The sequence below is a fragment of the Alosa pseudoharengus genome, unplaced genomic scaffold (genome assembly GCF_046254945.1).
Source record: "Alosa pseudoharengus isolate Yale_2024_CS ecotype anadromous, Long Island Sound unplaced genomic scaffold, YU_APseudo_1.1 YU_APseudo_1.1_scf_8, whole genome shotgun sequence".
Taxonomy (NCBI): Eukaryota; Metazoa; Chordata; class Actinopteri; order Clupeiformes; family Clupeidae; genus Alosa; species Alosa pseudoharengus.
The window spans coordinates 38,662,642-38,775,557 of record NW_027468870.1 but is presented as its reverse complement, the minus strand read 5'-3'; the positions used below and the strand labels follow the sequence as shown (position 1 = coordinate 38,775,557).

The 112,916-nt window shown below is 43.8% G+C and overlaps 8 protein-coding genes across 11 annotated transcripts in view; 3 read left to right on the top strand and 5 right to left on the bottom strand.

Annotated features, from left to right (window-relative positions):
- Window positions 1–38,841, bottom strand: part of arhgef12b (Rho guanine nucleotide exchange factor (GEF) 12b) — a 51,438-nt gene extending 12,597 nt beyond the window's left edge. The window contains exons 1-22 of one of the 2 annotated variants that reach the window (XM_076274709.1): window positions 37,340–38,841; window positions 15,230–15,250; window positions 14,687–14,781; window positions 13,096–13,182; window positions 11,420–11,518; window positions 11,243–11,292; window positions 9,878–9,935; window positions 9,453–9,643; window positions 9,146–9,229; window positions 8,598–8,717; window positions 7,459–7,590; window positions 7,080–7,214; window positions 6,496–6,591; window positions 5,952–6,062; window positions 5,052–5,150; window positions 4,668–4,710; window positions 4,363–4,468; window positions 3,596–3,733; window positions 2,219–2,251; window positions 968–1,085; window positions 619–727; window positions 1–15 (exon numbers count right to left, since the gene is read on the bottom strand). The exon at window positions 1–15 is cut by the window's left edge and continues 237 nt beyond it. In XM_076274709.1, the coding sequence (XP_076130824.1) occupies window positions 1–15; window positions 619–727; window positions 968–1,085; window positions 2,219–2,251; window positions 3,596–3,733; window positions 4,363–4,468; window positions 4,668–4,710; window positions 5,052–5,150; window positions 5,952–6,062; window positions 6,496–6,591; window positions 7,080–7,214; window positions 7,459–7,590; window positions 8,598–8,717; window positions 9,146–9,229; window positions 9,453–9,643; window positions 9,878–9,935; window positions 11,243–11,292; window positions 11,420–11,518; window positions 13,096–13,182; window positions 14,687–14,781; window positions 15,230–15,250; window positions 37,340–37,371 (1,972 nt within the window). In that variant the 5' untranslated portion in view covers window positions 37,372–38,841. The remainder of the gene's footprint in view (window positions 16–618; window positions 728–967; window positions 1,086–2,218; window positions 2,252–3,595; window positions 3,734–4,362; window positions 4,469–4,667; window positions 4,711–5,051; window positions 5,151–5,951; window positions 6,063–6,495; window positions 6,592–7,079; window positions 7,215–7,458; window positions 7,591–8,597; window positions 8,718–9,145; window positions 9,230–9,452; window positions 9,644–9,877; window positions 9,936–11,242; window positions 11,293–11,419; window positions 11,519–13,095; window positions 13,183–14,686; window positions 14,782–15,229; window positions 15,251–37,339) is intronic. The other variant, XM_076274710.1, reaches the window with a different exon arrangement.
- A 2,958-nt stretch (window positions 38,842–41,799) lies between these two features.
- On the bottom strand, window positions 41,800–43,802 carry tlcd5b (TLC domain containing 5b). The gene is made up of 2 exons (XM_076274999.1): window positions 43,607–43,802; window positions 41,800–42,329 (listed from the first exon to the last, which is right to left on the bottom strand). Exons 1-2 carry the CDS (start codon window positions 43,800–43,802, stop codon window positions 41,800–41,802), a joined length of 726 nt encoding a protein of 241 aa, XP_076131114.1.
- A 4,319-nt stretch (window positions 43,803–48,121) lies between these two features.
- Window positions 48,122–57,725, bottom strand: hnrnpul1l (heterogeneous nuclear ribonucleoprotein U-like 1 like). The gene is made up of 16 exons (XM_076275095.1): window positions 57,620–57,725; window positions 56,884–57,148; window positions 56,080–56,568; window positions 55,735–55,960; window positions 55,566–55,639; window positions 55,147–55,286; window positions 54,936–55,035; window positions 54,606–54,718; window positions 54,208–54,474; window positions 53,549–53,671; window positions 52,966–53,094; window positions 51,434–51,602; window positions 50,312–50,590; window positions 49,860–50,071; window positions 49,352–49,528; window positions 48,122–49,192 (listed from the first exon to the last, which is right to left on the bottom strand). Exons 2-16 carry the CDS (start codon window positions 57,101–57,103, stop codon window positions 49,052–49,054), a joined length of 2,859 nt encoding a protein of 952 aa, XP_076131210.1. The 5' UTR covers window positions 57,104–57,148; window positions 57,620–57,725; the 3' UTR covers window positions 48,122–49,051.
- Window positions 57,726–58,501: 776 nt separating this feature from the next.
- LOC143112295 (protein FAM98A) lies at window positions 58,502–61,700 on the top strand. Its single transcript, XM_076274562.1, has 8 exons — window positions 58,502–58,653; window positions 59,078–59,184; window positions 59,303–59,425; window positions 59,523–59,788; window positions 60,556–60,636; window positions 60,752–60,868; window positions 61,042–61,185; window positions 61,293–61,700. The coding sequence occupies exons 1-8, from the start codon at window positions 58,610–58,612 to the stop codon at window positions 61,428–61,430; spliced, it is 1,020 nt and encodes a 339-aa protein (XP_076130677.1). The 5' UTR covers window positions 58,502–58,609; the 3' UTR covers window positions 61,431–61,700.
- A 1,821-nt stretch (window positions 61,701–63,521) lies between these two features.
- Window positions 63,522–71,139, top strand: gas2l2 (growth arrest specific 2 like 2). The gene is made up of 6 exons (XM_076274333.1): window positions 63,522–64,352; window positions 64,658–64,896; window positions 65,348–65,455; window positions 65,840–65,936; window positions 66,824–67,085; window positions 68,999–71,139. Exons 1-6 carry the CDS (start codon window positions 63,998–64,000, stop codon window positions 70,749–70,751), a joined length of 2,814 nt encoding a protein of 937 aa, XP_076130448.1. The 5' UTR covers window positions 63,522–63,997; the 3' UTR covers window positions 70,752–71,139.
- A 738-nt stretch (window positions 71,140–71,877) lies between these two features.
- Window positions 71,878–78,211, bottom strand: rasl10b (RAS like family 10 member B). Its single transcript, XM_076274334.1, has 3 exons — window positions 77,924–78,211; window positions 76,627–76,751; window positions 71,878–74,105 (listed from the first exon to the last, which is right to left on the bottom strand). Exons 1-3 carry the CDS (start codon window positions 78,209–78,211, stop codon window positions 73,835–73,837), a joined length of 684 nt encoding a protein of 227 aa, XP_076130449.1. The 3' UTR covers window positions 71,878–73,834.
- Window positions 78,212–81,021: 2,810 nt separating this feature from the next.
- On the bottom strand, window positions 81,022–109,745 carry ap2b1 (adaptor related protein complex 2 subunit beta 1). 2 transcript variants are annotated; one of them, XM_076274329.1, is made up of 22 exons: window positions 109,628–109,744; window positions 108,434–108,488; window positions 108,236–108,341; window positions 107,565–107,700; window positions 106,917–107,162; window positions 106,444–106,634; window positions 105,765–105,986; window positions 105,274–105,394; window positions 104,664–104,759; window positions 104,285–104,400; window positions 103,950–104,115; window positions 103,656–103,754; window positions 103,055–103,314; window positions 102,236–102,428; window positions 94,989–95,030; window positions 94,002–94,148; window positions 92,518–92,663; window positions 92,181–92,310; window positions 88,883–88,967; window positions 88,662–88,748; window positions 86,191–86,345; window positions 81,022–83,203 (listed from the first exon to the last, which is right to left on the bottom strand). In XM_076274329.1, the coding sequence occupies exons 2-22, from the start codon at window positions 108,468–108,470 to the stop codon at window positions 83,129–83,131; spliced, it is 2,856 nt and encodes a 951-aa protein (XP_076130444.1). In that variant the 5' UTR covers window positions 108,471–108,488; window positions 109,628–109,744; the 3' UTR covers window positions 81,022–83,128. The 2 variants fall into 2 exon arrangements, with proteins under 2 accessions (XP_076130444.1, XP_076130445.1); XM_076274330.1 differs by lacking the exon at window positions 94,989–95,030 and having other exon boundaries at window positions 109,628–109,745.
- On the top strand, window positions 109,746–112,126 carry pex12 (peroxisomal biogenesis factor 12). 2 transcript variants are annotated; one of them, XM_076274331.1, is made up of 4 exons: window positions 109,746–109,809; window positions 110,051–110,196; window positions 110,428–110,963; window positions 111,201–112,126. In XM_076274331.1, the coding sequence occupies exons 1-4, from the start codon at window positions 109,746–109,748 to the stop codon at window positions 111,589–111,591; spliced, it is 1,137 nt and encodes a 378-aa protein (XP_076130446.1). In that variant the 3' UTR covers window positions 111,592–112,126. The 2 variants fall into 2 exon arrangements, with proteins under 2 accessions (XP_076130446.1, XP_076130447.1); XM_076274332.1 differs by lacking the exon at window positions 109,746–109,809 and having other exon boundaries at window positions 109,838–110,196.
- The last annotated feature ends 790 nt before the right edge of the window (window positions 112,127–112,916 follow it).

The window sequence follows — 112,916 nt, the reverse complement described above, 5'->3', positions numbered from 1 at the left end:
CCATGGCTTTGCCGACTGAACGCCCCGGCACACACACGCACGCACACACATGCACACGCACACACATGCACACACACACACACACACACACGGACGTGCACACACACACAGAACAGACACAAACACACAGATGAGAAATGATGGTGAGCGAAGGGGGAAAAAAAGGCAAAAGAGAGGCAAAGCAGGTCTGTGGTCAGTCACTCAGGGAGGAAGCTCAGAGCAATGACCCTGTACAGCAATCTGGACATCAGAGGAAGCCAGGGGAGGAGCTGAGGGCTGGCCCCTGCCGGACACGCTAAACATATTAGCACACACTTGACTGGACAGCCATGCATATGCAGACAGAAAAAACCCGATACATGGCAAACAGTTGGAAATGACCGCACACAGGAAGAGAAACATTTCGCTGGCAGTTAGATGATAGGAGCTGCATTTGTGTGACGTGCCTCTTAGAGACTAATGCTAAAAGAAGAGGAAGTGACTCTACAGTATTCCAGACGGCTACTTCCTTTACACGCCTGAAAATCCCCCCTCAAATTCAGAAGTAGTCACCTTCTACTTAAAGGGTTTTAAGTTTGCATGGCAGTTAATCTGTGAAAGTTGTGCCAGAGTGCTTACTTGAGGGCGGGTCGATGCGACTGGGCCGTCTGGGAGGACCCAGGAAAGGGGGGAATCTGGCCTTCTTCACCTTCTCCTCACCTTCCTTCTCTGGCTTGATGCCCTTCACCTTTCAAAGGAGCACAACAAGCACTTTTACCACACAGTGACCAGACAAGTCTGTTCCCAAGGTACCAAGGTGCTGTGTTCTTACAAGCTTCTCATATCACTAAAAACAAGAGATTAATATAATGAGGTAATAACACACACACACACACACACAGACACACACACACACACACACATAAACACACAGAGAGAGAGAGACACACACACACACTCCATATTGAGGGCAGTGGGGGTGGCCTACTTTGATCTTGGGCAGGTTGAAGTTGATGCGTTTGGGTTTGGGCTCTAGGCCTCGCGGCTCCTTCACCTTCACCCCCAGGTGCTTCATGTAGGTGAGGATCACATACTGCATCGTGCTGCTGTAGGCCAACCCAAAACCGTCATCATCACATCATTACATCATCATCACATCATCATTACAGTCGTCAGCTTACATTTACATTTTACATGTCTTCATTTAACAGACACTTTTATCCAAAGTGACTTATAGAAAGAGAATAACATTCAAGCTATACATTCAGGTATAACAAGTGGACAACTAAAACAACAGCATTAAACATAGGCCTGTCTGATATAAACTACACATGTGTCATTACTGCACTAATGATTGAGTAAGAGATAAAGATTAAAATTATTTAGGCTGTATTTATGCATTTACTTTACTCCCACAGCAAGATTCATCACAGATATTTCAGTACTATGAGAGCCAACCAGCAGAAGGAGCTAGTAGCATTCATATAGCCTAGTCAATCCAATACAAAAAGCAAAAAGCTACACAGAAGACAGATATGAATAAAAATGGCCAACATGAACACTAAAGCTATTCTTGTTAATTATGTGCATGATGATGACTGTAAGGCCTTCTGATCTACCATCTGTGCAGACCATGCAACTCTAGCCAATACTCTTCTGTGGGCGAGGCAGGGCATATGTCACACTTATAGTTCAATGGCTAGATTATGAACACTGAAACTAAAAACAAGTCTGCTTCTAAAGATAGTGTAGTGTTAGTATAGCTGACTGATTCACTGTCCATTTCATTGCTTCAGGGAGACAAAACAATTAGCTGCACACCTACAATGACCCATTTCACCAAAGATGAATCAGTTCAATAAATATACATCAACATAACAATAACATAACAAAAATAACAAGACATCAGTTCATAAATCAATACTATACCGTAAATTCCCAACTATTAGCCGCGGCTTATACATTGATTTTGCAAAATTTCTTCAGCTATGAGGTTAATACACGGGGGCAGTTAATGTGGTATTAATATGGTTTTGTTTCTTTTAACTTGCATAAAACACTGTCCTGCGGCTTATACACTATGCGGCTAATAGACAGGAAATTACTGTAATTATTTGTAAACATTTAGATTCATTAAAGTAAAGATGAAATGAAAATGGGTTTAATACAAGTGAAACTGAAATGGTTTCGTATGGCAATGTGTGTACAAGAGAATTTATTAAAAAAAAAAACTGCTTACCACTTCTCCTCCTCTGTGGGCTGCGACGTCAATCTGAAACACAACACAAGCACACAAACAAGTCAGAGGCATTTCACTTCCATGGCATTAAAGTAAGGATGTGTCCCTACGTTCAAGAGATGGACATTCTTCAAATCTACCTTCACATCAAAGCAGAAAATGTCAAATGCCATGTGAGAGCAATACCGACATGCTCTGACTCACATGTTGAACACAAAACAACTGAAATACCCACAACTGAATGCTGAGCTGGTAATGCTATCTGGACGGTGTGGGAACGAGTGTCAAAAGTCTATCAAACCATCTTAATCTCCAGTTAATCTGTTCAGTTTGTCATGTTTAGGCCTGGAAACATTCAGCACACAAGCCACCAGTGACCTGAAAATGCCCCCACTAAAATCCTGAGAGTGCATGTGTGCGTGTGTGTGTCTGAGAGTGAGTGAGTGTGAGAGAAAGACAGTGTGATTAAGTGAGTGAGACGGAGAGAGAGAAAGAAGGAAGGAAAGAAAGACAGAAAGAAAGAAAGAAAGAAAGAAAGAAAGAAAGAAAGAAAGAAGGAAAGAAAGAGAGAGATGAAGAGATGTTTTGCATGATAAGACCCCATTTCAAAAGAGCCTAGTTAACATCTTCACTAATATACTATATCTTTTACCATCTCAACCCCGGGCCTATGTTTTAACACCCAAATATTAAGAACCAATCACTATCTGGCCTGCAAACATAATGGGCTCTGCTTTGTAAACGCAACATGCAATATGAACACGCTTCCTTGCTGCAGAAACCTCGCAGTGAGAACAAGCAGTGATCCCAATATTTACTCCTTTTTGACACATCGCAGGGCACAATCAAGCATCAATCGGTGGAGTACTTTATTTAGTAGTGCCTCTTAACACTTTAGAGGAACATGACAGATGCTGTCTTTAAATAACAGTGTGATGTTAATGGGGTTTTTGTCAAAGCGTCATGGAAATGGTATGACATTAAAAGAATTCAATTAGTGGCCACTGCCCCGGCCATGCCTGCGTGCAACATCATGCCAACAGCATTAGATTAGCAACATAGTGTCTAGTCATTTCATTAGCCTTAGTTTGTGCCTGGTGCTACTAACACATTGTTTGTCTCAATGCAAATCGTACAAATAAGAGCAAGAAATTAATTAATAACAAGAAACCTGTGCTGGTTGGCCACAGTCCTGCTAGACAGAAACAAACTATGGGAAACAACTGGGAGCATCTGCCTCTGCTGTGGGATCCACCACCATGTCAAACTAACACAAAAAATAAACAAAATAACCAGAAAAACAAGAGAGTGTAGGCAGCCATACAGTAGTGGGGGCTTATTCGTGTGTGTGTGTGTGTGTGTTGGGAGGCTACTCACAGCACTTCCTCGATCTTGGAGATGATGTGTTCAGCACAGGAGCGCTCCCTCTCCAGCGCCACGCGGTTCCTCCCGGTCTCTGCGTCCAGACGCGTCAGCTCAGCCTCGCCCAGCGTCAGGCCCATACTGCGCTTCTGTCTGTCCGTCCAAAACACACACACACACACACACACACACACACACACACACACACACACACACACAGAGAAACACACACACACACACACACACACACACACACACACACAGAAACACACACACACACACACACAGAGAGAAACAAACACACACACACACACACACACAGACACAGAAACACACACACACACACACACACACAGAGAAACAAACACACACACACACACACATACAGACACACTCTTTACAAAGCTGAATGTCAGCTCAAGTCAGTCAAGTCAAGTTGAAAGCAACCAGGCATCACACTGTGTTCATGTTCTCTGTAGACCTACAATATGTCTAGGGGTTCTGTCAGTGTGTGTGTGTTTAGGGGTTCTGTCAGTGTGTGTGTGTTTAGGGGTTCTGTCAGTGTGTGTGTGTGTTTAGGGGTTCTGTCAGTGTGTGTGTGTGTGTGTTTAGGGGTTCTGTCAGTGTGTGTGTGTGTGTTTAGGGGTTCTGTCAGTGTGTGTGTGTGTTTAGGGGTTCTGTCAGTGTGTGTGTGTTTAGGGGTTGTGTGAGTGTGTGTGTGTGTGTGTGTGTTTAGGGGTTGTGTGAGTGTGTGTGTTAAGGGGTTCTGTGAGTGTGTTTACCTGAAGTCTTCCAGGTTCTTCTGAATGTCTGTCAGGAGGGTGTCCTGAAGCAGCTGCACATACTGCCTGTGAGTCTCCTCTGGGAGCAGTTCTGCTCTCCTTTTTTCTGAACACACACACACACACACACACACACACACACTTACTAACTATAAAAATGAATGAAATTCACACAGACTCATCCCTTAATATTATGCACGTTGAATTCATCAAATGATTTGCATGCATTTATTGACTGCAGCAATCAACGGCAATGCTACTGTTCCATTGTGAGTGCATCAAGGGGCAAAGTTGCGAACACTTACCAAGTTCAGCTGAGATGGACTCAGGCACAGCTACCTTTAGGTTCTGTGTATCCAAACACAAAAAAAGAAATCTCACCAAAACACATGACTGGTGTTGCGATCATGTCTGCTAGGTACATCGTAGAGACGCTATAAAACACAATCCCTTCAATGGGTTTCATCAGGTCCCTTTCCACAAGTGTATACAATCAAGCATACACTTGTGAATGCAAACTGCATGGTGCTTGATTAAAACACCTGTGGAAAGGGACCTGATGAAACCCATGAATAGGTCTGTTGGCCATTACACTTTTACACAAACGCAAATTGAATTGCTTTGGAATGTATTTGCTGGCTGATAATTTTGGTAATGCACCATCAACATTACTTCTGAGATAAACTCACCGCTGTTCGGTCCATGAAATAAGTGTGCAGGTCCGTGAAAATCCGTCGTGTCTCTTTGGGGTTGGTCTGCTTGTACAGGTCAGCATAGAGGTAGCACAGCTAAACAGGACAGAAGAGAGGACAGGAGGGAGGTCAGCATAGAGGTAGCACAGCTAAACAGGAGGACAGGAGAGAGGTCAGAATAGAGGTAGCACAGCTAAACAGGAGGACAGGAGAGAGGTCAGAATAGAGGTAGCACAGCTAAACAGGAAGACAGGAGAGAGGTCAGAATAGAGGTAGCACAGCTAAACAGGACGGGAGGGAGGTCAGAATAGAGGTAGCACAGCACAGCTAAACAGGACGGGAGGGAGGTCAGCATAGAGGTAGCACAGCTAAACAGGACAGGAGAGAGGTCAGAATAGAGGTAGCACAGCTAAACAGGACAGGAGAGAGGTCAGAATAGAGGTAGCACAGCTAAACAGGACAGGAGAGAGGTCAGAATAGAGGTAGCACAGCTAAACAGGACAGGAGAGAGGTCAGAATAGAGGTAGCACAGCTAAACAGGAGGACAGGAGAGAGGTCAGCATGGCACCAGAAGTGAATTTGCAGCAGTAATGGTGTATTTCAAATAAGAGAAAGAAATGTGTATTTCCGAGTAACAGAGGGTTCTGGTTACAGGTGGAACTATCAAGGGCTCACATCACCTTTCCAGAAACTAGAGATTATTAAAATGAGTTCACTCAAAAGATTTTTTTTCAAATTAGTGAATACATTTTTTGTCAATGTGGTGGTATACAAATTGTATGTGTCAAATGTTGTGAGTTATAACTGAACTGATGGTCTCTTTCAGCCGCACTTTCTAACACTTTGGGTGCCTTTACAAGGGCTATATAAATGTGTTGTTGTTGCTGCTGTACTGACCAGTGGCGCAGGGTCGAACTGGGAGACCACATGATGGAGAAAGGCAGCCAGGTGCGCAGGTCGAGACTTCAGGAGCTCCATGCTCTGAAAACAGCTGCACTGCCCATTAATCTGCCCAACACAACAGAAAGAGAGGGCAGTGTAAGGCAACGGCTGCTGGACTACACATTTGACCACTGTATACAATACACAGACAGGGCTTAAAGATTAGGACTTAGATTTCTCATCCTGAAGTCAACAATAAACTTTAGAAATAAAGGATAGCAGTCAGTTATTTTTAAACTTTTTATAATCACCCCACGGACATTTCAGGCAAGACACCCTTCTTCAGCGTGATATGGCGATTTCACCTTTGACACCCGATAGGGGTATTAAAGTAGTATCTATTCGCCCTTTGACCCCACACGCTCATCCTGAAGTCATCATCAATTCTCAAAAGTGTTATAAATAATGTTCTATTTTTAAATCTTAAAAAGCCCGGCCCATGCCTGACCTTTAGGGTGGACGTTGGGTAGACTGACCAAAAGCTGGACTCCGAACTCACCTGGTCCTGTTCAGTATCGCCGAAGTAGTCGTCCTCGGCACCGATGATCTGAGGGGGTTGGCGTGACATGGGGCTGCCGAGACTAGACTGTGAGTCCTGCGAGAGAGAGAGATAGAGAGAAAGAAAGAAAGAGAGAGAGAGAGAAAGAAAGAAAGAAAGAAAGAAAGAAAGAAAGAAAGAAAGAAAGAGAGAGGGAGGAAGAGAAAGAGAAACACACAACCTGTGTCACACACAGCAAAACCACACCCCCATTTACTCAGAGACACAGGCATGTGATTTACTGTAATGTCAGCGATAATCAACTGCACACAAACTGTCAAAAACAGACATTAATAGTACTGTACATATGCTACAAATAGCTACAGTAGACAAAAAGCAATTTCCTCAAACCCCATATTAAAAGAATGGTTGCTTTTCATTGGCAGATGGGTATTTTTCTCTGATTTGCTATGGTTATGGTATTTTGCAGACACTTTTGTCCAAAGTGACAAAGTGCCTCTAACCATCACATTAGTTGATTTTAAAAGGCAACTTGAAGTCATGGTGTTTGTGGACAGGCCGGTGGAGAAGCTGGCCGAACTCACCAGCTCTGGCAGGTCCTCCGTGTCTGGCGAGGGGCAGGAGTTCAGGCTGCCCCGGGGAGTGGTCTTTGGACTGTGGCAGGGGGTCTCTCTTTGGCACGGACTATCTGGGAGGGCAGCGTTTGGGTACGGAGAGGCCTGCAGAATAAAACACACACACACACACACACACACACACACACACACACACATTAAGTAAACACAAATGCAAACACACAGACGTTATTGATAGAATTCTCTCTGGGTCTTTAGCAACTAGCGATTAGCGACTGCTACATGAATAAATGAAATAGAAATGTAAATGTCATTCTTGTAAGCGCTGGTGTGTTGGGTGTGGCAGAGTAGGGTAGAGTAGAGTAGAGTAGAGCGGAGAAGCCCTTACAGGAGGCGCAGTGCTGTTGGGCCAGGAGCTGTCGGGGGCTGAGTCAGTGGCCCAGGACAGAGGCTGCTCACTCTCGCCACCGCCCACCTCGTCCACGTCAGCCTCCAACAGCTGAGATGATACGCCACCATCCTGACAGAATAGGCACAAGGCTTCAATGAATGAACACACGCACACACACACGCACACACGCACATGCACACACACACGCGCACACACACACACACACACACACACACACACACACACACACACACTGTGTTTCACAAGCACAGATCCTAGCTCATCTCAACGTTTATGCACTACAAGCATAAAAGAATTACAAGACTCATCACTTTCTACCACAACTTTAGCAAATGTTCTCCTCCAGTAACACCACTTTGTTCACAAGGATCTAAAAATACCAAAGGGAACCATCACAAAATGCCTACTTTTACCACCACGTGTGTGTGTTTGTGTGTGTGTGTGTAGTATGTGCATGTAAGGAAAAGAAAGAGGCATGTGTATGTATGTGTGTATGCATGTATGTGTGTGTGTATGCATGTGTGTGTGAGGTAAGTGCTTTCTGTGTGTCTCTATGTCTCTCTCTGCGTCTCTCTCTGTGTCAATTCAATTCAATTCAATTCAATTCAAAAATGCTTTATTGGCATGACAAGCTCACTTATATTGCCAAAGCAGTTATACAATAAATCTGAACACATACATGTCAGTAGATTTTCATAAGAATAAAATAAATAGGTAAAATAAAATAAAATGCAGTGTATGATGCAGAGTGTGTGTGTGTGTGTGTGTGTGTGTGTGTGTGTGTGTGTGTGTGTGTGTGTGTGTGTGTGTGTGTGTGTGTGTGTGTGTGTGTGTGTCTGCGTGTTTGTGTGTGTGTCGTGTGTGTATTTATTTGTCGATATAGGTCTCTCATTGTCCCTCAGATTGTGGCATGTTGATACATACTGGGCAGCAAGATATGCTTTATCTCCTTCTCCTAATAGTATCTTTAATTTTGATATGTCATTAAGTTCATTAAAATTAGGAATTTCCGAGTTAAATTTGTTGAGGAAAAGGTTTCTTGTTTGTGTCTCTCTGTGTGTGTCTCTCTCTGTGTCTCTCTCTGTGCGTCTCTGTGTGTGTGTGTGTGTACGCACCTGTGCAGCTGCTGTAGCCTTGCTCAGCTGTCCCTGGAGCAGTGTAATGTGCTTCTTGGCTTCCTGGATCTCCTTCAGTAGTTTGGGAGAGGGGTTCCTGCTGCACTCCTCCTTCATGGCCTGCAGTGGACGAGAGGTCAGGATACACACCACCGACTGAGCCGCATATGCGCTACTGTTACAACACCCAAGGATACTCCAGACTGTGTGTGTGTGCTGAATCCCCCGGAAGAGAGAAGTGAGATTAAGGTGGTTACACAAGGAAAGCACCAGAAGTGAAGAGAGAGAGAGAGAGAGTGTGTGTGTGTGTGTGTGTGTGTGTGTGTGTGAGTGTGAGAGAGAGAGTGAGTGAGTGAGTGAGTGAGTGAGTGAGTGAGTGTGTGTGTGTGTGAACACACACACACACACACAAAGACTTTCGATGAGTAGCCATGGAGATCAACAAGCACAAACAACAACAAAACAACACAAGTCCCCCCTGGGAGTCTCCCTGTCCACCCCCAGTCAGTGTGCAGATGGCGCACCATTAGCACAGGAAGCACACTTGCCTGGTGATTGTGCTGCTGTTTTGTCAGCATCTTCTGCAGGTGCACGATATCCACCTTCTGGTTGTACGCTGTGCTGTTCTCCTCCTAGGAGAAAACATGGAGTCACTGAGTAAGAAGGCTCGGAACACAAAACATTACATGGCCATCCTATTGTCAAGATGTCAGATATCATGAAGTGACCCTAAAATCATTCATATTCAATATAGCACTTTGTCTATGGAGACATATTTGGTACACACACTGAAAGTTCAGAGTGGAAAGGATGATTCAGCGGCTAATATGGTGCATGAGGCACGTGTTCTCTCACCCAGGCAGGAAGGGGGGAGGTGACGCGGTCGGAGGGGCTGGAGGAGGTGGAAGAGCGCTCCCCTGTGGTGGGGCCGGGGGAGTGCGGGGAGGAGAGGGAGAGGGACCCCGAGTCGCCCTCGCCCTCGGACAGTGGGATCTGAGGCAGCCCTGGAGGCCGGCCGAGCACCGTGAGGGCCACATAGGAGCCCGCTGCAGACGGAGAGAGAGAGAGAAGGAGGGAGGGAGGGAGAGAAGGAGGGAGGGAGAGAGGGAGGGAGGGAGAGAGAGAGAGAGAGAGGGAGAGAGAGGAAGGGGGGATGAGAGAGAGAGAGGGGGGGAGGGAGGGAGGAAGAGAGAATGAGAGAGAGAAAAAAGGGGGGGGTCAATGGTGCATCACTGAAGAGATTATCTGACCCATGTGATGAAAAGTGATATTTTACTCACATTTTATCAACTTAACAACTTCCACATGGTTTGAATGTGTTACTAATGTTCCATTGACCTAGAAAAGAGGGGAAAATATATTAGTCATAAGTGTTAAGATTTAAACAATCAATGAAAACAATGTATCAGAATACAGGAGGCCCAATGCAATTGAAAATTGGAAACTGCAGTTCTGCCTCTTGCCAGTAGATGACATAATGCCATCTAAACAGATGACCAGTGGGACAGACAGCCCCTTATCTGGTGGTTCCTAACCTGTGTTATGGCTACACACAGATGACCGGTATCAGATCAGGCTCATTAAAGATGGACACAGGAACATCAACGGCAAACATTCTAGCATGCTTTTTGATCCATCTAGCCATGGTGTGTGGTATGCGACTCCATGTTATAGACCCTTTCAAGAGAGTTCCATTATCAGCATCATAGTTGACCCCACAAGACTTCCTTTTTAACATTCCATGTTATCTTAAAGGTGCGATTTGTAGGATTGTTACCGAACGTTCTGTAGGCCAAAATCAAAACACTGGTGAACGTTCTCAAGACTACCAGACGCGAGCCTCTTCTGGGTTGCCAGATGTAATAAAGACTTAGCTAACATTAGTTGACCTGCAGCTGCTTTAACGTTTCTCCAACCATGACCCAGCTACACATTACAGAAACAGGGAAAACAAAACATACCTCTCTAACCAACGTAGGCCTAACATATTTAGCTGAAGTTAGCGATGCAGATGAAGTTTAGCCTAGGCTACCTGTTGTGGAGAAATATGGCCAGCTCTGCGTCAGATTTGATATTCTTCGTTTGACGAAGACGTCACCATCTCAGGAAGCTCCTCCGATGTCCACTTAATTTGTTTCTTGTTTTAATTTTGGAAATTTGCCTGCCTCTCGTAGGCGTTCATGACTTCAACTGACAGCTGTTGACAGTTGGCCTTTGCTAATTTGGCAACCCAAATAGGAGGACGCGCTAGCCCATTATTAATACGCTATTCTAGAATTAATCGTTCAAAACATAAACGAAAATTCCAAGAGATTCCGCCCCGTAACTCATTTTTTTTCATGGGTTTTACGGTGCTTTACGGGTTAGAGTAATGTTGTCAAATAAGCCATTACTTCAATTCATCGTGTTTCCTTACTCTCTGACAACATATGGTGATCATTTTTGGAATGGTTACAGTTTATTTTCCATTATTTCCTACATACTGGACCTTTAATGCAGAGGAAGTAGATTGGGGCCCAAATAGAATGTTCAAGCATTGTTTTTGTTTTTATTGTTGAAAGGGTCTATACGGCAGTGTGCTAGTTGTCTGTGAAGTGTTTAATATCAGATTCCAGATTCCGTCATCAGTATGCAAATGCACGCACCTTTATGATCCTGTCTCCTGTCTGCACACCAGCTCGCATGGCAGCTCCATCTGCAGGACAGGAGGGAAAAGGAAATTAAGAATAAGGGAGGAGGGGGAGTGTGTGTGTGTGGGGGGGGGGGCAGAGTGTGGAACGGCGAGCGACAGGAGGGAGAGTGGAAAGGAAACATAGCCTCACCTTCTTTGACGAGCTGCACAAACACTGGGTTGTCTCCGCTGACGGTCAGGCCGAAGCCATTCTCATCTCTCTGAATGATGACACAACGCTGAACAAGCCCTGGGTAGGGAGCAGAGGAGAAAGACAAGGGAGGCGGGGAGTGAAAGAAATAAAGAAAGATAGAAAGAAGAAAGAAGGAAAGAAAGGAAGAACAGAAGAAATAGAGGGGAGGGGTGCAGGCAACAGGTGTTGAGAGGAAGAGATGCGAGGGGAGGAGGTGAATGGGGGATGAGGGAGAGAGAGAGAGAGTCATGATTACCCTTTATGAAGAGTCAGATAAAAGGATGAGCTTGGCAAGCACAGGCGCCACCATCTCAGGGCAAAATGTGCTTGAGTCTGCGGTGCATGTTAGGGTCAACGGAAGGCCGCCAGACAAAGTGACTTCCAAGGTGGAGGACTTGGAATACAGATATCCAGCCACGCTGGACGCTGGTGGCTCAGACTGGCTGCGTCCAGTCTCACAAACAGAGATTCAGCTGAGATACTCGTCTCTCTCACGAGAGAGAGAGAAAACCCTGGAGAGACATCAGCATCATGTCGTAACAGTTGCACGACAGGCAAAAGTGTCAACTGTCCACACATCCACTAGGACTGTATGTCTCTCGACTGCTCAGCTACAGTGGACAGCACACAGGGATAAAGCTGGGCATTACAGCATGATATGCAGACGGACACTCATGAGCATGGAGGTGAGGAGTGGCCTGCTGGCGTTCAGCAGTAGATCTCAGTGGGAATCAGTGTGTGTGTTACCAAACTGTGCTCACATGCTCTCAGAACAAGCCCATTCAAATGAAGCTGCTTGTGATTGTGAACGGGTTATTAAACCAAAGGCAAAACGGGAACGCTCACTGCACCCTTCAGTACAAAGTAGCCATCATAAAAAAGAAGGATAAGCAATAGGATAAGTCATTAGCCCCAGACCATCAATTGCATGCTATAGCCTACATCGTACTGTGCAAATCTACTTCCTTACTATTCAAACATTATACTCCTGGGCTTGACAGCTTGACCATATTTACTAGGGCTGACAGATATTAGCAAGTCTGGATAATGAACAACCTGATGCAGAACTAAAAGACAGTGCCTAATTAACTCTGCAGAAATAAAAGACAGTGCCTAATTAACTCCACTCATCTAATGGTAGTGGCACTTTTTTTAAAAGTGGTTCTACACTTTTCAAGTAATTTGCCAAAGACTTCCCTCCAAAATGTCACTTCCCTTTTCCTCTTTTATACCAACAGCTGCATGCATGTTTTTTTGAATGCTCACAGCTATATTTGTATGGGCAAATTGATAAATAATGTTCTCTCGTTAAATAGAAGCTGTTATGGCGGTGGCAGTGAGGTCCTCAATCCAGAGAAGGAAAAAACAGGTTATATAGAGCAAACACCCTCTAACCAGGAAACTGTTAACAACACATGGTAAGTCTAAAGAGTTAATTCCAGGCCAAAAGAAAGATTTTGTGTGTGTGTGTGTGTGTGTGTGTGTGTGTGTGTGTGTGTGCGAGTGTAAGGAATGGAGCAATGTGTTGGGTAGTGGGAGAGACCGCGCACAAACACACACACGGGCAGGCAGAGGAGGAGGAAGCCACAGCAGCACCAACACCAGCGTCAGCGTCAGCGTCAGCGTCAGCTTACCACAGGACTCGGGCTTTCCGTCGGCTACAACACAGCTGCTGCTGCTGCTGCTACTGCTGCTGAGGCTGCTGTTCTGCACCAGCGCATCTGCCAGCAGAACACACCCCGGACACAGCAGCCAGAAGAGAGAGGGAACAAATGAACAAGGAGGGGGAAAAACACAAGAAAAAAAAAGGAAGATGTCTATGGAGACTTTCAACATTAAAAGTATACGTCAGTACAAATGTATAATTTGGTTTCAAACTTTGCCAACTGGATTGTAGCCATTTTTAACAATGTTGTGTGGTGGTATCTAGTGATGACTCTCACCCAATCCTATTTCTAATAGCAATTATCATACTAACTTGGCATTTCCAACCACAACATCTCCCATCATGGGGAGGAATGACATGGCAATTTTCTAGTGGTGACTGTCCCAATTCTGGCTAATCAGTTGCAGGCATAGGAGACTGTTTATGCATCAAATAAAACATGCAGGGTAAAATGCAAGAAATGAATGAAAACAGCTCAAGTGTACTCACTAATAATCCAGCTAAAAGCACTGACGTCCATATAGGACACAAGCAGAGATACATAGACACAGTCGGAGCATAGACACGGATAGTGTTTCTTTTATCCTCCAGAGATTAGAAGTGATATTCCTGATCTAACAGACATACTCTCAAGGAGCCATGATGGTTATGACTCAGCTCTCCACTGATAAAGGCAGAGCTCCGACAAGACAGACTCTGAGGACTACACTAAAGATTTACACTTCAAACCCAGTACCCCCCCCCCCCGCCATATCGGATCAAAGACCCTCTGGTGGGAATTGACTAAATAAGACGCCGCCGTGGCACCTGTCCTTGAATCAAATCCACGTACCCCTGCGCTCTCCCACCCCCACATGGGAGCTCAGTAATAACCCTCCCCTGGCGTCACCCCTATCCAGTGGCACAAGCGCTGGCATGTCTGTGAGAGCGATAAGCTGCAAGCATCCTTTTTACAATAGCATGCCACGTCAATCATGGTGAAGAGGGCACTCGAGTAAACAGTCTGGCTCTGAGACCCAGGCGCATACGCACTTATGGACGGCAGAGACAGCAGAGGCCAGTCTCACTGCTCAGCGCAACAACAGGCCGGCTAAGGGCAGTGACACTGCTATGATGAGGGCCGCACAGTGTTTATGAAATCACAAAACTGGCAGCGGCACAGGAAACTTGATGGGTGGCGAGATTGCGGGTCATTAAGTCGTTTTGACGGCAGAGCCCACTGTAGGTAGTTAAAGGTGTATTTTTTTTACTCCAGCTCCAGTTTACATAAATATTTCAGAAAGGAGTGTGAGGAAAAGTGGGATAAGATAGAACTGAATCTGAATAAAGCCAACTTGGCTCCGCTACACTACTATGAGAGCAAAGGAAGAGATAGAAGCCAACTTGGCTGTGCTACAATACTATGGCAACAAAGTAAGAGATATAAGGCTTTGGGCCGACACAGTGACTTTACCAAGACATTTAAAGTTGGTTTGAGCCCCATGGATCACTCGTGGGCTATTGCTTTGTGTGTGCTGGTGTGTTATTGTGTGAGTTTTGTGTGCACTGTGGCTTATTACCTGTGGGATCAAACTCATTGGAGGAGGAGACAGCTGGCTTGTCACTCTTGGACTTCTTGTCCGGGGGATGGTCCTTGCCGAGAATACTTCCTGTCCTACAAACACACACACACACACACACACACACACAAACACACACACACACACAGGCAGACACAGGCAGATACAGACACACACACACACACACACACAGACACACACACACACACACACACACACACACACAGGCAGACACAGGCAGATACAGACACACACACAGACACACACACAGACACACACACACACACACACACACACACACACACAGGCAGACACAGGCAGATACAGACACACACACAAACACACACACACACACACACATACACACACACACAGGCAGACACAGGCAGATACAGACACACACACAGACACACTCCTCTTAATTTAATATTAATCTAAGTGACATGTACAACACATGCATTCATCCTCTCATTTTTCCCACACTGGGGAGCTCTTTCACAAGGCACATGTGGACAGCAGGAAGTGTTGGAGAGCCCCTCTCACCTGGTAGTTTTTTTGGGAAACCTGCAGGAAAGGAAATGGGAAAGAATGAGGCAGAATCCCAGTGACAATCCATCAACACTCCAAAAAGCATGTCAAAAAACCCCTTCCAGTTCCCGCTCCTAGGTGACACTTCGTCATTTTCAGTTCATTTTCCCATGTGGCACCCACAAGCACACACCACGCACCGTTAGGAAACCCATGATTATCTATTGTTCTCCCACGCCGTTCGCTGTGATCCACCAAGATAAAAACACTGCTGGGGTGTTCATTCTCCATGAGCTGAGCCCACCTGTGAGATGACTTTTCCCACAACCTCCTGATTCCTATCAAAGGAGCTTCTGCCATCAACCTCTTCTGTAACCCAGGATTAGGGATGTGACTCACAGGCCACACAGGAGATAAGGCAGTCTCTAAACAATACAATAAAATACAAAACAATACAAGGACCACTCTCTATAGAGATTGAGCCCTTTCAGTATTACTCAAACTAATTAGGTTACGTTATTTACATTACGTTAAGAAATTGAACAAGAACTACAGGGGACTAAATCAAATAAGAACTAGAACTGCTCCCATTATGCAAACTTTATTTGTTGTAGTCAGATGATTTGTGCATAGCCTAAAATCCACTATCTGTATCGGGAAGGTAAACAGTTGTGTAGCCTATATGAAGTAACAGCCACTTCAGTCATCATACTATCAGTGATTCAATTAGTGTTTGGCAATACTCCTCCACCCCTAATCACTACACAGTCTCCTCATCTACCTATCGCTAGCTATAGTCCTCATATATTGAACAAACACATCATCTCTCAGGTCTACATGCCCGGGCGTTCTGTGCTAGCAGTCCTATCTGCTCTTATTAGAGGCCTCTATACTGCACTCCAACCTTAAGTGAGTCTCTGTACAGAAATAGCACAGACTCTCTGCCCCCCTAACCCCCCCAATCCCCCCTCCCCCACTCCTTCCGCGGGTGCTTTTTGTTTTTGCTGCTGTTCCTTCCCCTCAACAATGAGCCCTGCGTTGGGAACAATGGCGCTCACGTCAGAGCCCACAGCTACACAGCGGCATTGTGGGACTGATTCCCGGAAACAGAGAGGGCTTCTGGCAGGGCTCCCATTTCCTGAATGTGTGAATGGGGGTGGGGGGGGGGGGCAAGGGTGACAGGGGTGGGGGAGGTGCTGGAAAAGGGTGGGGGTCTTAAGGAAATGCAGGGGGCAGGATTTGGCTAGTCTCAAGCTCGCTCATCGCTCTCTCTCCCTGACTGAGAACTTCTATTTCAGCTTTCCGTGGTCAACAATCCCAGAGCCTAAACATTCCAAAAGGCCGTCACACAATGGCAAGCTTTCCAGCCACGGCACAGACAAGAACCCTTCTCTGACTCATGCAGTCTCCTTTTTATCAAAAGGATGCATCGTCCTATTTCCACAACATTACCACAAAACACAGCACTTAAGCTGCTTAATGCAGAAATAATATAGATTGTCAGTGTAGTGCATGCTGCCCAAATCAGTAGATGAAAGAGCAGTGTTGTTCAAGGATCAGGATTTTATCTCTTTGAGGCGTGAGAGCAGTTTTGCATTAGACGCATAGAGGCAGCCATGTATGAACTGTAAATGTTTTCTCTCTCAAGCCAGAAAATAGTCTAACTAGTCTGCTTTTGCAACGAAGACAGTGTCTACCTCACTCTGGGAGCAAAGAATCTCTGCTGATATTTGGTCCTTGAAACGTAGTCACTTGGAAATGGGCTGAGGGTTAGGTAGGAAATGACTGAGAACTGGGCAGTTAAAAATAGCCGCTTTGGTCCAGAAAATGACAATGACAGCTCAACAAAGCATACAGACACAAAGGTCTCACAGGACATTCCCTTTTTCCATAAGGCAGAGGGGCCTATTTTAACAAAAAGAAGCTGGATCTGTCTGTCATTTTCTCAGCATACCAGCACTGGCCAAAGAATCCCATTTTCACCTCTTCTTTGCCAGGCCTGGGCACCATGTGCACCATCAGGATTAAAGAATAGACTGATTGCAGGTGACACTCCTGTTGAATGGGACCACAAATGTGGAAAATAACATAGTTGAGTAAAAGGATTAATAAAGCAAAAAAAAAAAGCCTCCATAAACCGGTTCACCATCAACAAGTTTCGGTTTGGCAGAGTGCTTAGCACACAATCTGCTTACCGCAGTAATTCCACACTTGTCGCAAATTACAGCAAGCTGTTGCATAATGTGGAGTTTATTAGGAAATCATTTACAAGGCTTTCCCCTAAATATTCCTTTATGTAAATTGTCAGAGCAGTCATGTTTCATAACTTGTAGATTGAATATCACAAGTGAGTTTATTATGATTGCAAGTATTTTGGCCCATTTGTAGGCCTGCTATCACAAGAGACACTTGTCAACAGAGACAAGTTTAAATAAATGATCATATCAAGACAAAAAGGGAAGGCATACCGAATGCTCAGATTGTGAACATAGTAGACTCCAGCACATGCAAAGTTGGAAAAGACTCAAACAAGGCTGCATGGCTGACATGAAGACAAGGATAAAGGACATAATATTATGTATCTTTGTCTCCATGTAAGTGTGTCTGAAGTCAGCTAGACGCATGCACGGCTCCAAGGCAAACAGACAGAGCACAGGCAGCCTTCAGATCGAAACACAACAATGAGAGAGAAATCGTAGTGCTCTCCGCACAAGAGCATTACCGCGCGCACGCACGCACGCACGCAGAAGGAAAACAAAACGATGCATGTGTGCCTGCCTGGCTCTGGGCCCTGGAGACGGCTAATTATTTACAAAGATGGCCGAGGAGGAGGAGGAGGAGGAGGAGGAGGAGGGTAGGCCGGGATGGAGGAGGCTGCCAGCGACCACCACACACTTTTACTGAGCGGCTCACGTCGGGGTAATTCTTGGCTTCTGGATTACTATGGCTTGGCCTCTCGGTCAATTTTTGGCTTTTGTTATTATTTCAGATTATTTGCATTTGTTTGTCAAGTTAAGCTCGTAAGCTTGTTAAATTCTTGCAGTGGTCGCTCTGCCCAAATGCGAATGCTCAGTGTACCACTCGGAGTATCTCTTCATCAGAAGTCATTTGATGGGAAAACAACATTATGCAAGGAGAGGCCTTCGCAACTTGACTTTTCACCCACAGGGAATCCAGAAAAAGACTTATCAAGTAGTTGCTCAGAAGCAATTACAGTACAATGCTGATAAGAATTATAAATAGACAGACACAACGAAGAATCCCAAATCATGCTCTGTTTTTTAAACCAAAACTCCTTCTGCTGCGCCACTGCCAGTGGCGTCATGCCCATTGAAATAAAGGGGGCACGTGCTAGCCTAGGTAGCCTAGGCTGGGCTGCCTGTAGGGCTTTGCTGATGTCTTTCCTGTGTGTTTTTCTTCAGTAGGGCCCATCGTCAAGACCAATTTGGTTCCTACCGATTTTTTTTTTAATTCAAATGTTTAAAAATGTCTGAAATGCTTCCAAATGTAAAACTATGTTCAGTAATTACAATAACAATGTTAAAATAAAGATTGATGATGTTTTTATGCATAAAATACAAAGTTTATAGATTTGTCACAAAATAGCCATAGGGAATGTATGTGCCAACCAACCCCAAAATCAGTGTGCCAACCTGCCCCGCCCACATTAGGTCAAACTTTTTTGCACAAATGCTGTTAGCCTGCTAATATCAGTCACCTCAGGTTTTCAAACTTCATTTTAAATTATAGATGAGTCCCCTAGCAATCAATTATAATCAATATTTTTTTTATATCCCTAACTATTACCCTTCTAGGATGTATTTAGTGGGAGGTGCATATTCTAAGTTTTAAAAATTAAAAAGTTGTTCTCACCTAAAGGGTTAACGACCTGGAGACCAGTTACATACGTGAGTTTACGCTACTCAATAAGGCCGTCAGTTTAGTGTTGGAATTTTGTTGCAGCTCCCTCTAGTAGCCTGGATATTAACAGTGTTTCAACCTGCCCCTGTTCCAACCAGCCCCGGTCTCCCCTACTCTTACAAATATTACACATAGCAGTAGTATTAAGTCTCCTGGTTCAATTGTTTCCAGTTTCATGGGGTGTTCAATTTGCAGTGACTACAAAATCCAACCTAATAACATTAGGTCTACCAAGGCATCGCGTTGGATGTTTCTCCACTTGTTCTCTTCACGTATCTGGCAGCTTATCCATGTAGTGAAAAGGGATAGGGTATCCGTTCAAAATGAGCTCCTAAAGTTGTTTTATATAAATAGGATTGCTATGACGTGATGTAGAGGGCAAGAAAGTATAATACTCTCTCTCATGTGCTCATAACTTTATTATCAGGTCACTTGCTCATGATTTGCAGGTAGCAACTTACAAATGAGGTGGCCTATTGCTTGCCATAATGGTAATGAAAAATAGATTAGGCTACTAGTAGGCCTAGTAAAATATTCAAATATTTTGTGTTAACCTTACTCAGCACTGAAACCTATCAAACTTCTTTCAAATTCCTTCATCACATGAATTAAGATTAAAATAATTTAATTTCTGAGCAGACAAATTCAGACCTCAGAACCTTTTTTAATGTAAGATTGTTCTTAGGTCACATATCAATTTCAAATCATAACTGCAATGGTACTGTTTTTAAAATCATGTGTAGTAGGCCTAAGTGTAAATGTGTGTGTCTAAACATGCTTTAATGAACTTACACTTTAATGAGCTGAATTTGAGCTTACAGTTCTTTCACCAACCTATGTGTTTTACATGAACTTAGAATAGATACAAAATAGATACTTTAGCTTAGTCCTCAGATAGAGGAGGGTTGCTGTTTGCTCTGTTAAGGTATTTCTGTCCCTCCCAAACTGCATTGAAATGGTATGTTTAGCAGCCAGAATTTAAAAATTTCCAGGGGGAGAAATCTCCGGCCCCCCTCTAAAATACCCCCCCAAAAAAAAGGCTGATTGTGCCCCCCCTGAATTTTGTCTTGCATGACGCCCCTGCTGTCTGCTAAATGAATACATGTAATGTAAAGTAATGTAATGTATTCTGTCCACCATAGTCTAGACTATTCACAGTAATCTGTCCACCATAGTCTAGACTAATCTGTCCACCATAGTCTAGACTATTCACAGTAATCTGTCCATCATAGTGTAGACTATTCACACTAGTCAACTTTGTCATCAGTTTTACTTTAGTAGTGAACGAAATCTACAGGTCTGCTATACTGTCAGATATATTGCCTGTGGTAGTAACAGGCAATAAAGAGCTGGTTAAAATATCCTGTTCGTAAATCTCTGTACGGAGAGTGCAGCTGATGAGCCTGACAAGATAATTAAGGAAAGGTGTGGCTTCTATCATGGCTGCAACACCTTGTTCCTTGTCCGGCCTCCACCTCCTCCACCTCCTCCACCTTCCTGCCTGTCCTCAGGGCCTCCAGGATGGGGCTGTGGACTGGTCTGAACTGGTCTGGTCTTGTTTCATCTCCAGGGCCTGTGGGGAGTGGAGTGGAGCCCAGCGCTCCTTCTGCCCCAGTAACCCTGATGAGCATGTGAGCTGAGCGGGCAGCATCTCCACACGGCTCGGGGACATACATTTCTTCACGCTAGACTGTCCGTTCACGTTTTATTACGATTGCGATGGACGGAGGACGGGGAGGGGTGGCTAGGGGGAAGTGAGAGGAGAGGAGAGAGAAAGAGAAAGGACTGAGAGAAAAAAAAGCCTAACTACTAAAGATAAAAAAAAAAACAAAGAGGGAGACCAAGGCCCCGGCACCAGTAGTGCTGTTGCTGTGGCCCCCGGAGGGTAGGATCAGAGTGGAGGCTTCACACAGCTCCAGCAGCCCAGACAGCCCAGTCCGCCCAGGGGAACCCAGCATGCCAGCCGGTCCCCACACATCGGCAAGGACTTGTAGTCCAGGCAATCTGTGAGAAAATTTAACCCAACCCAAAACTAATTGCAACAGAAATCATTTTTGTTGCATCCAGTTCATGAAACTTTTCAATATCACATATCAAAAGTCCATGAAAATCCAAGAAAATCCAAGTGGTGGAACATTGGACTTTGTCAAAATTGTCATAATTAGTGCATAGATCAAAGACGGTACCTTTGGCAGTTTAACTGAACTGTCATAGTACAGCATGAGAGTGGGCGGGTGCTAGCCTGGAAAGCCAGCCCGATCGTAGCCCCGCCCACAAACTTTGAGGTGCGAAATTCAGTCTGGACTTGTTCCATTGAGAAACAACTATGCCCGAACCAATGCGATTAGAACCAATCAAATTGTTTGGGCGGGCTTTGTACAGTGATGACAGATGAGCAACAGTGCCTCGACCATCACGTCACCTGAGCACACTTTGGTTGATTTTGTTAGCAACAAAAATGCTGTTGCTAGAAGCTAGATATTTAGATTTCACTATTGTGTGTTGTACAAGATATTGACAGCGCAATAACTTTTAAAACGACCAGAAAACAATGTTAAGGCATTTGTGCAGAAGAAGGATGATTCGAGGTTTGAGTGTTCTTCCTACAGGATTCACGGTAAGCTATTTCATTGCTTTGATTGGTTAGGACTATCCAATTGGGTGCAGAGGCATTTTCCCCCTGTATCAGTTGAAGCACGCCACATAATCATGTCCCAATGGAGCAGTATCAGACTCAAATTCTGAATTGAGTATGATGACGTCAGGCCAGGTGGCTGCGACAGTATAAACAACAGTGCAACAGTTAGGCATGTGGTATTCCATAGCCAGTTTGGGCACAGATGCACTTCATGTTAAATCCTATGTGCTACCACAGTGATTCATCGAAACCTCGACTTATTTTGAGTGTCCTCAAACGTATCAAAATATTCAAGTGAATATTTAGTAGCCTTGTTGTTCAAATTCCATGACTAAACAGACACAATGTTGTGCTTTCTTGATATAATCTATAGGCAAAAGCATTTAGAATGACATGGTTTCCTCAAGACCATGGAGGATGCAGAGGGCCTTTGGAGTTATTTGAGGTGAACGCTTCCCTGGGGATGCCCAGTCTAAACTGCAGCATTGGCATCAACTCAACGTCTCTGATTCTTAACTTGGACCAACAACCACAGGATGTTATCAAATCCCTTCACCCACAACAACAGCAGCACCTCAGAGCTATTGACCAAGACAACACAACGGGCACGATACGGGGAGAGGGTCCATGAGCATGAGTATTAGCGCCATCAGCTAATGGCTGTACAGTTGCACCACACATGGGCCTCTACAGAGACAAACACAGATAATGGCTGTACAGTTGCACCACACATAGGCCTCTACAGAGACAAACACAGCTAATGGCTGTACAGTTGCACCACACATGGGCCTCTACAGAGACAAAAACAGATAATGGCTGTACAGTTGCACCACACATAGGCCTCTACAGAGACAAACACAGCTAATGGCTGTACAGTTGCACCACACATGGGCCTCAGAGACAAACACATCTAATGGCTGTACAGTTGCACCACACATGGGCCTCTACAGAGACAAACACATATGTAAACGTGCACAGCTCCCATAGGGAGAGGAGTCCAATCAGTTCCAAAGCAGACATAACAAACCGCACAGTGTGCCTCAAGTACATCCATGTTCTTCTGCACATAAATATCAGGCTACAGTCATGTACAGTATGCTAGTGTTCATAACCATATCTACAAGTGCTGTGAGTGAACAGCTTTACACCTTTACACTAACAGAGCCAATGTAAACGGTTAGGCTCTCGAGGAAGCACAGCACATATAAAGACAGAAAATGCCTGTACTGTAATTCCGCCTATACAGTAAGGTAAATGGCTGCAGTCATCCGCAGTAGATGCTTACCATAACGGTCCGCTAATGCACTTAAAAGTGCCCACGTTTACTAAACACACTCCTCGTTTTCGTCGCTAGTAAATCACGAAATCACAAGCCTGGTTAGTCATGCCCTCGGCCACCACCACACAGCCAATGCCGTGGTCACTTGGGTGTCAGTGTGGATCATGGTTAGAGATTAGGATTCCTGACCTCTCCTCCTGCCCTGGGGCTCCACGCTGATCTCGGTGCTCTCGGCCTTTCTCCTCCCCGGGTGTGAATGTCAGGTTGAATATGTCTCGCCACTACAAAAGCCAGACTCACTGAATCACTACATAAGGAACTCTTTCAAAAAAAAAATCTCAGGAAGTCACCAGGAACACGCATGAAGAATCAGTCTTCAGTCAGAAGGTAACACACAGGTAGCATGGTAGATGCAGAGGGAATCTAGCTGACCACTTTAACAAATACTTCAAAATCACTGCTGCAGACTGCTCTACATGCGGCCACTACAGAGGTCAAGGATGAAAAAGCATGGTAAAGGCATGATAATAATAATAATAATAATAATAAGCTTTATTTGTATAGCACCTTTCATACACAGAATGCAGCTCAAAGTGCTTTACATTTGGAGCATTTGATGATGACTTCTGTATATAGCCCATCGAACACTGGTATCTGAGCCACTAGCCATCAGAGAGGACAAGAGGACTGCACCCTCTACGGGACCCCACTCCATAAAATACAATCATTATTTTGAGTGATCAAAGACAACAAAGCCCAAAGAAGGAAGTAACTGTAACGTCACAGGTAAGAAGGTTGTAAAACCAAGGAGGATTGGCTTTTTGTGAGGCGGGTCAAAAATCTCCCTGGCATTCCTTTTAGTCAGCAGCAGTGCCACTACATCTGGATCTAAACTAGGACCACCACCACTTGACCATTTGTATCTACACATTTATCTACCATCAATATTGACAAACAATATCAAGACAAGAGTCTTTCAGGGTGATAACGAATCAAAAGTTGACCAGGTCTTTTTTATTTGCATAAAGTGTTTACTTGTGATTTCTGGACTACATTGCAGTTTTCCCGTCTTGTCAGTCAGCTGTGTGCATAAGACGCTTGTTGGGCTTGTGTTTACACTACTGGAACACAGGGACATGGGCTTGAGCAGCACACTGGCAGCTTATGATGTGCTTCACTTCCATGTTGTTTTCTAAAGGCTGGAACTGCCAACAAGCCCACAGAAGTGCTTATCCCTCTTGATACATGAAAACATTCTACAAGTGCACAGGGAAATGATGACAACACCCGTCCAAAGCAAATGTGGTCAGTTATGTCACCAGGACATTCCAACCTTTGATGATATCTGATTTAGTTAGAATTTAGTTTTTTAAAATGTGGTATGAATTTGGTGTACTGTGTATGTACAGTGGTTTAGTCAGTTCCAGACACTTTAGGAAGCATGAGTTCATGTGAATATTCATCATGACAGTACCACCTCTTCAGGGGTATTTTTAAAAAAAAAAGAAAACAATACAAACATTTATTTATTAACATTTATTCACTCTTCTAACTGTCCATCAATGCAGAAGTTTCTAGTTCTTTCCTTTCAAGATGATGCTGGATGTATTGAATGCATTTAACCAGCCTAACAGCATGTTTGGTTCTGATCAGCTGGCTGCAGCTGCTCTATATTTGAGTTAAGACCAATGGCAGCTGTTTTTATAAACATCTTTCTACTGAAACCTATTCCACAATATACATTGCTGATCAGCACTATGACTTTGCACAACACAAATCTTAAGATTAGTTGCAGTTACAATTACAAGACAGTGTACCTTCCACAACATAAAGACCAGTGTGCTTCATTATTGAGTTCACAGAATGCAAACAATTACAGTCACTGATAATGGGGATATCTATTTCATAGGTCCAGTCCAAATCCTTCAAAGCCCATCCCAACACTGGCCCATTGTGAGCATGTCAGTGGTGTCAGTATCAGTAGCTTGGCAGCATAGCATGCAATTCTTCACATCGCTTCACAAATCAATACTGCTAACATGCTCCAATTACCTTCACTTATACTTCTGTCCAAATGACTGAACCAATTGGCTTTGTTTAACTACACTGGAAAGCCACCCATTTACTGTGCATGGAAAGCAAACATGACACTGTGTGTACTTCAAAGGTTAGACACGATTCCAGCCACTAACCAACCACCCAATTTAATGCCAAAGCACAGGTGTATATGCTGCTTACAGCCAATAACAATCAAAGAAAAGTCAGAGAAAATCTTTATAAATGTTGACAACACTTACACTGTGTTGTACAGAGATACAGGCAATAGTATACTGTGGTAGTAGCCTTGAGGCCAAAGGACAAGTACTGCAACATATCCAACAACCAACAAAAATATCTCTGCAAGGGATTTCACCATTTAAAAGTATAGTGCCAAGCTGTGCCCAATACAAATTTTCTTTGAGCACAGCATCCGTACATTTGATACTGCGTCAAATTGTCTTAAAATATTTTGGATGAATAGACTTTTTACTGCCGTGTAACACAAAATATCAATGTTTAAGAGCATTTACAAGGCACTGTGTGACTAACATAAGAGTCTGGGAGAAATCTGGAAAAATCTAATGCATTTTGTATTTTTTCGATGCCAAACAAAAGGATGGCTCTTGACTTGAGGGAGTATCCATGTTCACAGCTTGCAAAACTCTTTCGACAGTAACTGCACTCTGCACCACTTAGTCAGCTAATTGCAGATTTATTGTAAACACTGCAAGGCCATAATCCCCAGTCACCAGGCTGTGTCCTTGCCAAATGCAAAACAAAAAATGCTCGTCTTAGTGCTTAAAGAGGTACCTAATGCACTCTTCTTCTACAGCAGCTCTCCATTGGCTCAGGCAATCTGTAAATAGCAACAATAATATGACGAAGTGAAATCTGATTCACTTTATCATTTTATTCAGAATGACTCGTGAGCCAGATTCTCCCAATCGTGGCCTGAAGAGAATCCCAAATGGAGCCAATAAAATAGATGAAGAAAAGCCACCTAACCATTCATCTTCACATCTTCATTACATGCTTCACAAGAAGCTGCTCACACTGCCAACACATTACCTCACATCACCACCATCTTTGACAGCCTTGAGGTTTACATGGGGCGATTTTTTTCAGCAATGTTGCCCGGCAATAACGTGACAGGTTTCCAATGTTCTGATTGGATGACTGCAACAAGTTGCCTGCCGATGATTCACCTTCTCCAGATGAAAATGTCTTGCCCAATATCAGTGGGAAAGTGCCCAAATAACATCGGTCAGTAACACTGCCTGGCAACATCGCTAAAAAAATGTTACCCTGTGAATCATCGCCTTCAGAGTCATTCACATGGATATCCAAACCACAGAATTTATTTACTGTTTAATGGACAATGTTCAGAATGTACATATCAATCTTTCAATGCATGGTGTTAAGGATGGAAACAAAATCCGGAATCAAGTTATGATAACTATATAAAAGCACTACTTTTTCCCACCAAAAGTTAAACAGTGTTCCCCAATGAGAGAGCAAACAGTGAATGTGGAGAGGTATGTACAGACCCTCAAAAGGGAACTAATGTGGAGGCAAACTACATTCAGGACCTAGAGGTCATTTTGGAAATTTAACCTTTTCAAAGGAATTCGGCCATCTGTGAAATGTGTACTCTGAGGTAGGCTGTAAAATATACTCCAAAGAACACAAGTGCAAGAGCTCACACTATTTCAGGTCACCATTGTCCAACACTTGGGATATTAAGTGCTCCTACAGCCTCATGCTCAGGGAGTGTCCAGTCCTCTATTTATAGGCACTTGATTACAAAAAGGGAAAAAAGCACAACAATATGCTCATGTCTCAAATGCCAAAAACACCAGAGCATTCCTCAGGGATGATTCATGTTCTGCCTTGCGCATCAGCCAGACCTTAAGAGCCAATCACTGTACACCCTGACAGATGCATCTCCCTACATCATAAACACCACTACATACACAACTCCTTAACCATGATTTCTTTTCTGGTTTCTTCTCTATAACAGCCACCAAAGTCTTTGAGAGGGATAGACAATGGTTTGCCTGGACACTGCTATTGTTCCCGTCAATACTGAGGTGCTGTGACTATGATATCTTCAGGACCAGATATCAGAGCTTATTGTTCAGTGTCCCTACTGGTGTCTGTGGATGATCGATTCTATCATTAAACAGTCGTTACACTGGCCCGATTGCTCTTGTGGAGGTACATTTGTGCACTTTGTTCAGAGAACAACAACCAAAAGCCTGGGCTCAGCAGTTGCCTTTGTCATCACTCACTTAGACTGAGCCTATGGCAGACATTTCAATGGTCGTCTAAACAGCTGGCGCCTATTCAGGTGTGGGAAAAACAGCACACACATACACACAGGCAGTGACACACACATATAGGGTAGTCAGCACACATCATTAAACTTGTGTGTCTGATATGCCCCTACAGCACACATTCATTGATGGAATTGTTTTGTTTGGCACTCCTTTAAATCCCCTCACCGATCTGGGGCAATTCCATATATCTAATGACAATAAAAACATGGCTAGAGCAAAAATGTCCCAGATCTGAATACAACCTGTTGTGTGTCTGTCCCAGTTATGTACCTGGAATGTAGAATGACCCCTTTAGAACTCCACGGAGCTTTTTACAAATGGTCTATAGATCCATAAGCAATCCCCTTGGCATGTGGCACAATATCATTCAAAAATGTGTTTGCATATAATGTGCTTTGGTATGATTAAAATGTGTGCACTCCATAGCATAAAGAGCAAATGGAACACATGAATCCATGGCTTCCAGCTATGGATGCACTGAATTAATGAATGAATTCCTAATATGTAATATTTTATTATTTATACCAAAAACTGTAAATGTAGAAACCGATTTACGCACCAAACTATTCTCTCTTGCCAAAATGGTTTGAGCTTCCAATTTGTGGTTATCACATAGCAGGTCAACATTTGTAGCTTTCTTGCAGCCACAGCACCGTGCTGATTTGGCAATGGTCTGCTGCAGCAGGAAGTTGTACTGCAGGCGAGGCAGGGTGGGGCAGCTCGGCCTGCCTTATCTCGCTCGCGGCCAGATGTTCCCAGCTGTGCAGCCTGGGCGATAGCCATCAGGCCGCGCGTCCTGTTGAGACTCGCTCCACTGGGCTGGAGAGATGCGGGACAGGAGAGGCCGTGGAGGAGGGGGGCTGGAGCAGGACTGCAGGTCTGGTAGGCTAGCAGTTAGTCAGCATGCCGAGTCATCACGCTGGTGGGCTTAACCATCACACACAGAGACCTTTTCCCACCCGCACACACCTTCACCTCCACCTCCACCTCCACCTTCACCTCCACCTCCACCTCCACCTCCACCTCCACCTTCACCTTCACCTCCACCTCCACCTCCACCTCCACCTCCACCTCCACCTCCACCTTCACCTTCACCTTCACCTTCACCTTCACCTTCGCATCCCGCAGATTAGGCCAAAAATCATAATCACCATTATTTTGGTCAAAATTGTAATCACGGTTATCGAGCAATTATTAGCCATTATTCATGAGGGTCTCCACAGGGTCTTTGAAATGTGTTTCATAATCCATTGGGACTGAAGGAGCAAACAAGTGTTAGTGATGTAATGGTAGCGTTATCCTCCATGTTATCCTCATGCACTAGTAGAAGCTAATAGACAAGCTGTATCATGCTGATTTAAAAAACAGGCGTGTTCTAACGTTAGATTAGCCAACTTATCATAAGTTCTCTGAGTAATTTGGTCACCTCGATTGACGGTGATAGTAACAAACTTGGCAGAGAATGCGCTAGTTACAATTTGTATTTATTAAATTGAAAATCCCATTACCCAAAAAAGGTTAATTTCTAGAAAAAAAAAACAGCCGCCCAAAATGATCGAATCTTTCACAAAGTATCGCACAAGCGATCATTGCCCATCACAGACAAGAAGGTCCTTATTCAAAATGTCACTTTTGAATGCTTTTGGAATAACCAACAGCGTGTCACTGAAGGATTTTCAGGAGCAAAGACAGAGACATGCTATTCAATAGAAATGATGTGTTAGCATAACCCTGCATCGACAACATACTTAAGAACTCAGCAGCTGTTAAACTAGAGTCCACCAGCTATTGTACACAGGAATGTGTCAGCTATGACACCAGAGAATTCAGCAGCTACTGTCTGACAGAAGATTTCATCAGCCAGAGTGATGAAGAATTCAGTGGCAACAACGTTGCGCTGGTATGTTTACCTTGGCCCCCTCGGCCTGCCTGACCCTACACAACCCCCTCAACCCTTACAGCTGGCCTTAGCATTGCTGATCTAAATGGCCATTCAGAGCTTTGCATTTGAACAGCTGGTTTTTCCACATTCTTTATGCTTCCACCACATTTGTCAGGAAGCGCTGAAAATGCAGCGGGAAGGAGAGACTGAGTCATCAGTCTCCTATAACATTCACTCTTGAGCTGCAATACTACCAAAGTGAGCCAAGAGGGCGGCGACACCAATTCTTGCCCCGAAGAGTAAGAACTGACTGACAAACACACACACACACACACACACACACACACACACACACACACACACACACACACACACACACACACACACACACACCTACCCAAACCCAATGCACATGGAGGCATTCCTCTAGTGGGTTTTAGTGTTGTATTCAGAGAAGGGCCCTCATGGCAGCAGCGTGTGTATGTGTGTGTGTGTGTGTGTGTGTGTGTGTGTGTGCACCGGCAGCACGCAGAGATAAGAGTGGGTCAACAGAGCCGATGGTCAGGCTGTCCTGAGGAAGTCATTTTTGTTCCCCTTCAACCACCACACTGCTGGCAGGGCAGGATGGGAAAGCTGCGGCACATAACTGGCAGTTGCTATGGAGATGCAGCTGGGAAAGTCAAAGGGCCGGTCACGTGTGGGGCGCATGAGGCACTGCTGTGCTGCTATAGGCCAACAACGCCACGAGCACTCAAGGCTCCAAAACCACGCCGGCCAGGCAGGAGCCCATTTCCTCTTTTTTCATGAGAGGTCTCTCTATCTTTCAGTCTCCCCCTTAAAGTGGCACTTCCTGTGGGACTGACCGCTGGGGACCAGCGACCACTGTTCCGTGTACATCAGCTTAAAGTATGTTCTGGACGCTCTAGTTTTTTTGTTTTTTTTGTTTTCGAACACACTCTGATGTGCATCCAGTGTCTTCTCAGTCACTACAGCACAGTTTAGCCGAGCTAGTTATAGCCTGGTTAGATGATTAGACTGGACTACTGCGTTTACATGCTGGATGGGAATCAAAGGGGAGGGGAATTATTGACCGAGGTGTGCATGTTTTACTCCGCTATGCTAGATGGCGTAGATCATCTAGATCAGGGGTGGGCAAACTGCGGCCCGCGGGCCGGATCCGGCCCGCCAAGCACTTTCATCCGGCCCTCCGAGCATTTCATTTGGTTATCAGGCTGCTCGCTATTTTTTTCCTGCGATAGAGACACTCTCCTTAGAGAACATTATGTCAATGTCAAAACATCATGTTAAACTAAGTTAACTCTTAGTTATCTCCTTTGCAGCAGATCTAACGTGAACATTATGCGATCCATTTAATTGGGAACGCGTCTGCACTCACGAGAGGGAGAGAGAGCCGCAGGTTCCAGCTGGCTTGTCATTGTTGATAATTGATATCTCCTTCTTATAAGAAAGTTTTAAAAGGAAATCATGAAGGCAACAGTAGTTCCCACTACTGACCATTTAAAAACTGTGAGAGGGCCCAGCTGTAGGTACTAGCCATAGCGGAGCAGGCAGAAGATCATTGAGAAATAAACGTGAATTAAAGCGACTGCCTTAAAGCGACAGTGCACAATTTATACATTTGTTAAACAGCATAAAATTATCAGCATTTTTAAGCAATTCATATTTTAAAACAAATACGTTTCATACTAAATTATAGGCTATAAAAAAAATATTTTTTTTTGTGTGTGTCATGGGGGGGCGGGTGGGGGGGGGGGTTTGTGCGGCCCGCCGGCCAGTTTTCAAAACCCAATGTGGCCCTTGAGCCAAAAAGTTTGCCCACCCCTGATCTAGATGCTCCACTCCCCGTTCAAAAACATCAAACCATTCCATATTAGCTTGATTAGCTTGCTCACTAGCGAATTTTGCATCATCAGTGTAACTAGTTAAATACTTGATATTACTTGAATGTTCGTATGGACATTCTGGGGGATGTTAATTCATATATGTATGAAATATGGTGCAACTTATGAGTATGTAGCGTTGTGGCATAAGGCTTAAAGGTGCTCTAAGCGATGTTACGTGGTTTCTAAGCTAAAACTTTTTGTCACATACAGCAAACATCACCTCACCATCCGCTAGCTGCCTGTGCGCTGTAAACAGCCCAGGCCCCAAAAATGGCAACAAAAACAATCTGCTCCAGCCTGGACCATAAAAACATAACAAACTATTCCAGCCAATCACCAACGAGATACAAGTTAAGGAGAGTTTCAATTGCACGGGAGGAAGGGGGGGGGTGTAGCTTGAGTCAGATCGAGATGCTTGAGTAACTCAAGCTATTTTGAAATTATGTAGGTGTGTTAGTCGGACTCAAATATCGTTGATTTCCTCCGATTTCAGTCGGACTAACATGTTTACATGCATTTAAAAACTTGGTTTGGGTCGGACTAACACAATAATTCTGTTTTTTTTCAAGTATCATGTAAACACACTGAGTGTTTTTGTGCATTTGGGGAATACCATTATTTCTATTATTTCACTTCTGACTAACTGAGGAATAACATAGGTGGTGGATAGACTAATGACATATCGATTTGCAACAAAACGTTATTTATAACAATCATAATTTATATTTATATAACCATGCATAACTAAAAGAAATTAACATCAGAGCATATTACATATTTACCACCACATTAATTATAGTACAGAAAATTCCATCATTTTTCAGTGACCAGTGTCAAGGCAATCCGGAAGGGCCTTCTGTTTATTTACTTCTGTTTACCAAGATCGCAACTGATACCCTACTGTGCCTACTGGAAAACTGAAAGCATCCTACTTATAGAAGTTCACAAATAGACAGTGAATATTTTCAAAACAGGTCTCAAGGACCCATTCATAATAATTAATTTGTGAATGCCATCCCAATGTGTTGATTGAGATACGATTAGTGGGCTACATTGAGCGTGAGAAACAAGTGAACAAATGACTAATGACATCCAACCCCCAAGCACATTAGCAGGGTAGTACTTTTGCAAATGAATTCCATTACCAGCAAGAGTGCCTAACTGGCCTTAATTGTCACTGCTGGCAGAACTGTGATATCCTGTCACTTCCTGTTCAGCCATGGCCCTTCCCCTCACTCCCTAGTTTTTAAACTCAAGAGTGCAGAGAGAGAGAGGGAGAGACAATCCTCTCTTGAGTGACTCTGCCATTTGGAGCTGAGGGGCATCAGTTAAATCTCAGACAAATCAATTACGGTCACACACTCACACGACAGACTCCCCTGTGCATTGCAGTCGTTTGCACACAGCAGCGTAGCGGCGTTCATTTATCAAGCGTGCGGATGGTCATTTTTTTCCACAAGGCTGTTTGTCGGGGTGTGGCCCTCCACTGGTTAGCGCTTCTGCTCTGTTCTGTTCTGTCTGCAGAGCAAGCCAAGGCATGCACCAGGCCAGGCAGACAGTGGGGAGAGGGGGGAAGCGCAGTGGAAAGAGTGAAAAGCACTCAAACCATATGGTTGCTGTTGTTTCAGTTCACAGGTAGTTTCACAACATTGTACACTTTGAACGGAGATTCAAATTCACTTAATGTGTGCACATGAACACACACACTGTTATATACTTCACTACACTACACTACACTCTACACATAGAAGGGGGATATGCTGACTTGGACTGCTGATCATCAGCTGACCAAACAGACAAAATCGTGACTTATCTTTGAGATTCAGAGGGGGTATTAAGACAATAGAACATTATTCAAGAACATCAGCTGCAACTTGCAATCTAAAAAATAAAACCATTCCAAATACAGCACTTCATTTGGATATAACTGTGCAATTTGTCAAACTATTTCATACTAAGTTAACAACAATTAAAAGTAGTTTCATGAGGAACCAACCAAAAGGCTATTAGATGCATACTAAGACCAAAAATATGTAAGAAACCAGGAGGTGTTTCCCCTTTGGCTCTGTGTCAGCAGTTCCCACATGCATTGATAAAAGGCCATCGGCAGATAGCCTACTACTTCATAACAATCCATAACCTCTGATAACCATGCTTCACAATTCATAACCTCTCACAATCTGATTCTGTGACACATCAGAAGAACCACATTAAGGCCCATTTGTATGTTGAAAAGCTCTGGTTTATGTCTGTATTGTTATCCTTTAGGAAGGAAGGACATCCATCGGTGCAGCAGGAAGATGATTATATCGTGCTGTATCTCGTGCAACGTAAGGATGAGCTAATAAATCTCACTTAGCCGCTTAAGCATGGCTCTTGTGGTTCACGGCCCAATTTATAAGCAGGTAGTGTGAGAAAGGGCCACAATAACCACCAATAAACAGCCATGAATCCGAACACCTACTTCATCTGTAAAATAAACTTCCTCACGTGAAATTTCAACTTCTGAATTCAAAGAATCACAGTTTTGCACACCACTTTGAAAGTGCATTAATGCAGGTTTTACAACTATGCTTTTGCAGACCATCTAGACTTTACAGCATCATTAAATATGTGTTCATGACATGTGGTCATGTGAAGACCAGACAGACACACCGGTCAGTCCAACTAGCCAACCAGTCTTTTCACTATGCAGTTTTGTGATGACCCAGGCCTAAAATGTATGAAACTGTGTAGAAACAACTACAGCATGACATTGCCAAAGATATGACCAAAATCCATTTGTCACCAAGCTAACTATCAGTGACAATTATTCTGTTGTTGCTGTTGGCAATGCAAGGCTGTTGGCTTTTAGTATGTTAACTCGTTAGTTCTAGATGAAAACACCATACTATTGCTTTAATTACAATTATTATGCTGAGCTTGACAACATCTGCTGAGTGCATAATTGACACAAATTATCTTGAACGAACACATCCAAAGTCCAACAACTGGCTCTACGGTCAGTCCACCAGCGGCCAGTCTCTTCACTTTCCCATCATGCATTACTCATGGCCTGTAGCCTGTCAGGAAAGGCTGGTGGCCTGGCCGGGCTGACAGACATTGTTTATCAGTGATGTCACCACTTCCCAAGCGGGCCTCGGGGGTAAAAAATACACAGATCAGCGAAACACTGTGACAAAGAGCAAAGAGCAAGCTACAAGCCCCCGCCGCCTCCACACAGCTCATGCTACACACTCCACGCTTATGCTACTTTCCTCCATCTCTGGGCTGATTTCACTGAGTTGGACACGGTGCTGCCACACAAAGTGGTGGAGAGAAATGTCTCATGGAGTTGTATGTTAATGAACTGTAGTGGTCAATTGCCTCCTTCAACTATATGTCTTAATAATTAACCTACTTTAAGTTTGGGAGTAAACCACAATGGCTCAAATGCTCATTAGCCTGGTGTGCGCTGTTATCTTTCCTGTGCCATTTCCGTACACCTGTCATCTATGAATAGATCACAAAACTGAATTGTGGGAAACGGTGGTCTACAACTTCGTGTACTATACATTCAAAGCATGTTTATATCATAAAACGTCTTGTAAGGAACCAATAACTCATTGCAACATTAGGAATAATAGGAATATGGTATTTGCGAGAGAGAACAAAGCAGGCTTGTGCCACACAGCAACATAAGACGCCTTCTCAGCGTGGATTCACATATGGCCCTCTCATAATGCCTTACTATGGTAAACAGACAACCATTTCAAATGAATGTGCCCTATGGCATCTCTGGACAGAAATGGGGAATAGCACCACTGACCAATACTCTTCAGTAGTGGGATTGTTCTATTTCTACTGTGAGCTCTAGTCACTGATGATATTCTAGATTCTGAGGTTCTGAAAAGATGTTAGGTGTCCACTTAAGGGCACTCACACAAAGAAGTAGTACAATAATCACAGAAACAAGCTCATTCAAACTGATCCTGAAACTGTGCATAAACAAGTATTATGGTACACCACTACGGAGTCTAATTAAGTAACCATGCCTTTCATTTAGAGGATCTGAGGACTTGCATATTTGTCTCACCAGTTCATTGTGTATGCTCCTTAAGTATAATTCAATGTGAAAGCCAAGTCATGCCCATAGTAGGGCTGCAATAGTTAATCAATTAGTTGTCAACTATGAAATTAATTACCATCATTTGTGTCATTTTTTAAGAAAAATACCTAAAAATTCTATGATTGCAGCTTCTTTATATTTTCAGCTTACTTACTCGTCTATGACAGTAAACTAAATATATTTGCTGTTTAGACAAAACAAGGTATTTCAGGTGATAATGTTGGGCTGTCGGAAACACTGCTAAAGTGTTTTCACTATTTTCTAACATTTTATCAGTCAAACAACTAATCAATTAATCAAAAGGAAAACACAGCAATCTCACTGAATGAACTACAACAGTTTTGCAACCATTATTAATGAACATATACAGTACACTAGTCAGAAATCACTGTGCGTCACAAGAAATCACTAGCACTATTTTAAGTTGATCGAATAGTCATGTCATCACCAATTTTTTGAAGAGTGCCTGTAACTCTGTCTTCCCCGCTAATAATGTAATGCTCACAGAGATGTGCATGCACAGCAGTAATATGAGCAGATAATGGGCAGACTGTGCTGCTCAGTGAGCTCTAACTGGTCAGCAACTGCAGTGGACTGTTCCACAGTGGCTTCCCTCTCCACCAAGAGTGGGTGAATTTAGACTGGGAGCTCACCTTTGGCCCACTGCTGGTGGTGACACTTGTCCCAAAACAATACAGCTACACCAGGGCATAAACACCTCATTAATAAACATATGAGGGACACCCTCTGTATACAAATGTATGGTAGTAATCACAGCATTCAGAACAGATCATAACATACTGTTCAAATGAAATTCTGCACTTATTAACTAAGCCACTGGAGCATTTTTGGTGTTTCCTGTGCTTGCCTGACTTCCTGTGTCCATAGGGGGTTCAATCACTGTCCAGAGTATGTGAAGGTATTCATCAAGACAGTTGAGGCCACACTTGCTATGCTACTCCAACATCAAGGCAAACAGCAAATTCTTCTGAATAAAATGTCACATCACTTAGGGATAATCCCTGTTACATAATTCTCTCAAAACCCATAATGGAAAGTGAAAATAATTACATGTGCATCCTCTGTTGGATATTTTGGTTCATTTTATAAATTATTTTATAAAATTCCCTTCATTCACTCTCCAAACCACCAGCAATACAAGTTTAACTCAAATGTGTGAAAATATACCAACAATCAACTTTACTAAAGCATAGATGTCTCTGGTATCTTATGCCTAGTGAGGCATCTCTGTACTCTGCATGGTTCCTTCCTTCATTTTTTTTAAGTCACTAATGGCCTTTCTTCACATTCATCACATGCTTTGCCACTCTGCCAACGCCGATACCATGTACGCCTATCTGCTCAGCAAGTCTACTCCAACCTGTCTAACTATAGGCACATAAATATATTAAGGCCTACATCAACACTCTCCCTCTGCAAGCCTATTATCAAATCTTCCAAAATAAGAGTGTGTCTCATAAACGTATTAACCAAAATACATACAGTATATGTGTGTAATGAGCTAGAACTCTAGTGGAAGAGGTAGGCTACACTTCTTAGCACTATTGAACTGCACTTTTGAGCACCAGGCTACTGAATACTGTGGAAAATTATTTTGGCCTCTATTGCCAACGGATGGCATCCATGCAGGAGGGTACAGGGCCATCTGTTTTGGTGAGCAATTCCCAAATCTGACCACAGGAATTACCTTGCCCAGAGCACCACAACTTCAGTACACTACAACATACACTGTTATTTGACAGAACAGCAGATCCTGCTCTGGGGGTCAAGCTAAACCAATCTAAATCAAATGTCAGCTCTCATGAGAAACCCATCATTAATAGCCTTGTTACATTTTGGCATCAAAGCCTATTGGTCTTATTAGCCATAGCAGTTATAGGCTACCCATGCTGGGGACATATAGGCTACTTAGGAATCGTTAGATAGACCCTCAAAGAAAAGCAAGGCAATACATATTTTGAAAAAGGTGTTGAAAACATGCGTAAGCATTTACCTCTCAGTTATCGTGGACTGTATGCCACTCATTGGGCTTTCGTTTAATTTCTTCAGCCTTTATCCAACTATCATTTTAATGTGCACAATCTCCCTCGTACGTCGGAAAATTGGTGCTCCTTGGTGTCCAACCAATACGTTTCGACACGAATGGTGATACTGGCAATTGTCTACGATAGCTTATTCCACTGTATCGTCTTCGGCCAGTTCCAGAATTCTATCTTTACGCTTCTTCTCACAAGACAGGAAATTGTTGGTTGAAGAAAACGATGGTAAATGTTACCACATACAGTAGTCCTGTATAGAAAAATATGCTGAATAGTTTTGAACATGGAGAACTGAATAACTTATGCAACCATAGTTAATATGTCGAAGAACTGTCAAATACTTCCAAAAAGGCTGCAATCAAAACATATTCAAGTGAAAATAAGAAGCTTCTTCGCCCGAAAACTAGAAATATTTGCTAGCTAACAGCGCCCAGGCCTATTGTTAATTTGTTTCCAGCTACAGTGTAGCCTATAATTGACGGTTTCACCTTTTTTCTGGGTAGAGTCCTCGCAACTCTCAACCTTCAGTCAAAAAAAAAGACTAAAAGTATTTTGCTGTCCAAATGTCACTCGCATTTATTTCGTGTCAATGACCACATTTCTCTTCAGATATGTTCCCATCTCTCACGGAGTTTCCAGTAATAGTAATTATTCCAAACACGTTTGTAGTCCGATTTCCGAAAAAGTTTTGTAGCCTACAACTGCGGAAGCCTGTAAAAGTTCTAGGCCTACTCCTTCAATATTAACATTCTAACACGTAAATTGCACATCTTTCGTCACAATCTATACGTGGTATTTTCATTAAGCCTACACAGGCCTCTTGAGGTGAACACTAGATGGAAAATACTTAACAAAACACCACTTTGCCGCTGTGCTATCCGGAGTTATAATGTTTAAGGTGTTCCTTGGGGTAAGATATGTTAGGCTACATGTTACCCATTTGTGATTCCTCAGTGCAATTCCATCGACCAGAATTGGCTACTCTTCTGTGAGAGAATTTCGGGAGAAAACTTCCGAATCCTTTGATGTCAACTGAGCAGAGTTTGTTCGAAAGCTATCTTGATGTCCAGATTCAAAGGATATTTTTCCGGCACATTTGATCCCACACAGGAAATAATCGATGTATCTTAAATGTCCAATACATGTTAACTCCAAGAGATTTGTGAATGCATTGATGGCTGAAAACTTCAAGCTTAGTCATTTAGTCGAGTCCTTCCCCTCCTTGTCTCCATGTTTTTCCCCAAATCCAGCAGTTTTGTCGTATTGTCTTTACTCTGGAAAATACACCAATTTGAAATAGCGAAAAATAAAAATCATTGAGAGTAAAGGATTACTTTGACACTACTGCCAAATTTTCATCGCTCACTACGTTACCGCTTTGGGAAGATTTAAAACCAAAATAATTCCTGACTTTGAGTCAATTACATCCCTAGATTCCTACGCTTTGCTGACATTTCTCCCTGCCGAGGTATCCCTCCGCCGAAAAAAAAATCACAGTCCCGGACTCTAGGGCCACAGGATGCTATAGGAGGGACACTGCAGTCTGTGTTACCCTAAAACCTCACTAGACAGCGGACACCCTGAGATATGTTTTTTAAAGATGCCCTACTGTTGAACAAACATAGAGATAAAAAGGGACCCCAAAATTGTTCTTGTTGGTTATCAACCATTAGGTCTACAACAGGCTGTTGTTATAATGTGGTTATATTTTTAATTAATTCTAGGCTTCTACATGCATCACAAAAGTTGATTTCTGCCCTTAAAACAACATTTGTAACATCTCAAATGCACTATCCATAGGCCTAATACACAATAGCCAGCAAACAAGCATAGTGAAAGACATTCATGCAGTTCACAGTGCGACATCATATTTTGTTAACATTGTCTTGCTAACAGATAGTCTGGACATAATAAAAAGCAAATAATATCAAAATAATAAATATTAGTAGTAGGATATGTGTGTGACAAATGTCAGAGGTAAACCAAAGGTGCTGTAAGCCTACGAAAGTTAGGTTACAAACACTTACTTTTAAACTTTTACAGTTACATTATATCCATATTGTACCATACATTTAAATAACTAAAGCATTTAGTGTTGATCAGAGGTATGCAAGTGTATTCAAGCAGTTAAGAAGTTTAACAAAAATGATCTGCTACGTTTATACGGTGACGATGAAAAGAGAAGACGCAGAAGTGGCGTCTCGTCTTCATTTTTTTATTCGCGTTTAGACGAGCATTCTCAGGGGGGAATCTTTGTTATGAAGACGCAAGAGTAGGCTATGTGATATTCGATTGGGTATGCATTCCAGACCGCTGGGTGGTGGTGTGATAGAACCCCGGTACGTCACGCGCAGATATTCTAATTTGACAGTTTAGCCAGAGAGGTAATCAAGGATCTTTGGTTTAGCCAGAGCCCGTCTACGGAGAGCCTTGCCACTCCGTATTAAGTCCCATTGTACCGAATTTTGGTTGCAGTTCCACCAGAGTTCCACTGGGGGCGATCGCCATGAGTGCAGAATGAATGGGAGTCAATGGAGCTAGACGGCTAAATTTGCCTCTTTCACCTGATTGTCGTTGACAAATCTCAGATTTGATTGTAGTTTGTATAACTTCAACATGGGTTATAGGTCAAAAGTTGAATGAACGAGTACTTATGTCCTTTTGATTTCTTACAGGTTGGGTCGTTGTTGCCCATAACACGCTAGCATTGTGCTAATGAATGACGTCATTGACACGTTTGAAAGGCTTTTTAGAACAATTAAGTGACGTTAAAAAATATAATACTCAACCAAGTGTATTTTCTTTGCCTCCCCTTTCGAAAACAATATTCAAATTACTTGGAAAAAAATTATATCCCGAGAAAAGTGGATTTTGAGGGGTACAGCTCCATAGACCTCCATGCATTCTGCACTCGTGGACGAGCGCCCTCATGTGGAACCACAGAAGGAACTGCAACCAGTTCAGAACAGTTTAGAAACCGGAAGTTTTCCGAGAGTGGCAGTTCTCCCCTTATTAGACATTCTCTGGTTTAGCCGTTTAGACGGAGACGCAACCCGGGTCGTAGGGTTGTCACCTGTCCAGGATTTTCCTGATTGTCCAGGATTTTCATGGTCTGTCCAGGAAAATAAAAATAAAAATCCTGGACACTCGGATGTCCCGGATTTTTGTACATGATGCGCAAAATGTATATTTCAGTTTAATTGAAGCGTGCCTACGTCCATAAACGTATGCACAGCCTTATTGGCTCTACACAAATGACGTAGCATAACATGGGTGGTGGTGGTGGGGGCACGCACCGTGGAGGTTCATTAGAAATGGTAAGGTGGAGACGGAGAGTGTGTGGGACAAGGAGAGACAGAGAAAGGATCCACATAAGCAAAAAAGCAGAACCTAATTATGTATTCCCCCTTTTTTCTCAATACTGCCCCCAGGTGTCCACAACTAAAAACTGTTGAAAATATAACAAAATAATAAAGGTCTGCTATTAAATAAAGCAATTAACTAAACAAATAACTAGAAATTGTCATTCTTACTAATTTTAGCTATACAATTGTCGTTTAGAATGACGGTTTTTATCTTGGGTTAGATGTGCGAAAGGCGCCGTTGCTTACAAACAAAAAGGTCGATTGGATGGTCAAAATGTCCAGGATTTTTGTCAGACACTCTACACTCTGGAAGGAGTCTTCAGATTTTTGCGTCTTCAAGCCCCGATGGCGGGGTCGCCGTGTAAACGAAAGGCACTTATGATAAAATATTTTGTCGTCTTCCTTCGCAATCGTTCTCGTATAAACGGCCCCACATTGTCTTCCATACTGATTCCATCCATACTCTGTATTAGCTCTGTATACTCTGTATTCCATTAGCTGTAGTGGATAGCCTATACTGTGATGTAGCCTAGTAGTTAGCTGTAGTGGGTGTACTGTAATCAACCCCAAATGTAAATACATAGGCTATCCTTGCCTATTTTAAGTGGGTATAGTGAGATGGTGATGCTTTTTAAGTGGGTATACTGCGTAGTCCTGCGTATCATGTAGACTACACCACTGAGCCTACCTCCAGTGTGTATAAAGCACTTGACAATCATTGTTGAAATCATACAACAGTAATAAATACAACTTCAGAGATGTCTGATTAAATAAGCTATGGCTGCATCTGAATACCCATACTAGTTTAGGCCTACTATACAGTTGTAGGTCAGCTGAATACTCAGTAGACATTGACAGCCTACTAACACAGTGTCCAATGGTCACTCACATATTTACTATAACAATTGCCTGAGAAATGAGAGGAATTCCATGTTAGCTAGTTGGTGATATCAGTCGTCTTTTTCCATTTCAATGAATATCAGCACTCTGTCGTTCATTTCATTAGGGAGCCACTTAGGTGTGATTGGATGGCCATTTTAAGGTCGGAGCTAATTCTGATGAGCCTTTCCATTTACACTGTTCTGTATGCAGCGCTCCTGCCAGCGTCTGTATTTACCGCAACTTTTCCGGAAGGCAAAGCGGGTGATGTCCACCATGAAGATCCAGGACAGTGTGTAGATGGCCACCCCTCCCGCCTTTATAACCAACTTAGTTCGGGCGGACGTAATCACTGCGACGAGGAGGATGCTGCCGACGCCAATGCGCACTAGGCCAAAGAGTAAAATGAACAAGAGGTCAACGGCGTCTCCTGCCAGGCTGTCATACTGGCCAGCACGCTTCAGGAACCACCTCGCCTGCAGGAGGGGATTGGTGATCTCACTCCCAAAGATTACGGCACAGCTCTCTGTGCCGGACTCCCCGAGACCCAGGGTCAGCAGCATACCCAGCACGCTCAGAATGTGATGGGCAAGCATCACAGGGCCCTCTGTTCGGAAGTACATGCACCAGCCCATGTCAAAAATGAAGTAACCCAGACTGATAAGCACGGCCAAGACCTGCAGGGGCGTATTCTCTGCACCTGTGGAAATAAAAGACAGCAGAAAAACAGGGTTGATCAGATCTTTACTGCACAGCACTAACAAAAAGATATGTTAGCTCATGCATGCATTAAGCAATGAGTGAAAATGTCAACAGAATGTTATCTGCAAATCAGATTTATTTAATAGAAAATAGAACATACCGGTAGGTAACATGCCAAATGTTGAAACTATTTTACTATTTTAATGAAAAATATAAGATAATTTTGAGTTTGACGGGATTGGAGCAGCAAAATGCTGGAAAACTTGTGCAATGCTAAAGAAAACACAAGGCGGGAACATTTCACAGCTAATTAGGTTAAATGGCAACATGACTGCATATAAGAAAAGCATCCCAGAGAGGCAGAGTCTCCCAGAAGTAAAGTCGGGTAGGTATTCACCAGTCTGTGAAAAACTGCTTAATTTGTTTAAAAAATTAAACAAATTAAGAATAATGCTCCTCAAGGTAAAATTTGGGGACTTCATCATCTAGTACATATTATCATTAAAATATTCAGAGAATCCTGAGAAATCTCTGTAAGCAATGGACAGGACTGATAAACAATATTGAATGGCCGTGATCTTTGAGGTCTCAGGTGGCACTGCATTAAAAACAGACCTGAATCTGTAATGAAAATCATTGTATGGGCTCAGGAAAACTTCGAATAACCACTGTCTATGAGCACAGTTTTATGCTCTATCTACAAATGTTGGTTAAAACTACCATGCAAAGGGAAAAAAAAAACATATCTAAAAATGATCCAGACATGCTGCCATCTGGTCTCTCTCTAAAGAGTAGAGGGATGATCCAACTTGTTACAAGTGCACAGTTCAGGCGCATTAGTTCCAATGGCATGGGCAACTTGTACATCTACAAAGGTGCAGTTAATGCTGAATGATACGTGAAACGTGTTGCTGGCATCAAAACAAATAATACAATTTCTGTTTCAATAATTAATATATTGTCTTTGCGCTGTTCTCAATTAAATATTAATTGTTTTATTGTTCGAATATTAATAATATTCTGTTTTTAATTCACACCCCCAACATTTTTAGAAAAGGGGTTGTTTATATGGTGCTATGATGCTATGATTGTTCAGAGCATAATGGTAAATATTGTGGCACCTAGGCCAATATGAATCTATGCTAGGTATCCTCTGGAGCACAGTCACTTTTCTGTACTAAGTCTTAAACATGTACAAGCACTAGGTATCTGTACCCAATAGACTCACGGAGAATGTATGGAGAGTTAGAATATTCAGTGGCATTGGAATCTCACCTACATGTGTGAAGGGCCAAGGCCCATCAATGAAGGCAATATAAGCGGTCAGTAAAACTATGAGGATGCCATGGAAAAGAGTAACAAGTCTGCAGTTCCACTCGTAGCCCCGTTGAGTGTTAACGTAGCAAATGAAGACATACACACAGATCCAGCCAATAAGGCTGCAGCTGAACCCCACCACCAACAGTGCCATTCCCATGCTGTTGAACCAAAACAAGACATAATAATTCAAGTCAGTGTTGCAATAAACATCACAAAAGAACAGTTTATGTGTATTACAGTACATGTAACATGCGCTTATACAGGCATGATTTATGGTTAAATCTCAGGCTGAAATGTGCTGTCGCTCTAAACCAAATTACTTGCAATACTTTGTCACACACCACTGCTACACATACCATAAATTGATATACAAATGTGTATTTGTCAAGAATATTGCATCAACAAAAGAATCAATGCAAATGTATTTTTTACCTTACATCTCAAGCTGTAAACACTGGCATCCAGACTCAGCATGTCAGGTCTAACTTCTCATGTCTGTCGATAGGCCTAGATTAATCTTGTTTCATAGCAAGAATGTCCTTATAATATCCCTGTCGCGGTGGCCTCATACAGCATACAGCATGGTCTCACTTTTTCCATTGCAACAGACAGTGCAATCTGCTATTCACCTACATCCCTTCTTCCCCTGGTCTCAAGCAGCTTTAGCCTCTTATCAGATTAAAGTCTCTTTACTCCTGATATACTTCGACTACAGGGTCGGAGTAACATAGCACCACCTCACTTGGGTCAACAACTTGACTGTGGATTTTGCCATCTTGAGCCTCAAATTGATTTTATATGTATTCATTTAGCAGACACTGTTGTCCAAAGTGAATCACATATGTCAACTATATTACAAGGGATTACATTGTCCCCGGAGCAACTTGGGGTTAAGTGCCTTGCTCAAGGGCACAACGGTGGAAGCCAGGAATTGAACTTTAAGGCTACTGCTCACTAGCCCAGCTCCTTAACCACTACACTACCCCCAACACTTGAACAGACAAGCCTGTGACTAGTTTCAGACTAGCCTCTAGAGCCATGAACACCAAGTCCACCAATCTTTTCTAATCTTATAGGCCTGTACTGAGTCTAACCACACTGCAGTTAATGACAAGCTTCTAACCCGCATGTTGCCTCATTGTCAAGTGTAACCAGTCTGGTAAATTACCTTTCCCATATTCAGTATAGAAATAATGTGTGAAGGTGATTATGTGTCTGACAACACTCTATGCATCACTTCCAGACAAATAACTGGAGGTATAAAACCTGCTTACAATTATAGGCCTACTGCAGAAAAAAATCATGTTTTCAGGTAGATACATGGAATCACCCAAATCACAAACTAAACTGCCCTGAGACCCTTGCCCACATGATATATCCTACTGTTAGATTTCCTATCCAGAAAGGTTGAACATGTCAGCCAAGACTTCTCAGAGGCACTGATGATGATCCAAGCTGTGATAAGCTACCAAAGGTAGGCTACGTCCAGTTTTAACCTCCAACCAGATTAGCTGCACAAGGTTAATAATGGAATTGCCTGGCCACCTCCTAATTCTTAGGCTATGTAGCCTGCTTTAACACAATGAGACATGCAATGCATGGCATCTAGGCAAAATGAGTGATCTAGTCAAATAAGCAGGCCTAGTGGGAAGTCCACTGAAGACACACATGCATAAAGCAGCCAAACGGGTAAACAAAAAAGTCTTCAATGAGAGCTATTTGAGACAAATGCTGTAAGGAAAACGATGTAGCCCAGAACATGCTGTAGGCTACTCTGATGAAGTTACAAAGTTAGGAATTTCCGAGTATTTCCTGTCACTACGAGTAGGCCTATGACCTATGACGTAGCCTATCTGGTCAACATGAATGGCACATCTCTTTTGCCCAGACTAGCTACTAGGCCTAGTGCTGATTTCCTTTAGGACCTAATTCTTCATTGAATGACGTCGATTCATTGATACTTTTCTTATCTGCGACTCGTGCTTCACCTGAGGATATTAGTGTCAGCACCAGTGTTGGGCAAGTTACTTTAAAATCGTAATGTATTATGTATTACTTATTACTGTCATTTGTTACATTATAATATTACTGTCTATGAATTGTAAGGCATTACACTACTATTGCATTAATTTTAAGTTACTTTCACCAAAATATCTAGAAATATGGATTTGGCATTCTAAATGCAGTTTATTACTCTCAATGCAGCTCATAGCTCTTCCAATGGAGGGAGATGTGGTATAGCATAATGACTGAGCTAGGCTTAAGGCTAACAGTAGAATTCAATAGGAGCAGTGCTCATGATGCAATACAAGGAACAATCATAGTCAGAATTTTGTTAAAAACTGACAAAAGGTCAAAGTCTGGTAAATTGTGATAGAAATACTGTAACTTTAAGGCCTAGGCCTTCTCATTAAAATCAACAGAGCCTGAATCAAAGCTTACATAAAGCAATGTCAAGATGGTGGCCTGCTGGCCATTTCGGTGCCCTAAGTGAGTGGCTTTGAGTGACATTTAAATGATAACTCAAACACCTAAAGTAAAATAAAAAAGGCTTATAATTTAAGACCATTACTGTGTGTTTTTAAACATTAATTTCTGAAGAAATGCTGTTTTACTTATAAATGGTGCACTGTCACTTTAACAACATTTATCTTTACGTTCTTATAATGCCCTTTTGCCCATAGACTGTATATATAGAACACAGTCTATGCTTTTGCCAGCTCTTGTTTATTTGAGTTACATTGATAGCACAATATTAACCATAATATGCACAATGTTAAGTTGTTATTTTAGCAGCCTTCATTGCTTTGGAAATGGAAGTGTGCAATGACATATTGCTTCACATTTCTTTTTGCAATTAAAAGTGAATTATGTGCCTGGTAGCCACCTAGCTATCTGAATGGAATGCGTTTCAGTCGACTCGGCATATCATGTGCTTCATGAAATGCTTGGAAAAAGAATTATTGAAGACCCACCAATTCCATTCTAGTACTACGTGGTGGAGATTGAGAGAACCCCAAAAGTATCAAACTTGCATGTAACATGGTGTTAGTGCATTTTGACATTGTAAACGTTATTGAGTGAAACGCCGTTTGCAGTAAAGCTACTTTTCATTGGCTATATTTGGGTGCATGATGCGCGTGGTGGGAGCGGTGGCATTGCCATGCTACACAATCTTTTTCTGCATTTCTATCCCTTTATTCTCTTTAATTCAAGTTAACAGCACAAAGCTGACATGCACTACTAAGAGCATAGTTTGTGTTTTAACAAGAATCAAAAAGATTAGCATGGCACCACTTTAGATGTTTTATTAAATTACTTGTGCTATTTCGCGAGGCACAGAGAGATCTTTCGGTTTCGCACACAAAGTGCACTTAGGCTACTTAACTATTATGTTCTTCATATCCTTGTCTCTGACAAGCTGAAAATAATGAGCGTAGGCTTATGTCTATCCAGCAAATAGAATCCGACTTCAGTCTGCTGCAGCAACAGTCATCTTCATCTAGTATCAGGAGATACGTTCTACTATTATGCACGACTTTTTCTTCTCTGTTGTTCTCGCGGTGGTGTTTGCGAATATGTATATAAAAAAAACACCACTTCATTTCGGGTTAAAATGCATTGTAACGCGCGTTACTGAAGTTTGTACCGAGTAAAATATTACCCTTTTTTTTTTAGTAATGCCTTACATTACCGCGTTACTGCAAACAGCAATATATAACAGTAATTACATTACTTTTGTAACGCATTACCAAAGTCCTTTTAGGCAAGTCCCTCCACTCGGCGGCCATATACCAACGTTTTATGGGCACTCATCGGGCACAGTCTTTGGGTCGAACTGCGCGTGCGCAAGGCTTCACGACACCAATCTTGCTCCAGCTGCGAGATCACACCACATGATTGGCTCAATGTATTCACATGTCGACGTTTTGCCGAGGAAGGGGTGGGATATGACAACGGCCATATTGGCGTGACAAACTAGCCCCATGCATTTCTATGGAGTATTTTTTGAGTGCTGTGTCTCCACATTAGAAAGTCTCTGGCATTACTCCCAACACTGGTCAGCACAGACAAAGCTACGGGACGCCCAACACTTATCCCCGTGGGGGCATTCCGAAAAGCAAAGGCGCCCTCCATAGGACATTTGAGAGAACCGACATGGTTCGGCCGTGTGATTTCGTTTGTAGAATGTGCAATTCTCCACGTATTAGTGTCCCACACAAGACCTCTAAAATTGTCCTGTTTACATGTACTCGGGCTTGACCTACACTGCGTGAAATGGATCAGTGAAATGAATATTTCTGCCATAAGCAGTTATTGCAAATGGGCTCAACCCATATCTGTATTCTTCTGGTTAAGTGTTTCCCTTCACTTTGCATAAATGCAAACATAATATGTATATGCATTTTTGTGTAACATATGGAAACAAGACTGTAATAACATTGGAAAAAAGGAACACAGACCAAAATGTTTGTCAGATTATGGTATATTCTGTAATACAAAAACATCAAGTTCTGAATGAGCACAAAATCACATGCAGATACCGTTTGACAGACATGTTGTAAGGTATAAAAAGGTTTACAACCACAAAACAAATCACTACACCAAATGAAAACAAAACAAAAAAAAACAATGGTGCAACAAGGGATTGAAGTCAAACAATTATTAACACCTTTAAAAATGGTACAAAAGTAAATTGTGGTAAGATCTGTAGCTTTAAATTTTAGTTGAAAGGATATAGATTTGTTAAATGTATCTACATTTTGACAAAGGTCTTACATGACGCTGCATTCATAAAGAAAATAATGGTCTGACAAAACCCCAGCTCCACCCATTTGAAATACATGGATCTTTGATCTAAGGACAGATCACATAAAACAAGGAGGCAGTGAATTATTAAAATAGTAAAATAAGCCATCTTTTAAAACACACATACACACCAAAAACGTATGCGTGGAAATCCCTGTTAAACTGTGTTCTAGAAGTGTGTACTATTAAAACAAAAACTACACCACATAGCACTGTGTTCTATTTTCAAATGATCTGGCATAGGCTAGAACAGGCATGATGATTAAGTTGCATTTAATGTTACTCTACCAATCAGAACCCTGCTGTCACCAAAATAATAATAATAATAATAATAATAATAAAAAAAAAACATAGGACAGCAGCATGGATTAAAACGCCTTTACCTTGTAATGACAGATTTTATTTCTTTTCTTTAATTATTTTTTTCTCTCCTTCAATCACGGACAGAGACATGTGGGTAAGATGGACAGCAGACATGAACAAAGTGGGTGGAAGGCAGAGGTGCATGGCGGGATGCCACGGTAGGAATGTGCTCCGTCTGCCGGGTGGGTGGGAAGCCGCAAGGGGCAGCGGGGTCAGCATGGGCGCTGCCTACTGCTGCGTGCCCTGCTGGGAGCCCTGCGTGCCTTGGGTGCTCGTCGGGTTCGAGTAGTTACCATAGTTGCCGTACTGGTTGTAGTACTGGTTCCACTGACTCTGGTTCTGGTAATACTGCTGCCACTGTTGTGCATACTGGCCCAGGTTGAGGAGAAAATAGATAAATAAAAACATATACATACATATATTATATACATACAAAACAATACTAATATATACATATACACACACCGATAGATAGATACTTAAATTATTTGGTAGTAAAGATGTGTGGAAAAGAGAGATGCTGCTTACCTGCTGATACTGCTGGTTATAGTTCTGCTGCTGGTTGTAGGTCTGTCCAGTGGCTGCAGGAGTTTGGCTATAGCTTTGCCCATAGCTTTGCCCATATCCGGGGTACTGGCTATAGCTGCCATAGTTGTAGCCTTGGTTGTAGCTGCCTTGGTTGTAGCCTTGATTGTAGGACTGTGGCTTTTCAGTGAGAAAAAAAGATAATTGAACATTTTACATTGAGACAATTCAAATATATCCAATATCTAAAGACGACACACAAGAATCTATTCTGGCTAAAGGTTGCTGATATTTGAGGGCCACAGTCAATGAAATCACACCCCTCTCCTCTCTGCTCCAGAAGCAAAATGTTGATTAGCTGGACTTGTTTGTCTCAGTCTGAGCCACCATGTTTGTTTCCCCATTACAGAGCCAGGACCGTGTACAAACAGTTATTTTGAACTCGGAACACGGAACCGACAGACTCCACAGACTAACTTTTCATGTCCACACACTTCTATAGGAGTATTACCTGGGACTGGCTATATCCTCCAGTGCTTACAGTGCTGCCCTTGTTGTAGGATCCCTGGCGGTTATGGTTGTAGCCTCCACCACCACCTCCTCCTCCTCCTCCTCCTCCAGACTGCTGGTTGCGGTTGTAGCTACCACGTCCCCCTGAGCCTCCATCTCTGTAGTTGTTGCCCCAGCGATTCTGGTTGTAGCCTCCTCCTCCGCGGTTGTATCCTGCCAGGTGGTGATCATCAAAGTCAGTAAAAAAAAAAAAATGGTCTTAACATCATCTTGCAATACTGGAAACACTGATTTTATGCACTACATTAATTCTCAAATTCATATCATTTTTCTTGATTTCCAAGGGGCATTACAAACAGTAAATTAAACTGATGCATTAGGCCTAAACTTTAACCAAATAACGAATCTTTCTCGTCAAATGACGGCTTTGTGTTGTTCATACACGACTCTTACCTCCACGGAAGCCGCCGCCACCACCGGGTCCACCCCTGTTCTGGTAACTGCCCCGGCCTCCCTGGGGGCCGCCGCCACCGCCGCGGTTGTCAAAGCGCTGGAAGCCCCCACGACCGCGGAAGCCGCCGGGCCGGTTGTCGAAGCGCTTGTCGGGGGGTGGGCCCGCCTTGCGGCCCTCCTCGTTGTACTGCTTGATGAGAGTCTCGGCCTCTTCGCGCTGCAGCTCTACGTATCTCACTTCGTCGAGGAACTCGCCCGCGTCCGGGAGCACAAAGTTGGCTACGGGAGCAGAGGCAGGGACGGCAGTGAGGTAGGGGGTACGGCCGTGCCGGCGAGACAAAGAAGAAAAACGTGATTACAAACAGTTCCAAAATAAAGACAACTCAAAAAACCTGAGTGACTGAGGGAGGCATGAGAGTAGAAGAGAAAGAAGAGAGGAACGGAAAGAGAAAGAGGGAGAGAGAGAGAGGCAGAGAAAAAAGGAAGGATGGAGTGGGGGGGGGGGGGGGGCAGTAGAAACAAGAAAGAAGGAATGGGTAGTGGACAGAATGCAGTGTAGGGGCTGGAGCAAACATTACCTTGGAGGGAGTAAGGGAAGATTTGCACCAGATTATTTTAAAATAGAATAAAGGATTGGGATTGGTGGAAGGGGTATGGAGAGAAAAATAATGTGCCAGACTAAGAGAACAGTTATGAGAGATAGGGGTAGTATGTCACTGCAAATCCATCCGGGCAGAGTTGAAAGACTGGCTGTTATGCCTCATTCTAGTTGCTTTATCAGAATGTGTTTACGTTAGCTGTGAATTCAATATGGACTTGAAAGCGGTTCCCATAGAAGCTTTTTTTCAGATAGCAACATTAGACGTATCAATGAGAGGAGTTGCAGGAAATGGAATTAATCAAGGGGGGGGATGATGAAAGGAAGAGAAAAGGTAGGAGGAAGAGCTCTTTTATCTGGCAAAAGGGCTACAACTTATGGGGCAGAACTGGTGGGGAGGGGAGGGGGGGTTCTTCCAAGTTCGGATTTAAAAAAAAAAAAAAAAAAAAAAACAAACAAAAACAAACATACATAGCAAAGGCAGTTCTTGTGTGGTTTTTTTGGGTTATCCATGGAATTCCTACCTTTCATTTCTAACACAGCATGATCGGGCACATCCTTCCCTTCCTCATCAGTTCGCTTTAACGTTCGCTCTTTTAAATCGTCGTCCGTGGGACAAATTACAATAGCCTTGCGTTGAAAACCTTCAAAAGGACGCATTTTTCGTCTCTGGGCTGATCCATATACATTTGTCTAGCAATGGTGACAAGAAAGAAGTAGAAGCTGTTCATTATTGTTCACTTGTTTGCTTTTGTTACGGCTTTGCGTTCCATAGGAGGGAAATTGGATTCCTGCAACGATGAAAGTGAGAGAGTTTTTTTTTCATGGCTATATTTACTGTGCTGGATTCACTACTGGTTGTCTCTCACAACCCCACACACCTACCTTGAGAGTTGGAGATGAGGCAGTGCCTCAACTCACCATGTCCACAGCTAATGAGACCGACATGAGGGGACCCTGGAAGCCAAGTTACTGGGAGTGGCTTTAATGTTGTCAACTTTCCCCCAAAACACTCTGAATCTGCTACTAAACACTACGAAACGCCTGCCAACACCTGAAACGCATGCCAACATTACATGGCAATTTACTAAGAACCAGACTTCTATAGTGCTTAGCTATATACAGCTAAAATAATATTGCAGTTCACCACACAGTCAAACAATACAGAACACTCATTAAATAAACATCACTGCCACACTGTGTCACTTACTGAAAAAAGATATTCATATTCTATTCAATCATCATTCAATCATTTTATCATTAAAGAGGCACTACCACCGCCCTAACACTTAGTGTGATGCCATGTTGAGCAGGGTCCCCTTACTTACCTCTACTTACCTGTTTCTCACAGGCTCGTCAGACCCAAGACATAGACAAACACTCAGTACCTACCTGGGGGTACTCACGGTATCCTGGGAAACCATAGTTTGTCCTTTAGACCCTACCTACCTTTCAACTTGACCAAAAAAGGCACTGGAAAGTGAAGCAGGTTAGTTTCGTACTTACCTTTAGGTTTTCATTTATAACACAACATTCAAAAGTTCCATATGCTACATAATAAAGCTATAGTCAAAAACATCAAAAGTGATGTTCATTTTCTTACGGTTACCATAGTAACAGAAGGTATATTTCTTACTCACCAGGCAGTGTTTACTTGTTTTTCAACATCTTACTATTGGACTATAAAGTACAATGCGGAAAGAACTTCTCTTCAACAAGACATACAAAAGGAAAATCCAAAATACTGATTTATATATAGATATATATATATATATATAAAAAAACATACGAAATTAGCAAATATCCTCATTTCATTTAAGCAAAAAACAAAATGAATGACTTTTCAGCAAAATATTCAGGACAAAACGAAAATGTAGGACAAAGTCTCCAGGGAAACAGACGCTGAACAGTGCTTTTCTCCTGAACTAGAGAGACAGTAGCAGAGAGGACATTAATGGACGTGTGCATCAGTGGACAGCAGTGGCTAGGGCTGGGGGAGGGGAGAGGGGGAGGGGGTACAGCTGTGCTGGAGCAGAGCCTTCGGGGAGGCCAGTACCTGGTCCAGGATGTAGTTGCGCTTCTTGCGGGCGGCGATCTGGATGAGCCTGTTGAGGCACTGCGTGGCCTGTTGGATCAGCACGTCCCAACGGCCGGAGTAATTCCTCTGGCGACGTAGACCCATCACCTGTGTACGGGGCAGGGTTTTTATCAAACACACAACCAAACCGGTGCCGGTATTTTAGTCAGAGTATATTGGAATAGTATAATAGGTGGTGGTTGCATAGTGGTTAAGGAGCTGGGCTAGCATGCAGTAGCCTGAAAAGTTGTGGGTTCAATAGACCGCAACAGTCCCGTCCACAGTCGTTTCCTTAAGTAAGAATACAATACAATTTCTCCATTGACAATTGGAGTAGAAGCCATAAAATCGTAACCGTCCGTGGTAGACTTAAAACCAGCTACGACATGACTAAGCGATTGTACATGCTCATATTGAGGCCAAAAGTTAATGGGGCATCAACCTTGTGTTGAGGAAAAAAAAGTTTGCTAAATGAATGAATGTAAAATGTTATAAATAAATAAATAAATAAATAATAAATCCATACATGTAAATGCAGTATATGAGTAGTATATTAGAATACCTTCATCTTCTCCATGATGGCATTGGTGCCCAACATGTTGAACTTCTTCTCAGGGTTGTCCAGCGCGTACTTGGCTGCCCACGTGGTCTTCCCTGCGCCTGGCAGGCCCACCATCATCAGGATCTGAGCAGCACAATGCAAACACAATGGACATTACAATGGCTGCTAGCCAGTAGCACTGCAGTGAACACTGCTGTCCACAACATGCTTTCATTTCAACACCAAATCACTAATGGCACTCGTAAAGTTTGTGGCATAAAGCATTGTGAAGTTCCACTGTACTGACCTAACTGTGTGATAGAGCTTCACTTATCAGCATGCATATCGGACGCATGAATGACATCACATTTTAAATGACTGATCGACCAACAATTAAGTAGGGCCAGACGATCAAATTAACTAAACACAGGCCATGGAACATGGAAAGCTTTTATATGGCCTTTCAAAGTATTTTTTACCTATGTGGCATTCATGAGCAGAACTCTCTACCTCTATATCAGAAAATATGCAGTTCCAGAAAGCTAGCACAGTACCAGAATACATGTAGTTCCAGAAAGCTAGCACTGTATCAGAAAGCTAGCCCTGTATCAGAAGACATGTAGTTCCAGAAAGCTAGCACTGTATCAGAAGACATGTAGTTCCAGAAAGCTAGCACTGACCTCGCACTCTGCCTTGGATGCGGGCCCGATGGTTCCCCGGATGCGGTCCTCCAGAGGTACCTGCTGGATGAAGGTGTAGCCCTCAGGCGGAGGGAAGAAGGGTTCAGCCTTCTGGCCAAAGTTGAACTCCACGGCGCAGTTCTTCACTAGGACGTGGGGGAAGAGCGGCCGCCCGGCCAGCTCCTCCTGGGTTGCCTGGTAACACACACCCAGCATTTTTCCATTCTTAGAGAAGGACATCTCCACATCGCCACCGGTCTCAAAGTCCTGCAAACCGGACAGAGGAAACAGAAGAAAAGGGCTTAGGAGGTGACACATATCCTGTGGGACATGACTCATGTGCAAGCGCAAAAGCAGCATCCAAAAATAAGGAGGGGAAAAAAGGAAAATGTGCTTGCCATGTAGCAGCCGATGACATCGTTTTCACCAAACTTCTCTCCATAATCTTCAAACTTGCAATTTAAAGATTTCTTTCCAGTTCCACCATACCCAAATGAGAATGGCTCTTCGCCTGCAATTCAAAACGGAACTCATGAGGAAAAGGGTGGAGGCCCAGTGGTCATTCACTTTTCCCATAACAGTGGAAACATCGCAGATCGCAGCACTTCCTACCGATACACATGCACTGCTATTGTCCCTGTGGGTTTATTCGCTACAATCTGTCTATTTAAAAATCAGCTTCCTCTAGCATACAGTGTCCTTGAACTGTGAACAGGAGCTCTCCTCACCAAGCTGGGTACTGCAGGAGTCCATGGACCATCCCACTCGCACCACATGAGGGTCAGGCTCGCTGGACGGCAGGTGCTTCACAGAGATCTCCTCGTTGATCTACACACAGAAAACATCATATTTATCTTAACTCATATACACTCCTCGTACAAAGACACTGACTGTATACAATGTGTTGCCATTTTAGATTGGATGATGTGACTATGATACCTTCAGCTCGTAGCAGACACGGCCCTTGCTGACTCCATAGGATGTCCGTGCCCCAGCCCAAAGGTAAGCAAAGCCTTCAATGGTGAGAGGGTATCCACTGTATCGGTCACGAGACACCTTAAAGTGCAGGTCGCAGTTATCTGTTGGGGGTGGGGGGTAATTGAATCATCCGTGAATATGTTATTCATTAAACTCAGACAGCAATATACATAATAAAAAGTATTACACCTCCCAACTATCATAAACAAAATTACATGTCTCCTCTCAAACACCATGTCCATCTTGCCTTCCCTAATTATAACTGTGATCATACCAACACACACATACTGCAGATTGTACGTCTTGCTTCAGGAATCCAATTATGCATCATACAACCAAAACAACCTCCCATGTCTCTGCTGAATTATTTAAAAACGTACAGGTATCAATGGCTGCAAGGGTATCATCAAAGTCTTCCTCCTCTTCCTCTGCCGGTGGCTGAGGGGAACGTGCTCTGTGGAATCACAGGAGATTATATAACATCTGCAATGGAGAACATAACTGCGGAACATAACATCAGTGGTGCAAATGAACAGCATGAACATGTACCTCTTGTCCTCCCGATGCTCGTAATAGCCATAACCACGGTTTTCCTCATATGGCCTTTTGCGGTTGTAGGACCCGTACCGGTCGTCCTCTCCTTTAGCCTGGGAGCCCTGGTCTCCTTGCATAGCTTGCCATTCGTTAGCAGGCTCTGCAGCTGGCTGCTCCTGGCCCTGCTGCTGCTGCTCATCCCCATCTTCTCTCTTGACTTCATCTTTCAACTCAATTTTTTCTGCACAATCAAAGAGAATAATGCTATTAAATATTCTTTGTCAAGTTAAAATGTGCCTAAAATACAGCAAGCGGATTTACGAATATACTTAAATAAATAAGTACCTTGACATAACTCACCAGGGGCTCTTTCAGTTTGTTCCTGGGGCTCGGGTTCTTCTACCTGTGGCTCAGACTTCTGGATCATGGGCTCCTGTATCATGGACTCTGGCTCGTCTGCCTCTTGATAATCCTGCTTATTGCCGGGCTGCTCGTTGTAGCTCTTCTGCACCTCTGGTTCCTCCTCTGGCTCCTCATAGGCCGGCTTCCTCGGGGGTTCCTTAAACTCTTGCTTTACCTCTGGCTCCTCATACTGCTGGTGAGCTGGTGGGGGTTCCTCGTACGCCTGCTGGTTGTACTTTTGCCCCATCTGATAGTTCCCACCCATGTGTGGCTCCAGGGTATCCGAGGCGAAGTCGTCCATCCCATGCGCAGCCTCAGGTGCACCGTCTGCACTCTCCTCATAATCATCGTCGCCTTCTTCGCCCCCCTGCCCGATCATCTGTCCTCCATTCTCTTCCTCGTCGGACTGTTGGTCTGGCTCATCATCTTGCTCCTCCCCTTCAAACTCTGCAAACCGGTGAAATAGTGATAGTAAGCGAAATTCGGCTACATTTCAACTGCGCACAACACCACTGCCAATACCACAAGCTCCGTGGGAACCCACGTTGGGAATGCCAACAGATCGTCCATCTGGCGGGTGAACGGTTAGCACTAACGTTAGCTCGGTCACGTTGCAATACACGAGACCGGGTCGATGTCATAATCTCTTGTAATCCTGCCATTACATGCAATGCATTACAAAAACTAAAATGCATTGCATTGCATGCAATGCAACACACACCGTAACACAATATAATGCATGCAAATACTACTTGTGTTTACCTTCATCTTGATAAGACTCGGCTGCTCCCGCCTCGCCTTCGACATCATAATCTCCCTCGTCGCCCGGGGGCCCGCCCCCAACACCAGCAGCCTCGGCCTCTAGTGCAGCTTGTAAGCGATCGACGAGATCCGCCTTCAAGCCACGAGTATCGAGGCCTCGACGCTGAAGCTCCTCTTTCAGCTCATTTACTTTGAGCTTCTTCACGTTCACTCCACTCATGTTTCACGAAATGTAATGTTGCACTGTATTCTCCGGGGTCACAACCTTAAGCAAGGATTAAAGTCGTGTTAGAAAACGTGGAATCTAGGATGGAGAAATCGCCTGGGACATACATGGGCCCGCTAACAAGGCAGCTAACGTTAACTAGCGATAGCTAACTTAGCAAAAACCGCCAGGGGATCTTAACTAGAATCTTTGATCTTAACGTTAATTGAGATACATCATACGAACTGGTAGTATGTATTAACGAACAGCTAGTGCAGAAATGAAAAAGCATGCAAGTGGTCTGACGACTAACGATGCTTTCTGACCGTTAATCAATTTACCATAACTGGCTATTTGTTAGCTATTGCTAACTAGCTAGCAACATCACTGGTAACGAACCTTCCCTGCATTTTAACGTTACGTTACATTAGTGCATAGCTTCAACTGTGATAACAAGCAATAGTCCAATACCCGTGCATCGTGCAATTGTATGTATTACAAAGTAAAACGCTTCATAAAAGTAACACATACCTTTAAGTTATTCCCCTTCCACTCGCAAATGTTTTGGCGTCCTTGTGTGCAAAATGGACGGTGACTGAGCTAGCTTGCTATTTCCTCGACTCAGAGCCAACATCAGCGCTCTTCATGTGAGTTTGTGATTGGCTGACCTTACTGTCCCTCTGTATATTACGGTTACAGTGTATCCAATAAGTAGGTACGTGGATGCATCAGTTTTTTTAAATTTGATTGGTAGCCTTCCTTAAAATGTTGCAGGCCTATGTCGTTGTCTCGATTTTCGTGGTAACTAACATTTGATTGCATGCAGTTCTAGATGGCAAAACATGCATAATTTCCCGGGTAACCAAACAGCAGTTGTAAGCACTGGACGCACACATTTTGATATGTTGAAATATTTATAACCGAAGTAAAACTGATCTATTTTACTTGAGGTGAGTGCAAAAGAATCAGTGGACCTTCTAGATGTGCTAAGAAGTCTTTCTTTTGCTTCCAAATAAATACACGAATAAGTACATAAATAAAAACAGTGGCTCCGCTCTGACGCCATGATCACTACATGACTATTTGTCCTCATTTTTTTAGATTATGTCTCTGAATTTCAAGCCATTTTCATTTCATTTTTTTTACATTGTCTTAATTGTACTTGAAATCCATATAAGCTACACAAACTTGTTCCTTTGGATATAAACATTTTTATTTGTAGACTAAACACTTATTGTTCTATATATTGTAGAGAAATAAAACTGTCTGAGTAAAGGCTCACTCTCATCTGTTCAGAAATGTGAATAGAAAAAACATTAGGCAAGATTTGCCAATTTGTGTAAATGATGCGTACACCTGCGCTGCGATACTCTGTGATCGATTAGTCAGATCTAGATCGACTGTGTGTACACATTAACAACAGTGGGAGATATAATCAGGAAGAAGACATTTCTGACCCTGTGCAACATATTTAGTTGTCGAGACGGTTTTGCTCGTGTTTATGTTGTAGGGCACTACGATATGGATAGAACTTCCTGGACTGTGTGTGCCATACATGCGCTTGGGTGAGTTGCTCGGCTTATGTTATGTAGATCACTTGAAATGGAAAACGGAGCTGGGGGATGAATCCTGAACGCAGAGCAGTTTAGGAGTTTAGCATTGAGCATTACTTCAGGCTGAATGTTAAATTCCTAAACTTCTCTGCGGGCAGATTTCTATCAACCACTCACTGTTTGTTTCATTTTCCGATCCGTTCAGTAACTGAAGTCTTCTGAAATTGAATTGTTGAATGCCTGACCCTGTACTTACTGTAGCCTATTCTACTACTACTGAATGTAGAATGGTAGCCTACATAGAATGCTACATAGTATCGTCAGAGAGGGTTGAAGCGGAGCGGCTAGTGATCAAGGATCTTGGTATCGTGTTGCTTTCAAGTAGCATGCCCTGCCAGGATATTTTAAAATGTGTTATCTGAAATGCTTCAAACAGGTATAATGGGAGAGCTTGCTTTACCAAATGTACGTGCGACGAGCTTCCATGTCCACTCATCACGTGGCTCGTGTCTGAACTGAAATCATCTAGCCCTGATGCTGAAGGTGCAACTTTACAGACTACTCAGTCCCCAATATACTCACTCGCTATGATATTTTGACATGTTATGTCAGTTCAGTATTGCAGTGCAACTGATCATTTCTTGTTTTGTTTTTATCCTAGGGAAGAATGTCACTGGAACTGTTCTTGCAGGGGATCTGAGGGCATATCTGAAAGAGATGTCCTGTCCATACACTACATTAATTTCAGAGACACTGACCCCAGCCAACCTCAACCAGATCACTGGTGAGGAAGCTCGGAAGCTAATATTTTGAACATCTTTTAAAGGCTTTGAATGGAATTGTTTACAATGAGGTGATGCAGTGCAATCCATTCATTTCAGAATTCCTGGTGTCAGAACTACAAGCTGCTTACATGATGAAGTACAAAGAAAACCACCCAGAGGATAGAGAATTGTGTTGTGAATCTGTGAAAGACCGTAGAGAGGAAACGCAAGATGGAGCAGAGATTTTGGGAAAGATTGAACAGTTTGTAAAACAAGATGATAGAGTGGATAGCAAGGCAGAAGAATCCAACAGAGAGTTGTCTCTACTCCTTGAGGCCCTAAGTATGGCTACGTCTTCCAATTTTACTGATATACAGAATCAGGTAACAGAAAAACTCCACTTTTGCATTTGCTTTAAAGGTTCAGGCCATTCAACTATTTAGTCAACACAGTTCTAGAGACAACAGAGACGACTCTCTGTTGGATTCTACTGGTTAGGGCTTCGGGCTTGGAACCGAAGGGTTGCCGGTTCGATGCCCGATCAGTGGGAGCGGCCGAAGTGCCCTTGAGCAAGACACCTAACCCCTCACTGCTCCCCGAGCACCGCTGTAGCAAGGCACCTAACCTCTCACTGCTCCCCGAGCACCGCTGAGCAAGGCAGCTCATTGCTCCGGCTTAGTGTGTGCTTCACCTCACTGTGTGCTCTGTGTGCTCACTAATTCACGGATGGGATAAATGCAGAGACCAAATTCCTTGCATACGCAAGTATACTTGGCCTACAAACCTGATTTAAATATGCATTTACATTTTAATTTTTTTTATCTGGTCATTGTGTTTGTGTTCAAACATTGTAAGGTGTCCCTACATTGCCCAAGCTCTGTAAATGAGAAATAAACAAAGTTGTTTAGACTGAGCAATACATTGTTCACATTGGACGAGGAAAGAGAAGTGTATTTGATTAGCTTAAGCTTAAGTTTAAAATGAACAAAATATTTTGCCAGAATCATGGACTGTATCTTTAATATGTTATGGTTATTGTTAAAGAGTTTAGCTTGACCAACTATATTACATTATATAATATTATGTAACTATATTACATTACTGTCCCCTTCAGTCTGACTTGTACCATATTCTTTCTTAAACATATCAGGTGAAATCATCTTTGGCTAAGTTGCCAGAAGGTGATATTCCAAAGCCATTGCTGAATACTGAACTGAACTGTGATCAGTGGGTACGTTACATTACTATATATTGGAACATGTTGTTTAGGTGCAAGTATGTCCTATTCATTTTAGTAGAATTACTTTTAATGACTTACTTTTTATCCTTTGCATTCATTTGCTAAGAGACAAATCGAAAAATTGAATGAAGCCCTTGCTACAGACTACAAATGTCGGCGACAAATGATGATGAAACGATTTGAAGTCACTCTTCAATCATTTATGTGGGGGGAGAGAGGGAAGGTAAAGCACTTTATTTTTCATTAATCCTTTGCACATATCTATAACCAATAGCTTTAGAGGTATAACATGCTATCAAGATTTTAGCAGTGAGCTGATGTTGCACAGCATCTCAGCTCTTGAAACAGTCTGCATGTGATGTTTTGGTTTAACACGGTTTTAACTGAATACCTCAGGAACGTGCAAAAGCAGTGGCGTCCCTGCCTCCCCTCTTGCTGTCTGGCGAGTCCCACGTCTCCCTCTCCCGACTGCTGGCAGCTCGAGAGGATCAGTCGCGAATATTGCCAGTCAGAGCAGGACCCTCGACAGCAGTCCATAAGGTATCGTCACACCAGCCATACTCATCATATTCATTTATGGATGTTTATGAATTCATGAATATTTGGCACATATCCATTTACCTCATTTATGATGTATCTATTTGAAGGTCTTAATGGGCAGTGTGCCAGACAGAGGTGGCAGACCTGGAGAGATTGAGCCCCCTATGCCTGACTGGAAGAGAGAGAGGGCACACGGAGACAATTCCCAGAGAAAATACAGACCTAGAAAGAAGAATCGGAAATGACAAAAATGAAGGAAAAGCCTCTATAATGCTAGAAGGAAGGAAGATACAAAATTATGTTAATATGATGAAATATGAGTAACTCTACAATTAAGTTGACTCTACAATTAAGATAAACATGGAGGACATGCATTTCAAAATGCCATGCATTAAATGGTAGCTCAAAGCTCTGTTTTGTTTAACATGTCGGTGGACATGAAGCACTATGTTTAATATTTTTCTCCCTAAAATATTGTTTAAACTGACTACCATTTTATACATGTCTTAATTGTACATTTCAATTAAAAATACATTATGTACATAATGTGTGAGTATTTGTGAAATCCTTCAAACTTGAAAACTTTTAACAAACTTATTGTATATTGATGATTAGCAGGGATGTGCAAAAATACATCAAAATGTATTTTTAAAAGTAAATTTCAAATACCCTAATCTTAAGTTTATTAAAATAAACTACAAAATACAGTAGCCACGCCATGTATCAAAATAAAATACTGTATTTGTTTTTTTAAAAAGTGGACAGTGTTTGAGAGCAACAGCTTTTCTCTGCCTACGAGACATGCCATAAATCTGCAAACAGTCCAGAGATCAACTATGCTGGCCTGCCTGTTCCATCTCGCATCGCATCAGAGATGTGCTCAAAAAGGTGCAACTGAACTTGTCAAGTGGTACTACTAACTAACCACCGAACCTATTGAGAGCCACAGAATATGGGCTTAAAGCAACCCAATACATTTCTATTACCTTAAAATAACTGCTTTAAACTCATGCTACACTGACATAATACGGAGAATGAAGCCACAAGTGAATATGGGAGTAATGGTGTGTGTGTGTGTATGTGTATGGGGGAGGGGGGTGATGAGATATGAGAAAGAGTATGACAGTTCAACATCCTGATGGCTTATGGATAGAAACTGTTCCGATTGGATGATCATGTTAAACAAGTTGGCCAATATCAAAGGGAAGTGCCAGAACAACAACACTCAGGAACAGTGCACAGCAACATGGTTCAGAACAGTGCCTTGTGTATCAACAACATGGTTCAGAACAGTGCCTTGTGTATCAGCAGCTTTGGGGGACACATATCAGTCAAAGTTGTTCCAAAGTTCTACTAAAAACAGGTAAACTGTAAGTGTAGGTGAGCAAGTAGGCCTAATCATGTGGTTGAGTGAGTGGGTTGGTGTGAGAGAGGGAGTGTATTGTGTGTTTGAGCAACCTACATGTTACTCATCTTGCACTGGACCATCTTCCGGAATTTCAATATTCTCATCACAACAAGTCTGGGCAAATGACTAAGTGGTAACTCTGTGGTAAATCAGCACCAGTCAGAGGCTACATTCATTGTTTTGCATTTTGATGATGTCATCACATCACAAGTATTTGCTTTACCAAAAATATTTGGCAGTATTTTTAAACAAAAATACACACCTATAAACATTTTTGAAACAAAATATGAAGCCATTAAAATACAAATGACAAAATTCTGTTTTGTATTTGAAATAGGCTAGGTATTTTAAATACTGAAATGTCTATCATAAATACTGCCCATCCCTGATTAGGCTATAGGGGCCTATTTCATTTAGTATGAAGTTTAATTTACACCTTGATATAATAAAATGAAGGCAAGCTAGGCCTATCACTAATTTGCATATGAATCTCTCAAATTTGCTATTCAAATATGATGCCTCTAGACAAGACAGATTCATTATTTAGATAGCCCACACTTGATAAACAGAGAGCTTTTTTAAAGTTAAAAGCTATTGTCCAAAAGATCAAGCAATAGCTTATAATAAATGGATTAGATTATAAATCAATAAGATGGCATCATTATCATTGTATTACAATGGTGGAATGTAGCCTACGTGGGCACATCGCTTGATCTCTATGGATTGCTTTGATTTATTTGCCTACCTTCCTTAATCTCGGTGATGAAATAGTTAACGTGATTGTTTGGAATGAGGCAGCTATCTTGTAACCAAGGAGAAGAGCAGGAACATTTCATACAACATAAACGTAACGTTAGGCTTGTCTCGCAAACTCCAAAACTTGGGGGTTTTCATGATGGTTATGTCGATAGCTACGAAATCGGATATGGATATGTAATTCATTTTGATACGATTAAATAGTTTTTTTTTTTTATTGTTTTTTTTATGATTTACACTTGTAGGAAGCAGTTGGAGCCTACTGTACACAGTTGTTCCACCAAGTGGTTCGGAAGGCCCATTGAAAACGTGCTAACGGATCTGTCAAGACTGGGTAGGCTACAACCGATTCAAATGACGTCTATAAGTTAATTCTGCCGGTTTATTAACCCATTGACAGTAACAGATTCACAAAACTGTAAACGGACGTTAACGAAGTTGGGAGTTGTCGGTAGGTGTTTTTACTATTACGCTGTCAGTTTTTGGCCAAATGTTAGGGACTTGCCCATTTAATGTTGCCTTTGAGGTGACTGGTGAGCTCATCGGAAACAAAGACTAACTTATTCAAGGCGGAGTAGGCTAGAATTTGGAACAAGGCTAACATTAGCCTACTTAGACAGTTTTCGGAAACTTTTGACACGTATTAATATGTCTGGGATTCAGCATGCCTCCAATCAGAGCATCAAGGCTTTTAAATCAAGTGAAGAGTATCTATATGCAATGAAAGAAGATTTGGCAGAATGGTTGAAAGACTTGTATAACATCGACATTGACGTGAACAACATCCTGGAAGTTCTGGAGACAGGGGCTATCCTCTGCAATCACGCAAATAATGTGACAAAGGTAGCAGAAGACTTTCTTGGGATGTATGGACGGATTGCGGGAATTCAGTTGCCATCATCTGGAGTTACATGCATTAGCTCCGCACAACCATCAACTTTTCTCGCTCGAGACAACATATCCAATTTCATAAATTGGTGTCGCAAACAGATGGATATTCAAGGTAAGATATACAAAATGAAAGAATGTGACTTTGTCTTAGGCCATTGTAACGATGCGTTGCGCTGTCATATGTCAACCCATTCTCTGCGAATTATATGAGGTGACTTTTACGGAATTGACGCCAGATGGCGCAATTCAACACATTTTTATCTTAAAAGTGTCTGATCAACTCAAACATTAGGCTATTACTCTGGCCTGGGGTGGGATAATGTAACATGTCATTCTAATGTTAATGTTTAAGGTGTGTGAAACATGAGCTGCCCTGGACAGTATTTTTCTGCCTAACTTGTTAACCCTTTTGAACAGAGGTCTTGATGTTCGAGACAGATGACCTTGTGCTGCGCAAGAATGAAAAGAACTTCGTTCTTTGCCTGCTTGAAGTGGCACGGCGGGCATCTCGCTTTGGGATGGCAGCCCCAGTCCTTATCCAACTGGAGCAGGAGATTGAGGAAGAGATTAGGGAGGAAATGGACTTGCCCATGGAGCAGACTCCTCTGCCCAAACCCCAGAGGCGTTTAGCTAACATCCAGAATCTTGATGAGATGGTGACTTGAAATTGATTATAATTATTATCATTCATTTTACTTTTATGAACCTATAACTCTTACAAACCTTTACAAACATGCCTTTGTTGACAGAAAATAATAACACAACTAAAAAAGTGCTGTAATGCTGCTCTAAATGAACATCATGAGGTTTATATGTTGAATCATAACAGGTTCTTCGGCTGGGGCAAGCATAAGAACACTTTTAAAGAGTGTATTTAAATGTAGGTTATACCTCTTACATTAGAGAGCTCTGCCTTAAAATGCCTCATCAATGTCTTGACCATTTTGATTTACAACATTATTCTATTCACTCTTATGTGACTACTCAGGAAGAAAGAATGGTTTGGACAACCCAAAGTCGTGAATTTCAGGGTTTCGTCCCTCATTTGTTCAATGATATATTGTAAAATGTGTTTTCTGTCTTTTTTAAAAACTTTTAAACATACAGGTCCGAGGCCTAATAAGCCGATGTACATGTCCTACCCAGTTTCCCATGATCAAGGTTTCAGAGGGCAAATACAAAGTGGGAGACTCGAACACCCTTATATTTGTACGGGTAAGTGACATGTGAGACCAATCTTTACTTGATTGCTCAAGAAAGCAGTCATAAACAAATTGAGTGACCCCTACTTTAATAAATTGTACACTAGTGATTTTGAATGCTGTACCAACCTGATTTAAAATATGTGTCTGTATTTGTGCTTGTCTGTATGTGTGTGTGTGTGTGTGTGTGTGTGTGTGTGTGTGTTTGTGTTTGTGTACCTGTGTGTGTATGTTCATGTCTGTTCTTGTGTTTGTGTGTGTGTGTGTGTGTGTGTGTGTGTGTGTGTGTGTGTGTGTGTGTGTGTGTGTGTGTGTGTGTGTGTGTGTGTGTGTGTGTGTGTGCATGTGTCCATGTGTGTGTGCATGTGTGTCTGTGCTTGTGTTTGTGTGTTTGAAGATCTTGCGGAATCATGTGATGGTGCGAGTGGGTGGGGGATGGGACACCCTGGAGCACTATCTGGACAAACACGACCCTTGCCGCTGCACATCTCTCAGTGAGTCTATCTCGTCAAAGATGCAGATGCTCAATACACTTTGTATACTGTAAACATAAGCAGTGATGATTAATTATACATTGGCCTATTTTTCATTAGTGCTTGTGATGCTGTGTAAGTCTTAATGGTATTATCTTAGAGTATTTCTTCTGAGAAGCACAGGCAGAGAGTAGAGGAATGATTACACTTTGCCTAAACCATGTACGTCAGCAAAAATGTGCCATTTAAAAATAAATAAATAAATAAAGAATCTCAAGAGCCACAGTGACATCCTTCCTCCTCTTTGGCTGATTCACACAGAGGGACGTCACAGCCCAAACAACTCCATCGATGTCATTGTTATACCCGAACCTCATTGGCTGTTTAAGTCTCGGTCAAGCATTACAAGCATGACATATACCAGGATGCAAGCTAACTGAATAAATCATCAAGGAGGAGGGTTTTGCCTGGTTTCCAAAACACACAGGATATGATGCTATTGATGCAGAAAATAGAATTTCATCAAGAGGCATAGAATGTTATTGTACAGAATATATTGTATTTAATTGGCACAAAAGTAACTATTCAATATAAATTACCGCATATAATATATTACATATATTTACTATGTAACCTGTCAATAACTCTCTGATATTGTTGAGAATTGCTCTAAAACTTAAACTGTTTACCATGTTGTTAGTCGCTTTGGTTAAAAATGCGTCAGCCAAATGTAATGTAATGTAATGTAATGATATGCTGGTTTACTATCCAATGAGCTAAGCAGCACAACAATTACATGTCTGGTGAGTTTTTCACCTGCAATCCATCACAGCAGAGGGGGCTAGTCAGATAAGCGTGGTGCCTGGCCCAGCAGTTAACCTGAGCTTCCTCTTCTGCCTCCATGCCAGGCCACAAGCTGGCACAGCGCCCAGCCACCCCAGTGCAGCACGAGATCAAAACCCGGTTGGGCCCGCGGTCGGACGGTGCGGTCGGAACACCAGCCACGCTGCTGCTCAGCCGGGCCCAGTCCCCACTGCAGCCCGTGGTCTGGAGCTCCCCTGGCAGCTCCACCCGAGGCCTGAGGCCCGCTCCCGGTTCTGCTCCTGCTCCGAGCCCCTCCCGCTCCCCTGACCCTGGGCCGCGGCAGCCGAGAGGCACCTCCATCGGCAGGTAAGCGGAAAGGTGATGGACGAGCTGTCGCCAGGCTCATTGGCTTTACCTATACATGAAAAAATGACCTGGCGAGCCCACGCGTCAGCCAATGTCTCAAGTGTGATAAGCTGTGTTTGGGTAGTACATCTTAATCACAAAGAAGGCATGGAGGTCATGGTTACAGTATATACACATACATACATACATACATACATACATACATACATACATATCTTTTTGTGTCCTTGTAACAGCGGAAATAATCAATCACTAAATGCCACTGAATACCAAAGAACCGTTAAGCCCAGTTTGAGGTCATTGAACCTATTATATTAATAATGCAGTCTGACCTTAAGAATCTGTTTTGCACAGATAATTAGTGGTATAATTAGATTACAATTCGACAAAAGCCCAGGGAAAAACATTGCACTTTTATTTCTGTGCAGACTCAATAAATCTTTTGCTCATTCACATATAGTATAAGTATATAGTATATACTCTTTTGATCCCGTGAGGGAAATTTGATCTCTGCATTTAACCCAATCCGTGAATTAGTGAAACACACACAGCACACAGTGTACACACAGTGAGGTGAAGCACACACTAATCCCGGCGCAGTGAGCTGTCTGCATCAACAGCGGCGCTCGGTGAGCAGTGAGGGGTTAGGTGCCTTGCTCAAGGGCACTTCAGCCGACTGGTCGGGGCTCGAACCGGCAACCCTCCGGTTACAAGTCCAGAGTGCTAACCAGTAGGCCACGGCTGCCCATATGAAAAATGTTTGATGGCATATCCATGTCAAAGTTACATTGTGCTAAAGTGCAGCTACTCACAAATGGAATGACAAACAGGAGAGGCCTGGGGCACATCAAAACATGCTGAGCTCTGAAACTTTGCTGAATCTGCTCCTCACAGAAATGTCTGAATTAAGAAGTGTGCTTCCTGTTTTTGTGTTATGACAGTGCCGACTATTCTTTGTCAATCAGAATGCAGATGATGTTTGCCGTAACTATACTTTCATGTATTATTTACCAATCACATTTATTATTCATTGTATAATGTGTGTCATACCGGGGAAGTTAGTCAACCTTATGACATTTCATTATAATATGTGATCACAGACAATCACTTGAGATTAGTCATTATAGTCATAATTACAAGAGTGATGATTGCCCATGAACATTTGAAGTGGGGCAAGATAACCTAATGCAAATCAGATGTAATTGCATACTTTTGCCCTTGTGTGTGGGATTTTATTTCACTGCACTGTTTTTGGGAAGGAAAGATTCCTAGAAAAAGAATCTATAAGAATATATAAGGACCAGCAAAGGTTCCCGTTGTAGAACATATTCCTGTATAGACATACATTTGCATTATGTGAAATGCATGTGACTGATGTTGTCTTGATAAATGCAGATAATCCATCTTCTAGAGATTTGTACATTTTCACAAAATGACATTATTGAAAATACTGTATTAGGGACACATGTTTAGTATCTGAACAGTATGGCCTCAACAATTGAAAATGGGCAGTAGTAGAGATATTTTAAGAGGAAGATTGAATGCACATAAAACTATACATCTCTCATTTCACTCATATTTGCTAAAGACCATCCAGAGCTTAATTCAGTGGAATTGAGCCATATATTTTTTTTATATGTTCTTGTGCTCTCAGGGAATTGGACCTTTGTCCTTGGGAGAGCTAAAGCCCTGTGATCGTAAATTAGTGAGAGCTTATATACACTATATTGGGTTTGGCGAATGATGGAACTTTCATAAATCAGTGTTTTTATGGCTGCTGCTGTCTCACAGGCCTTCGCTGTTAAAATACAAGTAGTTTGGTGATCCCTTGTATCTGAGCAACGGCAGTAACCTTGGTCCAGTTACGTAAGTGTCCATCAGGGCTTTAAGACTTTATCTCTGTGTTTTCCTAGATCACGTGGAAGAGCGTCCACACCTGCCCGCAGACGCCTGTCGTCTGAAAGCAGAGATGACTCAGGTCTCAACGCGAGCACAAGGACGGGCCGAGAAGCTGTACGTGCGTCTCCGACGCCCAGACACACCAGCAGCTTGCCTCGCACGGCGTTGAGCCCTGCGGTCCACCGTGAGTCGCCACGGCCACTGACCCCCCACGCTTTCGGCACCCCGAAGAACCCGGGTGTCCAGCATATCGCCGACGCCAGGCTAAACCAATCCCTCACCAAATCTCAGTTTGTCATGAAGCTTCGTCAGAGCGCAGCCAGCAGTGACGTAAAACCTGGGGATGGCCAAAACCCGTCAGACAGACAGAGAGCACCAGGGCCTGTGAGAGCTCACACACCTGCTCAACATCCAGCCCCACACAGTATTCCCTCCATCATCAAACACACTGTCACTGAAAACTGTCATAACTCACAGAGGTCCTCCAGCAGTTACAGTTCAACTAAAGGACAGAGTGTCGCTACAGATGGATTGCCTCCAAGACCCTTCACACAAATCAGAAAGAGCCTGCCTGCTAGTTTAGGAGACAATTCTCTTCAAAAGAAACCTGTATCTGATGAGCAGATGAGAGGCACACCAAACACTGTTGCACACAGAAACGGACAGCATAGACAAAGTATGGCAAAAGAGACTGTCTTAACACCTGCAACTACGGGGGAGGCTTTACTTAATGACCAAAACATGAGCACTGGTGAGCCCCGTCCAGGTGGCCGTGGAGGGATGGAGAGAAGCTGTCTCTTTACCCCACCACCTATCACTGCTGACCAGGAGGCCAGCCTCTATCAGAGCCTGGAGCATGAGATCCTCTCTAATCTGCAGCAGCTCGGATTCAGTGTGGATTCTGATGACTGCAGCAGCAGCGGCGCGGCAGGGGAGAACGCCAGTCAGCACTCCTCGTTGGGTCGACAGGCCGCTGAAGAGTTTTCCCAGCACCCCTCCACAGGCTCAGCGTTCCCGGGTGACTCATCGTCTCGCCTGCAGCAAGAAGAACCGTCTCTCGTGTCCTCTTCCACGATGCCTGGTGCCGGCTCGAAGGACCACGGCTTTGACGGTGTGATCGACGAGCTCCGGCACGGGAGGCAGCCCCTGGAGAAGGTGTCGGTGGAACGCTGGGTGAACATGCTGCCCTTCAGTTCCAACGGGAGCCAGCCAGTGGCCGTCACCGCTGTCGCCGCCACCACGGAGGTAGACTCGTCCCCTCCCAAGTCCAGCCAGTCCTGCGTCGCCGGCTCCTGGTCCTCCATGGGCTCCAGTCTGGAATCGAAGGAGAGGCCAGAGGTTGTGAGCGTGCCCGCCCTGACTCAGGCTATGGACGCCGGCGAGGTCGCCAGGGACTCGGACAGACAGAGGCGACCCCGGTCGTCGTCCTTCAGGCAACAGAGGAGGTCACTGAAGAAACCAGAGAGGGTGCCGTCCATTTACAAGCTCAAACTGAAGCCCCACATACGTCCCAGACAAGACAATCGGCCCGATCGCAAGCCGTCAAAGATCCCTAAACCCATATCCTTCCGGCGGAGCAGAGAAAAAGAGGAGGCAGGACTGGCCAATGATTGTACAGACAATGGGCTATCACCCGAGAACAACCACAGGGCCAGTGGCAGACCACTCAGAAACAAATTGATAGACCTCAACTCCAGGAGCATCAGTAAGGCCTCTCCATATGAGGGCACGCAGTGTCCAACAGAGGAGCTGGAATCCTGGGTCTGAATGTTTGCATCTTTTTACATTTGTATCCAACACTCTTCATTTTGTACTGAGATAAAAAAAAATCACTCAGGTGTGATCCTGTCAACTGCTGATGCTGATGTTTTTGTAATTGAGAAAGACACAAGTAAAGTAGATACATGCAGAACAAGCTGTAACACATAAACAATGTAAGCAAGGTAAATGGATTATCTGCCAATTTGCACAGGTTTAATTTTCATATGCAGTGTCATGCAAGAAATGCCACCTCTCAGTATCATTGCTTGATATTTTTTTAATTGTTGATTTTTTTCCCCCCACACAATGTAATTGCTTTCCCCCTCCTTTTTTCACAAAAAAAACAACCCTCAGAAGATTATGAAAACATAAATACAGACTGTCTGGCACACTACTGCATGGTGACAACATTGCTATGCTGGGTAGAGTCTGCTTTCATCAAGCCTCCCTTTCACCTGGTGAAGCAGCATCAAAGCACAAGGGAAGAAGAGAGGAAGGGAAGGGAGGATGAGAGACCTTATTAGCGGTCACAGCCAGGCGCCATGTGGCTCTCAGAGCACAGCCTCCACCAGGAAGGAATCTGCTTTAGAGAGGCAGAATATCTCACCATGCCCTGCCCTTTTTATCTGAGCGTATACTGGTTTGGGAAATAAGAACTGTAAATCTTTCTTTTTTTCCTCCTCTACTCCTCAAACACAATCACTTGTCAACATAATCACAGGGCCAGTTCTGTTTGAACAAAGGCCAATATGTCTCTGGTGGGTGGTGATTACTCAGAAAATGTATGCCATCTGTCTTTGACAGCACAGGCATTTCTCTTTGATGATCAAAGTCATCATTAAAATAATGATTACAGATATCGTGTGTAGTCCGGCTTGTGCTCGGTTTGGTTCCCCCTGGACTGAAACCTCTTCATGACTCCATCACTCAGACACTGTCTTCTCTGTTCTCCCAACTACTTCCAAGTCACCTTGTGCGCAAGTGTTTGGCACTTGCTGCTTGCAGATTTATAAATAACTTCTGGCATAAGTCAGGGACGCTATAAATAGCATTAGAGCAGCAGCTTGCCTCATCACGCCAGCTGTGCTTGCTCTGATCACTCCTCATTCCCACCCCCTGTCCATCCCCTCCTCTGTTAACACCCTCACATATACATACACACACCCCTCCTCTGTTAACACCCGCACATATAGTACATACACACCCCTTCTCTGTTAACATCCACCCGCACATATACATACACACACCCCTCCAGCTCCCGCATGCTGATCATCAATATATCTTCAAGCCGGCCACAACTCAGTAGATTTAAAGTCCACACATCTTAACCTTGAAATTAGGGGCATGATCTAGCTCTAATATGCATGCAAAATTAAATTAAGACATGACTGAAGGTTTTTGTCAGTACATTATACACACCTTGACTTCAAATCATTTGTACCCACATTTCAAAAATCAACTGTGAATCATTTCACATTTCAAGAATGCACTTTATTTATGGATTAGATGGTGTTGTTACCATTCTGTGGATTCTTCAGTTTTTGGATGAGTCTATTCAAATGAGAAGGTCACACTTCAAAATTTCAACATTACTCAAGGTCATTATAAAAACCATGTCAGCTTTACCCCAAGAATTGGACAAAGATTATAACATTGTGTCTTAACCACACAATCTTATTCTATGTTCTACACTAAAAACCATATGCCCTTATTGCAAAGTATAATGTGTGAGGTGGGTGCCTCCGTTAAGACAGACAGTACAAAATGAAAGATATTCCCTGCTATCACACTTTACATTTTGAGGCTGAGGTGTTGCCACACACTCATTTTCCTTGACACTGAGTGAACAACATGTACTTCCAGGGCAAGTCAAATCAATATATTTAAGTTGATCTCACAAGTCTCTGCTTTGTTTCATTAGCATGCTGTCAACACACGCATGCACAACACTGCAATGAACGCATCTGGTTTAACACCACACACCTCTCACTGAAAACACACACCACTATTTCCACTTAAGAGTGAGTGCCTTGTCATCTCAAGGGTCTTTTAATGCCTGACTCCCCAGTAAAACATTTCATAATGAACAGAGAAGATTAGAAACGGGCAACTGGAAACAATCTCAGTAGGCTATTTGGAGTTGAATGGGGGGTGTTCCACTAGCATTTCTCATTAAACAAGTAGTGCATTTTTAGCAACCATACAGCCCCAGCTGAAAGCAATACCAAAGACCTGAAAAGGGGCTGGGAAGCATTTACTCCTTCTCTCAAATTGAATTGGAAATATGGTTACAATATTCAAAAATAACATACCCATGGGCAGATTTGGTGCTAATGCATATTTTGATTATAAACTACAATGGGATCCAGATTTCACCTGGTGGTGAGTTGGTTGATATCACAATCCCTTAAAGCTATGGATATTGTGCATATGACTAACAAAAGGAAGCATTTCTTCATGTTGAAATCAGGATGAAATAAATTATTCTGGTCAATAATAGGTTGCAGTGTGTCCTCTGACGTTGGTGTTGTTGCTGTAGGAAGCAAGTTTCTCCGATACTTCTGCATACATTGAATAACCTTTGGTAATAAACCCCTTGTAACATGTTTCACAGAGATCGAATTACAGCATTTATCAGACAGACATCCTCTGCAAAAGCGGACACATGCAAAAGAAATGCCATAGAAATGGTTCACAGAGTTTGACCAGTCAGCAGAGGGAGAAAGTACTGTGCTCATTAGAGCTGGAAGATCTGTTTACTTGGACAAGTAATCAACAGAAGACAGCTCCTCAACCCTAGTCAGATGACTAATTCAGATGATTGCACTGCATTATCGTCGTTGTGGTGTGATGACTGTCATTATGTTTGAGGCTTGCGCCACATCACCAGTGGTCTATTTTTGTTTTCTTACCAAATACACAAAACAAAACAAAAACACATACAGGATGGACTTGGATAAGAAGCTTTAGATGTTTTCTTCTTGGCTTGGCAGACCGTTTTGCTGTGGTTAGTCTCCACTGCTCCCAAAAGATCGATCTCTAAGGGAGCAGGCGTGGGGGAACGGGGGGGATGTGGGAGGCAAGGCTGGTCACATGAGAGCACAGCGTTCCCTCCGGAGCGCCCGCTGGAAGCGAATGGTGGCGTGGATGTGTTTGCAGCGGGCACAGCCGACGCTGCGCAGAGCCTCGCCGAACAGGAGCAGCACGTGCCAGTTGAATTTGGCCGAGCACTCCACGTAGCCGCACTTCCAGGTCTTGCGCACCAGATCTGAAACGTTGTGGCGGGGAATGCACCGGCCGCGCTGCAGGTCCCGCTTGTTCCCCACGATCAGAATGGGCACTTCGGCGGTGCCAAGCACCCTGTGCAGAAACACACACAGACACACACACACAAACATGTGAAACCACATCAAACGTCTTGCTTTTTATTCCCTATGCATTTGCCTATCTGAAATAAAACAACCCTCTGCACCCACTCAAACATATTCACCTCCTATACTCTCTCTTATACAGCGGGAACACAAGCACGCTCATTCTGCATTGTTATCCATGTATTGTGTGACTGGAATATTAACTCCTAGACGTTGCGTTACCATTGCCTGTCTTGGGTCAACAGTTCTCCCTTAACATTTTGTCAGGGAAAAGAACTACTCCTGCTTTTCGGTAGTCTGAGTGAGGATAGACTAACAAGTCAGTAATTAGTCAAGGCCCCAGTGGTGCTCTCCCCCCTCATTGCACAACTGCTTTAGTCCAACAGCTGGTTAAATGTAGCCTAGGCTATAATGATATTGCTATTTAATTACACAAATGGTGACATAAAGGTGACATCACCGAGTTAGGTTAAACAATAGCCTAAGTGATTGACTGCTGGCTTGGCTCCTGCATTTTAAAACAATGACACGGCAATCAGAATGTCGTTTAGGCTCTAGACGTTTCCGCGTGAAGCGAGCCTCTGTCAGTTTGGGTGCAGAGTCGGGGTCTTGGGTAGTGGAGCATGTGACAGGAGTCGCAGGGGCGTTCACCGCCCATCCATCACTGCCTGCCTCAGGTCCGCATCCCACTGACCCCGCTTGCAGTAGCACCCAGACTGCCACCTGGGAAGCTATATCCCACCCAGCCATGAAATAATACAGGCTTCTGTGCCTACAAGCACAAGAGGTTTTCTGGAAAACACAATATAGTAATTTGTTGGCAGGCACTGTCCCCATCACACGAGTCCAAGTTATCTGTGCTTCATCAGAAAATGCAGCTAATTGCCCATGATGGGCTTTTCCACACTGGAAACGGAATTGTGCACTCGTGAATCGATGGCGAGTTAGGTGGACAGAACCATATTGGCCAGCAGATCGATAAAACATGAGCATCTGTCACCAAAACCGCTGCCTGCTCTTACACTGAGGCAGCCGGGCCTTGACGCAATCACAGGCTGACAGCTGACGCCATCGCTCACGATCAATCTCGGTGCCGCTGACAAGTACATCTCTCACACACACACACACACACACACTCTCTCTCTCTCTCTCTAGCCAAATCAAGCTTCCGTGCCCGTCCCACTCGGCCTGACCAGCCACCCAGAAGAGCTCAAGCACGCCAATTTGCAATCAGACTCAAAGGTCTGTCTACGCTGGCAGCTGATGACGCCTCTTGTCCCCCTGAGGCATCACTGTTGCAAATGGTCTCAAGTTCTTGTGGCACCAAATTGGGCTTTGTGCTATTCAGACATATTCTGGTTCAACCCATTTGCAGCTCTCATTTTGGTTCAGCATAATTTTACAAAAGGACCCAAAGGAAAGTGGTCATTCATGGTCACATCTGAAAAATGTCACTGAGTTGATAATATGAAACAGTGTAATACTCACACAAGTCTCTTCTCTGTTATTATAGGCTAGAGTATTTGTTTTTCAACAGATCACAACAAAGTGTCCCCAAACATTTATGTCAATAGAAATGCATAAAAAATACCTTAGATAAAAAATATCTTAGATTGCATTGCAAAAAAAAAGGTTCCATACACTGATGACCCTGATATACACTGAAATACAACAGCCAATTGTAAATATATAAATATAAAACATATTAAATATCATTAACAGATGAATGCAACGGTCCTATCTAATTCCCACTATTGTATGTCATGTTGGTCACAGGCAAATAAGGCTGTCTCAAAGTCCACTAGATCACGTCACAAACAAGCTCTTAGTCCCGGACAGGAAATTACATCAGTATCAGCATTGTGATATAGGCTACTTGTTAAAATAATAACATGTTAGGCTTTGAAATGTTTTGAAGTGTTTTCTCACTTGAGATATCACAAGCATGACTTGCTTCTTGCATTATAGAATTCCGCACACATGCACATAACATTTTGACATGTATGCTATTTTGAATTTATCACTGTGTGTGTGTGTGTGTGTGTGTGTGTGTGTGTGTGTGTGTGTGTGTGTGTGTGTGAGAGTGTGTGTGTGTGTGTTTGTGTGTGATGTCATATTTCAATTGCATCTTATTGTTATCCATCTGTCCTGTGACAGCAGGTGGAAATTAACCAGCTAAATCTTCATTTTTGGCCCGGGTAAGAAATAAACTTAACAAACTGAACTTAACTTAAACTAAAAAAAAACATGACCGTCAGTCAGTCAGTGTTCTGATGATATGCTGTTGCTGGTTTGAATTCCAATGATAAATATCTCCTACATAATGATATCAGGAGCAGGTCTTTTTAAAAAATCAATTGGGTAGACAGGCAGGTGGTGTGTGTGAGAGAGAAAGAGACAAAGAGAGAGAGAGAAAGACATAAAGAGAGAGAGAGAGAGAGAGAGAGAAAGAGAGATGATGATGGAGTGTTTTTGGTGAGGGGAGTGTCTTTGGTATTCTGGGCTTGTACCTGGTCTCTAAGATTTGTTGGCGCATAGTCTTGACGTACTCGAAGCTGTCAAAGCAGCAGATGTCATAAACCAGGATGTAGACGTGAGCACTGCGAATGCCTCGACAGCAGGAGTCGGTCCACTCCTACAGAAAACACCACAGCAGAGATACATTTAACACTAGAAATAAGCAAGTAGTTATTCACACATCAAAACAAAAGTGTTTGTAAAAGCTGTACATGACCAGGAAATTCTTATTTTTGATTCCAATAGAACATCAATCAACTTTTGACAGTCTACAGGAATCAAGATACAACAATTCCTAACTCTGTACATAGTTGAACAATATATATATATATATATATATATATAAATCATCTTTGCACCATTCACAGCAGATTATTATGGAATATGAATCAACAGTAGTACACAACACAACCCAAACATCAAAGCCAAGTGTAACTGCCCATCTGCTCTGATTTAAGAGACGGTCCTTACTCCTTACTTTCTCCCCAGTGACCATGGCGTTGAGCAAGCAGCCTATTTTTACCACTCTCATCAACAGATCTATTTGTAAGTTTACTGGGTGCAGACAGATAGAGGGCACTACAACGCTCATATGCTCTCCAGAGCAGAACACCTCCCTAAGCCAAGCTGGGCTAATAGGCCAGCTGAAATCTGGGCTCATATAAAATAGACGAAATACAGAAAAAAGAAGCCTCAGTGGGGAGCCATTCATTTCTTTTAAAGGGCAATTCAACCCAATTAAATCTCATATCTACCCAGAACAGACATGGGGAAATTCAGCAGATGCAGAAAATGAGACCTCACCATGGCATCATTTGGGTGATATCTGGACAGACCTGTAAGCCTGCACTCGGGTCAGCATGGTCACTGAGATTGTATCTGGGGCTGATAAATTACAGCACAAGTGTGTGACAGACTCTCCTCGGGTGCTAGAGTTCATGTGAATTCACCTGATGTGTGTGTGTGAGAGAGAAAAGAGGCAGAGTATGTGTGTATGAGAGAGAGAGAGTAAGTGTGTGTGTGTGTGTGTGAGAGAGAGAGAGAGAGAGAGAGAGAGAGTGTATGTGTGAGAAAGAGAAAGTGTGCATCTGATTGTGTGTGTGTGTGTGAGAAAGAGACACTGCGTGTGTGTGTGTGAGAGAGAGAGAGAGAGAGGGAGGGAGAGTATGTGTGTGAGAGAGAGAGAGTGTGTGTGTGTGTGTGTGAGAGAGAGAAAGAGAAAGTGTGCGTCTGAGTGTGTGTGTGTGTGTGTGTGTGTGTAAAACGGCACCATTAGGTGTGGGGCCGTACCTGCAGAGTGCTTCCAGGAAAGCTGGTGATGGCCGGGTAGTCTGTGATCTGCAGGTCGTGGACATGCCCGTTGAGCACCGCCGCTGACAGGTGCACCTTGCGGCTGTGCCCTGGCACCGGCGTCTCACTGTAGTCATCGCGGAGGAAGCGCTGCACGATGGCCGTCTTGCCCACCCCCTGTGCGCCCAACACGGCGATCCGGAACGGAGGGTGCATCTCTCCACTTCCACCTCTCCCTCGGTTGCCTGTCCCACCCTCCCTGTTCTCGCAAACTGCTGGCCAGTGCATTTAGCAGGGCACCTAGGTACCGCATAGTCTTGCCGGGGGCAGAAAAAGTTGAGCTCTGGACGGCGTAGTCCCATTTACAGGACAGCAGCCCTGGGGACACTGGCAGAGTAGAGGAGGAGAGAGGTCAGATGCAGGCTACTGCCAGTGCACAATAATTACTATTCAACACAAGCATTTCCTTCAGGCTAAAGACAAATGAAAGGGTCTTATCAATCATATTACTCATATAACTACAAAGCCACTTGAGTGATCAGTCTGATTTGAGTTAGGCTACTATAACTGTATAACTGTATAGGTAGCTATGCGTACTTCTCATATACTTACTAAATCTCATATCAGTCCCATTCCATGGACAACTGTGAAACAATTCACCTATTTGGCAAGAATAACAGAATTCTCACTGGACATTAGCACAAAGCCAAAAAAAATTGCATTATGACCACTTTGATCTATGTGATAAGATGACGTGTAACGTGTCACTTTATACTTACTTAGCTAAAGATCTTTGAGATAGGCAAACATTTTAAATAGGGTGAATAAACTGAAGTAGAGCAAGGATATTCTTAGCCTGTGCCAGATCTATACTTTCCCCCGTATAGTAGGCTGCTACGCTTTACAATCTGATTTAGTTTATGCCACTCAGCTCTGGGTAGCATGTCTATGTAAAGGAGTAAAATCAGCCACGCTTTCCCACACATCTAAGGATACATGGGAACCGGGTCTCACTGCGTGACCAACTGTACACAAATATGAACAACTAACTATCTATACAATCTTCAAAGGTGCTGGTATTTAGGGTGGAACATATAAAATGTCTCACCTCATAAGGTATCAGAGACAAAGGCGTAATACTTAACAAATGCATGTCACTGTGTTGATCCAACACCACCATAAGCATAGTAAATGATTAATAACATGAAAACAAGACGCTTTGGACATCAGTGCAGGCGCATTCTCCATGCTCTTACCTTACGCGCAGGTAGAACGTTCGATTCGATGAGATATGCGGGAAGCTGACCATCGCGAATACACCTGAGCCCTTGACGTGACAGAAAAGCTGAGTTTCACGAGTTTTCGGTTATCTAGTTCCTCTCGAGTAGACTACGTGATACCCAGGTGGCTGCAGCGGAGTGTCCTGAAGGAACATCCTCCTCTCCAACGCGAGAAACCCCTCAGCCATCACACGGTCAAAGCGCCCGTTGGATAAGCCGAGCGAAAATCAATGCATTCGTGCAATGCCGCTCGCGCATCTTCTTCGTCACATTTGCTGCAACCTTGACCAAGAGGTCAATCGTGCGTTTAGGTTCTGTATTTACCAAACATTTTCACACCTTTGGAGTGAAAATGCATGCAGGAAATAGCCACACACAATTGCACAGCATGTTGAGAAACATGAACATAACTACAAACACAATCATTTAACTGCTGCTTCTGAAATAAAATGTTAAGATATGCTGTTTTATTTAAATCACTTGGAATAACCCTCTGATATGTGAGGTCTTATTAATTAGCCTGTGCTATACCTTTGCTTGTTTTTACTGATTGTTTGCGTTGTTTAGCCTACGCAGTGCAGTGTCAAAATAATTCAAACACATTGTCAAGCTAATGAAGATCAATATGCTTTTATTCTCCACATGGGCAAATGTGTAGCCTAAACATAACAAAGCAGACTGTTGTTTCCACATGAACTTGCTTATTTGCAATTTAGTAGGCAAGTTGGCAGAATAGGCAATTGACACAGCGCTCCCGACTCCTACAGGATATTGCATGTAGCTAATGTATGACTGTATGCTTTCTTCTCAAGCGTACAAACTCAAGTGCCCTAAACATGTAGAGAACGCACCCGCCAATGGACAGTACCGTGCTTGTCTCTTAGCAACCATATCTTTTCCCTCTGTTGCTTAGTAACCACGTGCTTCATACCTGTTCACTTCACGTCACAGGCATTCCATTACCAGATGTAACCAGGTGCAATAAACTGATATTTACTGATCTGTAATAGAGACAGGGCTAACATCTAACCAAAGGTCATAAAACTAGTCTAACATTAGGATTGGCTTCCTTCATTATGCTCAACTGCCACCACACAACCTTCTAATATGACACTGACACTGGAGACAATGGGAACATTCAGTGCAAATGCCCATTCTATCCCTGTCTCCACCAGAATATCAGCTTTCTGTTTGTCTTCTAATTAAATGAATTACAGTTTTATTTTACCTTGGTAAACGTGCTGATACTCATTTACATATGGTAGGAGCAGTGGCAGGTAATCTGCTTTGTGAGTGTGACAAACATGGATATTTGGAATGAACTGCTTGTGATATCACATGCAAATATTTAAGATCTTGTGTATAAATGAATTTTTGTATTTGTAGGTTTTTTATAGTATATAGAATACAATAAATATTATTGTGGCATCCTTCCTCACCATAAATAACAAGGTCATCCAATTAAATAATTCGTCATGATGACTAATCAATAGATTAGGTAATGTAAAGATGGACACCTCCCATTATCATAAATAACTGCCAGTCCTACTTCTTTTCTTCTAAATAAATAAAGAGACATTATGTCTACTGAGACAAAGCTTTTGTTGTGTGTGTGTTTGTTTTGAAAAGGGCTCAGTCTTTAACAGTCTTGCATTGTACTCTCAAGGTGCCACTCTGTATTCTCCAGGGGCTTCAAGCTGAAAGCTTCCAAATCACTTTGACCACCTGCTATAAATGTAGATAATCTGGTCCTTATCAATGCATTTTACTGCACACGACAAGACTGTTTCCATTAAAGGACAGAAACCTCACAGAGTGTACAGAGAGGACAGTTTTTATTGAAAAACAAACAAAACAAAACATGATAAAACATTGGCAACAAAGAGTGACCGTAATGAATAAGGAATGCAGGAATGCTTGTGAGAGCATCAAATCTCTAATGACGAGAGGCTTTCTTCCCCATGTACTCGTCTCGTCCCAGCGTATCTCAGAGCATGGGCCTCCGGAGAGTGGAGTGTAGCTGACCAATAAACAATGGTCACATTAACACCATAATCACCAACAATAAAGCCGGGGAGAGTGTGTGGGAGGACTGTAGTGGTGGTGATCAGTTGCATGGAATCATCCCATCAAACAGACGGTTAGGTCTGATTTATTTCAACTTTTAAAAAGCGCGTCACACTTACAGTCTCTAATAAGAACTAGACAGCATGAAGAGGGTATGCGAGCGAGGATTACAGTTTGCTCTCTCTCTCTCAAGCTGTACGCATAAATGATGGGCAAAAAGACAGGCTTGAAAGGGATGGGATCCAATATGACAGAGAGAGAGACGGAGAGAGAGAGAGAGAGAGTAAAAGAGAGAGACAGACAGAGAGAGAGAGAGAGAGAGTGAAAGAGAGAGAGACAGAGACTGCTTACATGCAGCTTCACAGGCACGTCAGCATGTATGGCAACTAGAACAGTGAAGTATTATCACAAACATTATTGGTACCTTTCACACCTTACCCAACACAGTTATAGTGTGTGACTTGCTAATTAGCTGTTTAATCTTGACATGTACTTCTGTGAGCTTTTTCTTTTTTATATATATATATCAAATAAAATGTTTTCCAAATGACCTCCAGGTCTCAAGGAAAGCAGAACTGAGATATTAAGCCGTCTCATAAGCTTGGAGATAAATGGTAATGTATTCACCTTCAGAGAGCTTGGAGTGCTGCAGAGATTCAAATCTACAATCTACAGTACCTGACATTACAGCCAGAGCCAGAGGCCAGGGACCGTGGCAGAGCACTGGCCTCATGACTGCCACAAGCACACGTTTGCAGGCTTGACAAGACAATCTCATAACACACCATCTTAAGACTCGGAGTAAACACAAAATAGAATACACAAAAGCACACATCAGTGCTTGGCATTGTTTTAAGACAACCACACTATTTTATATTCTCTGAGGCAACTGCCATCATTGTTCTTTTCTTTTTTTTTTTTTTCAAATCTACAATTGCGTATGGAAAAATATCGCATTGGTAAATGGGGATGAAGCACTACACATATGCATACACCATAATATTTAATACAATTAGTATTTTAGTGGAAGTTGTGGGAGTTATGGGCTTCGCCATGCACGACGCAGCTTGTTGCACGCAACAGGCATGTCAGTGCTGCGGCACAGCGATCGCCCCACGGGGGACCACATTAAGACACCATCAAAACCAGCTAATGGCAGCAAACACACCACATTAGCACAAGGGGGGTGGGCTGGGGTGGGGTGGGGTGGTGGGGGGTGAGAGCACCAGACAAACAGTGCGCACCCTGGCTAATGAATCAAGCAGAGATACTGGAATAGCTACCGTACTATAGTGGTTGGTGCTGTGGCTTATGAGGAGGAAACCAGAGCTGGAGTATATACCCTTGAGTGATTTGGCCTACATAGACTTTCTTCTGCTTATTTTCTCTCCTGGGTCCCCCTCTGTCTGCCTGTTTCTTGGCTCAGGTTAAGTTATCTTTGACCTATGCTCTGCACACTGTCCCATCGCGTCGAAGAAAATAATAATAATTTAAAAAAAAACACACTTCTTTCTTTTTCACTGGAATGGTCAAGTATGGCGAGTCGATTCAGTGCCGGAGTAGAACAACATAAAGTAAATATGTTTTTGCGTAATGATTAAAATGGCTCAGGGTGGGGGAAGGATGTGAGGGTATGCAATGCTTCTTTTTCATGTGTGTGTGTGAGAGAGTGTGTGGAGAGGAAGAGGATTCACTAGCTACTGACCATGCTTCACTGACCCAACAATGGAATGCACGGCCTGGATGGAGGCGCTGAATGTCTTTGCTTGGGAAATGCTAACATAAAACACAACGCAGAGAGAGAGGACTTGACAGCTGCGCTCTGATCCACTGTAAGGATGTGCAGAGGTGGACAGCCTTAGTTCTTCAGGATAGAGTCGTACATCTGGTACACGTACTGGGAGACTTCCGGAGCCCGACACTTCAAGGAGAGCTGAGAGAGAGAGAGAGAGAGAGAGAGAGAGAGAGAGAGAGAAAGGGAGAGAAAGGGAGACAAAGGCAGAGAAAGAAATATATGACACTTTAGTTCTCAATTCAATTTCAAAAGTGACACGGGCAAAGGAGATTGCCTTCCTTCATAAAAAGAGATGGTATCTTTTTTCCACTCTGAAAACAATTTTTTAAGAGCTGACACTATCCAAGCCGACACTATCCGGTCACTCATTCAGAACCACCAGGGGCCTTGTGTTGGTCCTCTTCAGGAAATAACCTGTGTGCTGCCATCAGGCCTCTTCTTTACTCTACACACCTCTGTCCATCAATTATTAGCCAGTGGTCAGCACACACTCTTCAGATCTTAGGAATGTCATTAACTGGCTTTAAAAAAACCTTTTCATCTCATGCATTCCCTGCTGACATTTTGAGACTATATTCTGCTTCGGTAAACAAAATATTTATGAAACGAGGCAAAGAAAAACAAAGTGTTCAGTCTGTGGCAAAACTAGCATGAAATATTTATTATTATTAAGTATTCAGTTCAAATAAATGAGCAACGTGTCTGAAATCCCAGTGCAATATTGGAGAGGAAATGCGAGGTTTTTTTCCCCCTCTACAACAATCCCTGGCAACTGCACAGCTGGATTGGCTACTTCTCAGGTCATCCGCTAATGCCATTGACCATTACTTGAGCACAAACAGGGAGAGGTGAATTCCCATTAAAAATCAATTAAAAGCGAATCTAATGGCACAGTCAGGTGAGCAGTAGAAAAGGAGCGCCCAGGGGCACGCATGGTAATCAAGAGCGGGCACGGTGACGGGAGCAGATGCCCATGGAGTCACCTGGAGGAGGCCAGACTAATCAGGAGATTAATAGATTTAGTCAGTGCCAGTGGCACCCTCACACCTCACCCACACACACACTCACACACACTAACTCACTCACTCACTCACCTCCACACACACACACTCACTCACCCACACACACACACATACACGCACACACACACACGCCCGCCCTTCTCACATCGCATTGCCATTTCCAGCCGTTGGCCCTTTGGCCGACAGCTGTCCCGGCAGGAGGAGGTGTGGCATGTTTGGTGCCGCTACCTGTGCCGCACGCTCATCTTTTGACAGGAAACTATGCGGCACGGGTGGTCAAGTGGCGGCCGGCTAATGGAAAGAGCCGTTTCCTCAAAAGTCGACTAGACAGAGAGAGAACGCCAGATGGAGATAGGAGGACAGATACGCTAGAGTGATTGTGATAGAGATAGAGAGATGGATGGATGGATGGAGAAAGAGGGGTACAGGTAGCTAGATAGAGTAGAGAGAGAGGGAGAGAGAGAGAGAATAAGGGAGAGAGAGAGAGAGAGAGAGAGAGAGAGAGAGAGAGAGAGAGAGAAAGAAAGAGAGTAGACTCATCTCCGAGGGCCCCTCTGCCCCAGTGCATAATAATGACTTTGTGGTGATTCACTGACATAATTACACCAGCGCTGTCCTTGGCTTGAGGGTGACTGGGGGAAGGGGGTGGGGCTTTAAAGGCTGGGGAGGGGAGGAGAGAGGGAAAGGGATGAAAAGCGACGCAAAACGAAGGTCAGCTCGCCGCATAGCTGCGGAGGAGCTTGCGGAGGTCGGCAGGACGGAGCTGACCACAGATGTGGCTGACCGGCGATGAGCGGATGCCATGGAGAGTCCAGAGGCAGCCCAGAGACACAGTGCTCCGGAGCCTCTTCAGCTCTCCTGCCTCAGCGGCTCATTCTGATCAATCTCCGTCCGGTCGGGAGAGAGAGAGAGAGAGACAGAGCCAGACACATGAAAGAGCAGCCTGGCAAGTCTATGTTTGATCTTTTCAAATCAAGACAGTGATGGGCGGTGTCGTGTGCTCAAAAGGGTTTGATCCTTAGTTAGTTGCAAGACAGAAATAGGTTGTGCCCTCAAAAAGGTCTTTTTTCACGTTTTCACACACACCGCAAACAGAGGTCTTGTATGACACAAGGCCTGAAGCTAACATGGCTTTCCAAGAAACACAAAGAAGCATGGTGGTGGTTTCAGTCGTCAGGCAGACCTAAATGTGTTCCAGCTGAGTTACCGCAGCCACACAACTGCAGTGTTCCATTCAAGGAGCGTAAATATAGTTTTCAAAGACTGGTCTAATATTTTCAAAAGGGTGCACCAGCTGTTAGTCTTACATAATTTGGGCATTGAAAGCGTCACAATGAGTGCAACCTTGACAACCACACTCCCAATACAACTCAACTCTTCAATGGAGAAGAGCTTTGAAACAGCAAGAGTGGGCAGCTTTTGTAATTAATGAAAGAAAGAACCAGAACTACAAAAATCTCCAGAACCGTTTAATTCCTTCTTCTGTTAAGAAGCTGCCTTCAGGATTTCCAAAACAGTGAATCTGAAAGGCTGGGTGAGAGTTAGGTTTAGGGTAAATCTTAAATTCCATTCAGTTCAGCCGAACTCAAATGACTGATATTCAATGGTGCATCAACAGAGAGAGGGAGGGAGGGAGAGGGAGAGATAGAGATAGAGATAGATAGAGAGAGAGAGAGAGAGAGAGAGAGAGAGAGAGAGAGAGAGAGAGAGAGAGAGAGACTGTATTCCAAACAAGAGAGCTCTTAAATGTGGCTCTTTATTCATTTGTTAACTGCTTCATTCGCTAGGCCTCTGTAGGCCATATTCTAAAATAGAACACAAACAAATTTTCATCCTCTTCTACCAATAAATCCTTGCCAGGCTTTGGTTTGTATTCAATTGCAATTGCTAAAATCCTTTTGTTATTGATTGGAAAGGGCCGCCAGAGTCTATAGCCATTTGTTTTCATCAGACAGTAGTACTTTTACTTTTGGCTTTTTAATATAATTGCTTGCACATTTTCATACTGCCACAGATTTGCATTCTCTGAGTGAATCTGGCCGATATAAAAGACACCGTCCTGTCTGCTGCACGCGGATAAGAGGAGTTGCCGTGGCGACTCACCGTGTAGTTGGGGTTGCCAGGTTGGATGCGGAGCTCCGCCAGGATCCAGATCCCGTTGGTGAGCTTGAGGGACTGGTAGAGCATGTCTTGGCCCTCCACGTTCCGCTTGGCAATGGTGTAGATGTTATTGTTCTGCAGTTTCCCTGAAACAGTATCTGAGAGGAGGGCATGACAGGAGGGTAGAAAATCACATCTTCAGACCACATTTTCTGGAATGCTAAATTGTGTGGTGTAGATTTCAAATAAAAGTGATAATATGTAAGCCTTTGACAATAGATTTCACACCACCAATGTCATTAAGGGGCAGTTTAAAAACGTAATCATGCTAGAACTCTAAACACATAAATCACCATGATGGTGTAAAATGGCAGATTTTCAACAGATGAGCTACGGTAACTCTCAAGGGACACTGAGGAAATATTTGTGGCTTCTCGGTGGTAACTATGGGCTGGCATGTCTACGTGGTCACTGCCTGCCTATCTAATGCACCACAAAACTAGTCAAATCTACAACTCTACACTCTGACCAAACAGCTCCTTTCCTGAGGTGAGAGAGTGGCTGTCCCAGTCCTTTGCGGCAACATGTTGCTGTGACATCGGAACACAATCCTCACAGAGAAATGGGGGACAGAGGAAGCAACGGGGCTGGATGCATGTGAAAAGCAAGACAAAAAAAACACACAAACATGGAGAGAACCAAACAAGCAAAAGAATCAGACAAACAGCACAGCCACACAAGACAACAGGAAATGGAGGGGTGGAGCGCAGAGATTGCGGAAACCCACGGCGACAGCGGTCATCACCCCCTCCCCTCCCCCCATGACTGGACGAGTGAACGGGCTTTGGCGGGTGCTTCGCTCTGGAGCACTCGTGACGACGGACTCCTTATCTCGTCGCGATGCAGACCACTCGCTCAATAAGCGGCCAGCCCCAGGCACTGCGCATATAGCACAATCTGGGGCGTACAAGAGCACCACCAGATCGCGCTTACAACACTCTTCCTGCCAGGCAGACAGTCAGGAGTGTGGGTGGAAAGGAGTATGACTACAAATAATTCTTGAAAGCGAGAAAAAAAATAGATATAAAAGAGACTTAAAGTTTCAGCAAACACTTTACAGCAAAAAGGACCTGACTGCACTTCCAGTGGGCCAGTCTGAATCCTCTGGGTCTCTTATCTCTTCTTCCTGCATACATATCGATTGTTTCCTTGTTCAAAATGGACCAGACTGGACATAGAAGTATTAGCTCCCACTCTCCCATGTCTGCATGCTGGAAGAGTGCACGGAGCACAGCCAGCGCTCCGCAGCAGAAGCAATGACTCATTATCTCTATGAAATGACTGGGAGGGTTTGTTTGTTTGGATCTCCTGAGAGACACTCGGGAGAAGAAAGCTATAACAAAAAGTGTCTGCAGGAGCCAGTCACTGTCAAATCAACTGTACACAAACTCCCCCACCCTCTCCAAGAACAAAGATCATAGCAAATCTGATAACTGAAGTCATAGGGAACATCAATTGTGTGTGTGTGTGTGTTTGTGTGTCTACGTGCCTGTGTCTGACATCACGGAAAGTCAAGGGGGGGAAAAAAATCAGAGGTTCAAACGCCTTTATTTGTACTGTATGTCTGAAATGTTAAAACAGCAGCAGAGGAAAAGTAGCAATCTGACCATTGAAAGGGCATGCAAACACCACACAAACATCAGAATTGGCACTCGTAAAGGCTTGAGGAGGTCCACCCTGGGCCACAGAGCGGTGCAGGACATAGCCTCGGCCGCTCGTTGGAATGACCCGTGTGTTTATCTGTCCTTCACATGACTATTAAAAGTATTCTGAAGATGTCACTAGTGCTTATAAAACCATTATTTTCAAAAACTGTCAAATTGTCTCTTTTAATTGATCCCCAATTGGCAAAGAAAAGCATCTCATTTCCCATTTCCAATACCGTAACATCAAATCTGGTTCGTCAACAGTGGGCAGCCTTTCTTTTACTATGCAGACTTGCAGAGTTTAGTTACATCTATTTGTGCAGGCATTTTAACATTGTCTGCAGCGGCAGCCCTTGAGACAAAACAATTGGGCAAAACTCAGGGCTGAAAGAGGCTATTCGCCCCAGCGAGGAGGTGAGAGGCTTTGATTCTGATGCTCACGTTCTTTAAGTGGCGACGAGTGGCAGGTGCTATGGCTCCCACCCTCTTGAGCGCACAGAGCCCAGTTTAGAGCGCTCATCTGCTAAATATACCAGCACGCTAGAGTGCTCTGCAGTGCGCCGAGAGGAAGACCTCATCAGCAGCTCAGGCCACTGCGCTGGCAGCAGGGACATCTGTTACATGATGGATGAACTCTGCTGTGCTGGAGCGCACGGTACGTCGCGCCCTTTTTACCCAAAACTACAGCAGCACATGTAGGCATGACATGCTATCATCCTTTCCTTCCACATATAATAAGACAGAACCACGTTTGTGACTGAGGCTTACCTGCGTTTAAGTGGCATTCTTTGATTTGGTACTGCAGCTCATTCTCGTTGGGGATGTCTTTCCATGTGGCGAGGAACACTTGCCTCTCTGCAGAGAACCAGAAACAGAACCATTTAAATCAGCGTATTAGAGAAAGGGAGAATAGACAACAGGTGAGAGGACTGAAAAGGAAGAGAGAGTGTCTCATGGCGTGCAATGAAAGTTGGGAGGCGTGGTCATACCCATCTTGCCGTCCTCTACGAAGAAGACGCTGAGAGGGATGAGGCCGCTGAAGTAAAAGACGTCGATGTTGTTCTTCACGGCCACCTGTCACACACAAACACACAGCGGCCCACAGATCAGTAGCGCTCAGCATCTCTCTGCAGCAGGAGCAGCCCAGGGAACCCACCAGGGCCAGAGCCAGGGTCAGGGTCAGGGTCAGGGTCAGGGCCAGGGTCAGGGTCAGGGTCAGGGCCAGGGTCAGGGTCAGGGCCAGGGCCAGAGCCAGAGCCAGAGCCAGAGCCAGAGCCAGGGTCAGGGTCAGGGCCAGGGTCAGGGCGAAAGCACAAACCCCTCTGCACATCACTGAATGGGAGCACCTCAACCACACCAGCTTAATTTACCCCACACAGCACAGCTCCCCATCACGGCACACACTTGAACACATGACAAGAAGGGAAAGAGAGAAAGAAGAAGTTGGAGGAGGTGTGTCTGTGACTATGTGATGGTGGAGGTGGGGAGAGGCTTGTCATTACTAATGCAGCCCCCCCTCTGTGCTCTTCTTGTCCCCCCCCCACAGAGAGCTGCTGAGCTCCGGCAGACCTGTCACACAGAGGCGGCCAGGGACGCTCTGGCCACTTCTGAAAGGACAGCCCAGGCCCTGAGCAGAGTGGACATGTCACCCACGCCACCTGACTGGGGATGAGTCCTGCATACTGAAAGCCGACCACTCCCCTCAGCCTTATCCTTATCCCCCCCCCCCCACACCCTCCATCTCCTCAGGGAGCTGAGCTTGGGTGGCCTCAGAGTCGAGAGCAGCAGGTTTTAAAGGAGCAGTGGAAACACATGCACAAACATGCCTCCATGGCAACATGCCTCCACGGCAACAGTGACAATGCAAATCAGAAGGCATGATTGAAGATTGTGTTCTTCCCCTTGTTGAGTATTTCTCTGTGTTCCAAGCGTGCTGTTTATTTTATTTTTATAAATTATTATTATTATATAATTTATTTATTCAAATTTATTTGCATTTTTTTAGGCCCTGAAAACAATAACAAAAACGAATGCATTCACAATACCAGAGACAATGAATTCTGTTCTTTAAGAATAACATCTTTGTTTAAGGCCTGTTTTTATGTCTGTTTTTTTTTTAATTAATCACTGAAATCTCAGAATCAATTTACTGAAAGAAAATGCAGAAACACGACCATTCACAATCAGCCTGTGTCACGTCACAGCAGTGTGGCACGTCTTCTGATGCATTCAATCTGTGAATGCCAAATTGGCACCTTAGCATACTGTGTCCAAATGTGAGAAAGGATATTAATTGTCAGAGCTTCAACCAAAACCTTTCGTTTGATCCTAATTAGTCCTTTCTCTCTGCAGAGAGAATGAAACTGATGGAGCCTTTAATGCTCCCCTAGTATTGCTCTGCTCGTCTTCAGTGCAGCAGAAAGCTCTGCTGGGGAGCATAATGATTATTCAAATGGAAGTGGCGAACATGAGTGGGAATGCAGAGGAAAAAACAAAACAAAACAAAAGCTCTCCATCGCTTTACTACAAGCTATTGATTTGTCTGTACCTTAAACAAATACCTGTAATTGGTCAAGTGTTTGGCGAGCAGGTATTGACTAGCGCGTTGTTCCTGTTTGCACAATGGGCGTCCGTCAATGAGCGTGCTGCAGCGTGGCAGTCGGGCACTCAAACTGGTGAGTGGTGAACGAGCTGTACGCTGGCGGACCGTGTGCTGTGAGACTAGGCTTCTTGTCTATGTGCCATCAGGAGTCTAATAAACACACTCAGCTGGAGATGGTTACTGTGGGAGAGCCAGATGCTAGGCCTACACCTGCCCTTCACTCACACATGGAGAGAGAGAGAGAGCGACTACACCTGCCCTTCACTCACACATGGAGAGAGAGAGAGAGCGACTACACCTGCCCTTCACTCACACATGGAGAGAGAGAGAGCGACTACACCTGCCCTTCACTCACACATGGAGAGAGAGAATGAGAGAGAGAGAGAGAGAAAGCGACTACACCTGCCCTTCACTCACACATGGAGAGAATGAGAGAGAGAGAGAGAGCGACTACACCTGCCCTTCACTCACACATGGAGAGAGAGAATGAGAGAGAGAGAGAGAGCGACTACACCTGCCCTTCACTCACACATGGAGAGAGAGAATGAGAGAGAGAGAGAGAGCGACTACACCTGCCCTTCACTCACACATGGAGAGAGAGAATGAGAGAGAGAGAGAGCGACTACACCTGCCCTTCACTCACACATGGAGAGAGAGAGAGAGAGAGAGAGAGCGACTACATCTATACAAGAGAGAGAATGAGAAAAAAAGAGACTAATTCTGCCCTTCACCCACACATGGAGAGAGAGAATGAAAGAGAGAGGGAGGGAGAGAGAATGACTACACCTGCCCTGACTCACAAATGGGGAGAGAGAATGAGAAAGACAGATAGAATGAGAAAGAAAGAAAGACTACACCTGCCCTTCACACACATGGGGAGAGAGAGAGAGAGAGAATGAGAGAGGGGGAAAGAGAGAGAGTGACTACACCTGCCCTGACTCACAAACAGGGAGAGAGAATGAGAAAGAGAAAGAGAGAGAGATAGAGAGAGAGAGAGAAAGAGAGAGAGAGAGAGAGAGAGATAGAGACTACACCTGCCCTCCCTCATACACAAGGAGAGAGAGGCCAGGGAAAGACAGAAAAAGAAAGCGAGGGAGAAAGAGAGGTAGGAGAACTAAAGTTAAACAGGCAGGCAGTTGGTAAGTAAGAGTATGATGAATCATTATGGGATGGCTGTGACTTGGCATGGAAACCGAAGCCACCACTGGATGCAGCCCCAGCGGGAGTCCGTTGCTGACGGGCACCTGTCTCCCAACACACCTGGCTCCCATCAGCTGGGCATGAGGACTGGCACTGTGCCCTCTCCCATCGGCCAGAACCAGGATGGCTCGTGAAAGGTAGCAGTTTATTGAGCTACACAACCTTACAGGCACTAGCACTGAAAGGAGGAAGCTTTGAAAGGCCTATAGAACTGGACAGGACAAGGATGGCTCACTAAATGTACCGGTTTATTGAGCTATACAAGCTAAGGTGTTGCTCACTGCCCAGAGGAAGCGTAGGAAGGACTACAGAAATGGACAGAGCTAGGATGCTCATGGCAGGTACCACTTTATTGAGCTATAAAAGCTGAGCTGTTAATACTCACTGGCCAGAAGAGACTGCTGAAGGACTAGAGCATTTTGTGGGGCCTAATTAGTGTGGGTGCACTGCTGTGACGGTCACTAATTGCACATTAGAGGACATACCTGCAGGTTGTTGAGAGGGTCCATCTTCATGACGGGGCCGATAGTGTTTAGGGGCAGGGAGATGTCGATACTCTGACTGGGCATCAGGGGAGTGTGCACGGCCAGAGGAGTGGTGGGGATGACTCCAAAACTACACACACACACACACACACACACACACACACAAAATCACAAAAAATGTTTTAATCACACAGGAATGATTTTTTAATTGGCCCTCACTGTGCCACACTGTCCTGTCAATAGCCAAACAAGGACAGTGAGACCAAGTTATGACATTAACATAAACCAGTGACTTATTCAGACCCTGGGTCTTAGTTGCTTAAGAATCTGCGCTCACCTGTTTTTGTTGAACTGGATGGCGAAGTCGGTCATGTGCTGCAGGGCTTTGTTGGTGAACGTCATGTCCATGTACATGTGGCCCTGGCGGCGGGAGAAGGTGCCGGAAATCTCAAGGCCCTTGGCTTTCACTGCCGGGAGCCAAACCTGCAACACAGAGCAGCGTACCTTCAACAGGATACACACACACACACACACACACACCCACCCACACACACACACACCACACACAACACAGACACACACACACACACCTCGTCTGTGGAATCCTGCACACAGCCACAAGCTTTCCAAAGGAATGCTTCATTTATCTGCCATAAATATTTACAGCATTGCACACAAAGGGAGGCCAAGGATACATTTTTAACACGCCGCTGACTAAAAAAAAACCCAGACAGGAGCTGCTTACTCATAGAAAGCCTAGTGTAGTGCAAAAGAGATTCATCACGCTGAGGGACATTTTTACACAGCTGGCACACGCCAGAGTCAGCAGCGGAAAATAAACGGTGGTCCTCGTGTTGGGTGCTGGGAGGCTCCTGACAGAAGCGAAAAGTTCAGTCTCTCGGCAGAGCCTCCTGTGACCCACTTTGCCACAGCCTGGCCACGGGAGTCCACTGCAACTGTTCTTATTAATGGCTCTGTCAACGGCTTAATCCGCCGACACAGTGCGCAGACGCGGTTGCGGTACGGAGCGGCCGCACGTGCTCAGTACGAGGCCGTGTCGTCAGCGTGGCGGGCGGCTCAATGAATCAGAGGAGACACCCAAACAGCCATTTTTATTATGAGCCAAATTGAATGGCGTTACACATTTCATGCCTGCAGACGGCACTCAATGTGATACCATTAGCGGCCTGAATACCACTGGCCAGGCTGAAAAACAAACCAGGCGCCATTCTGCTCATGAATACAGCTCCTAAAGCAGGCCATTATTGAACTCATCTAAATGTGCCCGAGTGAAGAATGGACAAAGAGATAATCATAATAAAGAGCTAGAAGAAGCCAAATGAGCAGAAGAGTTATTTGCTGGGTGAATGCAGGGCTCGGTCCACACACCTCCCCGTGCAGAGAGAGAACACATGCTGACCATGCTGATGAGCACAGCGCAGCACTCGCCACACTCAGCCACCGGGACAACACACGGCTCAGAATGGGATCACCCACTTATAGGACATAATAACAACACATAAATGAAAAATACAAAACAGGCTTTATCATTATGGGAATATAGGAGAATCTCTACATGGGAATATGGGAGAATGACGTGCACTGTGTTATACTGTAGGCATGAACCTGCACGCACGCACTGCTGTGTGATGGTGTGAGTAAGGGCACTGGGGATGGGTATTTGTAATGTGTGGTGTCTGTGTTCATGTCGGTGGGTGGGTGGGTGTGGGGGGGGGCTGTGAGGTGAGAGGTGAGGTGAGAGTGACTTGCGGTCCGCGGGGCACCGGTGCGCCTGGCTGGCTGGGTCAGCTGGTTACTTACGGCTTTGGGAGCCACGTATCCACCCGTGGTGATGGCCATGCCGGTCGAGAGCTCAAACAGGTCGTTCAGCCCACTGCTCATGGGAGCGGGGGTGGGCGACGGGGCGAACGTGTTGGGCACGGACGAAGGGATGAAGTTCTGGCCCACCTGTGTCCCACACACACACACACGAGAGAGAGAGGTGTCAGTGTAGGCTAGGAGTCCTTATAAGGCCGGTGGAACCCTGCTCAGGTTTTGGATCAGTGGCTTTTTCATCCAACTGTGTCAACATCATCAAGCAGGAGTGTCCCCAGGTCCTTTTCTGCTGTCCAGATGATTGAGATACAACACAATTGCAATCACAGAAGAAAATGGGAAAAATGAGAGTGGTCATTCAAGTGGCTCATGCATTTGTGATTGGAAAGAGAAAACACACATCAAGCACATAGACGTCATGCAGCAGCAGCAGCAGGCAATCCAACAACCCCCTCCTCTCTCCTCCACTTCCCTTCAAATGGGTGCATCTCCAAACGAGGTGGAAGCACTAATGGTAATAACAGCAGTCACTAACGCCCCCATCAGCAAGGCTGTAGAGTACCAAGCACATTAGTGGAGCTTGCACGCACACACACACACACACACACACACACACACACACACACACACACACACACACACACACACACACGCACGCGCACGCACGCACGCACGCACGCACGCACGCACGCACGCACGCGCACGCACATGCACACGCACACACGGACACGGACACACGGGGACACACACACACACACACACACAGCCAGTGAGCGTGCAGCAATCCTTGGGTGGCTCTGTGACCCTGTGAGTGAAGCCTTTTAGAGCATGCAATGTGCAGACAGACAGACAGTTAGGCAGACAGGCAGGCTGTCAGATAGACAGACAGACAGATGGTCAGGTCGACAGACAGGCAGGCAGGCTGTCAGACAGGTAGGCAGGTAAGTACACAGACACCGAGGGCTCACTTACTGCAGGACTTCCCCCAACACCACCGCCCAGGTCTCCCCCGAGCTATAAAAGAGAAGAGAAAACCCAGGTCCACAACCACATCAATACACAGAGCAGATACAGTAGGCACAGAGAGAGAGAGAAAGGGGGGGGGGGGGGTAGGAGGAAGGGAGAGAGAAAGAAAGAGAGAGAGGGAGAAAGAGAGAGATAGAGAGAGAGAGAGAGAGAGAGAGAGAGATAGAGAAAGGGAATATGAGAGAAGGGGATATAGAGAGGCAGAGAGGGAAAAAAGAGAGAAAAAAGTGGGAGAGAGAAGAAGAGAGAGAGATGGAGAGAAGTGTAAACAGATAGGGCATGAGGTGCAGATGAGAATTGGAGAAAAGAGGCAAAAAGAGAGGAGGGCACTTAGTGTCCTAGGCCCCGTCAGGAACAGTCCAACCTCCACTCTAACCATTCAGCAGATTACCTTTCATTTCAATCCATCAGTTAAATGAATGAACAAATAAAACCTTCATAAAAAATAAAATAAAAAAAACATTTGAATTTCCCAGCAGTCATAGTGTCATAAAAAAAATCATTTTTAAATATTCTGTATCCATATTTAAGTGTAAGTAATGAGTACACGGCTGATTATTTAGGGCTGATAATTAAATCACACTTGTGATTCACATCTCATAGGCGGCCAATTTCTTCACCCTGCAAACTACAAATGCATCACAGTGACAGCAATCACAACACTACAAAACAGTACAAAAACCAAATGAGCGTCTACATTTGTCTTCTTCTTTAAAAAAAAAAAAAAAAAAGGCTCATTGATGGAGTCAGAAATCTCACCATCACTTTTTAAGCCTCTCTGTGTCTAGCTGTCCTGGAACTCTCGAAGCCTAGAGCACGAAAACCAATTGAGATTAACCTGAACAATGGTATCTGGGCAGCCCAAAATAATATGCGCCCTCCCCACCCCCGTCCACCCTTCATGGTTAGTTAGGAGAGAGACTGTGTCGTGGGCCTAAACAAAGGGACATGTAATGACTTCCATTTCAGTGGTTCCCTTTGAACCTCAATCAGCAGAGCTGAGAGCTTGAAGGGCAGGGAATGGATTTTGAGTTAGCGTGGGCAAATTATTATTACACAACGTCCACCACTAGAATGTGTCGTTCCAATGAACCAACCCTGCTGTCAATGACATCTTCAACAGAGCATCTGGTCAGAAGAGCCCATTGATGAGATTGATCGATTGACTGATTGATTGATAGATTGATGAGATTCCACAGGCTTTTGTCACCATGTCCTAGGCTTTGTCTCCCCCTCCACACTTGTTCATCTCTGCAGTGAGCAGCACACCTAGACTGATGTTCTTGTGTGCAACTAAACAAGCACTTGACAACACAAGTCCTTTAGGACACGATGAAAATGCTGTCCTTGCCTCTGCGACAAGCTTGGCAGAGCACCAAGCCTCCTGGCTCCAAGGGCTGGGTTGCTGTCTAACAAAAGCTCCTCAGACAGGAACAGAGGTCACATGGGGACCAGGCCAGCAGCATGCTAATGTGAACAGAGTCTGTGACCCCAACAATTACAATTATTTCTAGAGAGTTGTGTCAACTGGAATTGTGATCTTACTTAAACCTGTAACCTCACTATGAGGCAATAAGGGGCTATGGAGACCTTCCTGTATATGTCTTCACAAATATGCCATAAAAAAACAGAAACACAAAACTAAATAACACTAGTTACAACATAAATCATCAATAAAATATCACCAGAATTATAATTAAGCGATATTGTTGAATGGCAGTTGCCCATGAGAAGAAGACACATTACTGCTCCTTTGTGTCCTTAAGGTCACACAGGTCTTCCAATTGAACAGTAACAGACAGGTGACCTAACGTGTCAGCACAGTAGCCACTGCGGGCATGTCAGGGTCTGTTTTCTGTCTGGAGGAGGATGGCTGTGAGAAGCCGGCACAGACCGCTGACTCAACACTGTCCTGCCTCATACATCACTGGCCTGACCTTGGCTGACAACAACTCAGCCACCGCTGTGCTGCGCTCCCAACCTCCCCACCGCATCACTCACAGAGTGCGCACACGCACACGCGCGCACACACACACACACACACACACACACACACACACACACACACACACACACACACACACACACACACACACACACACACACACACACACACACTACACACACACACACACACTACTACACACACACACACACACTACTACACACACTACACACACACACACTATTACACACACACACTACACACACACACACACCCTCACCCCAAGTCTCTACTCACGTGAGTGTGTCATTCCACGCCAGTGTACAGTATGCTATGGTATTTGGTAGACACTTAACTTCAAAGCCACTTACAAAACCGATTTGGGGAGAAAAAAAACCATTCGGAAATTAGAATATTGACAACATAAAAATAAAGCGTTAAGTTTGTCAATGAGTTTAATTCCCTTCCTTCTTCCCTCTTCTCACACTGCCTACTGCATACTGCATTGTGCTTATTGAGTTTTCCGCATAATGTCAAAACAGAAATCTATACAACACTCAGCCCAAGGGAGGATTTTTCTGTCCAGTTGAAGCTTGGCAATTCAGCAGATTGGCAAAATGCTGGGGTACTTACATTTTTTGCCTTGAGGGGTGATCAGCAAATTTTATTCCAAACACTGATTTTTTTGTAAATGCCAATAGAGGCCATTTAGAGAAACGGTTTTACTTTGATAAGGCTGTAACAGTCAAGATAAACCACCGGTGCTTCAACATAAACTTCTGAAGTTTACACCTACTGTTAACAACAAATCCCCTCATATCCTCTCAATCCTCTCATATTTGCCAATTTCCTGCAGAGTGGCTTTCACACAGTGCTTTCTTGCCATCCACACACCATCAATAGAGCTTTCTCCACTCATACAATTACCTCCAGCAACAAACATTAAATCTCTGAATGTTTTCGTTGGAGTGATTATGCATATCACCTAGGCAACAGCTGTGCCAGCAGCCTGGCAGAGCGCCAGCCAGCTCATGTTTTTAACATAGTTCCAGTCTGGAGGCGAACAACAGCACCTAGTGCTAACACCATGTCCACAATGGCCCACAATGCCCACTCTGCAGCTCTGTTGTCAAGGGGTCCAATCAGGAGCACTCAGGGTCAGACCAGGGGGTGAAGACCAGTGGCAAGTGAAGTAGCCTACACATTTGAAACACTGGGGCTAACACTGAACAAGTCTGACCAGTGTTCTGAAGTGCACTTCCAAATGTTCTTGTGTGGTGTCATGTGTGCTGTGTGCTGTGTGTGTGTGTGTGTGCGTGTGTGCTGTGTGTGTGTGTGTGTGTGTGTGTGTGTCTACACGCTATGCTCCTGGTGAGGGCAAGCTGGTTCACAGTGAGAGGGCCTCCAGGCTGCAACAGACAGACCGTGATAGAGCTGCTGATGGCAAACTGCACAGCACACGAGGGCCATCTGTGCGGCCCTGATAACACCACTGTGCCTGGGTATAGGAACAGCACTGCAACAACATCACTACAGTGAGGCTGGAGATAATATGGCCATGCTACATTCATGGTACCATCCCTCAACAAGCTGCTAATGACCTGCACTAAACACAGCAAAGCCAGCGGGAGACTGCTTCAGGTGTGTGTGTGTGTGTGTGTGTGTGTGTGTTTGTGTTTTGGGGGCAATATATGTGTACCTCAAAGTTTGAGCCAAAGCTAACCTTGTTTTGAGAAAAATAATCTCATTTTATGTTCCCCCAAAAAGTACACCTTGAGGACTGTAGGGCAGTTAAAGGCTCTAGGGGTCGAATTCTCCTCTTCTTGCACTGACAGGGCAAGCACATAAAAACCGGACCATGAAGAAAGGAATTTCAACAATATGTGGTTTAGTACAAGACATTTCAACAAGACAAATGTGGGTCCTGTTAGCAAAAGAGGTTTCCGCAGAACCCTTCCCTTCATCACTGTACACTGTACACAACCATCGCTACACTATTATTAAATATTGGGGCAGCCGTGGCCCACTGGTTAGCACTCTGGACTTGTAACCGGAGGGTTGCCGGTTCGAGCTCGGACCAGTGGGCCGCGGCCGAAGTGCCCTTGAGCAAGGCACCTAACCCCTCACTGCTCCCCGAGCGCCGCCGTTGTAGCAGGCAGCTCACTGCGCTGGAATTAGTGTGCGCTTCACCTCACTGTGTGTACACTGTGTGCTGTTTGTGTTTCACTAATTCACCGATTGGGTTAAATGCAGAGACCAAATTTCCCTCACGGGATCAAAAAAGTATATATACTATACTTATAAATATTGTTAATTAATATAGACAGCACATTACGCTTTTGCTTCTTTTTACAGTGATTGCACTGATAGCATTCACATTCTGAAAGTATAATCATTAATACTGATATCTAATGGAACCTTCTGGTATTTTTTGCTCCATTTCTGCTTGAATTCCTCTAAACATCTCAAGCTGGGACAGGGTATTTAACTAAAAGGATGAATCCCACTCCTCCTTATGATGCTCAGTGATGAGATGACAGGACATACAGATCATCAGCACACAATCTGACATCATCGGAACAGTCATGACTCCTTCACTTAGGTCTTGACATCTTCCAGACTATAGAGATGCTAACAGCTTCCTAAAATGTCAGTAAGAGTACCTTTAAGACTAGAGATGTTAACAGATTTCCTAACATGTCTGTAAGATTAGTGGATGCCCATGAAATTGCAACTTCCCCATATCCCTCTGCAGCATTGCCAGCTATCAGTACAGTAGTGCTGGTAAGAGTGGCACAATGCCACCACAGTCTTTTCCAAATGTTTGGGCATCCTCTCTAATGTGTTCGAATGGAAGGTTTACAGTTTACCCTCAGGACAGGAGAGACACAGAACCCAAAAGAGCAATCGCAGAAGGGTCATTCCATGTGAAATCACCCAATTTCAGCGCAATTTGGCAGGTCACCCTCTCCGAACAAATCTGAAAAAAATCACAGGTGTTTGTAGACCAAATCCATGCATAGATCTTAAATAGTATATCTGTATAACTAATCGTTGCAAAACTACAGCCCTTTGAAACTTCAAGTCATTTTAAGCATTGTGGTGAACAATCCTTTTTGGTCAACTTCCAGCATTATTGGCTCTTTTGGTATTTCACACACATTAGTGAAACTATGTGAATAGAAGTACATTTTCCTGTTGAATTAAAATATCCAATCGGATTAGACGTATCTTGTATACTTTCCCCTCTGCAAAGCTCTGAAAATGGCTATAAATTCATAATGTGAAAAGACATCATCACCTTTGAGGGCTTCTCATTCAAAAAGTATGTGACACAAATTCATCAGATTTTTTCCTACACATATAAGTATTATAAGGTCCTGTCCATGCATTAACTTTGGTTGTTATCATTTTCATATTTTAAGAGCATTTTTTTTAAATTGGGCTTGATTTTCAAAAAGCCTGTTTTCATCTTCTCATTTCACCACGTGGACAGTTAACAGGATTTTTTTTAAATTTTACCATATATCATTCTGTATGTGAGGATCATCTGCCCAAAATTTGGGCTTGTTGCTGAGTTTCTTCATTGAGATAATATTTTTTAAATATTGTCTATAAATCCACTGAATTTGTACTGGATCTGCAGTACCACTTTGCACCACATGTGGTGCTCTTTTAATACAATGGAAGTCAATGGAAGAGTAAGAGAGTCACTTGTTTGCTGCACATATCCAATCTAAACACACAGTTTATGGTTCATAGTTGAATTGGTCCAAATAATTATTGCAATATGAACAACATACTACTTATACATAAATCTTATTTAGAGAAAATAAACTGATCAAGTAAATTATACACACATAAGACTGACTGGTCATCATACATGCAGCAAGAGGATTTAGCATAATTACCATCTTTGTAATAAGTTTTCTACACCAGCTTCAACCTATCAGTGCCTATGTGAGCACTTTAATAATTTCTAGCCAGCTGGTTAGGCAAAGTCTATATTCATCGTCATGCTTGGGATGCAGTCCTCTGTGATACATAGACAAAGAGCATCAAGATGGAGATCAGTGCTTTAACAAACAATCAAACAATGGGTTTCTAAAATTCAGTTCATCAAGGTATTTCACTTAATGAAGATGGCCATGTGTGTTTCCATCACAAGTATTCATAACAAGGTTTGAGGACTCGTGGATCCAAGAGGCATTTGTAAAAAGATGATAAATCTTTAGTATTGATTTTTCTGCATCTGACAATGCACTGAATTTTAGAAACCCCTTTTTACTTGAACCATATGAACCATAAACTGTGTGTTTAGATTGGATATATGCAGCAAACAAGTGACTCTCTTACTCTTCCATTGACTTCCATTGTATTAAAAGAGCACCACATGTGGTGAGACAAGTGGTACTGCAGATAAAGTACAAATTCAGTGGATTTATAGACAATATTTGTAAAAAATCTTATCTCAATGAAGAAACTCAGCAACAAGCCCACATTTTGGGCAGATGATCCTCACATACAGAATGATGTATGGTAAAATTAAAAAAAATCCTGTTAACTGTCCACGTGGTGAAATGAGAAGATGAAAACGGGCTTTTTGAAAATCAAGCCCAATTTAATAAAAATGCTCTGACAATATGATAATGTTAACAACCAAAGTTAATGCATGGACATGACCTTATAATCCATACATGAGTGAGAAAAAAATCTTCACCACGATGCTTAAAATGACTTGAAACTTCAGAGGGCTGTAGTTTTGAAACCATTAGTGATACAGATATACTATTTAAGATTTATGCATAGGTTTGGTCTACAAACACCTGTGATTTTTTTCAGATTTTTTGGGAGAGGGTGACCTGCCAGCCACTGGGTGATTTGACACGGAATGACCCAGAACAGTTCTACTTTAAAGGGCATAATAAAGTCGGTGTCTGTGCGCCCGTGCTGGGCTAAATCTCTGAGTAAAGAACCTCCTCACAGCAGCACCTCACTGCTGTGGGACTGCATCACACCAGGCAGCCTCTACACACACACACACACACACACACACACACACACACACACACACACACACACACACACACACACGCTCCCCTCTCCTCTCTTCTCCTCTCCTCCAGTGTCCTCATTAAAATAAGAGTTGGTCTACATGGGACTTTGACTGACTGTATACTGAGGCTAACAAGCACAGGGCAAATGAGGTGTCCACCCTGCCGGGGGTGAGTGGGTGGGGGTCACTCACCAGACTGTCCAGACCTCCACCGAGCAGGTCCACGGCCCCCATCTGCATGGAGGACACCTGGGGCACGTTGACTGGGGGGCCCAGGTCAAGGTTCAGGAGGTCACCAAGGAGGTCGCCTTGTGAGGGGATGACCTGAGGCTGGTCGATGGGGGCGGCAGGGCTGGCGCTCACTGGGCTCTCGCCGGTGTCGATGCTGTAAGGTGGGCGGGGGGGGGGGGGGGGGGGGGCATATGATTAAAGGGAACCAGAGGCACAACAAGAAAAAATGGTGTGTGCACTTTCTGACTGATTTGCATGTTGCCCACATTCAGTTCTTCAGTTACTTGTATGCCTCACAATACCTGGGAGACAGTACAGATGCTACAATTGCAAGATGTCCACCATCTCCTGCTGTTAAGTATTCTTTGACTTTTTAATCACAGTTATAATGCTGATGCTGCAGGGAGGGACCATCTGGTAAGGAAGCTCCGCAACCACCATAAAAATCGCTTACTGATTTACAAGATGCTGATGTGAACTTCAATTACTTGCAAACTATGTTTACCTTTTAAACACCACTGAAGCTATGCAGATGTGAAATCTGAATGTTTCTTCTACTTTCCACAAGAAACTATTGTGTAACTTTTGGTGGTGGTTACTAGTGAGGTCCCCCCATCCATGTGACGTGCTTTGAGTATCGAGAAAAGCGCTATATAAATGTAAGGTGTTGTTGTTGTTTTCAATCACACAGACAATATTCACTTCAGAAAAGACAGACGAGAAGCTAATGAAAAAGAAATAGGGTCAAACTGCGGTCAGGTTGCGGGAGCGGAGCCTTGCCTGCCGTGCTGGATGGGCAGGTGTTTGCGGTGGATCCCGTGGCTGCCCTCCACGAAGGCGTTGGGCGGCTTGTGGTAGACGGACGCCAGCGAGCCGATGTGACAGATGAGCTCGTCCAGCAGCGTGGGCTCGATCAGGTCGGTCTCCTCGGAGATCAGCGGCTTCTCGGAGAGCACCACCTCCTTGGCCGTCACGGGGTCCGTGGACAGGAGACGCCAGTAGATGTAACCACGGTCGCGCAGGTCAGGGTTGTCCGAGTCCTGCGGGGAAAGTCCAAAACGTGTCACAACAGCAGGAAATCTACAGTCACTACGCAGCAGGTTGACATACACATCTGCAGAATTACAGGTTAAGTCAAATCAAGCTTATTCATGTAGCATGTTATTCATTAATATGACCAGTACAGACTCGTATGAACTTATGATGGAATCTACACAATTACTGATAGAAGGGGCGGATTTTACTTGATTTGACTAAATATAAACTAATAGAAATGATAACTTGTAAGATCATCTATTCCACTACACTCTACAAATGCACTGACAGGTGCGAGTAGATATATTGTTGTATGGGCGTGTCCTGTTGAGGATGTGTAGTGTACCTGTGTGGCCAGGCTGAGGACCTGCTGCACCAGCTCCTGCGTCTCTGAGGGCTTCTTCAGGAAGAGCTTCACAATGGCTGTCAGCAGAGTCAGCTGCACCTGAAGAGTGGAAGCGAAACACACCCACGCATGAGCCATTTCAGCCTGACCGCTCGCTCACCTCATTTCTATTTCCACAAGGCCTCGTGACAAGGTGCTTTAGGAGGAACTAAGGTCGGCATGGCAGCCGCCGGGGGAACATATAGTTCCTTTTAGCACTCAGGCGGGGGGAAAGTTCCTGTTGATGTGGCTGACCTGTGTGCTCTCGTCATGGAAACCCTCCAGGAAGCTCTCCAGGAGCTCGTCGGCGTTGTCGATCCTCTCGGCGTACTCGCCCACGATCCAGATCATGGCAGCACGAGCATCTGGCTCGTCCAGGGAGTCGAGGTTCTCACAGAGGGTGGCGATGATGCTCTCATACCTGCAAGACAAACACAAAACAGGACATCGTCACCTGCTGTAATGTAGCTTAAAAAAAGACAAACTTACTTTGCTTAAAATAAATGACTGCAGGAGTCATACTCGATATTTCACAAAAAAGTATGACTACAGTGAAATCAATTATCTTGATATGGGCAATGGTCACTGACTTGTTGGGGTACTTGCGGAAAATGTCCCTGATGACAACAATGGCCTCCTGGACCACATAGTTGACCTTGGTCTGGATGAGGTCCAGCAGAGTGCTCACACAGCGCTCAGCAGATTGCTATTGACCAACACACAACAATTAGGACACGAGACTACACAAGGAGTAGAACAGATTAAAACTAGCGAGATCTAGCGAGTAGAAACGTGAGTAATTGTTAATGCTTTTATCAGCCTTTCGCATGATAATGCTGTCTACTGGTGCACAATTGTAATCCTGCAGTTCTACACACACTACCAAGGAATGTTTGAGGATAATGAAGGACATAGCTGTGGGAAGTAAAGTGATTGGAGAGATGGACAACTGACCACCATGTGTCTTACCTCCACTTTGATGGCACAGCGCCCAATGGCCCTCACAGCCTTGCGGACAAAGTCCACGTCCACCTCGGTAGCATACTCCTTCAGCTCAGCCAGTACCTGTGTGTGTGTGTGTGTGTGTGTGTGTGTGTGTGTGTGTGTGTGTGTGTGTGTGTGTGTGTGTGTGTGTGTGGGTGGGTGGGTGGGTGGGTAGGAAGGTGGGATAGGCAGCACACAATGGAGTTACAACAACAAACAGACTGTGTGTTTGCTAAAGGGGCCTTTCTCGCATGCTGTCTCAAGAGGATCTGAATAAATAAGAGACTGGGCAGGAATAGCTAAATGCCTGACCCGGAGTTGTGTCCAAATTACTATGGAGGACAGCCTGCGCTCCGAGAGCCAAAGGGCCTGTCTGAGCATGTCTGAAGTGTCACTTGGGCTCTGCCATCTGTGAATTAGGTGAGCCCTAACACCTGACATAAACAGAGTGGACAAAGTAAACTGAAAGAATTGTGCAAGAGATGGGAGCACAGAATACAAAAGCACAGTGCCTGTAGGGATAGCAATGTGTGCTAGCTGCCAGAAAGGCTGCATTGTGGATGGATTTCTGGTGCAATTCAAGTGCAGTCAGTACCTGGGCAATGTTGGCCTGGGAGGCCAGTCGAATCATGATGTCCAACTTCTCCAGCTTCACATAGATGGGATCATTGTACTTGACAAAGAACACCTTGATTTCCTGCTTCAAGATCTCAGGCCTGGATATTAAGAGGGAGTGGGATGGAGCCGTTTAATATGGTGGAGCCGTTTAATATGGTGAAGCAGTTTGACATTAATACTCAGTCTATAAAATCTTGTATTGCATGATTTAACAGAAAAAGCAAAGGGCACAATTAGGGCCAAACTACTTGAGTGGTTTAACTAAAAGTTGTACCCCACTGTGACTACTAAAATGAGAAGTACTAAGCCATATTATGTATTGTAGAGTATATATACTTATACTTGTGCATTATCCTGCTGGGAATGACTAAAACCAGTCGAAGGAGCACACAGCTCAAGGACACTCTTCTCACCCACCAAACATCCACATGATCCTGTGATTCCGCATCACGCGGCTGCTGAACTGACCTTTTCTGCACAATGAGGTTGATGTTCCGGAGTGCCACGTACTGCACCTCGGGCTCCCCGGAGAGGAGGGTGACCAGAGGTGGGGACAGCTTCTTCAGCAGCGTGTTGTAGTAGTCCGACTCCTTGGGCAGGAGCTCCAGGAACTTCATGAGCACCTTCACGGCAGACAACACCACGGCCGAGTTGGCGTGGGACAGCCGCGGGGTGACGCGCTCACAGATGCTGAGGAAGAAGAGCAGGGAGCAGTCAGAGAGGGTGCCAGAGTCTCCAAGGGAGTCTTCAACATTTAACTATGTTCTGGAATGTTCTACGTCTGTTCTGTCAAGGCTGCAGTTCTTTAGCCTTAATTCCTTCAAATCACAATTACTAAAACTGTGTAAGATGAAAAAAATATAAAACATCAATAGCATTCATTTGTGGAAAAATATTAGGTTTGAAGCAGCAACAGTCTAATATCAGCAAGATATCTACCTAAAAGCATGCTAAAAAATGCATGCAAAATTTAATTTGAAGTAAGCCTAAAAAGGCTAATTGCAACATAGTGTCAACTCGTTCACCTAATTGCATAGCTTCACAGATGAAGGACGTGTGCCTTTACTTTCCCCTTTTTCTCAAGCATTATGTCGGTCTGCCCCCTTGTGGCGAGCCATGGAGCGTGTCGTCGCCCACCCCTACTCACCTCTGGGCCTCGCGCTCGTCTTTGGGGTTGTAGTTGGACAGGCAGTCCAGGATGAAGATCTGGCCCCACTCGGTGCACTCGTTGAGGGCGGTGAGCAGCTTGTTGATGTTCTGCGGGTTTAGGTCCAGCAGGTTGCTGTTGGGATGGGACTCACTGATCTCCGAAAGGGCTGCCACGGCATTGGCCACCACCTGAGTGCAGGGGTCAGTGTGTGTGTGTGTGTGTGAGAGAGAGAGAGAGAAACAGAGGATAGAGAGAGGGATAGAGAGCATGAGAGAGAGGAGGGGGGGAGTGAAGATGAAGAAAAGAAGATGGCCTCTTTGAAAAAAAAGCCCTTTTGAAGTGATATATATAAAAAAAAACTGCACCACATATCAACTGCTCTAGCAGATTACACTGCACTGTGAACCATTATAATATGAGCACCAGTCAACACACTCAAGTGATCAAAGGAGCAGCCAAAGCGTGTTTACCATGGGGTTGGAATCAGCGATGAGGTCCCTCAGGGAGTCCAGGAAACCCTGGTCCTCCACCATCTGGGCATTGATGTCATGGAGTTTGGCCACGCACACGGCCGCAGTCTTCCTCACGTAAGGGTCCTCGTCCTTCAGACACTTCCGCAGGGGCTCGCACAGGTACTCGGTGATCTTGTCCACGCGGATGCAGCCCATGGTGCGCACGGCCAGAGCCCGGATCAGAGGGTTGGGATCCTCGCAGTCCTGTTGTCCAACACCATTCATAAATACCATTTAAGAACATGCAGGGAGGCCCAGTTCAGTAGCTTTTAGAATTTTTAGAACACCACTGGCTATTGACAGTTACAGATGCATCACCATCATCACACATTAACTGTGACCACATTCTAACATGTTTAGTTACATTTCTGCCCTGATACACTTCAGTTAAGGCTTAACACAAGGCAGGATTACTTGGCTCAAGTACATGAATTTGTTCAGAGTGAACAATAAAGGTCCTTCACTGAGAACCTGGTTAGATGTCAAAATCTAACAACAGCAGCCAAAGTGTTGTTACTGCCATTAACTCTCAGACTTTTTTGAAATAATCATAAGAAACTATAACACCTTAACATGATCTTAGGTAAAAATATAAAGATGTCTTGCCTTAACAAAGCTGTTGACAGCCATGATGGCCATATCTGGCTGACTCTTGGCATAGTTCATCAGGTACAGATAAACAAGCTTCTTTAGCTCCAGGTTATCAGTTTGCATACAGTTCACCACATCCGGAAAAAGAGAGCTGGCAAGCAAAACGAGGCAAAAGGCTAGTCAAGGTGAGCAAAACTTAATTTAGAGTTAAGGACGTTTACTCATCTGATGATGATAGGCAAAGGCAAAGGCAGAGACCCAAAACAAAACAATTATGATAATACAATGTGCAATCTTAATGTCCATTTAACGCCTCAAGGAACAGCAGTGATTCATTAAGTGATTCCACTAACTCAAAAGCATTAATAAAACCTTGAGACGCTTTATTGTCTTGGAAACATAGAAATGTTTCATTTGCATGCGCCTCTGGTACAGTCTAAATGTTTTTGCAGGACCATGAAACAGAAACCATGTTAAAAGGGGCTGTATATTCTTTTAGATAAAATTAAAGCAGTTACTGTAATAAGACACAGATTTATTTCTTTTGTAAGATAATGGCAAAAAAGTCTTGTTTTTTTTGACAATGTTGATGAATTACACTCGATTTATATTAAACATAGATAATATTACACAAAGATACCTTCTGAATAGGTAAATGAGCATATGCCTGCTGTAAACCTTCATACCTCACGTCTTTTCCTACGGTCATGGCTGCAATGACTTTCTTCACAGCCTCCTTCCTCTTCTCCTTCTTCTCATTGTTCAGTTCAGCCTTCAGTTCAAAGATTTCACCTGAAACACAAAAACACAATGTTATTTGCATACCGTAGTTTGGCATGTGACAAAAAAAAACTTTTATACAGTTCTGTTGTATCTGTACTCACCTTTTTTGTTAGTTGTAAAATACTTTGAGTCAGTCATCTTGGCGGTTCTTCAAATCTATATAAAAACCATATGACCTGTTAATTTCAACTTGCAATTTCTTTTGTCTACATAGACAGATTGAGTCACTTGATTGTAACATTATTCATTATACCTGCCATAGAGACATGGTCATAGATACATAGAGATACACTTTAAAATCGAAAGATGGCAAATATTTTCACTGGCTCTTGATTATAGTCCAATCATAAAATCAGTCAGTGGTTTTGATTAAGGAAAAAATTTAATGTTCCTAGACCCAATATAATTAAATTATTATCGCAATACAACACGAATTGGCATAATCATTGGCACAGACATGTAAACAAACACATGTAGAGGGTTCAACGGGGAAACAAGGTGTCTGAAGTGCTCATTCGTATTAGGGGAATATATTTTCTTGCCTTCCGTGCTACATCATGTGGCCTAATGATGCATTTCCGTGTATTTCAAAACAAAAAACGACCTATTTCATCTTTAACTGCAGAACACCTACAACTCAACTAGATGACGTTGTCGGATGTAAAGAAGTACATCATCGGTCGTGATGAAAGCCACCTGCTTAACTGCTGCATGTTATCCAGATGTTTTTCACCACCATACCTCCTACTAGACAAGCCTTGCAATTTGAAATCAAATATTATAACGTTGCCTAATGAGCAAATTAGGGGGACATGAACCTGATGACAGGCTCTACTGTCAACTGCATCCATCCTGGTCTGTCTATGTCGCCATGAACATGAATTGACCTCAGAAAAGCTAACATCATCTAGCTAATACAATTAGTTAGCCTTCGCCTGCCTAGCCTATCCCGAGTATCCTGATACCTGGCAGGGATAACGTTACTTATACCATCTAGGTAATGTTAATGGGACTGTTTTCATTGATGAAATTGTAGTTAAGTAAATACAATATGTTAATGTGAAAAGACGTCATTCAACATGACCATCGAAAGCAGGTTTAGGGTGTGACCCTTCAACAGCTGATGGTGTATCGTAGCCGACTGCCTCTGTTAGCTATGAAAGCTAAATATGAGCTAGCTATCCCAAGCTAGCATTTTGACTGGCGAAAGTTAGCCAGCTGGCTAGTCAACTACCTTGACCAAGATCTTTTAAGATAGTCGATTAAACGCAATATATCGAAGTCAACATTCTTACATGCTTTGTTGAGACGGTAGTCGAAAACCTCGAGAAGTGTAACCTATATTCGTCACAGCAGTTTGACAGAGGATGCTTTTGCCTCCTTTGACTGCAGCTGCGAGGTTAGCCGTGAAAGATGGAATGCTGTAGAAAAAACAGAAGAGGAAAATGGTCAAGAGTAGTGGCGGAGAGCATAAAAGGTAACAACGGAAATGTGAATTTGCAAACAGGAAAAGAGCAATACGGACGGTATTTTAGGAGACACACAACAAGTATGCGGCACAAAGCACAACAATCACTATGGTCCTAAATGTTATTGCAGCAAACGTTGTTAGTTGCAACGTTAACACAAAATTCTGCATATACAAATCCAGTATGTTTTATTTTAGTTAATTTACGGCACCGTGAGTTCCTTTGTTACAACCTTGTCCTTTACGCAAGTTGCTGAAACAAGTCTCACTGCCATGGCGGAACACGGAGCACATTTAACTACAGCATCATCAGATGAAAGACCTTCGATATTTGAAGTTTTAGCGCAGGATTCCTTGATGAGCGCAGTCAAGCCTGCCTTGCAACACGCCGTCAAGGTAACTAACACTGATTCAAAGATTTACACTCTAGCCTATGCATGGCCTATCTGAGTCATCCTATTAACCTAAGCTAAATCACTTTGCAATGGTGCATCATTCAATAGACCTTGACAATGCAAACATGCACGTAGTGTAATTGTCTTTGTCTAACTCGCATAACGTCATAGTGAATGCCATTCTCAGGGCCTGAGCTATATTTGTTTTAAAATGTACATGTCATTAATGCAGATCCTCGCAGAGTCCAACCCCACTCGATATGGAGTCCTTTGGAGGAGGTTTGATGAGATCTACGCCCTCTTGGATCTGCTTTTGCAGCACCATTTTCTTTCTCGCTCCAGTGCTTCCTTCTCTGAGAACTTCTACGGTCTGAAGCGAGTGCTGACCTCTGATCCCACCCGGCCTGCACACTTTGGCCTCAGACGCAAGCAACACCTGCGGTCTCTATTGCTCCTGGCACTCCTGCCTTACCTGCGTGCCAAAGTGGAGAAGATATTAGCTCGTCAGAGGGATGAGGACGATTTCTCCATACGGCTGCCCCAGTCCCTTACTCAGAAGATGTACAGGGCCTTCCTGGTCGCCTATCCTTTCGTCAGTATGGCTTGGGACGGCTGGGTGTTTTGTCAGCAGTTGCTGTATGTGTTTGGCCGCACACGCACACATTCACCCTTACTGTGGATGGCCGGGGTCAAACTGGCACACCTCACAGCACATGACATCCAAAGCCTGGATCTGAAGCCAAGCAGCCCCATTGGCACAAGCCCAAGGTAATGTGGAAGTTGGGGAAAGATGGATGTTTCTTTGTGATCTTTGGCCACCTATTCAGTTCATGCCTGTTGGCCTGTTGTAACTTGTGAGGTGTTGATCAGACCATTTCTTTTTCTCAAGTCAGTAAATCAATCAGAGAGAAAGCATTTTTTAAAGTGCAGCACAGTGCTTACAAACAACCTGACAAAATGATCATATACTGTATTAATAATATTTCTCTGCCTTCTACTTTCCAGTGTTGGTGAAAAAATGCAGCGGATATTGTCCTCGGTTGTTGGTGGTGTGGCCATGTCCCTTTCCACTGGTCTGTCCCTGGGGGTTTTCTTTCTTCAGTTCTTGGAGTGGTGGTACTCCTCAGAGAACCAGAGCACTGTGAAATCCTTGACCACTCTCCCCACGCCACCTCCCCCCGTGCACCTCGATGACCAAGCAGCGCCGGGCGTTCTCAGCAAACTCTGCCCCCTCTGCCGAAAAGTCCGTGCCAACGATACCGCTCTGTCCACGTCTGGTTTTGTGTTCTGCTATCGGTGCATATACATGTATGTCAAGGCCAATCAGAAGTGTCCCCTAACTGGCTATCCCTCTGGAGTGCAACATCTCATCAAGATCTATTCACCTGAAGGCTAGATTCATGTCTACAATTCAGTTGTATGGTATTTTAAAGTATTATTCAAATAGAAACCTCAAATGAATGCCTTTAACAGACTAATTCAAAATAATTTGAAACCTTAGATTTTTGAATTTTCAAATTGAAATGTTAACTGTTAATCTTTTTTAATTCACAATAGTAGGACAACTCATCACATTCCCTCGTTGTTCAGCTCTCAGTGTTTTTGCCTTAACACAGCTCCTATGAAGAACATATTTTCATATGTGGCGATATTAACGGACCTTGTGGACCATTAGTGGACCTTGGCAACATGGACAAATTCTAGATTGTTCTAGATTGTAGGCTAGATTCCATTAGGGTACTAAAAACAGGTTACAAAACTATGCCAAGTAGTTACATGGGAACCCATTTCTCCACTGGGAGAAATGGGTTTCACTCTTTACAGGTACATACTTCGCAGGTTCAGTTTCTACTCATCATGGACACAAAATGGCACTGTTAATTCATTTACACCACAATTGAGGAATGTTAACAATAAAGTAATAATGTATATATATACAGGAAAATGTTTTTAATGTTTTAATAAAAAAACTATTTGATAAAACTACAACTAAAACTAAAACTACAGCACTGCATTTTTGGAGTAGTAGTTTAAAATTATCGTATCTTTACTGCCATCTAGTCAACACTGAATGGCAGTCTTGCCAGTATTATATACGGAGGCTTGATAACCCAAATGCCATATAAGTAGTTGTGTGAATGCTGTGAAAACACTTAACTTGGAGTAATGGTCCCTGCGGTGTGCTCAGAGCATCTACTGGAACATGTCCGTCTACTAAATATGACGGATGAGGTCAGTGAACCACATCTCCATCTTTTTTTAAATGTCACATCAACTATATTTGGCCTGGGCAGTCCTCTGGGAGAGTTCTTCAGTGAGCAGGGAGAGTTTAAATGGTTTGAATGTCCCAGAAGAACACTGGGAAAATGTGTTTTGTCTCCGAAGCAGTCTGCAAAATTAGTTTGTTTCACAAATAGGCTTTCAGCAAGTATAAATGCAAATGCGTGGGGAGATGAAAGCATAAGAAATATGAAAAGAACATATTTTGCATTCCCATTCCACAGAAGCCAGATTACTGGTAATAAAAAGTACATTATTATATGAAGAGTTTGGTACCAAAACGCTATATCCTCCATTTAAATAAATTTTCATAAATATTTTTTTTACAATTTGTTTTCCAAGTAATTTCAGCAGTATTGTAATTGGGTATTGTTACTCAATCAAAACAACACAACTGCAGTTGTATTGATATTACCTGAAATACACAATTAAATAACATAA

Bases quoted from the DNA above. Each gene is read 5' to 3' on its own strand.
- gas2l2 (XM_076274333.1), top strand. From the start codon at position 63,998: ATGTCTGGGATTCAGCATGCCTCCAATCAGAGCATCAAGGCTTTTAAA. The intron at 64,897-65,347 runs GTGACTTGAAAT...TTAAACATACAG, and splicing joins TCCAGAATCTTGATGAGATG to GTCCGAGGCCTAATAAGCCG. The intron at 65,456-65,839 runs GTAAGTGACATG...GTGTGTTTGAAG, and splicing joins ACACCCTTATATTTGTACGG to ATCTTGCGGAATCATGTGAT.
- LOC143112295 (XM_076274562.1), top strand. From the start codon at position 58,610: ATGGATAGAACTTCCTGGACTGTGTGTGCCATACATGCGCTTGG. The intron at 59,185-59,302 runs GTGCAACTTTAC...TTTTTATCCTAG, and splicing joins ATCTAGCCCTGATGCTGAAG to GGAAGAATGTCACTGGAACT. The intron at 59,426-59,522 runs GTGAGGAAGCTC...CATTCATTTCAG, and splicing joins CAACCTCAACCAGATCACTG to AATTCCTGGTGTCAGAACTA.
- pex12 (XM_076274331.1), top strand. From the start codon at position 109,746: ATGGAATGCTGTAGAAAAAACAGAAGAGGAAAATGGTCAAGAGTAGTG. The intron at 110,197-110,427 runs GTAACTAACACT...TCATTAATGCAG, and splicing joins CCTTGCAACACGCCGTCAAG to ATCCTCGCAGAGTCCAACCC. The intron at 110,964-111,200 runs GTAATGTGGAAG...TCTACTTTCCAG, and splicing joins CCCATTGGCACAAGCCCAAG to TGTTGGTGAAAAAATGCAGC.
- hnrnpul1l (XM_076275095.1), bottom strand. From the start codon at position 57,103: ATGAGTGGAGTGAACGTGAAGAAGCTCAAAGTAAATGAGCTGAAAGAG. The intron at 50,072-50,311 runs GTAAGAGTCGTG...ACCACCTGGCAG, and splicing joins TGGCGGCGGCTTCCGTGGAG to GATACAACCGCGGAGGAGGA. The intron at 49,193-49,351 runs GTAAGCAGCATC...AACCTGGGCCAG, and splicing joins ATAACCAGCAGTATCAGCAG to TATGCACAACAGTGGCAGCA.
- ap2b1 (XM_076274329.1), bottom strand. From the start codon at position 108,470: ATGACTGACTCAAAGTATTTTACAACTAACAAAAAAG. The intron at 92,664-94,001 runs GTAAGTAACCAG...TCTGTGTTGCAG, and splicing joins GATACGTGGCTCCCAAAGCC to GTTTGGCTCCCGGCAGTGAA. The intron at 88,968-92,180 runs GTATGTCCTCTA...TGTGTGTGACAG, and splicing joins ACCCTCTCAACAACCTGCAG to GTGGCCGTGAAGAACAACAT.
- rasl10b (XM_076274334.1), bottom strand. From the start codon at position 78,211: ATGCACTGGCCAGCAGTTTGCGAGAACAGGGAGGGTGGGACAGGCAAC. The intron at 76,752-77,923 runs GTACGGCCCCAC...TGTTTTCTGTAG, and splicing joins TTCCTGGAAGCACTCTGCAG to GAGTGGACCGACTCCTGCTG. The intron at 74,106-76,626 runs GTACAAGCCCAG...GTTTCTGCACAG, and splicing joins CAACAAATCTTAGAGACCAG to GGTGCTTGGCACCGCCGAAG.
- tlcd5b (XM_076274999.1), bottom strand. From the start codon at position 43,802: ATGGCACTGTTGGTGGTGGGGTTCAGCTGCAGCCTTATTGGCTGGATC. The intron at 42,330-43,606 runs GTGAGATTCCAA...TTATTTCCACAG, and splicing joins TTGGCCCTTCACACATGTAG to GTGCAGAGAATACGCCCCTG.